This window comes from Homo sapiens, chromosome 2 (genome assembly GCF_000001405.40).
Source record: "Homo sapiens chromosome 2, GRCh38.p14 Primary Assembly".
In the NCBI taxonomy this organism is placed as follows: Eukaryota; Metazoa; Chordata; class Mammalia; order Primates; family Hominidae; genus Homo; species Homo sapiens.
Genome location: NC_000002.12, coordinates 21,287,585 through 21,431,763, shown reverse-complemented (window position 1 = coordinate 21,431,763; position 144,179 = coordinate 21,287,585). Strand labels below are relative to the sequence as shown.

Here is a 144,179-nt window from a genome sequence, read left to right as displayed (position 1 = left end):
GCAGCATCTGCTTTGATCTTGTTGAGAACACACATTTTCTACTGATTCCAGTAAATGTATTTCTATTGGAGGCCATTGTTCTAGTTTTCAAGGGTGTCTTGCTTTTTGTTTTGTTTAAATCTGTAGTATATATTTAACAGGCCTTGCTTTTTTTTTTCTCCCCTTGTTTTCTCTTTCTTAGAAAGATAAAATGGAGTGTTTGTACTATTAGTTTTTAGCCGAGTAGGAGTTAGGCTGGCTGCTGTCAAAGATTTGTGTCACTGTCTGAGTCTTTAAGCTCTGGAACAAATTGAGGATAAAAATAATATATAAAACAAATTTTAATCTCTGTTGCAGCTCAAGCAGCCTCAGCAAAGTGTTAGTGACAGAGCTAGGCCGAAGGGAGCTCCGACCCCCTGCTAAGTGGTAGGCTGCTCACAACAGACACAAACCTCAGCGTGTCCAGCCTTCTGTAGGGTCTGGAATCAATACCAGAGAGAAAACCTGGAGCTGTGCCATCGCCACTGGAGTCAGGTGGCCTGGCAGTGTGCAGATGTGACAAGTGGGCATGCCACCTTGCCTTCGGCACTCTCCCAGCTGAGATTTAGTGTTGGGGCTTGCTGCCTCCATCTCTTCTGTTTCCTTCCAGGCATGCCTTTTGTTCCCAGACAGGGGCCACACACTAGTCCTCTCAACAGCTTCAGTATAGTGGAGTGTAAGCTTTTGTTAGCAGAAGTTACTTGAAATTCCTACCATGTAGTTGACACCCTTGTTTCCATAGCTGGTGAAAATTTTTCATCACTTGTATTTTCCATTGATTCTTTCTCTTTTATTTTTATTGTATTTTATCTATTTATTTATTTATTTATTTGAGATGGAGTCTCGCTCTGTTGCCAGGCTGGAGTACAGTGGCGCCATCTTGGCTCACTGCAACAACTGACTCCCTGATTCAAGCAGTTCTCCTGCCTCAGTCTCCTGAGTAGCTGGGATTATAGGCATGCGCAACCATGCCCAGCTAATTTTTGTATTTTCAGTAGAGACAGGGTTTCACCATGTTGGCCAGGATGGTCTCGATCCCCTGACCTCGTGATCTGCTTGCCTTGGCCTCCCAAAGTGCTGGGATTACAGGCATGAACCACCGTGCCTGACCTTCCATTGATTATTTCAATAGGCCAGGGAGGATAGATCATTCTGTCTTGAACATCAATGGGATTCCTCTCCATTAATTCTTAATTTCCCCTTCTTTTTCATTTCATTGGCATCAAAAATAGAATAGTTTCAGTATCTTCATTCCTTCCCTTTGCCCTTCACTTATTGGCATCCACTTGACAAATCTCCTGTCTTAGTAGAGAGATTGACATTCTTTCCTCACATTGAAAACACCCTGGGAATTTTCCTCAAATAATTTATGAAATTGTATTTAAAATAAAATAAGTTACCATCTGATTTATGTTTCACTGTTTGGATGCCCCTAAAGTTCCTTTTAGTTTAAATTTATATCTTGTATTTTAGCATCTTTAAGTAATTGCATCTACATTTGATGAAATGTGGATGAAGCTTATATTTATTAGATTGCAAATTATTATGCAGTGTGCAATTTTGATTAGCAAAATGCATCATAGTGTTGTTATGGATTAATAAGGGGGAAAATGTTTGGTATTACCCAAGAGAAATGAGATGAAAATTTTAGTCCACAAAAATAATGAAAACAAATGGCTTGATTGTCCTATATGCTAAACCACAAAAAGAATTATTGCTAACATCTTTCTACCACCTGGCTCTTGAGAATACTTGAATGGTACTTTAGTATTTTCCCTCAGAATATGCAATTTATTGCTGACTAAACCATTTGTACCATTTTCCCATTAGCTGCATTGAACGCATATTTATTCAAATATATTTTATGTATATTTGGCTATGGATGTGAACATATACATAAAAGAATATAAAAATCATGTCCCTAAGCATGACTTAATATAATGTGGGCTTGGTGAGTTAGAAGTGGGGTTAGGGATATTGCTAGGAGTTCAGCAGGACAGTAACTGAGTTATAAGATAATTATTCCTCTTCAATGGCTCTCACCATGACAACTCAGTTCTGAAATTCAACTATTATTCAGCTCAAATTATTGTCAAAGTTTAAAGCTTGAATTTTATTGACCTCCTTCTGATGTCTATGACATCTAATCATCTGGGTATAAGAAGCCAGATTGTTAACAGCAAGAGCAGCTTAAACGATTCTTACTGAACACACCTGGACAGGTCCTTTGTGAAGCCCAAACTATGATTCGGTCTCTGGGCTCTGTTATACATCCATAACCACTTGGGGAAGAAATTGAACATGGCATTCCCATCTTCCTTACTATGAAGCTGCAAGTCTTTCACAGCCCAAATATTCCAGTTTGTTTTATAGTCAATATAGGCGGTCTTGTGACTCAAATGGCAAATCTCTGCTCAACTTTTAGATGGAGAAGCGGAGGAGGAAGAGGAACAGAAATAAAAAAGGAAGAATGAAGAGAAAAATATAGAAAAAAAAATCATTAGTATCAGTAACTTCCAATAAGATTGTTCAGAATTTGCCTTAAGATCATGTGGGCAAGTATACTATCCAACTAACCCATTGTCTGACTTTGAGCCATCTCTACACATAAAAGGAAAACATTGCTTTTCAGTGTCAAGTTGAAAGGAAGCATTGCACCTCACCACTGAAACTGGTGAGTAGCATTCAGCTAGTGTATTAATTTGTTACCGTATCAAAAATGCCAAGTCTGGGTGACTTAAACAACAGAGATGTACAGTTCTGGAGGCTGGAAGTCCAAGATTGCAGTGTCAGCAGGATGAATTTCTTCTGAGGCCTCTCTCCTTGGCTTGCAAATGCTGCCTTGTCACTGTGTTCTAGCATGTAGGTGTCCCTCAGGCTGTGTGTTTCTGTGTCCTAATCTCCTCTTCTTACAAGGATGCCACTCATATTTGATTAAGGTCTATCCATATGACTTCATTTTACCTTAATTTAAATTTACCTTTTTAAAGATCCTGTTTCCAGATATAGTCACTTTCTGAGATACGGGGGTTGGGACTTCAACATCTGAATTTAGGTATGAAGACACAATTCAGCCCATAACAGCTATTAAAGGAGCTAAAAATAATTTTATTCAACAGGGCATTTTTTGTGTCTACTATTACAAAAAAATACTATTGACTATACAGAAATACACAGACTGCATCTTTGCTTCAATAAATTTATAGACTCTTGGGTGAAATCAGCTACATAGGGGAAAGGTGAATAATTGGAGTATCCAAATGGGTGCTGAGGGCTATGAAGTTACTCAGATCCTTCCTGGGTAAATAATGCCCTCCCTCTGCCCACAGGGAGCTTACTATCTAGAAAGAGGGAATCAGTTCCTAGATAACAAATTAAAACTTAGCCTGCCAATTACTCTAGATGTGTGAGCAAAATATGGTACAAACTCACTGGAGGGAGCGATTTCTTCTGAGTTGTTGATGGAAGAAGGAGGAGGACTTTTCTCAGGAAAGCCTTGCTGAGAAGGAGATGGGACAAATGGCCTATTTACCAAGGAAAAGTCAAATCAAGCACCTCTTTCGGGGGCAGCATGGAGATAATGATCAGAGTGTGGGCATGTTCACAGCGCCGTCATGTATAGCGCTTCAGTGTTTAGGAACTGGGAATACAGATCTTGAGATCAGAGGAGATGTACTTGGCATAAAACATTTTGATTGTGGAATGACAGGCATAGAGCAGGACATGGGTGAAGTGGAAGCTATGGGCAAGAATGAAGAGAGTATAACAAAGAATAGTACAGAGAGCAGAACTTCGATGAACATCTGTATGTTTAAGGGTCAAGAGGAGCCAGTGAAAGGGACTCATCAGAAGTAGAGATGCAGGAAGAAAGGCAGGAGGACAGAGCACAGCCCACACCACAGGAAGCCGTTTAAAGGTCAGGAGAGTAATCACACAGGAAGTGGGTGGATTGTAGACTGCAAGCAACTGTAGTTGTTTGTTGTTTAGGGGCCAGATGTTTCCAAAAGGGTAAACAGGTTCCAGACCAAAGAGAGACAATAGCTTTGGTAACTAGGAAGCTGCTGGTGGAATGCAGACCAGGTTTCAGAGGAACAGCCAGCAAGAAGCCAGATTGGAGAGGGGTGAGAAGTGAATGGCCCCAGTGATTTGGAGGGAGCAAGGTCAAGGCTTGTAAATAGCAGCACTGAAAGGAAGAAGGTGAGTGCCCAGCAGAGTAGGGATCAATGAGGCAAGAAGAGAGGGGTCAAAAGCAGGAGTTGGTGATCTCCAACATAGCTGGGCTCTACGTAAGAACTGCTAAATATGTCATTCCAATCAGTCCTGCCAACAGCTTGTTACCCTATTTGACCATGAGGAAACTGAAGCTCAGTCATGTCCAAGCTTAGATCATTGATAAATAGACAAATTGAGACTCTAAGCAAGTAGATGTCAATGTTTTGTTTCTTTTTCTGGTGGCATTTCAATTAACTAGAAGAAAAAATAATTCAAATATTAGAAGCCAAAACCTTCTGAAACTTGGGATACGCCACTTCACAGGACAGTTACGGAAGGAGCATAGGAGAGGGGGATGACCTGACATCTGGGAAAAACTACTTTATCAGCTTTCATGTGCATTTATTGTGAATGTGAAAGTGCCCAGCAATCTGAGGTTACAGCCACCTAACTTATGTGACATGCAGTGTCCAGGGCAGGCTCATGGTCCTGGAGGGTGCCTTTTGGGTTCCTGGCATGTGCTGCTGGAGATCCTGATGCTATAGATCTTCCCAAGTAATTCCCTGATGCTGGGTTAGGAGTTGATAGAACAAAAGCACATTCTCTTTGTACTGCATCCTCTTTATCTGCCACCTGGTCAGGCAGCATGGAGCAGCTAAGGGACTGGACTCTGCAGTCAGACTGGCTGCATTTGGGTCTTGGTTCTGCCACTTACCAACTATGTGATATGTGACACTGGGCAAGTGACTTAACCCCTCTGTGCCTCCATTTTCTTATCTAGTGGGGATAGTTCCGTGTAAGAAGGATGTTATAATAATTAAATCTATGAGTGTTTGTCAAAGGCTAGCGCATTTATTAAATAAATCTGAAACTAATAAAGGTCCAACCAACTTCTGTACTTACTACTTGGCAGAATAAGAATATGAAATAAGAATACATTTTAATCATTTACAAATTAATATATACGTGTGTGTGTGTGTGTATATATATATACCTACAGAATTTTATATATATTTAAATATATATATATATATATATATATATATATATATATATATATATATATATATATACACCATTAACTACATACAGAATTTTGTTCAGTGCTAAGCAGGGGATATTTATTCCCATTTTTATATGAGGACACTCAGGCCAAAGTGGTCAGACAATGTGCCCTTGAAGCCTCATATGTCCTTGGAGGAGCAGGGCTAAAAAGCCTCCTGATTCCTCTTCCAGGGTTTGTCAGCTTAGAGGATAGCTTCAAAACCTCTCTGCCGCTTCCTGCTCAACTGGCGGCTTCTGACTGTGATATCTAACCCACCAGATGGTAGGTCCTCTAACAAAGTATAAATGCTTGAAACAGTGTGATAGGCAGAATAAATGCTCCCAAAGATGTCCACATTCTGGTCCCCAGAACCTGTGACTGTTTTACCTTACATGGCAAAAGGGGTTTTGTAGATGTGAAAAGTTAAGGATGTTGACATGGGGAGTATAGATGGGGAGTATTATGACATCAACTGGTCCACTACAGTTCAATTCGGGCACTAACAACCTGGAGTTATGGCAGTATTATGACATCAACTGGTCCACTACAATTCAGTTCTGCCACTAACAACCTGGAGTTAGGGCAGTATTATGACATCAACTGGTAGACTACAATTGAATTCTGCCACTAACAACCTGGAGTTAGGACAGTAATTCTGTCACTTACAACGCGGGGAATATTATGACATCAACTGGTCCACTACAATTCAGTTCTGCCACTAACAACCTGGAGTTAGGGCAGTATTATGACATCAACTGGTAGACTACAATTGAATTCTGCCACTAACAACCTGGAGTTAGGACAGTAATTCTGTCACTAACAACGCGGGGAATATTATGACATCAACTGGTAGACTACAATTCAATTCTGCCACTAACAACCCGGAGTTAGGGCAGACCCCACAACTTAAAGGGCGTGGTCCACAAGAAGACAAAAGAAGACTGCCCTCAGTTCAGACTAACTGGCTACAAATCCAGGGGCATCCATGACCCCCCTCAAATTTGATAATTTACTAGAGTAACTCAAAGAACTCAGCAAAGCACTATATTTGCAATTACAGTTTTATTAAACTATAAAGTTTTATGGGTTTTATTAAACCCAATTCAGACTTCTGACCTCCAGAACAATAAGAAAGCAAATTTATGCTCTTTGAAGCCACTTAAGTTTGTGGTAATCTGTTACAGCAGCCTTGAGAGACTAATACCAGCAGAATCACACAGGGATGAGGAGAACCAGCAGAATCACACAGGGATGAGGAGAACCAGCAGAATCACGCAGGGGTCAGGAGAACCAGCAGAATCATGCAGGGGTCAGGAAAATAGGCACTGGCACCACACTTGCTATGGTGTGCTATGAAGGCTTTCAATTCTGATTTCTCCACTCACCGGTTGTGTGGCCTCAGGCAAATGTAATGTTCTTTCTGTTCCTTTATATCCCCAAGTATTACCTAAGATTTTGCACACTGTTTTTACCCATAAAATGCTTAAAACAGTAACTAAAACTTAATAGTCACTATTATTTGGTGTACAATGTTTGAAATGTATGAAACTCCTCAGGTGAAAACAGTAATGACATTAGCCAACTCTTCTTGGGAATTGGCTTGATTAATGTCTCCCCGGCCCTTTGGTCGCCTAAACATCTATTCTGCTGCTGGAATCTTGATTCTTGGTCATTATTTAAAATCTCTCTCTCAATATCTCTCTCTTTACTATTTTCTCCCTTTCTCTCTCTCTTTGTCTGAAGGCAGTTTAAACAAATCACTGAATGCACCAAATCCCTCCGTGCTCTTAAGCCCTGACCTCCTGCCATGCTGGCTTCATTTCTCAGAGGTGACCCATACATGTCCTTTCCCTGTCCCTGCAGTGTGCTCCGCACTGCACTAATCCAGGCTGCAGCCCTGTGATGTCAGGGGTGGCTGAATGCCCTGGCCCATAGCCCTCAGCCTCTGGGTGTCCTAAGCCTTTCAGCAGTTGCCAGCATGGCCAGAATTTTCCATAAGTGGGTTTTGATGTTGTCAGCCACCTCTTGGTGTTGCACATCCACGGGAGTAATGAGGATCTACTACGGTGACTTCAGGTGAAACTGAGCTTCAGCAAGCCCTAGAAATCTGGAGAGGAAGGTGCCTTAAAGGTCACCTCGTCCAGCCACCTCAATTTATAAGTAAAGAACAAGAAAAGTCTGGAAGGAAACGGGCTTAAGATACCAAAAAGTGTATGGACTAATTCACACATGGGCACTGGTTTCATCTTTATTTTGTCAACTGCCCCTGCTTCGAGCTTGACAAGATAGCATCACTAAGCCTGCCAAAGGGTTGTTTTGATGAACGACTTTAGGCTCATGGACTGTGGAGGCAGCAGGGCTGGGACAGATTCTTGATAGCCATGCCTAATGTGTTATTCTGGCCCTCAGACCATGAATGACTCAGAGAAATAGGCAGCAGCCTGATCAAAGGCCACAGCCAGGATGTGGTAAAGTGAGGAACACACTTTTGGCTGTAGAGTCTCAACTAGGGAAGAACAAATGCTAACTACCGAGAAATAAAATCTTCGGTTCCTACACTTGATTTCGATGATGGGACACATTTGAGGGCAGCTGCTGCATGAGTTACTGAGCATGGCTTAGTGATATAAAATGGTAAGGCAGCACACTGCTCTCAGCCTGGTGCCCTGAAAGGAGCAAGTTTGTCTCTCTCCAGACACCTGGTGAACAGGTAGGTGTATTTTCAGCAGGATCGATCTGTTAAGACTGCAGGGACAATGACTAACAACTTCCCAGAGTGTCTCTGTCAGTCACACTGATGAAGACACTGAGGTATACTGAGACCAGCTGTGTCACACTGTCCTTACAGACCCTCCCCCCAGCTTCCCATTGACCACAGGATATATTGAAACAAGGTGTGGTCACACCCTCCTTATGGACCCCCCCACTTGACTTCCCATGGACTGCAGGATAAAGTCAAAACAACTTGTTAGGGCTCCAAGGCTCTTCTGAATTGCTTTTCAACTTTCTCTCCCAGCATTACCTCTGTGCACCTTCCCATCAACAATCGCAAATGTCTGGCTGGCCACAAAACCAGAACTTCTGACTTTCAAGGGCATTCTCCCATGCTAACATGCTATCCTGGAGTGCCCTCCAAAGACCAGATTGCCCTTTTCTTCACTGACTTTATATAGACCCATTTATCCTTTGTGAACAAGCTCAAATGTAACCTCCTCCTAGAAGCCTTTCCTGACCTCTTGAGGCAGTCAGTCTTCCCTCTGCCATGTTTCCACAACATAAACTCTCTGTTTATTACCCGTTTGACCACTTACCTCATTGCACTGGGATAGTGTTTATATAACCTTTTGAGCTCCCAAAGGGCAGAGAACACACTTTGTTTTTTCCCTTCGTAACCCCAGTTCCGAGCACAGGGTGGGCCCCGATCCATGTTTACCAAATGGATAAATGAGCAGCAGAAACTAATGTTTATTGACTAGTGGTCACATGCTGTGCTAAGTGTTGTGCACATAGTGTCTCTGTTACCATGTGAACGCTTTATCTGGGTCATTCTGCATGCACAAGGTGAGCCTGGACTGCAAAGCCACGCTGCATTTCTCCTGCTCCTTTCCCAGGAGCACTGAGAAGGAGAGACATGAATATGGTAGAACATCATTACCCAATTCTGAAAACTCATGAAATCTCCCTGTGGATCTAAGCATGTCTTAGTCTATTTGGGCTGCTGTAACAAAACACCATACAGTGGTTCACTTAAAAAAAAGATAAACTTATTCCCCACAGTTTTGGAGACTGGTAAGTCCAAAGTCAAGGTGCCAGCAGATTTGGCGTCTATTTGGTGTCTGGTAAGGCCCCGCTTCCTGTTTCATAGATGTACCCGCTGTCTGTGTCTTCACAGGGTGGAAGTGGCAAGGGAGCTCTCTGGGGCCCCTTTTATAAGGGCACTAATTCCATTCATGAGGGTGCCACCCTCTTAACCTAATCACTTCCCCAAAGCCCCACCTCCTAATATCATCACATTGAAGGTTAGATTTCAACATAGGAATTTTGAGGGCGACAGCAACCTTCAGACTCCAGCAATATGAATGGACTAGATGGCTATGACCTCTTCCAGACCCCTTATTTCCCTGAGGCAGGTCTTTGTCAGTCAAAATTCATCCTTACACCACCAGAGCCAGCTAAGGGCAGCTCCCTCCTTCTTCTCCTCTCCCTGCAGATGCCCTTGCTCCCAGCTCTGGCGCCCCCTCCTGGCTGCAGCCTGACTCCTAGCTTGGTGGGCACTTATATGGGCATTTCACTTCCCTGATAGCTATCCAAGCTTCATCCTGTTGTTTTCATTTCCAGTTGCCAGCTGCTCCCTTCCTGCTTAAGGCTATGCATTTGTTTATTTTCATATTTGTTTCCTGATTCACTCACCTACCTAGAAGTCAAAGTTTACTATTTTATTTATTGTTAGAATAAATAACCCAAACTGAGGCACAGGTAAACATTCTATAAAATCTAAAAGATCCAAGTAGGATGCCCAGCACACACATCACCGGAAAGACATTGCTAGACATTTTCATTCTTCTGAGGGCTGAAGTAAAAGCAAAACCTACCCAGGGGCTACGCTCAGGCCAGAAAGTTATATTCTCATCCAACTAGCAGCTCCAGGTACCTGACGGGCTCTCCAGTTACACTGTGTGCTCACGCACGTCTGGAAATTCAACTGGCCTCAAAATTGCTGCTCTGAAATCTCCATCGTCATTTTAAATAGGAGATTAAGAGATTTAATGTTGTTGAAACTCTTTTATACAAAGAATCTTGAATGACATATTTAAATAAGTAGAAAACTGCCTTGGTTTCCATTCCCACAGCCAGGAGCTTGGGGAAGGATGAGGAGATGGGCAGCCAAGGTCTGCTCAGAGCTGATTGACAGCTGTGACTGTATCTGAGGACAGCCAGGTACTGCAGGCAGACAGCGGAGCTGCCAAGCTCATTGATTTTTGTAATAGGTCACTCCCACCCAAGCTCCTTCTTCTTCTTCCTATGAACATAGAGGTCCAGGGCAAAAGGGAGGCCTGCATTATATTTCAGCGAGCGCTACCTGAATCCATATAAGCCTATGATTCTGGCTAAAACTCAATAATTCACTGAACTGGCATCCTTTTAGCATCTCTGCAGTCAATGCCTCTCAAAGAATAGTGCTACAATTGAACTAGAAAATTAGAGCTTTTAGGTGGACTCCCCAGAGGTGCCTATGTAAAACAGAATTAAAAAATGATTGTCATTTCAGTTCGGGGCATAGAATTAATTATGGCCATAGAGAGAGCGCTGAGTCCAATGGGAAGGGCCACCAAGGGTCACTAGTCACCATCACTTCCCAGCAATGAGGTCAGCAATGGAAGAAGCATGTCTCTTTTTTTACTCGGAGTATCTATGTGATATATCTGTTGTTGTACATAACCTTTATAGAACCCACCGACAAGAAAATTATTTCCCAATGCACGTTTCTTGTTTTTTTGTGGGTTTTTTTCTTTTTCTTTTTTTCTCTCTGCTGAAAAATTCAAAAGCCAAGCCTCAGGCAGTGGAAACGCGCAATTATTAGGCCATGAGCATGACAAACACCTTTTTCCAGGCAGAGAGTGGGGCAAGAGAGGAGTTCCAGAACCCTGGAGGAGGCATAGTAAGCAAGGCAGAGACTGTGAGAGTTTTTCTAGGAGGTTCTCTTTGACCAGCGCAATTAGGTCACTGAAAGATCATCAGTCCAGACTCCTTTCATGCAGAGAAAACCTCAGGGCCTCAGCATCAGCAATGGTGATGCATCCTGAGAGCTTGTGGGAGTGTGTGTCCATGGGTGTGTCAGCTTAAGGGCTTGGAGCTACTGGTGCAAACACAGAGCTACTCAAAATGTGGCCTTTAGCATAGACGTCAGCTAGAAGAAATCCTCGGGCTCCAGCTTAGACCCATTGGATCAGAACCTTTATTTTAGCAAGATCACTGGGCAATTCCTATGCACAGTAAAGCATGGTTTAACCCAGGTTTAGAGCTCTGTGTCCTGGTCTTTGAGAGACATTTTACAGCTCCCTAGTATTAGCCCTTTTCAAGGAAGGAGAGAGAGAGAGAGAGATCCCCTGCACCACTCCACGCATCAATTACTGTGTATGCATTATGAAGGCAGGCCTCCATTCTCCTGGGCTTTGTGTTTGGCATAAATGACCTGAACACAGGATCCATATGAACACAGAACTGTAGTTTATAGGCCAGTGTCTTAGGGAGAAGGTGATCGCTATCGCCCAGCCCAACAAGAATGGCTTCCTAGGAAAGAGGCTTGACCTGTAACTGAGAGTGAAAGAAGAGGGTGGGTAGCAGTTTATAGAGGGAAGCTCCTAAATGGGAAGATCTGGAGTATCATTTGCAGGAGAGGCTGTGTGTGTAGGGAGGGCCCTGCAGTGGGTGGTGGGTGAAAGTCTCTCCAGGGAAGCACTGGGAAGGAGAGGCATACATACTTCTCACCTCCAGTCTTTGTATTTTCCTTCCTCTCAGACCCTTGTTCTGACCCCACCCCAGCCCCACCCCTGTCCTTGTCCCTTCCCCTGCCGCAGGCAACATCCCAGACTCTACCCCTGCCCTGAGCCACACCCCTATCCCAGGCCCTACCCCTGCTCCCCCACTTCCCAGGAACCAAAGCTCCCACCACCACAGCCCAATGTTATCCTCTGTTTAGTGATCTACTACCCCACTTAGACTCTAACAATCCCTACACCTCTCAGAGCCCAACATAGCCCCATCCCTCTCCTGAGGGACAGCAGTCCTGAGTTAGGGAAAAGTTATGGGTAGGCCTGTTTAAAAACAAGAATGTCTTCCAGAGGCATCCCAAGTCTCCTCTCTTTTTGCCAGCACTCTGCCACCCGCTTCCCCTTCTTAAGCTCATAAATGCTACTGAGGTTAAATTGAAGGAAAGGCTAGGCACAGCAAAGAAGGTGGAGGAGTTCAAGTTGACTCTGCTTGCCCAAACTTTGGAGAAATAGGGTCCCTGAGAAGAGGAGAATGCTCCTGCCCAGAAGAAGACTGTCTACAAAGGAGAATGGCCTCTGGATTCATCAGCTGTTTGAAATACTATATACTCGGGGCTGGACAGTTATCATTACAAACTTGTATATAACGAAATGAAATGAATATGCTCATTACTTTCTAAAGTCTGGATGCTCTGGACAGCCTGGAGTTGCAGAAAACAAAGAACACTTGGGGTCAGGCAGACCTGGGTTTAAGTCCCAGCTTCACCCTCTTGTTTTGGGAACTCAGGGAGATTACTGAACCTCTCTTTGCCCTAAACTTCTCTTTTGTAAAATGGAGAGTAATACTGGTAATCTTATAAGGTTACTTTGACGAACAAAATAATCATATAAATTATCTGCCACATCAGAAAGTTGGGTGGATTTTTAATTTAATTTATTATAGCAAAAGGATAATACCTTCAAACATATTTACTATACATCAGAAGTTGTTTTCTAGCTTAAATAGTTTTAAAATATCTAAAGGCTAAAATTTGAACTTGAGCCTTTATTGGTTGGATAGTAGAAATAATGGCTAACAACAATTTCATATTTTGGAGAAGGATTAACTAAGATAATATTTTATCAATATAAAATTGACAAAAAGTAGGGAAGTCAGGATAATCTGATTGAGAGGGGAGAAGAGATGTGACCAGACTGTTGTGACACTGTGTTTGTGAAATACCTCTAGCACAATAAGAACCAAAGGAAATCCAATATTAACATCATGAAACAGCAATAACATTGTTAATCTTCCTTTCTTTGCACGTCTATTATCAAAGTTAGTCATCTGGCTTACGGTCAATAACACATTAAAGTATTTGCTGATTTCAACTGCTTGGTACTAAGTATAGTTCTTGTGTAATGCAAACGTAATTTTTGAAATGCAAACATATGTTCATTTACCCGTAATCCTGAATTCATTAAACTAGAATCTACCTGCTTATACTGGCATCTTTGGGAATCAAATCTTACACTTTTTAAACTTAGATAAATAATTTCCCAGCTACAGTATTTAGACTTGTGCCACAATCAATTCATAGGCTAAATATTTACAATGAACTGTATGTTTTGCAATAAATGATTAAGAACTACTAAAAATCAACCATTGTGTTTGTGCGTTCACAAAAAGAAAAAAGAGTGACAGTTGAAAAGTGTATTTTGAAAAATGTATATTTCTCAAAAACAATCCATAGTTCAAACCTCATTCTTTACTGACTTAAGTTTCATGTCAAGAAATGTCATATCAAGAAAGTCTAATTTTGGAAAGTTTTCACCTGAGGGGAAAACAGGGTCGGTCTGAAAGGAAGTGCAGATGCATTTTCTGCTATAGTGTTCACCGTTGCCACCATGACAGCAACATGTTGGAATTTCAGAAGAGGATAAACACAGAAAGAGGACATGCAAACAAATGCATCTAAGGGTTTCTTCAAATCAACTCTATGTCACCAGCATTCCTTCGCTGGAGGGGCACAAGGAGGCAGACAGACGCTCTCAGCCTGAATACTGAAAAGGAAGTCCTTCTAATGGAGCTTGCTGACTTATACTCCCGTGTTCACATATGGCTATCTCAAGGGGGTGATATCTCCTAAGGGAGGAACCCATTCTCTTCTTAATAAATCCTGTGCTTTATGCATAAAAATCAACACCTTCCAAAGGGGCTCTGTTCTACACTCTGTGATGCCTTGGGGTGAAATGACTCTCTAGTGGATAGGAAAAAAGGATATTGAAGAATATCTCTGGGAGATTTTTGGCAACCCATTTAGAACATGCCAACCACAAATATTCATTGAACACCTAGTGTCTAAAATGGAGCTTTGAGCTGTAAGGAGACAAAGAATCAGAATGCCCACTGCCCAGAGGGCTCTTGCAAACTAGTCGCTGATAGATTCTTTCTCTTTAAAATTGTATAATCAAAGAGAATTTTTAGGTATTTTGTCAAGTGAGCTGAGTAATTGCATCTTTGTTCAAATATAATAGGCTATTCCATTAGCCACCTTTGCAAGGAAAAATAACTTAATAATAATTGTCTCCACTTATTAAGCATCTGCCATCATAGTTCCTGGAAAAGAGTATCGTGATATCATTTAAATTAAATTCTGGTATTTTCATCAGAGGTTTGTGGGGTATTTTTAGGGGGGTGAAGTGTATATGTTGGTTGGTTTTCAGACAAGATCAGTAAGAAAACCTAAAAGAAGCCCCTTACCACCACCAACAACAAGGCAATTAGTCCCGGCTGGGTTTTAAGACATTTTGGCCAGCCCTGAGCAAAGTAGAAGATGTATCCTCAAAGATATTCCACCAAGAAGGCTTGGACACCCATGCTGAGCTCCACATCATGTACTTGTTCTGAAGGTTTCTGACCTTCCACCCATCTCTTGTGGTTTTGTTCTAAAATCCACATGCTATTACTGGGCCAGGACAGGCTTCAAAGATTATCTTGGGAATGGGTTTTTCCAGGGACATAGAGTAGCAGTTGATAAAGACTCCAGTGGTTGCTATGCACAGAAAACTCTGATTTTACTCACCACCCCCACTGCCTGGGACACCCTCATTTACAAGTCTGAAGGATAGGGTATCATTGAGCAAGAATCACTGCTTTTTTCTATTTGTGTTTTCAGCAAATAGACCACCTACAGGACACTGCACTGGGCACTGAAAGGACACTCCTAATGTTCACCCAGATGAATGCTATGTCCTGGAGGCCCTGTCCATCTGATCCTCCAGTTTTCAGTATTAACCCCTGCCAGTCTACCACTATGATGCATTTGACTCCAGAGTCTTGAGAAGCAAGTTTTGCCTCTGTACTGAATGGCTCTCACAATATCTCCAGTAGAGTTTAGTAGACCTGCAATACATCTAAGATGTCATGTTTTATATCATTTAGAAGGATTTGTGTTTTATTTTTTAATTTAAAAGTAACTAGTTCAACTTATCCTTTACTGATGAGAAACTGAGGAAGTGAGTTGCCATGATTGTCATATCCCTGGAATCCCTGAATCTTAGTCCAGGGCCTTTTCTATCATCCAGCTTCTAAGAAACCAAATGATTCATCAAGATCTACCATAAACAATAAGATGACAGGGTATCCTGAGGAAACAGTTTATAGTATAAAGGCATTAATTTGGGAATTAGAGACTTGCAGAGAAACTCATGCAACAGTCCACTACTGTGTCTGTGGGGTATTGGTCTCTCCTCTCCTGCCTTCCAAATGTCATGTGAATGTCACTCCTTGGCTGACTCTTACCCCCAAACCTTAGGAGCAAGAGAAGGCTGTGCAATGTGGCTCACAGCTTCTCCTCTGGAAGAAGAAAGTGGTGATGTTGAGTTAACAACAGAAGACTCAACATCTGTGGATTCATCAGTGTTAAAAACTGTGATGGGGCAAGGTTCTGAGTAGATAAGCAAGGGGACTTGCTGAGTTGTGAATTAGTCTGTTCTTAAGCTGCTATAAAGAACTGCCCAAGACTGGGTAGTTTATAAAGGAAAGAGATTTAATTGACTCACAGTTCTGCATGGCTGGGAAGGCCTCAGAAAACTTACAATCATGGACAAAGGGGAAGCAAACATGTCCTTCATTGCATGGCAGCAGGAGAGAGAAGTGCTGAGCATAGGAGGAAAAGTCTCTTATACAACTGTCAGATCTCATGAGAACTCACTCATTATCACGAAAACAGCATGGTGGAAACCACTCCCACAGTTCAATTTTCTCCATCTGGTCCCACCCTTGACACATGGGGATTATTACAATTAAAGATGAGATTTGGGTGGGGACACAGAGCCAAACCATATCAAGGTGTTAGCCAATTAACCAGAAAAATGCCCAATCAGAACAGGTCTTTTCCAAATCATATCTCTCTCTCTGTCTCTCTTTCTGTTTCTATAATTGCTTGGGCCTGAAGTACTTGGAAAATTTCTTCCCTCTAGCAGAGATCATGTTCAAGGAAAAGAAAAGTGCCTTTTTAGACATTAGAGGCTACAATAGGTGCATGTGCTTTGACAGTCGCCCTCCAGTGGGGTGAGTGAGAGGGAGCACTTTGGAAGATTTGAGAGACCTCCTCCCTGCAGAACTGGGAGCGAACCAGAGGGAGCAGCCTAGGGCCTGAATACAAACTAACGCCAAATTTATGCAGACTGAGTGGCTAATATCTTCTAGATAGTTCAGAGATGCATTGGGTTATACATTGTTCATGATGAAAGTCAAAGCCAAATCAATGAACAGATTGTTTACATTACAACTTAGCCAAATGGGAGGTTTTATTTGTGGATTGTAATGATAAATCCTTTGTTCATCCCATATTTATTGACCACCTACTGTAGTAGGTGTAGTGGGTATAGTACATGTAGTAGGTCCAGGTCCTGGGCTGAGAGTAGAAAATGCATAGATGAATAAGATAAAATGCCTGCCTTCAGGGAGCTAGTAATCTAGCTTAGAGACCAACTTAATAAGTTAGCTACTGCTATAAAATACACTAAGTGCTATGATGAAAGAACAAAGGACATATGGGAACAGGGAGGAGTGAGTGTCAGGCTCTTCTTTTGTGAGGAGCAAGCTTTGCTAAGGAAGAGATGATTGAATTGAGTCTTGCAAAATGAATAAGCATTCAACAGGCAGAAGAGTGTGCATTCTGTGAGGTGGTAGTGCAGTTCTAGACAATGAGAATAGTATGAAGGAGGAGATAGACACCATGTGATGACTAAATTGTATGTGTCAAATTGGTTAGGCTGTGGTGCCTAGATGTTTGGTCAAACACTGGTCTAGATGTTGCTGTAAAGATATTTTGCAGATGTTATTAATATCTATAAAGAGTTGGCTTTAAATAAAGAAGATTACTTTCTTTACTATGGGTGAGCCTCATCCAATCAGTTCAAGGCCGTTAAGGGCAAAAATTGACCTTTCCTGGAGAAAAAGGAATTTAGCTTCAAGACTATAACATAGAAATCCTGTTTGAATTCCCAGCCCAATGTCCTTCTCTACAGATTTCAGACTTGCCAGCCCCTGCAACCATGTGAGTCAATTCCTTAAAATAAATCTATTAATATATAGTCGACCCTTGAACAGCCTTGGGGTGAGGGCGACCAATCCCTTGTACAGTCAATAATTCATGTATAACTTTTGACTCTATCAAAACTTAATAACTAATAGCCTATTGTTGACCAGAACCCTTACTGATACACAATTGACACACATTTTGTGTGTTGTATGTATTATATACTGCTTCTTACAATAAATTAAGTTACAGAAAAGAAAATGTTACTAAGAAAATAAGAGAAAGTATACTCGCTACTCATTAAGTGGAAGTAGGTCATCATAAGAGTCTTCATCCTGATCACCTTCACATTGAGTAGGCTAGGAGGAAGAGGAGGAGTTGGTCTTGCTGTCTCAAGGGTGGCAGAGGTAGGAGAAAATCTGAATAGAACTAGACCTGTGCAGTTCAACCCTGTGTTGTTTAAGGGTCTATTGTATATCCCTTTGGTTCTATTTGTCTGGAGAACCTTGACTAATACACAGCAGGTGCAAGATGTACCCAGATAAGAAGAGATTCATCATGGCAGAAGTGCAGAGAATGGTGGGAGATGGGGCCATGAGGGAGACAACATGATTGTGAAGAACTTTTTGGCCGTGCTCCTAAATTGGGATCTTATCCTGTAAGTATACAGGGGGCACTGAAAAATTGTAGGCAAGGATTGCCACACCATGTCCACTAGAAAAACTCTCTGAGAATCCTCCAAATAGAAGAGGGATGGGATGGGACAGAATTGCTGGCAAGAAAAGATGGCCTCATAGACACTATCTCATTGTTGCCTAAGTCTTAAGATGGAGTCTTCACTCTCATTCTTTCTCCTTGTGTCTAGTGCACGAGGTCTTTTTAGCCTCTTCACCTTGTTTTACACTGTGTGCTAGGTGAGATACATGAGCAAGCCAGGCTGTCCTGGTGACCAGAATTTTAGGTCACCATCCCACAAGGGACACTAGCACTAGACCCATGAACATAGATACTTTAGCTGTAGTCTGCCTTCCCAGGCCCATCAGCATTGCAATTGTCACTTTCCTGAGTGACACCCTTGGAAATTCATCACCATGTCACATTTGGCAGCTGAACCAACGAGCGTCTTTTATTTATGTATGAGCTGAGCACTGGGGAGCAGCAAGCCTCTGTCTCCAGATCTACAGGGCTGCTGATCTTGAGAGAGCAGCATATTTATTCAAAACCATCCTGAGCTGCGTGAGACCTTTACACATTTGTAAGTAAATAGACTGGGATTATTCATGCTTCCTGTGCAGGCCCCATTCATTGCCTTCCCTAAAGGCTGTAGGCAGCTTTGCAGGAAAGAAGGTTCCAGCCAGTCAGAAGGGCAGCATTCATCACCAGGTGATTTGTTTACTGCCTTTCACCCAAAGGGCCCCCAGCTGCATTGTAGAAGAATCACTAAGCTGCCAGAAAAATATGGCCACCTTCCCACTTGTGCTCTGGAGACAACCCCCTAGCAAGAAGCACAAGGGGTCGGGCAGAGAGAGAATTCAATAGTTGCCCCTGAGAAGAGCCTCACAAAAGGGCCACCCAGGCTTGATTTTACTATCAACCCAGCAGGCTCAGCGCTGCATGCTCCTAATCCACGGACTGAGCAAAACCCAAAGTGTTTTCTCTTGGTTCCCAACAGCTTAACAAGGCCTCCATGATACTTTTCTTTACTCTGGGGCTCTGCAAAGGGATGAGACCAAGTACATTGGATTTGGGTCCATGAAATGCTAAGAATCCAGCTTAAAATCAGATTCTGCTGTGAGGGAACCCTTGAAAACTCCTTTGGCCTGTATTTTTCATCACTTTTTCTCTTTGAGAAGGGGTTTATAGTTCTGTAAGTATCAATCCAGCAAAACTTGAATCATGGTTTCAGGCCAAGTCTAAGCTTCTAGGACTGACTTAGATGGGGAATTTAAAGAAGTCGATCTGACTAACAGAACATATGAGAAACATCACAGAGTGACAAGCATGTCCCCAAAGACTCAGATGCCTTTGGTTTTCACCAATAGAAGATTAGGGTCCATCTCCTTAAGCTCCTCCAAACACTGGGAAAAGAGGTGTGTGTGTGGAGGGGGGGTGGTTAGGGCACAGGGTGAGCTTCAAGTGGAAGGAGTATTTGCAGAGCTGTAGTCTGTCATTAAAACCTTGAACCTTTGCTCTTGTCCAGCAAATGGGCAAATCCTGACTCAGATCCTTTGATGGAGGACATGGTGGAGACAGAGTACCCAGAACACCTGTGTGACCCTAAGTGCATTGTTACACAGCAGTGAGGCTCAATATTTTTAAGCATTTCAAAGAGAAGAGAAATGTGGGGCAGCACGGAGATCCTGATCTCCAAAGCCCAAGATTTATAGCCTGTATTTCAGTCTCAGATTTCCTTGTGGGAGAATTTTTGGCTGTTGTGATGATGTTTTGTTTTAATGACCTTTTCTACACGTTTCTTAGTGTAAACTACAAGAAGCCCATGAGCGATGCTGGGGGAAGCTGACAAGCATTCTGCTGGCCTAGGGCACTTTGTCTTGGTGATGTCATTCTGTCCTCTGTTCTAACCTTTGCTGCTCCACTGTTGATTTTTTTCTCAGGCACAGAGAATACGAAAGCATAATTGATATATACACCTGCCCTACCTGGGACAATGAGGGACCCCTGTTCTTCCACAGCCACTTGCTCTCCACATCACACGCTATTTCTATGGTACTTTGTTATAAGGTCCTGTGGTCAGAGATTGTCATATAAACCTATGTCACAGATGACATAATTTGCATATTCACAGAACCATCTAAAAACGACACAAAAATCTGCCAAAGACATAATATATTTTGAAGATGGGTGACTAATAATGCAAACGTTAGGGCACTCCTTGTAAGCATCATTAACTCAAGGATGCTTTATAAAGTACGTATAACATAGACATTAGAGGGTTTTTAAAAACTGTAACAGGAAAAAACGGAAACTAATTATTACAGTTTCATATTGTGAAATTGTCAAAGAGTTGATACGACTTAAAGTTGTTCATGACCCCTGCAAAGCTGAGGCCCAATGAGTTAATTCAATAAGAAAATAGTTTTAGAAAGAATAAGCTGTCCTTGCATCTTAGAATTGTTCCTGTGTCTAAGAACAAGTAGGAGATGGTGAGATTTATGGACAAAAGACTTTGAGTCGAGGTACCTTCCTCCTCACCACATCTGGACACACCTGACCTTAGCCTTTGGCTATGGTTTATTCATCTGATATTGAGAAAACCGCACCAGGTAATTATTTGAAAAGCAGAGTATTAGAAAAGGAAAATTTCAAGAGAGCTGACTCAAAAGAACAGTGGGATAGAGGATATGGTTGCCTGAAAGCCATTTCTTGGCAGTTGTTGCTAAAAACTAGAAGGTTCTGACTTGATTTTAATTGGTAGTTCTGGTCACACTGGGAGCAGCTTTGCCCCAGAGCAATCAGAGGGAGAAGCTTTAAAATGGCCGGAGGTGGCCAAGATGCACAGAGGCTCTGGCAAGTGTAGCAGCTGGGTCTTGTTGCCTACTTGGTAGTTGCCGTTGCTATAAGCTGCTCTGGGAAGACAGCAAAAATGCAAACCACAGGGAGAATTTAGTGGCTGTTTTAATATTTGCTGAGTGTCCATGAAGTACTCTTACTGAATATAAAGAAGATACTGAGATGAGTGACACCACCCCCACTCTGGAGGGGACACACGTGTGAGTAATTATACAGACAGTAAAGCATGACAGCATTGCCTTGATGGAACTAGGGGTAGTGGTACAAAATAAATATGGAAAGATAGTTTAAAGATAAATGATATGTATGGGTTGATGAGTTAGACTTTGACATTTATAAAGCAAGGAACCACTGGATATTTCAAATACAGAATTAGAACTTTGTGTTTCTATACAACTGCCCTGACAGCATCCGTAAAGGTTTGATATAAGAAATGGGGATTTGAGAGAGGCAGGCCTGGTCAGAAGCTATGGCTTATACAGTAGACCAGGAAAAGATAATGAGCGGCACAGTGAGAGTGAGAAAGGAGAGAAGATGTGGGCATCAGAATCTTTTTTATTTTAATTTTATGAATGCATAATGGTTGTATATATTCATGGGGTACAGGCAATATTTTGTTATAAGTATGCAATGTGTAATGTTTGAATCAGGGTAACTGGGATATCCATCATCTCAAACATTTATCATTTGTTTGTGTTGGGACCATTTCAAATGTACTCCTCTAGTTATTTTGAAACATACAATAAATTATTATTAACTATAGTTGCCTTATTGCACTACCAAACACTAGATATTATTCCTACAACTATATTCTTATATTCACTAATTGATCCTTCTTTATCCCCCACTTCCTGCTACCCTTAAAAAGAATGGTAATTCTTAAAAAAAAAAAAAACTTGGTAAGAGACTGTAGGTAATCCATGAAAAAAAAAAATTTGATGTTTTCAGCCCACAGGGAGTAGTGACAAGGAAGAGAGAGAGAGATGGAGAGAGAAAGAGAGATACGGAGAGACAAAGAAGCAGATTCAATAAATATGGTGCCTTGGGATGGTCAAGAAAATGTATCCAGTGGAGAGTTCCATCAAGTCGATGAAACTCAGAAGGATCATCCACTTTGAGGATCAGGATTTGGAAGACCTCAACCTATAAGCATTATTTGAATCTGGGAGATCAAACAGTGCTGAGCACACAGCTGTGTCAATGGCTAGTCCAACTGGCCAATGCTGGGAAAGTGGATGCAAGGGCCCAAGTCTCTATTCTTCCTTTTCATTGTATTATGAAGACAGAAATAACATAGATCTCTTGGAGTCAGCAGAACAATGCTCCCTGCAAAGATGTCCATGTTCTAACCTCCAGAACCTGTGAATAGATTAGATTATATGGCAAAGTGGAATTAAGGTTGCAGATGGAATTGAGGTTGCTAATCAATGACCTTAAAATAAAATTATCTTGGATTATTCAGGTGGACATAATGTAATCACCGAGGTCCTTGTAAGTGGAAGAGAGAAATGGAAGAGAAGATCTGAACCAGAGAGATGGAAGCATCCCAGCTGGATCTTGAGGGAGGAAGGTCTCTTTGAAGACAGACAAGGGGGTCACAAGCCAAGGAATGCAAGTGGCCTCTAGAAGCTGGAAAAGACAAGGAAGTGGATTTTTCCCTAGAGCCTCTAGAAGAAACTCAACTCTGCCAACATCTTGATTTTAGCCCAGTGAGATCCGTTTAGTATTTCTGACCTTCAGAACTGCCAGTCTCTCTCACCTTTTCTCCTGAGGCCTTAACTCCTTTCCACATTTCTCTCTTTCTCCACTCAAAGTGTTTCTCTCTGCCTGGCCAGGTCCCAAGCAGCTGCTAAGATGCCATTATTTGGGGGCTCTTCTGAGTGCAGTAGGCCCTTACCTGGAAGGAACTATCTCCTACCTCCAGGAGCCAGCAGTGGCAGACCCTTTGCTGAAAGAATGTACAGCCTGGCCTCATACCCGGACATGATGCTGTCAGGATCAACACTGGGAAGAGAGTGATCAAAGAATCCACCAGAAGACTGTGATGCAATTACAAAGGCCTCAGACAGTCCCACTGGGTGCTCAGGAGCTGGGATGGTCCCGCCAAACTCTCCCAAATTGGGACAGGGGTATCAGGCCTTTTAACTTCTGTATCAACCAGCCATTGGATGTGGGATACCCCCTGGAAAGGGGATGTGATGTTAAAACAGGCAGCTCTCCTCAGCTGAGGATAATTGTGGAGTTGGGTGTAAGACTCAGCTATAAGCTGCTAGCCATAAAGATCCCCAGTCCTATAGCGCGTATATGGATGGTGCACTACAGCATCCTCTATAGAGGCCAACATTTCCCCTACCATCAGGGTTCCTTCATTCCCCTCCTTCCTCCACCCTCATCTTCAAGGTCCAGCCTAGACATTACCACACCACCACAGCCCCTCCCAAGACACAGGGACCTCTCTCTTCCTACAGAGCCTCAACGTGCATTGCACTTGCCTTATTTGGAATTTTATGTGAGTTACTTCCTCTGCGATTTACTGGCCAGGGTTCTTTCCCCAGTTCAGCATGCACTAAGGACCACCCTTGCTACTTCAACCCTATTCCTCTCCCCGTCCCCTTTGACCCAACCCCCCCGCACCCATCACCACTCCCACACGCACATATGCACACATGCAAGGCAACGCATCGGCCAAACCATATGGCATAAGGCTGGCCACACCAATATAGGTTTGTTAGATATTTGATTGACACAAAAGAAAGAGAAATGGTGTTAGACGTAACTTTAGAACTAGGAGAATGTGCTGGGGTAGCAGGAACACATTTCTTGGATGGCTGATAAAATTCTTCTGCTTCCAATATGACAAATCCAGGAAAGTTGCTGCTGCTTCTAACCCAGCACAGAAATCTCTGCCAGGTTTTGCTGCAGAATGAGCACAGCACTGCTGGAGGAGCAGCAAACCCTTAACATGCATCCAGCACCAGAACTGGGGCAGTTACAATATGGGACACTCAGGCTCTGGCCTCCTCTGCTCCCCAGCCAGGTTCTTCCAGCTAAACCACCTCTTAATTGTATATGACATAAACTTCCAGGTTCTGGGTTCCCTGTTTAATAGTCAAACAAATAATGGTCTTAATTGCTTGTGAAAGACCTGTAAGATTTTAAGAGGAAAAGCTAATGAAATGAGAAAAGAGTAAAGCTGCCCTGGCTTGCCCTATCAGAATAAAGAACCCCACTGGGTTATAGCAGGTGACCCCTGATTTTTGCTTTATCTTTCTTACCTTTTCATTTCATTGGTTATAGCTGCGGGGGTGACAGAGCTGAGAATACCACTTAGTGAGCTCTTATTGGTGTGAAACAGTCTTATTGCTTTGTGGAAAGAAATTGCAGGAAGCATTTTTAGATATTGATATCTGTTTGTCAGAGAAAGTACAGTCATTCATGGAGGGTTTCGACAGGTCAATTTTGCAGAGAGAACCAACAACCTAGAATCTGTGGTTTCATATTTTCAAATGTCTGGCTTCATCTAGGATTCACAAAATGGGCACAGGAATCTTTGACCATCTTTCCCCACTCCTCAGCCTCCAGCCCCAGTCCTGCCCCCAATTTGCAGAAAATATTTTCATGCACTTTAGATCAGTGTAATCACTCATTCTTCAATTTATTTCATTTGTAAATGGGAACTTAGCTGATTTTATTATTCTGCATTATTAAGCATCATCTGTTTCCAGATGGTCTGCAGAGTCTGTCCGAGCTAAGGATGTGTGTCCCTGGGCTTTTGCTAATCAATCACCAGGGGCACATGGTCTGCAGGCTTCACTTTCAATAACTGGTCTGTGTTTTTCCAAATGGATTTACATTTTTATGTTCAAATGATGACTTCTCTGGAGACGCATACCATGAACGTCTGGCTTGCTATTATTACATGTACAAGTCATAAAGCTATGTAATAAGACTCATAAAAACATGCAAATGTTTTTTCCAGTTCTTTTCCAGGGAGGAAAGAAACATGATCAGCCATAAAATCTGAAGCTTTGCAAAGCTGATTGTTCTGCTGGGAAATGATAGGAAGGAGAAGAAAACTTCCTCAGAGATGTCCATTTTCAAATAAATAAATAAATGCATAAATTAATACATAATCAAGCAAGCCTGACGATTCCAGAATTTTGTGTGGACAGGGGAGTCACCTCCAGTGGTTGGGAAAAGAGACCTGCAATGTCCTGTTCCAAGAAAGAATGTGCTCTTCCTGCTCTTCACCATGGACCCCTCTGGAAGCCCCATCACTCATGCTCTCCACCTTGGGAATTCATGCAAGAGGCCAACCTCTCTATTTGCCACTTAGAATTCTTTCTTTCACTCCTCCAGGCCACACTGGTCCCTCCTGACTGGAACCCTCTGACTCATCACACTCAGCTCTCAATTTTATTTTCAGCCTGTGCTTTTTCCTCGCTAGGTGGTTCATGACTTTAGCTCCAAAAAAGATTTCAGGCTCTTAAATAACATATACCTCTCCCACATTTACTGTCCAACCCATATGTCCTGCATACTCTTCAACTCATCCAACAGTTGCTATAATCAGTAGATACTCAATAAAAGCTGCACAACTTAGGTGTTCAAAGCCACTCACACATGGATTCCCTGTATCCATGCGAGCTCACCTCAGTCCATTTTTCATCCTGCAGCCACAGTGAATTTTCTCATGCAACTCTGATCACAGCACTCCCCAGCTTAAATCCTCCCCAAATTATTAACCTGCCCAATAAACCCGGCCACGTCCTGCCAAGTCTAGCTCCTGCCGTCCTCCTCAGCTCCCCTTACATCTTTCTGTCTCAGCATTCTCTGCTCCAAACACATGAAGCTGCTTTCATTTCCTGTATGCCAGGCTTCCTCCTGTGTAAGATATTTCAGTCAGGCTGTTCCTTCCGTCTAAACCCTGTTCCCCCTTCTTTGACAAGTTAGCATGCACTCCATGACCTACTCATCTTTCAATTTGCACTTATTCAATTTTCCTTCTTCATGGAGATCTTCCCTGATCTTCTAAATCACTTTCAACCCTCTGTTCCATGGTTACATGGTACCTGATACTTCTCCTCTGTATTCTTTCCAACAGATAGAATTAATATAATTATTTAAATAATTGCTATCAACCTCTGTAAACTTGGAACACAAACCTGTTTCTTCCCCCATAATAACAAGGACTATACTTCATTTATCACTGCAGCCTACAGCCTAGCGGATCCTGAAATACAATAGGTGCTCTATCAACATGTTTTAATCAGTCAAGGAATAAATACAATAGATGACACATTTCCAGTTGTCCCTTCACCCCTGGTCTTTCCCTGGCCCAGGCATCTTGAGTTTGCGGTAAAATGTTGATCATAGGTACTTCAAAAAATGTCACGCCTGTATCACCAGGTATGACAGTTGTCCCAGGGAGGTTGAGATCATTCTCAGTGCCTGCTCCCTGTAACCTCCCTCAGCCACAGAATTGAGCAACGCCAATGAAGTGAAAAAGCCCCAAGACAGGGAAGAAGTGCATGGGTTGGTGAAACACTTGACACTGCCTGCAGACCCGTCCTTCCTGAATTGCCCTCTCCTCTTGGCCCTACGGCTGCCATGGCCCCCTGGACTCCCTCCTCTCCTTCTGACCTCTCTTTCTCAGCTTCCTTCAAGGGCTCATTGAGCTAAGTCTGTCCTAGAAATGTTTATGGTCTGTTCTTGGACCTATTTTTGGAGCTCTCTCTTCTCCCTTTGATCCTGAGACCTGTATATCCAGCTACCTTCTGCATGTTGGCTCTCCCACAGACACCTCAGTTCCTATAAAAATGAACTTTCCCTCTTCATTCTCCATTCCCAAGCAGTATAAGATAAAACGAAAACTCTCCTCTTCCCCCTACCTTCCCCCTCTCAGGGAATGACGTCACCTTGGGTTCTTTGTGATTCAAGCCAGCCAGCATTGAGTCATCTTTGACCATGTCTCTATCCCTACAACCAATTATTCACCAAATTCTACTGCTAACACCTTCCAAATAGCTATCAAATCTGCCCATTCTCTGCCATCTCCACTGCCTCTGCTCAGTTTAGCACAATAATCTTTCACCTGGACAACTGCAGCAGCTTCCTCTCTAGTCACCCTGCCCCCTCGTAATTGCTCTAACTACAAACCAATTTCCACATCACAGCCAGAGTAATATTTCTAAAATAAAAGTCTGATCAGGCCACTTCCCTGTCTAACCCAACATTGACTCTCCATTGCTCACTCTATTAAATCCATCAGCTCAGCATGGTGTTTTCCTGCCACTTCCTCCCATCAGACTCTCAGGTCCAATCGTCCTGAACCACTTGCCTCCTCACCATGATGTCTGTTCTCTCTGGATTTTTGCATACATTCCTACTTCTGCCTATCCATTCCTACTTGATCTTTAGGTCTTAATGTAGATAATGTCTTTTCTGTGAAGATGTCCTGGTTCTGCCTGGATTAAGGCAGTTATCCCTCCTCCACACTGCCAGAGCGATCAGCCACCTGTGTTGATCCCGTGCTTACTCTGGCAGTACTCACCCCTTTAATCTCGGAGTCTAATCTGTTTCCACCCACTCTCTTAGCTGCTCATTATTAAAAGCACATTGCTCTGGGCTTTCACCAAAGGCACGATCCCTTTGCCCCAAAATCTACAGCCTTAAGCTCATCAAGATAAAGAGGTCAAATAAAACTGACCACAGATAAATGAAGAAACTCAAGTGGTACCTGTGCTTTAAGGCTTATTTTGATTTAGAGGATACAAGTATAGACTTTATTTCACATGGACAGAGAGGCAGATGATAAATTGTGGGTGAGACTTTGAAATGGAAACAGATGTTAAGCTCAATGCCCAAGGCTTGTTATGTGATCCTCGATGCTATTAGATTGTGGGCAGAGACCATGTCTATCAGTGAAACCCTGGTGAAATAGTTGTTGAAAGAATGACCTGTAATTGTAAAAGCTACATATAATTGGTAAAAATCCAAATTGTAAAATTCATTGTGAAGATTCTGAGTTTGCAATATCTTTTTCCTCAATATCCCTCTAGTCATTAGGTATAAATTCTGAAACAATTTCTGGATGAAGGATGAACAGATATAATATTGCTCACTGGGTCATGTCTTACAAGCCTACTGTGTGTCTGCATGAAGCTCTGTGGGGAATACAGAGCTGAACAAGGGAAAGCTATCGTATTGCAGACAAGCACTGAACTGGGAGCTAGAGCTCCTTCCTATAGGACTTTCACAAGCCTCTTATTTTTTCTGAAACTTGGTTTCCTTTCCTGTAAATTTGGGAACATCATACTTACCTTGACAAGCTGCTGTGAGAAGTGAAGGAGATAACATTTTTGAAATCTCAGATTGTTTTAGTCCATTCAGGCTGCTATAACAGAATGTTTTAGTCCATTCAGGCTGCTATAACAGAATACCATGAACTAGGTGGCTAATAAACAACAAACATTTATTGCTCAACGTTCTGGAGGCTGGGAAGTTCAAGATCAGACACTTCTGGTGAGGGTCCATTTCCTAGTTCATAGTTAGCCTTCTTCTCAATATGTCCTCACATGGCCAAAGGGAGGAGGCAACTCCCTGGGGTCTGTTTTATAAGGGCACTAATCTCATTAATGAGGGCTCTGCCTTCATCACCTAATCTCCTCCCAAAGGCCTTATCTCCTAATACCATCTCATGAGGGATTAGGTTTCAACATACAAATTTTGGAGAGACACAAATGTTCAGACCATAGCACAGGAGCTCATAAATATCATTTATTTCATAAAACAAGGTTCCTTTCCTTAGCAAGCTCAGCAGTTAGCAGGAGAGATAGACACGCACATACACAGAACAAAACATAATGCAAGGTGGGACTGAAGTCTTCAGGAAGAAGGACCAGGTGCTTTAACAGAGCAGGCTGTCCTGAGACTAGAGCAGTGGACACTCGCCACCTCCCAGGTTCTCGTTTCCTTCTGACCATCTCGGACTTTGCTCACAACCCCCATCTGGGCTGATGGTGCTGTCGCTGAATTGTTGGGCCTAAAGTATAGCATGTTCCATGTGAAACCAATGAAAGCCTTTCTACTGCCTCTAGTTTTATTATACTGGTGAGTCTCCCTTGGAAAGGCAATTTTGTCTGTAGCAATAAGGCCAAACTAAGATGTCAAATCATTAAATATATTTCAGTCCCCTGACTCTTCAGGTGATTTCTTTCGAAAAGTTTATTTTCTTAGGAATCAATTTTTCCTCCTATAGCCTTCCCTACAACCCCATCCCCTTAGCGTTCCTCTCATGCAGGTGCCTGGCCCTCTGCGAATGCGAAGCTCCCCGCTGTGCTCCAGACAGCACCTGCCTCTGCTTCCACAGGAGTCAGGCACTAGGTAGAAGAAAGAGCTTGTACATGAGACCCAGCTCTGCCCCATCTGGCCTGTCCCCTGCATACTTTGCCTTCTCTGATACTTGAAATGAAAATACATTCCCTGTACCACATACACCACCCCTTCCTGGCCTTCTCCTTCCCAGGTTCATATCCACCTTTGATTAATGGAGTTCTACTCATCTTCCAAGATAACTTGTCACCTCTTATAAACTGTTGGCAATTCTTTTTGAGAGAATGTATTCATTTTGGCCTGCCTTCACCACGCTATGGGCAGAAACTAGGTAATATTCACAGTAATGTGTAATATTTTGTTTGCTCATACCACCATCTACATGATGCAGAAGCTCAGCTCCGTGTCAAGCATTCCCACCAAGACTTTCTGGAAGCTTCCCATGCCGTGTCTCACTATGGCTCACATATGCCCTTGGATAGGTCTGTTCCCAAGGGGAACTCCATCTCTATGTCTGTCTTGGCAGTGTTTTCTACCAAGCTACCAAGCTCCATTGCTTTCTCTCTGAAAACTGGGGTCTCCCCAGGGCCAATTATTACTCCTGTGGCCCCCAGAGCTTCCACCCTGCTCTGAGGACACTGTAATCTCCATCAGGCCCTGTCTATACCTCCCACAACCCCATATACCACCATGTGCTTATTTTATAAATGTTTCCAAAGTGTACTCCAAGGATAAGAGTTCTGCAGAATGCCAACATGTGTTTCATAGATTAACAAGAACATGCTAGATTCCATGATTAAATAAGGAACACTACATTGTTGCTTCTCAAAGTATGGTCCTTGAACCAGCAGTATCAGCATCACTTGGTAGCTTCTTAAAAACGCAGAAACTCAAGTCTCACCCCAGACTTGAATGTTAACAAAATCCCCAAGTGAATCATATACACACTGAAGTCTGAGAAGCACTGATCTAAATTAAACAAAATTAAGCAGATTTCTTTATGCAACTTCCACAGAGCTTTTAATATGCTAGTATGTAGTATAAACTCCAAGAAGCACATAAACTATGCAAGACGAGTGTTCTGCAATGCACATTTTCAGAACACTTGCATTGGAACTTCACCATGCCCAATTGTACTGTGGTCTAGAATGGCTTGGGAGATAAGATCTTTTCTCTTTCAGCCTGTTGATTATATTCCAACAGTAGTATGCTGGCAAATGTTAAATCAGCAGCTCTCCATAGGACAAAACAGTCCTGATTTATAGGACTTGCCAAATTCCATGGTGTAAATATTCGCACCATGGCTGATTTCAAGCTACCATGGTGGTGTCACTGGAGAGCGATGCATACAGTCAGCTCTGGAGAGCAGATAGGAGCCAGCTCCAGCACTACACTAGTGGAGAGTGCCTCAGCCATGTGCCTGCCCCCAGCAATTCATACATGTTTAAGTGGAGTATCTAGTCCAGTTTGTACTTCCCCCTTCCATCTCTTCCATTCACCCTTTAGTGGCAGATACCAGACCGTACTCAGAATTATCCTTCCATGGCTAAGGTTTTCTTAGTAGGACCAACTAAGGTTTTCTTAGTAGGACCAACTTCACCATATTCTTCCTTCATCATCCTTCCCTCAGAATGAGCTCTCCCACCAGATGCCTTATTCTTCCAAAGGAGTGATTTCTGATGCACTAAACCCACCAACTTGCCAGACCTAGTCTAAAAATTCAATGCAGGTTGAGAAACATACAGAGTTGGTGCTCCCATAGCATCATGTCAAGGCTTCCACAACAGCATACATTTGTCATATTGTGTTGTAATTGGCTGCGCTTCCCTTTCCCCTGGATACCATGAGTTCCTTCGGGCAGAGTCCTTGTCTAAATCACCTTTATATCTACAGTGCCCAACATGATAAGTGTTTGAGGAGTGGTAATAAACACAAGAAATCATGCTTATGGGATAGCCTGAAGGTGAAAGGAGATGGTTTACTCCTATTGGGTTTACCTTCCATCCTCTGAGCCTTGCCTTTTCAACTTTATGAGCCATGAGGAGTCCACTCCTAACTCCTACTGTAGCTGGCACTTAACACAAGTGTGCTGAGCATCTACTATGGGCTAGACCCTCTGAGCTAGGCTGAGATAAGTAAGAAGCAGTCTCATTCCATAGGGAGCTAGAGTAAGAAGATGCATGGCCACGTTCACATAGTAAATAAGTGGCAGGGTTGAAATAAAAACCAGATTTCCATATTCCTAGCCTAGAGTTCTTTCTTTACGGATTGCTCTTGGGAGCTGCCCTTTGTGAAACTGGTAATGTTTCTCAGTTTGAATCTTTGCTTGTGCTAATCTATGTCATTTTGGATCTTCCATAGCCTTTCTTGTAGTCCAAATATTTGTGAATTGATTTTCTGAAGATATTTTCTGCTTCCAGCCTTTTGATAAAACTGAAACTGGAATTACATTACCATCTTTCTTACCACAAGAAGAGAAACTGCTGGGCACAGAAGCATACTCCTGTAGTCTCAACTACTTGAGAGGCTAAAGTGGAGAATTGCTTGAGCCCAGGAGTTCGAGGCCAGCCTGGGCAACATAGTGAGACCCTGTCTCTAAAAATATATATTAGAGGAAAAAAAAAAAGAAACCTTTAATTTACTAATTATATTCACTCAACAAGTACATATTAAGTGCCTACTATTGCCCAGTACTGTTACAGGCCCTTGAAAAACAGCAGTGGGGAACTCAAAATGAGTCTATGCCTTCCTGGTGTTTGCCCTCCAGCAAGGACAAATAGAAATAAACAATAAACTTAATTTAAAAGTCGGTTGCCTGTAACATCAGAAAATGATAAGTGCTATGGTTTTACTATGGTCACTTTGCCGATCCCGTCCAATCATCCAGCAATCTGCTTTCAGAGGAACCTTTATAAAACACAAATCTCACCATGCTAGTTCTCTGATTAAAACCCTTCAATTGTTCCCATTGCATCGAGGATAAAGCCCATGGCTCTGATCTTTTGTTACCCCTCCAGCTGGGTCTCTTATCACAGACCCCCCACCTTGTCACCAAACCTGCAAGTGTGCAGGGCCCATGGACACACCATGCTATTTCATGACTTTCAAAGAATCTGCAAGAAGAATCTGTCACCCCTTCTTCTGGGTCTTCATTGAACTCTGTTCTTCATGGATCCTTTGGAATATTTAAGGAACTGTACCACCATGACTCACCTCTGCTTCTGTATTAGCCCCTAACAGCCATGGATCATGTTTGTTTACCTTTATATACCTAGGAACTGTAGGTTGAATACATATTTGTTGATTGAGAAGACTAGCCAATTTGTGATACCAGGGACATGACACAGAGGGTAGCTAATTCCAGGCCAAGGAGGACAAGTAGCCATCTCATTTCTTATGTTCTGTATATTATATAGGTTAGTGAATGGCAAAATATCACCTGCAGGCCAAATGTAACCTAACACCTATTATTGTAAGTTACATTTTATTAGAATACAGTAACTCTCTTTTATTTACATATTATGTACGGTAACTTTCACCCTATCATGGCAGAGTTGAATAATTACAACAGAGACCATGTGGCCCCTGAAGCACAAAATATTTACTGTCTGCATCTTTAAATAAAAAGTTTGCTGACCTCTAATCTAGTCAGAGTTGGTTTGATCAAACTTTTAAAACGTACACAATTTACATAACTTTTCCCCTGGTTACTCCAGAAAAAGGTGCAGGATAGGCCCATAGTCAAGGATTGCTGGGCAAGTGAATATAGAACAGTCCAAAGGAGATCCATTAAAAGATACAATACCTCATGCTGAGCTTTTCAAAGGAAGGCTTTTTTTCTTTCTGACAGGATTTATACGATTCTGTTTAATATCAGAGCTTGACATGTTAAATGAATACTCCATTAAGGAGATTATAGCAATGAGCATATTAAAATGTCCTGCAATGACATTCATCACTGCTTCAACATATATTTATTGAGCACCTAATATATAAATAATCCTTCTTATGATGATAATAATTCTTGTATCAAGCTCAATATTTTAAAAGTACTCCTGTAAGTCAGGGTCGACAGAGAGTGGGCTCTGAGATACAGAGTAGCCTACAGGAAGTGTCTTGGGCAGTGCTCTCAGGATTAATATCTAGAGGGAAAGAAAGGCAAACAGCTCTGGGGAGAGGAACATCTTGCACTGTTGATCTTCAGTGCAATCACAACAGTCTCAGCTGACCCCACAGGGAAATCTGGAGCTGGAATGCTCTTCCAGAATTGTCTGCAGTTGGGCTTTATGTCTCTGCAATGACTGGCCTTTGAGGAAGACTGATTGTGGGAAGGGGGCTCTTCACAGCCAAGGGCAATTCCTGGAAAGGGCAGATAGCTGTGAGCTGTAAGGTGTAAGCCATAAGCTTGCCTTAAGGGGAAGATCAGGGCAGCACAATCTTAGGTCTACTATAATCTACTCTTGTGCCACCTAGAGTCCTTTTATAAAAGTTCCAATATCAGCTCCTCCAGGATTCATGGGGGCCTTCTTTTCCTGGGTAAACTTATAATAGAAACAATAGTCGGTCAAATTACAGCTTCTGCTGCTACAGCTGGTCTCAAGGCCTCAACTGATACTAATCATCTCCATCCCTATTACCCATTCTCAATTGCCTTACCCTCCATCAGCACTTCTGCTACCTAAGTGGCATGATCCAGGCCCTCCTCTCTGAGGAGTCTGAGCCTCTGGACATCATGCCTTTCTCAGGCCATGGCTGCCATCTTTGTCCATTTACCATTAAAGTTAGGCAAAGGGGTGGAAAAAGTATTTTCCCTATCCTCATTATAAAACAGTAGCCTTACCTTCTCCTGATTATCAAGGTCACTTGCCCCTGACTTGATGGCAACTCCTTTCCTTGCCTACTCCCTTTGTACAAAGAGCCCACAATGCCTGGTAGCAGCTGAAACTCAATGTTCAATGGAACTCTTGTCAAGTCCACTGGTACAAGCACATCTCCTTTGGAAATCAAGACCTAATTTTCTAAATCCACAGAGCCCAGAGTTGTGGGAGCAGAAAGCCCTAATTCCAATTCCAACAAGTAGTTTTCTGGGAATGATGATGAAATGGGCCATTTCTTCTTTTACCTCTTGTTTCCCAGACTCATGTATTCTACCTATTTGGGACACAGCATTCATTTACCACTCTGACCTTACCTCATTACCATAGTTTCACCTCTTTTCCTTCTGATTGTTAAGCACTACCACCCTACTTTTATTATTCGGGGGATCTTATGATACTATTACTGTTAGTGAAACTAGTTCTTTATTAGGGACAGCCACCAATAGGTTCTGGGAGATGCTGGTGCCCTTTTTATTTTTTTTTTGATGTATCTCATATTGCTTTGAGAAACAGAGCATCTTCTGTGTCCTCTCACTAAATATAACCACATGGTGGACTTTCCACATTAAATAGTACATAGTATTCTTACATGCTCATTTTTCTGAGACTTTTGATCCACCCTCTGCCATAGCAATTCTGGTATTTCTGCCTTACATGATTTGAGCCATCAGTTTCTTCATGCTTTTCAGAGCCATCCTAACAACATGTTAGAACCCTCTCCTGGGGGTCTTGCCAGGTTGTTAAATTCTGTATCACAGACGAGTGCATTCATATTAACAAATCCTCCCTCATCCAACTTAATGTTGCATCCCCCTCACTTCAGCACTTTCAGAATCCACTCACATATGTATGCAGCTCTTCTGGTTCCTGGAGATCCATACTCCTCCTACATTTGAATTAAGAAAAAAAATAGTCCCTTTACATGTCTAGCACCTTCTTAGCCAATTTGTTCAAACTTTGGATGAAGACATGAGATGAAGTCTGCCTCCAGGGATGCAGGTAGTAACTTCAGGAGAGGGAGCCTTTTGCAGCCAAAGGTGATGCCTGAAAGAGCTCACAGCTGGGGGCCATCAGCCAGCAGAAGTCCTGACATGTAGGGAAATAAGTTCTTCAATAGCAAAGGGAGCTGGCTCTGAATGGCACAATCCAGCATCCACTACAAGTGTTTTCCCAACACCCTCCTATATGCCTGGATGACGATAAGACCTGTCTCCCAGGAGGTTAGTTCCTGGCAGCAGGAGATCTAACAGGTATGAAACTTCTCTAATGGAAAATTGTGCAATCAGACTATTACAACAGAAAGGGAATTCAGAATTCCATTCTGTCATAATGAGGAAACCGGCCTGGTGGTCAAGTGACTTACCCAAAGCTCAGATGGTTTATGGCTGAGACTAAAAGCTAGATTGATCTTGAACCCTGCTCCAGGCATCTTCTTGAGGTAGCTTTTAGCATCAGTTTACCCTTTTATAACACCTGTTCAATTCAGAGGTGGTACATAAATAGTAAGATGAAGACTTCTAGGAGCCCAAATTCCCATCCAGTAAACTACTTACACCAGGGTGAGGTGGGGGATGAACTCCCCCATTAGGCGCATCTCACTAGTGGCACAAGCACTGCAGATGAGTCTAACAGTCAAAGCGGGTGTGGTCTAATGCCTGCCCCTGGTATGCAAGGCTCTGGCTCGTTGTCCTGCAGGGTGAAACGTTCCTATAAAAACAGGAAGGAATTTAGTGGTTGCCTTATCCAACCTCCTCACTTTACAGGGGCAAACAATTTGTCCCAAATCACACTGTGAATTGTGATAGAGCTGAGAACAAAATAAAAGCTGGAGACGGTAAAATACTTGTCCTGCAGGAGTTAATCCTAACTGCTAGTGGGGAACAAACTTGTAACTTCTGTAACTGAGAAAGTAGAAACCCAAGAGCAGAGAGGACACACTAGAGCTTCACACAGAACTCAAATGCTGCCTCTCTCCAGCCAAAAGGCCCTAGATGGGGCAGATGGGCAGTTGCTGGTGATGCTTCACCAGAGAGAGGATGAAAAAGGAGAACAAATTCAGTTCAGTGTTTCCCACTGACTCTACCCCAACTGGTGTGTAAGTGTTTGTGTTTGCATGTGCTTACGTGTGCATGTGTGTGTTAGAGACAGACAGTGACCACTAGAGGTCCCAGAGCTGCCTCTTCCTGGGGCATTAGACCTCATGCTCTAGTCCAGCTCCAGCCAACCATCCGCAGCAGAGTCCAGACTTTCTCCTCTCTTCATGACTCCCCAGGATGGAAGAGCCCCTTTAGGATTCTCCGGGGCACATAGTCACGTCTTGATTATTGTATATTAGGGACAGAAGTATGACATGTTTGTGGGAAAGCTCAGTACACAACTGGAGCTTGCTCAGGGGAGGGTTCCCAGGATTGGGGAAGATTTGAAGCCCTGATCTAGATAATCAACTTTGAAAAGGGAAGCCCTAGGGTTGGGGTAGGTCAAGCGTGTTTCAGTTTGTCTGAGGGGTAGCCACGGAGACCTGTAGATGTCTCCAAAGAGCATGCAAAGGAATTATAGCAAGGCAGCACTCGGCTTTTCCTAACCTGTGGCCTCCTAGTACCTGTAGAGCTACTTAGCAGTGCTGAATGGCATAGTCTGCTCTTGGAAGAAAGTAGTTTCTCAACCCTTGAAATGTTCATAAACCATATGTCAGTAACATTGCCAGTGGGGGTTCTAAATTGGGCTGGAGTCTTCAAGAGATGGATGCTTAGGTGCCAGCCAACAAGAGATTCCCGAACACTGGCTTGCCTCGGTGGAGAAGCAAAGGGCAGAGAAGCAGCTCCATAAATAATACAAGCTCCTTTAGTCTCCAACTATTAAAAGTATAAGATTCTCCTCTATTTCTCACCCAGGCAGCATTGTGCTGACACTCAGTCCCACATATTTCTGCTTACAAACCCTAGGGGTTAGGATTCCACTCCCATCTCAATGCTGAAACAGTGCTCACAACTACAACTTCTCTACATAGAACCCTGAACGTACCCCTGTGAAGTCACCAGTGATTTCTTAGACTTTCAATGTGTTTATTTATCAATTTAACAGGTATTTAAAATGACTATTATGTTGTCTCCCCTCTCTAACATGTACTGCAACTTAAGCTAATAAGACAGAGAAAATTCAGAGATCACGTTTCAAGAGAATATGATGTCCTGGCTTCTGCTGACTGTGCTCATGTTAAGTGCTAGATGTTTATGAAAAGGAAGAGATGATCCCCTGGGGTCATTTCAGAGTCCTATACCTCCTTATTAAGAACGCTCAGAAAGAGAAACTGGGTTCAACCAGGAACCCAAGATACCCTTACTCCCACCTTCCCACTTTCAGGGAAATTAGGTTAGGAAAAAGAATTAGCCAATCACTTTTGAACATTAAAGTAATTCAAATAAATAACTTATTAATTAAATTACTGATAAAAGCTCAATTGCTGGCAGTTTGAAAACTAGATTTCTAAGAAGGAATAAGAAAATAGAGGAGACCTCAATCAGAGTTTTGCAAATAACCAAATCCCTGGTACTTACAGAGTACAGAGGTGTCACTCCCTACAATGGACTGAATATTTGTGCCCCTTCAAAATTCATGTTAAATCTTTACCCCCCAGGTGACGGTATGAGGAGGTGAGGCCTTTGGGCCGTGGTGATTAGGCCATGGGGGTAGAACCCTCATGAATTGCATTAATGACCTTCAAAAAATGAATTTGCCCTCTTTCTGCCACATGAGAATACAACCGGAAGGAAGCCCTCCATAGAATGCAACCATGCTGGCACTCTGACCTTAGACTTCCAGCCTCCAGATCTGCAAGAAATAAATTTCTGTTGTTTATAAGCCACCATGTCTATGGTACTCTTTTGTAGCACCCCACACTGACAAAGACACCCCCACAGCCAGTGCCACAGGTAACGAGTTGGAGTGAATGCAGTCAGGACCCAGAATCAACTGCAGCTTGGGGTCCGGGCCCAGAAGACAGACAGTGTCTGCGGCGGGCAGCCCGGCGCCCAGTCTGGCAGTTTTATAGAAATATGGCTCCTTCTTAGAGTCATAAAACACTGGGATGCACAGGACCCTAAGACTCTGAGAGCAATTTCCTCATTTGACGAATAAGGAAACAGCTTAGAGTGGTTTGACAAGTTGCTGACGTTCCTAAGGAAGTAATTGTCAGAACGTGACTGGGTCCCATTTTATCTGACCCCAGGGTCAGTGTGTTTAATCCATCGTATCCCACCATCTCTCTAAATACCTCTTTGGGTAAAGCTGGCACTCAGACAGCATTCTAAGGGGAAGCCAGCACTATCGCCATCCATCACCAGCCTGTCTCCCCTCCTGTGACCCCCTGGCACCTCTAGGAGCAGCAGGACCAGCTCTGTCTTCTGACTCCCCTGCAGCTCTGCCCCGGCTGCCTCTTCCCCAGAGGACTTGCTTTCCTCACTCTTTAGTGTTCATCTAAATGGTTTTCTTGAAGGAAACTCACCTAAGCAAGATGATTCTCATAATTCTAAGGTGGGTGCTTTTCTGAGCTTAAGCCTCCCCAGAATTTAATGCAAAGCATCTCTCTGGGTAAAATGCAGAGCTGTTTTGAGCAGGAATGATTCCCCTGTGGCCCTTACATTCCCACACTATTCCCAAGTCACAGCCTTCAGGGTGTGACCCTTTAAAGAGATTTCCCTTCCTCGGTGCAGAGCCTCTCTGAGAAGATAAGAGCCACAAAACAGGCAGCTCCACAGACTAAGGCAGTGCCTCTCAGAAGCCGGCTTCTGCAAGACAGGAGCCACGGTGGAGGAGTAATCAACTCTCCCTCCCATGAGGCAGCTGTGCAGAGGTCGTGTCTAGAAAAGAAAAAATGTCATTACTGCCCATGGGAGAGTGTAATGACCCAAATTATGGCCTGTCAGATGAGGCAGTGCTTGCCCCAGGGAGGCTGCTGCAGCAGGCACAGCTTACAGAGGAGGTAGGAAAGAAATGTGCCCCTGGGCAGCCTGGGGGACATGGGACTTTGGTTTCAGCTGCAGACTTCTGCTTGCCCATTCTGAGGCTATGAAGCCCCCTCCTGGGAGACAGGGCTTCCTGGGCTAAGGGGAGAGGGAAGCAGGGTAATACACACAAGCTACCCTTTAAACAAGGCCACTTGACGTGGCTAGTAACCATCCTCTTCACCAACATCTTTAAATAATTCTTCTTTTGTTGTTTATTACAGATTTTAATCTTCCAGAATTTTTATAGAGGATAGAATGGTATAAAAAAAATCACTCTTACTTGAAGTGATGTGGGGAGTGGAATAAAATGGAAATTGAATTCACACTAGAGACAAATAGGGCTGAGTCCCAGGCCCAGTTCCATCACTGGCAACCTTGGGCAAGTGAGTTTCCTCTCAGAGCCTCATTTTCCTCATAATGTTACTTTATACAATGGCTCTAGGGATTGCGCATCCATTCATTCAAAAGATATTTACTGAGCACTCATTCTAGGCTGGGGCATACTCTAATAAGTAAATAGTAGTGATTTTATAATAATAGTAATAGGAGCTGTTACTGCAGTTGCTGTAGAAGAGTCATAGGGATATGCATTGATTAAGTGTCAGACACAGTTCCAAGAACATTACATCATTAACCCTATGAGATTAACGAGCCTTTGCAAAGATATGGGGATCCAGGGACCCTCTTATACTTCCAGAGGGAATATAAATAGGTAGAACCACTATGAAGGGGCATTTGACATCATCTAGCAAATTTGGCAATGCACACACCCTATGATCCTACAATTTGGTTTCTATTTACATGCCCCGAGAAGCTCTTGCACAAATGAAGTAAGAAGCATATAAAAAGATGCTTATCATAGCACTGCTTCAACAGAAAACACTGAAGACAAACTAATGGCCCATAAACCAAATGTATTGTGTTTACAGAAGAAAATACTTCTTCAATCTATCTGTCTGTCTACGTAGATCTTAAAACCTAACTACAAGTGTTGCAAAAGGAAAGGTACATTATGACAGCATTGAAGTAACTCTGTAAAATGCACATAAACATTACCATATATGATTTTATGAGTATATCTATATGACGAAAAAAAGCAGTTATGAACATAGAATGATACTCAGGAAGCTAATGACAAAAATGAACTAATTTTAATGGAAAAAAAATAGACATAAAGGATTAAACCAACTTAATGGACCTAATCCATTGCCAGGCACAGGTTTGGCACTCAGTAATAACGATTATTTCTCCATACAAAGATGATAAAGGAATCACTCTGTTGGGATTTGACAGAGGTGTAAGGAAGAGCTAGATATTGACCAAGTAGCTGAGATGATTACCTTTGACATTGACTTCTTAGGCTTTTTCCACCTGTGCTTTGAGGGGAAAAAAATCTTTTTGATTTTAGTTCTGTTTCAACTCTAAGAAAATGATGATCTAAGAGAGTGTGATATATCACCCCAAAGAACTTTTCATTTTTTTTAATGCCTCTGTAGACTTTTAATAATGTGTCATTGCTTAGATTTTGGTCATATTGGCAAAAAAAAAAATTATTATTGTGTCCAAAGCCTGACAGAATGTTTCCAGGCGCAAACTTCTCCTTTTGTTATAAGGTGCAAGATTATCCACAAATATGAAGTCCACTGCCAGTTTATTTTACAGGCTGGTCATGAAGGAACATTTAAATTTATGAATTCTAGTGCCACGAATTCTACAAACACTGGAAGCAGAATACTGTTCTCATCATTTGTCAAGTGGAGTATGTTCTCAAAGATCATCTAGTTTTTTACTCAAAGTTTAGTCTGCAGATCAACAGCCTTGGCACTGCCTTGGAGCTTGTTAGAAATGCGGAAAATTAAATCCGGCTACAAAACAACTGAATTAGAATCTGAATTCTAACAAGATTTCCATGTAACGTATGCACACTAAAGTCTGCAAAGCAGTGATTTTGCCCAGAGGTTTCCAAACCTAGCAAGGAATGACATGGACTCTTTAGCATACAGATCCTTGTGCCTCACTTTCATTAATTAATGTTCTTCCATAGGTCTATAACGAGGTCTAGGAATATCTTTTTTAAATTTTGAAATGATTTCAAATATACAAAATAGTTCCAAGACTATTAAAAGCATCGTTCCCCACTCCCCCATCCTCATGTTTTCTACTCGAGATAATTTGAGATTAAATTGACAACATAAAGCCCCATCACTCCTGTAATACTTCAGTGTACATTTTCTACAGATAAAGACCTTCTTTACAACAAAAGTGCAACTATAATAATAAGGCAGCTAACATTGATTTGTTTACTAATTATTTCATCATATGACACCATTTGAGCTTCGCCAGTTGTCAGTACAATGTCCTTTATAACAAAAGCATCTAATCCAGGAATATGAGTTACATTTATTTGTCATGCGTCTTTAGTCTCTCTCCTTCAATCTGGAACTGTTCTTCAGCTTTTCTTTAATTTTTATGACTTTGACCACTTTTGAGGATCACAGGCCAGTTATTTTGCAGAAAGTCCTTCAGTGCAGGTTTGTCTAAAGCTTCTTCAATATTAAATTCAGGTCATGCTCTTTTCCCCAGAAATATCACATAAGAAATAAAGTGTTCTTCTTCTTATGTGCGTATGTCTTATTGCATCTTATCAAAGAACACATGATTTCCATGTGTCTTTTGACTGGTGTTATTAAACATGATCTCTGACCATGGGGATGATTGCCAGGTTTTTCCACTATAAAGTTACTCATCTTTACTTTATAATCAATGAATATTTTGAGGAAATGTATCCTGAGGCTACCATATGCCTCAACACATTTTTACTCACTAGTTTTAGCATCCATTGATGTTTCCTAGCTGAATTAATTAATGCAATGATTGTTGCTATATGGTGACTTTCAAACTCCATAATTCCTTCAACATTTATCAGTTGCCACTTCACTGTAAGGAAACATTTTCTCTTCTCTCCATTCGTATATCTATATCAGGACAGATTCAAGAATATATTTTATTCATTGGGTTATAATCTTTTGCTATCCTTACATATTTTGTTGCTCAAATTGTCCTAGATTTGACCAAAAGGAGCTCTTTCAAGCTGGGTCCTGTGTCCTTTTGACATGTTTCATCATTCACTGAGCACCTCTTTATTTTCTGGCACAAAAATATGTTTTAGCTCATCTAGTACTTTCCCTATCTCAGCCCTAGAATCAGCTATTTCTCCAAGGAGCCATGGTTCCTTTTGGTGAAGAATGATGTTTAGATACCAAGATATCAGTTTAGGTGTGTTCATTGTTATTGAGGTATCACTGCTACCACTTCTTCTCAGTGGTAAGAAATGTATGTGTGTATGTGTCTGTATCATATATACAGGTATGTATATTAATTTCTATACCTAGAAATTACATGTATCAATATATCTATAGATTGACAACTATGGGTTCACATGTCAAGCTCCAATTACAATTCAAGAATCCTGAGTCAATTCTAGTTTGTTTGTTTATTTGTTCATTTCCTTTTTGTGTTTCTAATTTTCTTTCCTAACAGTGAGAAGCATGACTCCCATAATCCCACATGTACTTACTTATTAGGAAAATCCCCTCAGTATGTAATCAATACACTGTTGCTGGTCACTGGCCTTTTTTATTTTGTAATACTTGGGCTTTTTGTTGAATACTCTGTCACCTGTGCTTGGATAAGAATTTGGGTCACTATTTTTTTCTCACTGCACCTTGACATACTGTATTATAGCACCTTGTTTACCCTGACATCCCTTTCATGTGCCATCTCCTTCTCAAGACTATCAACTTTTCTAAGCCTGAGCCCTAACCTTCTTTTTCTTCATATTCCCAGATCCCATCACAGACTCCTGCATGTTATGCTCCCATCCCCAGCCCCCACTGCGGAAGCTCCTCCCACCTCACTTAGGCTTCCACACCTCACACTGGGCTGCCACAGTTGCTGCTCCCCTGCAAAGACACCCCTCTCATCATCCTTCTGCACTGCCTCTGCTCTGCCCTTTAGGAACACACTTCTCACCATGCCAGGCTCTAATACCCACTGCCAGGCTGCACGATGCTTTCCTCACCCTGTTCGGGCTCTAACACACATGCCAGACTGCCATCACTGCCCCCAGCATTGCTCTTCACCCTGCTTGGGCTCTGACACCCCACACTGGGCTGCTGTAACACATTTGCCTGCTCAGGTTTCCTTCTCATCCCACTCGGACTCCAACATCGGGCTGCCTCCACCTCCACCCTCATCTCCTCTTGTACCAAAACCTCCTCACTCCACCTGGTCCCTGCTATTCCATGTCAGATCATGGCACCCTCTCCACCAGCATAAAGGCACACATCGCTTTGGCCTTGATTGCTTGGGCCCACCCTGAATTCCTATTTTTTAAACAACCTCATTTGGATGATTCTTATGAACAAGCCCAGCAGTGAACTTGCACTGGCATGTTGAGGTCCAGTTGGTAGTTCAACCTCTTACCCATTGCCATGATTCTCTACACCATGCTTAAGATTTCCTGTGGCTGCCTTTTGCCCAAAAACGAAGCTCACACAGTTCCATTCATGGGAAGGTCCTTTACACCTGAAGTTTTATTCCTTCTCATTTTCATCCCTATTCCTTAGTCTACTCACTTCAGACAGAGTCTAAATAATCACATTTTTCTCTAAATCTTCTCTTTTTTTATTTCTTCTTCTTTTTTTTGTTTTTGTTTGTTTGTTTGTTTGTTTAGATGGAGTTTCACTCTTGTCGCCCAGGCTGGAGTGCAATGGCATGCTCTCGGCTCATTGCAAACTCCACCTCCTGGGTTCAAGTGATTCTTCTGTCTCGGCCTCCCAAATAGCTGGGATTACAGGCATGTGCCACCGTATCCGGCTAATTTTCTATTTTTAGTAAAGACAGGGTTTCTCCATGTTGGTCAGGCTGGTCTTGAACACCCAACCTCAGGTGATCCACCTGCCTTGGTCTCCCAAAGTGCTGGGATTACAGGCGTGAGCCACCACGCCCAGCCTCTAAATCTCTTTTACATTCCTAAAATCTCTAGGCTCATAAACATTTTCTTATATGTCACAGTTTTTATATTCCTTGATATTTTAAAGCTTTTTATTGGGAATATTCTAGGTTGTGAATGTTCTTCTCAAAATGTGATTACTGTTATAGTGACCTCACCTCCTTTAACTTGAAATACATACTTCTACTGATTCATCCTAGGATTTATCCAATTTTCCATTCTATATATTAAACAAAGAGCTCACATTGAGCTGGCTGTCCTCTAAAACTCTTAGGCCTTTCTCTCACAAATCTCTTTATTTTATGAAAGAGAAAATGAATCTTCATATAATTCAAAGTGATTTGGCCTCAATGCATAAATAAGATGACAGGGGAAATACATAAAGTCACTGGCTTATTTTTATCTTATTCTAACATTTTGTATTTACTTACCAAAATATCATGTTCGTATTTCTCAGGTATTTATTGAGGACATTCTTAAAACAATCAAGCTTCTCAAAGTTCCCTTAATTATGGAGGTTATTGTCACTTTCGACAGAGCTACATTAAAAAGGAGAATCTCCAAATTAACTTACTTTGGGCCCATGATTTAGCAATAAGCCATTTCATTTAAATGAATTCTTAGGCATAGTCCCAACACATAAAACATATAAAAGGGATCTGCCCTTTTTGTAACTTGTAACACTATCTTAGCTTTATCCTTGTTTCCTGGAGTATTTCCCAGGTCCTCCACAGAATATAGAAGATTCACTGGATGGATTATCAAGGAGCTGCAAAATATATTGAACAGTCATTTTGCCACAAATAGCTGGCCGGAAAGTGCAGCTTCCATTACTAGCCTAATGGGTCCCCTGTCTGAGTGCTGGAAAATGTATTATAAACTCTAAACCTAGCGTCTGTCAGAATGAATTGGCTGGTCCTCAATAGTAAGGTGATGATTGGAATCACTTAGAGATGTCATAGAGACAGGCCATCCATCCAACCATCCATCCATCTATTCATCCATCCCTCAAAATTATCGTAAGGAGTCAAGATCCTTAAACTGGTTGTAGAACAAATATCTACATTTTTCTAAGGAATGTCATTAGCCAAGTCCTTTGGTTTATTCATCTTGAGTCTTATGGATGGTGGACACCATCATATCCCAGATGCTTTCCTGTCATAGTGCCAGATCAGGCTTTTGTTGGGAGGGGCTGGGTGGTGGTCTTTCCCATTTGGGTAACAGCCAAGGTATTCCCTAGTTTCCTGAAACTGCAATCACATTTGGTCTTTTCTAATAAGGCATGTTCTCTAGTTCAAGGTAAGGCCTCCTCTGATTTTCATCACTTATTTTTTCAGTCTTAGAGATACAGTTTCCTTCACCATGATTTTAAAACTTTTGGCTGATATACATGTCAAGTTTCTATAAGAAGGGGTTGACAAGGGAAGGGATACGAGCATTTATTAAATAACTGCTATGCATTAGTGTGTTATGTTCTTGCATTGCTATAAAGAAATAATTGGGACAGGGTAATTTATAAAGAAAAGAGGTTTAATTGGCTCACAGTTTTGCATGTTTTACAAAAAGCATCCTTCTGGCATCTGCTCAGCTTCTAGGGAGGCCTCAGGAAGCTTACAATCATGTGGGAGGCTAAGGGGGAGCAGGCACAATGCATGGCAAAAGCAGAAGCAAGACAGAGAATAAAGGGAGGTGCCACACACTTTTTTAAATGACCAAATCTTGTGAGAACTCACTATCATGAAGACAGTACCAAGCCATGAGAGATCCACCCTCATGATCCAAACACCTCCCACCAGGCCCCACCTCCAGCACTGGGGATTACATACAAAATGAGATTTGGGTGAGGATAAATATCTAAACTATATCAACTAGATAGTTTGCTAGTTGTTTTCCTACTTTGATTTATGCTTTTCTCATGGTTGGTGCCTGCTCACCTCTCAGACCTAGCTTCAAAGTCACCCATGACTACATGATCTAATTAGGTCTCTTTCATTCTATTTTCTAAATTTTAATCTAGTGTATTCCAATATAATTTTATAATTAACAGCTTATCTCCTATTTCCACTGAGATATAAGTTTGCTGAAGGCAGCAGTTATGACTGTTGGATAAGTTACTTATCTTGTGAATTTATTCATCTATAAAAGATGATGTACCATTAGGAACTCCCTCATAGAGTTATATGAGGCAGAAAATCCAGCTAAAAACATCTTTTTAGTATGTCTAGCCTCTCAAAATATGGGTAGACTCTAAGTCTAGACTTGGAAAAAAACAGAGGAAGGTGTAATTTGTAGCTGCCTATTTAATCCACATTTTCAAATTCAGGTTAGTGATTAATAAAATTGACATTAATCTAATCATTATTTCTGATTTTTTGGTCTATTTTCTTAATTGATCCTAAATTCAGACAAATAAAAAGATTTACTAAAATATCAAGCCTGATCTCTGGCCTCTGATGTAGGCAAAGTAGTAACGTAGATAGAAAATATCTGTCTTTTCACTGGGATCTCTGAGAAACAGGACATGTTTCCTAAACAAGGTGCTAAAACTTCAGGACCCACTTTTGGTGAGATTGGAATTAAACATGGGAGTTAAAAGGAACAGAATAGAAACAAGGATGACATCAAAAGTCTGGCTTTTAACTGAGTAATTGAAGGTTAGTTCAAATTAAGTTGTTTTTGTTTGGGTGTGGTAGGGGGCAATTGATGACTTCTGTAAGGAGACCCTCCTGATTCCCAGAGAGAGTACAACAGCAATAGCTCTTGCTCTACTGGCTGGGGTGTAAAACCAAGTTTGGAGTGTGGGTTCCAGCAGCAGGGACATCTAAGGAGCTCTGCTGGGTTGTCAATAATGCTGTGGTCTTTTTATCTAGGATAGTGGAAGGAAAAGCAAGATGACCAGGCATTCTTGGGACAGGACAGTGCCAACCAGCTTCTGGCCTCCAGACAGCTTGACTTTGGCCCCAGCTCTCCAGCAATTCTTCATAATCCTCCTACCCCCAACACACATTGAGAAAGGAGATGGTGTGGGCAAGTTTCATAAAGAACTAACATTTGAGAAGGGCACAAGGAAGCAAGAAAACTTGTCTGGTCCAGGAAGACAAGAGGCATAAAGGATGTTCAGTGGCCATTGAGCAGGCATTTATGTTTGCAGCAGGCATTTTGAATAAGGAAGAACTGGGTGATCAGTCTGACAATGTATTTAGAAGCTCTCTATTTTTGTGTGTTCAGAACAGCACATTATTATTTATTACATTCCAAATAGTCAAGTTGCATAATCTTCCTATTTCTTGCCACTCTGTTTTGTCTAGGTTTGAACAAATTATGTCTGTTACCGAAAGTCTTGCATAAAGAAAAAGTCATGTTTTCAAGGAGTGTATTCAAATAAATATTTTAAAAATGCAGAAAACACCTTTGAGTTACCATTCAAGAAGGTAGTGCAGGTTCACTGTTAGCTAATATTTGTGAAGAACTTATGCATGATACATGTTGTAGAATTGACAGTATTAATAGAGCGGGGTTTTATTTGATTTAACTTGCTCATTGCAAAGAGTCATGTATAGTCTTGTTGAGGTGCTATATAGCATTTTAAGTAAAATGGTGCTGCAGGGGAGACAGGACAGACTTTCCAATGTCTCCCAAAGGCAGCCTCAGCCTGCACCAGAAGAGTTCTGGGCATGAGAGGAAGACTGAACAAAGCCATGTGCAAGATGAGCCCATTTTAAGTGAAATGGCTGTGTGGAGAGTCCCATCAGCTCCTTTGCAAATGGACAAATCATAAACCTGCCTAATGACTTGGAAACTCAAAATTGCCCTCTTCATTTTAGAGAATTTTTAATGTTGTCCTCTCCAATGGGCACCATTAACAAAGACACCCTTCACTCCTCCACATGGGTTGCCTGGTAGGCAAGCATGTTTTCAGTAAGACCAGAGGGGAAAAGAACTCTCAGTGGGGGAAAGATTTGTATAGAGAGAGGAGCATTTGCTAATTTCTCCAACCCACCCAATCCATTGAGCCGGAGAGACTGCAGGGTGTGCAAACCACAGAGAAAGTAGAATTTATCTCAGCTGTGATTGCATCTTCCAACCATTTTAATCTCTCTTTCTTTTGACACTGTATAATAATACTTTCTTCAAGGAATGTTCTTTAATCTTATAATTTGAAAACAAATTGTATTTCAGCTGTCCTTCTGGTAAGCGACCTTTAATGGTTTTGCTATAGGTAAAACTGTCATTATGTTCTGCCTCCCTACTCAGCTTTCTGGATATCAAATTGCTCAGATGCTGCAGTTTTTGTCAGTGATAATATTGCCCTTTCAAAATTTCTCTGTAAGCAGGCTGAAAGGATTCATTCAGAGCAGTGGTTTCATTAATTTATTTAAATGCATTTCTCAAACAAAGCAGGTTAGTTGTTTCAAAATGTCAAGGTCTGGAAGCAGATTTGAAAATATTCTACAAAATACAATTGTCCAGGCTTTCTGGGGTAAAGACAGTAGAGACTTGTCAAAGAAGCAAACTGACATGTGGCCACATGCTGTTCCCAAAGGCCCCAGCAGTCTTGTCCAAGGAGATCAGCAGCATTCACGCTCGGCTCTGTGGCAGGATCGGGCTCCTGCTTACAAAAAGGGCTGTGTTGTAGCAAAATGGTTTTGCTGTGGATGAAAGTCAGCACTAATCTTTCTAATACAAATTGCCTCTCCCTTAAGGGAGTTGCTTGCAGCAGATTGTTTTAGCTTTGCAAAGTGACTAGGCCCATTGGATGGGAACCCAGGTGGAGTGAATTCTACTTGCTCAACTGGATGAATTGGGGTCTAGGGAGCTTCAAGTTGGAGGAAACAGAGGCACTGGACCAGGCAGAGGAAGATGAAATAGCATGTGTTGAAAACCTGCGTGAAATGCCAACAGGCAATTCTAAAGTATTGGCTGGAATATGTCATTTAAGAAAGGAGTAAAATATATCTTCTTCAAACATAGCTCTTATCACTCTGGATTTTCAATCACCCAGATGTTTTAGCTTTTCTCATTCCCCTACTAAAAAAGCAATGACTCCCTATTGTCTACTGAATAATATATAATCTTCTTAGCATGACATTCAAGACCCTCCACACTCTGGCATCAGCTTGTCTTTGAAATTGTAATTCCCATTATAACCCCCTCACACACATCGTACATACTCAAGTGAAATTAGATACCCCTCTGTTTCCTAATGATGCCAGGCTTTTTTTACCCACCGTCGTGCTTTTGTGACAGCTGGAGACCCTCTCCCCTCTTCACCCTCCTGTCAACCCCCATTGCTTCTTCATAGCCTGGCACAAATGCCTGGAAACTCACCCCATACTGCAAGGAAGGTCTTTACCTTCTGATTTTTCATGACACTTGGTAAGTCTAAGGCCCATACCATATCACAATGGACTGATTATATGATGATCTAGATATACACTGCACATTCCCTCTAGAGAACGAATGAACTCCCCACAGGCAAGACCAGTCCTTACCCACCCACCATCTCTTTACTGCGGAGCTTCTCAGCCCTGCAGCACATCTTAGTCATCTGGGGGCTTCATGGAAATACCAACACTGGGTGGCAAATGGTCTGAGGTTGGGGTCGAGGCATTTTTGTTTATTTTTATTTTGGGGTGTTTCTTTTTTTTTTTTTTTACCATCTGAACAATTTTTAAGTTTACAGTTCAGTAATGTTATGCATATTCACATGGTTGTACCTCCAGAACATTTTCATCTTGCAAAACTGAAACTCTGTACCCATTAAACAATGACCCCATTCCCCCCAACCCCCGCCCCAGCCGCCACCATTCTACTGTCTGTCTCCATGAATTTGACTACTTTAGATACCTCATGTAAGTGGATTCATACAGTATTTGTCTATTTATGGCTGTCTTATTTCACTCAACATAATATTCTCAAGGTTCATCCATGTTGTATACCATGCAACAGGATTTCTTTCCTTTAGTAAGCTAAATAATATTCCATTATAGTTATATGTTATACTGTCTTTGTTCATTCATCTGTGAGTGGACATTTGGGATGGTTCCACCCCTTGTCTACTGTGAATAATGCTGCTATAAACATGGACGTGCAGATGTCTTTTCAAGATCCCGCTTTCTATTATTTTGGCTGTATTCCCAGAACTGGGATTACTACATCATACGGTAATTCTATGTTCAATTTTTGGAGCAGTCATCATACTGTTTTCCACAGAAGCTGCACCATTTTATATTTCTACCGACAGTGTATAAGAGTTCTAATTTCTCCATATCCTTGCCAACACTTCTTATTTTGTTTTAGTGCTAGTAGCCATCCTAATGGGTGTGAGAGGTGTCTCATTGTGGTTTTCATTTGTATCTCTCTAATGATTGGTGACGTTGAGCATCTCTTCATGCTTATTGGCCATTTGTATATTATCTTTGGATAAATGTCTATTCAAGATCTTTGCCCATATTTTAGTTGTGTTATTTTTTATTGTTGAATTGCAAGATTTCTTTATGTATTCTACATATTAACCCTTTATCAGATTTGAAAATATGTTCTCCCAATCTGTAGTTTGCCTTTTCACTCCATTGATGGCGTTCTTTGATGCACAGAAATTTTTAAGTTTGATGCAGTCCCATTTGTCTATTTTTACTTTTGTTGCCTGTGTTTTTGATGACATATCCAAAAATTCATTGTCATACTCATTGTCATGAAGCTTTTCCCCTATGCCCCTATGTTTTCTTCTAGGAGATTTATAGTTTTTGGTCTCATGTTTAAGTCTTTAATCCAGTTTGAGTTAATTTTTGTATAAGCGATAAGAATGTCATTCTTTTGCATGTGGATATCTAGTTTTCCCAACACCAGTTGTTGAAAAAGCTCTTTTCCCTTTGCATGATCTTAGCACTTTTCGCAAAGATTATTTGATCATATAAACCAGGATTTATTTATGGACTCTCTATTCTATTTCACTGGTCTATGTCTATCTTTATTCCAGTACCATACTAATTTTTTTGATTACCATAGCTTGTAGTAAGTTTTAAAATTAAAGATTGTGACACCTCTAGCTTTGTTCTTTTTAAATATTTTGTTGTCTATTCAGGGTCCTTTGAATCCATATTTATTTTAAAATGAATTTTTCTAATTCTGAAAAAAATGCCACTGGGATTTTGATGGAGATTATGTTGAATCTACAGACTGCTTTGAGTGTGTAAGGTATTTATTAGAAGCTCCCCAGGAGATTCCAATGCATAATCTCCACCGAAAGCCAGTGATATGGTTTGGCTATGTCCCCACCAAAATCTCAACTTAAATTGCATCTCCCAGAATTCCCATGTGTTGTGGGAGGGACCCAGGTGGCAGTAATTGAATCATGGGGGCCAGTCTTTCCCATGCTATTCTCATGAGAGTGAATAAGTCTCACAAGATCTAATGGGTTTATCAGAGGTTTCCGCTTTTGCTTCTTCCTCATTTTTCTCTTGCCACCACCATATAGGAAGTGCTTTTCACCTCCCACCATGATTCTGAGGCCTCCCCAGCCATGTGGAACTGTAAGTCCAGTTAAACCTCTGTTCGTTCCCAGTTTCGGGTATGTCTTTATCAGCAGCATGAACATGAACTAATACAGTAAATTGGTACCAGTAGGGTGGGACATTGTTGAAAAGATTCCTGAAAATGTGGAATTGACTTTGGAACTGGGTAACAGGAAAAGTTTGGAACAGTTTGGCAGGCTCGGAAGAAGACAAGAAAATGTGGGAAAGCGTGGAACCTCCTAGAGACTTGGAGGGCTCAGGAGACAAGAAAATGTGGAAAAGTTTGGAACTCCCTAGAGACTTGTTGAATGGCTTTGACAAAATTGCTGACAGTGATATTAACAATAAGGTCCATGCTGAGGTGGTCTCAGATGGAGATGAAGAACTTGTTGGGAACTGGAGCAAAGGTGACTCTTGTTATGTTTTAGCAAAGAGATTGGTGATATTTTGCCCCTACCCTAAAGATTTGTGGAACTTTGAATTTCAGAGAGTTGATTTAGAGTACCTGGAGGAAGAAATTTCTAAGCAGCAAAGCATTCAAAAGGTGACTTGAGTGCTGCTAAAAACTTTCCATTTTAAAAGGGAAACAGAGCATAAATTTTGTTCAGAAAATTTTCAGCCTGATGATGCAGTAGAAAAGGAAAACTCATTTTTTTTTTTTAGGAGAAATTCAAGCCAGCTGCAGAAATTTTCAGAAGTAGCAAGGAACCTAATGTCAATCCCCAAGACCACAGGGAAAATGTCTCCAGGCCACATCAGAGACCTTCACAGCAGCCCCTCTCATCACAGGCCTGGAGGTCTGTGGTTTTGTGGGCTGGGCCCAGGGTCCCCGTGCTGTATGCCGCTTAGGGACTTGGTGACCTGTGTCCCAGCTGCTCCAGTTGTGGCTGAAAGGGGCCAACATAGAGCTCAGGCTGTGGCTTTAGAGGGTGGAAGCCCCAAGCCTTGGCAGTTTCCACATGGTGTTGAGTCTGCCCATACACAGAATTGAAGAATTGAGGTTTGGAAACCTCCATCTAGATTTCAGAAGAGGTAGGGAAATGCCTGGATGCACAGGCAAAAGTTTGCTGCAGAGGCAGGGCCCTCATGCAGAACTGCTGCTAGGGCAGTGCAGAAGGGAATTGTGGGGTCAGAGCCCCCACACAGAGTCCCTACGGGGGCATTGCCTAGTGGAGCTGTGAGAAGAGGGTCACCATCCTCCAGATCCAGATTGGTAAATCCACCAACAGCTTGCACCATTTGCCTGGAAAAGCCACAGACACTCAACACCAGCCCATGAAAGCAGCTGGGAGGGAGGCTATACCCTGCAAAGCCACATTGGTGGAGTTGACCAAGACCATGGGAGCCCACCTCTTGCATCAGTGTGACCTGGATGTGAGACCTGGAGTCAAAGGAGATACTCTTGGAGCTTTAAAATTTGACTTCCCTGCTGGATTTTGGACTTGGGTGGGCCCTGTAACCCCTTCGTTATGGCCAATTTCTCCCATTTGGAACAGCTGTATTTACCCAATACTGTACCCCCATTGTATCTAGTAAGTAACTAGCTTGCTTTTGATTTTACAGGCTCATAGATGGAAGGGACTTGCCTTGTCTCAGATGAGACTTTGGACTGTGGACTTTTGGGTTAATGCAGAAATGAGTTAAGACTTCGGTGGACTGTTGGGAAGGCATGACTGGTTTTGAAATGTAAGGACATAAGATTTGGAGGGGCCAGGGATGGAATGATATGGTTTGGCTGTGTCCCCACCCAAATCTCAACTTGAATTATATCTCCCAGAATTCCCACATGTTGTAGGAGGGACCCAGGGAGAAGTAATTGAATCATGGGGGCCAGTCTTTCCCATGCTATTCTCATGATAATGAATAAATCTCACGAGATCTGATGGGTTTATCAGGGGTTTCCGCTTTTGCTTCTTCCTCATTTTTCTCTTGCTGCCACCATATAAGAAGTGCCTTTTGCCTACCACCATGATTCTGAGGCCTCCCCAGCTATGTGGAACTGTAAGTCCAATTAAACCTCTTTTTGTTCCCAGTTTTGGGTATGTCTTAGCAGCATGAAAATGAACTAATACAGCCACCACTGTCTCTCTACAGTGGCTGACACAGTGCCTTGAGAATAGTCATTAAATGAGAACTTGTTTCAACTAATTAATCAGTTACTATCATGCCTTTTATAACTACTTTGGTTCATGAAGCAATGTGACATTGTAAAATTTGATTTAAAAGGTAAACAACAAACAACCAAACATAAAAGGCCAGCAAATGAGCCCATGATCAAAAACAGCCAGGCACTGTAAAATGATGAACGCTGAAAGCAGACCACATCTGTAACTAAGCCTCCTTCCCAAAAGAACATCCCTCACTGCAAGAATAAAGCATGTGGCTCCAGTGAAATGAGCAAAGGGGAAGATAGACATGAAATCAGAACCCAGCCTGATCATGGCCAGCTGATTCTGAACTCTCCCAGAGATTTTGTGAACCAGACAGCAGTGGAAATGGAAATGTCTTGTTAACCAGATATGAGTGGGATATTCCACCCAATATCCCATGAGTGGAATTTTCCAGAAGATCTCTAGCCTCCTATTCTACTCCCCAGGAAAGAATATGCAGACATCCACAGTTCTGGCTTAAAAATCAATATTTTTTCTTTCTCTCTTAACAGACTGCCCTTCCTTCTAGCTCGCTAAACTTTCCTGCAGCTTTCAGTGATGCACATGCTCTCTGCAGGCCTCCTTCCTTCTGGGAAGCCAGTACCCATAGAACCAAAGGCAGGGAAGTGAGTGGTAGAGACAGTGTTGCCTATTACTTCCTAGAGGAAGAAAAGAATGTGCAAATATTACTATGAAAGACACTCAAAACCTCTTATAAATTGTGAAACATTCTTTTACTTTAAATGTTTACTTCTTTTACTTTTACTTTTATTTTTTACTTACAAAATATGCATTTTTCACAAAGATAAAAACTAAAAGCCTACTGCTAATGTACTTAAATGCCCTGCGTTTCCATCCGTATTAACTGGGCAGGGTCCTGGAGGCTCCGGGAATTCACATCCCTCTGTCAATACAGCTCCCTCCAAGCTGCCTTGATGGAGCAGAGCTTACAGTGCACAGCTGCAAGTTAGTGAGCTCTCCAAGCAGAACCAGAACAATGATGCTTAGCAATTTGATTGTCTTAAAAGAAATCCTCTTGAAATACAGATCAGGCTCTCTTCTAAAAAGGGTATTAAGCCTTGGCTTGGAGATAAGAAAGAGACAAAGAAGGTGACTTTCTTTGGAAGTGCCCCAGCTGGGTCTTCAGCCATTGGGAGTTTTTCTTCTGAAGATAGTGTTGAGGGAATTTCAGGAGGCTAGAAGAGATCAGGCTCCCTGGACAGGACCCGATCAGTCACCCCAACCCACAGAGTTGCAGCTTCTTTATTTTACAATGATAGCTCTAACAGTCTAGTGTGTCCTGGTTGCTGTTGTTGTTGCCCTGGTCCTCATGACTTGGGCAGAAACAGGATGGAGTATAAATGGGTGTGTGTGGCATAAATGCTCATAGAAGGAAAGTAGAAAGAGGATAGGAAGGAGAGGAAGAGGAAAGGAGAGTGAAGGGGGAAAGGGAAAGAAAGAAGAAGAGGCAAGGATGAGAAAGAGAGGTATCACTGGGGCACTGACTCTGGCACATACAGGCTCATCTTTGGAGGGTATGAGTTTGCTGTGGGGCTAGAGAATTCAACTGCAAACATGGCTGGAAAGAGAGAGTGTTTTCTTCTGTGTGAAATATTGATAATTTTCACAAATTTCACTTCAGGCTAAATAATCAAGATCAGTGGATTTCAGCATTTTATGCTGAAAAACATCTCTGTCCTCTCATGCACATGAGGGAATCTGCTCTCCTAACCTACCTCTCTATCTGCTCATCCTCTCAAATGCAGCTCAGAATATATCTTCTTATTACAGCCCTCATTAACCACCCAGCATTAGGCAGTGATACCACCGGCCTCCTTCTCTGAACTTCTAGAGTATTATCAACTGTAAAATTCAGTTAGCAACGAATGAGTCACGTACTACATGGAGCTATCTATTTCATTGTTCTTGCAAAGTGCTATTAAATAAAGGATGGACATATGTTCAGGTTTAGCCCAGACAGTACATGTTTACACAGGTTAGTCCAGATTAATAATTATCACCTCCTTTTACTCTCACAAGTGTCTCAGTTAGGGAAGATAAAAAACATGGTCAGCCTATTTACATGTTAAATTCTATATCATTCCAGACTCCCTAATGAGAGTCTAAAAGCTCTTTGGGGCTCTCTGTCATTCTCCACACCAGTCTGGTTCCATATATTCTGTGCCCAATAGTGTCTTTATTGTGAGCATGAATCACCCTTTTTGTTTTAGAAAATGGAAAATGAACGAGTCCTAAAAACTTGTGAACACGTTGAATAAAAAGAGGGGAGTTTTCATTTTAACTTAGGCCCTTGTTGTTTTCATTGTTTAAGATTTAAAACACATCACATTCCAGAACTGAAGATGAGGGCAATTCCCAGACTTACATCTGACGTTTAAAGATAACAGTGAAGGAGAAAGTGCCAGTTCAAAGGCAGACAGAGTGTTCTGCCTGTCCTGATGCTTGCAGACTGCTCACCTCTAGCAAGTTCGGGCAGCCTAGGCTTCCCGGTCACCTTGGGTTACTCAAAAATGTATTTATTCAATTTCATTCTTGGAGTAATATAAGTGTACTGGCAAATAAAATGAGAATTTAAATGACAAACATTCTGAAAACAAAAATCTAGAAAATGAAATCTCTTCTCTCTTATTGAAACGTTATGTTCTCCAGATGAAAGTGAAAATCACCTCTTTTGTTCTCTGTCTTCATTTTCTTCTAGTGGGAGAAATAGGGAGATGGTCCTATTATCCCCCATCTATTCATCTACCCATGGATCCATATTTATTAAGCACCTATCATGTACAAAACATGGAGCTCTGTGTCTGACAAGTGATAAATAGACACAGTCCCTTCCTTGAAGTAGCTCATAGTCTAATATGCAAAAGAGATACCAAATGCTAGTGCAAACAGTTATGTAATTAATGTCTAGGTATTAAGGATTATTTCAGCAAGAGCTTAACAGAAATTCTTACCTACACTGAAGAGTCAGAAAGGACCTCACTAAACAAGAGACATTTAGGCTGAGACCCAAAGGCAAATAGGAATTTGGGTAGAAGAAGAACAGAGGAAGAAATTTCCAGGCATAAGTAGCAACTGGCACAAATGCCCTCAGGTGAGAGTGACTTGGTGACTTTGAAAAAAAAAATGTGCCAGGCTTGCTGAACAAGGTCGGTGAGGTACAGAAAAGGGGAAGACTCCACTAGGCTTGGCCCCTTACTCCAAGGTTTGGTTTCTTTCTTTTTCCTTTGATCGATTATCCCAAACCAGTTACCAAGGTCAACAACTAAACAGGTAGCTGAGGGAACATCAAAATCACTGCCAGGTCTTAGGGACTTTCAGTTTGGCTTACATCATTTTGGGAAACAATGACAAGAATTATGCTTAGTAGAACCCTGTGCCCTGGCAGTAACATTTTCGAAAGACAGGCATACCTAATCACCATCACTTCTGAACAAATTGCTCCACTTTTAAGCACTCCTCATCTCTCCAGGTCATGTTCTACTATTCTCTAGGAATAACCAACACATCAGTTATTAATTTTTGTGAATGCCAGCCTGGATGTGGCTGTGGTTTACTATGCTAAAGGCTACCAAAATAAAAATGGAAAGGCACAGTTTCTGTCTTTAAGGAGCTTCAAATGAGCAAGGGAAATATTGAAAATAGAGTTCTGGCATGGTAGATAGAAAATAGACTTTGGAGTCAGAGGCTTGGGTTGAAATGATGCCTCTATCACTTGTGAATTTTGTGACCTTACACAATTTTATTAAACTCCCTGAGCCTCATTGATTAATTTGAAAAATGAAGATAATATCCACCTGCCTCCTAGAACTGTTGGGAAGATTGAATGAAGTAATATTTTCGGATACTGTGTGTGAATGTGTGTACAGAGAGTAATATTTTCAGATACTTTGGGAGGCCGAGGCGGGCAGATCACCTGAAGTCAGGAGTTTGAGACCAGCCTCGCCAACATGATGGAACCCCATCTCTACTAAAAATACAAAAAATTAGCTGGGCATGGTTGTGGGAGCCTGTAATCCCAGCTATTCAGGAAGCTGAGGTGGAAGAATCACTTGAACCTGGGAGGCGGAGTTTGCAGTGAGCGAAAATCGCGCCACTATACTCCAGCCTGGGCAACAAGAGTGAAACTCCATCTCAAAAAATAATAATAATAAATAAAAATAAAATTAAAAATATTTTCAGATTTTGTGTGTGTGTGTGTGTGTGTGTGTGTGTGTGTGTGTGTGTGTGAATGTATGTACTCACTTCCAAGCAAGAAGAGAGATGGAGAAAAAATATCAACAGAAATTCTTCCCTACTCTTCAATATATAGACTGATGGGAACACAGACACATAGACAGACATCGTAATCACCATGTAAAATGTAGGTTTAACAATGCACAAAAAGATGATGAGTAAAGTAAAGGAGAGGCAGTGATGTAGAGGAAGGGACAGATTCAGGAGCCATCTCAGGTACATTCAATTATATAGATGTAAAAAAATTGAGATAAAATATTAACAAGGTTTTGTTTCATACAGACAATTTGAAATCATGTGAATCCCTGAATGCAAAATGCATGATATGGTTCTTTTCTAAACTATTAGGTCAAATGAATTGAAGCTTTGTTCATACTCTAACCAGATGCCAGTGACATGTTAGCTGGCAAACAAACATGGCTACCTGCAGAGGTTTAGTCTTAACTTCTACAAGTTTTCAGCTATGTATGGTCTTTATGAACCATGTCCTTTCAGGAAGTACAAGTTATCTTGCATTTGGGGTGTACGTGGGGAGAACTAATAAGACTTAGTCAATGAATGAGGGGCAAAGAAATGCTATAAGACAGAAGGAAGAGTAAAGTTTGACTTCTAGTTCCGTAGCTTCTGTGACTTGTTACCTGGCAAAACCATTTAATAAGATATCTTTAACCTGAAAAAAACAAGTTCCTCACTGAAAAGTGTGCAAAGATGTGTTGGACAATTGTGTGACAGGAATATTATAAATGAAATTCATATGTCTCATCAGCTATTGGACAAGAGGAAAACTAAGGCTTCCTCCAAGCAAGAGATTTCAAGATGAGGAGGTCTTCCCTGAACTTCTACTCAATTTCCATAATCCTCATTGTGAATACCTTTACTTTGGAACTGCCTGCATTGGTTAGCTTTTAGGACTCTCAGTGCTGCCTCCTTGTGGATTGTGAGCTCGCAGGGCTGCTGTTGTTAGTAATACTAACAGCAGCAGAAACAATAACGCTAATATTCATGTGGTCTTACTAGGTACCAAACACTCATATACTAACCCATTTAATCCTCTTCTAGACCTTTGTAGGAAAATAGTCTTATCCATATCTTACAGATAAAGACATTGAAAGGCAAAGGGATCAACTAACTTGCCCAAAATCACACATAAGAGCCAGGATTGAAACTCAGGGAGTTTCCAGCTGTCTCTGGAGTCTATGCTTCTACCCGCTTACTTATCCCACCACCCCAGAGGAGAGATGGATCTTGGCTTCCTAGCTCTGCAGGTATAGCATATGGTAAGAGTAGGGGTTCTTTGGAACCCAGGACCCTGGAACGTCTTTTTCCAGGATCATCTTCTTCCCTGTGACAAACGACCCTGATAGCATCTCAGGACTGTGGTTCCAGCAGTACTTGGAAGGGGCAGGCAAGCCCCTTAGAACCTCTGCTCTACTGAACTTTTCTTTTTGTGCTCCTGGTCTTTTAATCTCCTGGGACCCAGGGTTAGAAACTGCCAATTTCTGCAGCTACAACACCATTCCAGATTTTCTCTTATTCATATGACTAGGCTAGTTCTGACTACCTCTGGACTAAGAACATGTTACCTTTGTTTTTGTTTTTGTTTGTTTGTTTGTTTGTTTGTTTTTTCATTCAGCGGGAACTAACTCAGAGAAAGAACAATAAAATACAAAGTAATTTTTAAACTCATGTATCTACTCTCTAATGTCATCATAATGATGATGACCAACTATTTAGAAAGACCAGGTGGGTGTAATGTTTATTAGCAGTTAATATCAGCTAGACGTCTGTGCTAGGCACTCTCCCTGGTGTAATATGTGTGGAAGAAGGTATTACTTAGAAAATCCAACTCTCCATAGCTTAAGTAAAAGTAGAGACGAATTATTAAAATGCTGCTGGATAATCTTAAAAAGCATAGAAACTGGAATACGACTAGATCTCAGGAATAAATGGAACAAGATATAACTTGGGATTCATTGCCCGGCTCATATTCCCACTCCTCTCGGCACATCCACTACTCATCTCTTCCTCACTTCCATCCTTACTTTCTTTCTTCTCTTTCTTCTTTCCTCCCTCCCTTTCTCTCCCCTTTCTCCCTCCTTCCCTCCTTTTCCCCCTTTTTCGTTTTCTTCCCTCCCTCCCTCCTCCCTCCCTCCTTCTTCCCTTCCCTTCCCCTTCCCCTTCTCCTTCCTTCCTTCTTTCCTTCCTTCCTTCCTTCTTTCCTTCTTTCCTTCCTTCCTTCCTCTTTCTCTCTCTCCAGGCCAAATTCTTGTGCTTCTCAGGTCCACATGGCAGGAAGAACGGCTACTCTAACATCTCCTGGACTATGGTTTTGACTGATATAGGTCAAAGAAAAAACCTCACCCAACTCCCTGGCTCCCAAGTCTGAACCTTGAGCCAATAAGCTATGGCTAAGGAAAAGAATCACTCTATCAGCACAGTGACTCTCATATGGCCACATTAAGGATGAGGAGAGACAATTATTAGAGAAGAGGGGCTGAAGAGACAGCCCTTTGAGTGTCATTTACAAGTAGCCACCACACCAATAATGTACCTCGAAGTTGTCCTCTGTGAGGTGAAGTGTGCCAAGAAGCTTTGTCTAATGTACATGAAAACCACAGGCATATGCTTTGATTCACATGTCCACAGCATGCATACATTTGGTATTCTGTAATAATAAATAATTATTGCATATTTAAGGCCTGACAAGAGCACTTAGAAATCACAATATTCCTCTAAGGTAGTAGTGCAATTGTCTCTACTTGAGAGAGAGGAAACGGAGACTGAGCTTTAGAGAAATGAAGTGACTTGCTCAAGTTTATATAGCTGGTACATTCAGGACTTGAATCAGGCTCTATCTGACCTTAGACTCAGCACTCTTTGCCATCAAGACATTCTCTTTTTAATTGAGAAAACATAGATTAAGCACTAAGCCAAATGCCAAAATTATATATATATATATATATATATATATATATATATATATATATATATATATATATATATATAATACAACCACCAGCTGTGTAGATACAAAATTTTGACTTTGATTCTTCTCACCCGATCAAAATGAAAAGCTGACACTGCCCACCTTATTAACCTCAAATGACTTCAGAAGGCATCCAGAAAAGAAATCCTGCTACTCAGCAGTCTTAAGAAGAATCCAACACCATGAACCTTTTTTTGCCTTGGCTTTCCAAGGAGGTCTTCTAAGTCCTTAAGAATCAGAGGTAATTCTATGACATGAACTGTCACTTACAGAGAAAGGTCAAATAGCAGCCTAACCCCTATTTGATACCATTCATGGCTCAGGAGGCATTTGCTGTGGTTGGAATTCTAAGTGCATGGCATGACTGAACTCAGGTTTTGCTATTTCTGTTTTATAGGTGAGAAAATTGAACTCATGAATATTTAATTTGGCCTGTCTAAGACCAGAATCACAGACACCTTTCAGATAAATAATAGGGCAAGAAGTACTGGAAAATCCAGTGTCAGGTATCGACAGTCAACAGTGGGTGCTGAGAGATTTCAGAGGTAAGACCCATCCCGCTGGCCTGGCTCCTCTTTGCGCCACAGAACCCTGTCCTCTCCTCTGTGGAGATGGTTATCAGACTGCCTTAAGAATGCCTGTTTCTGTCTCCCTCACCAGCCTGCGTCTTTGTCATCATAGTATTTCCAACATCTAGCAGCATCTAGCACATAGACACTAGACATGAAAGGCAAGGAGGGAAAGAGAGGAATGGAAAGGGAGGGAGGAAAGAAGATAGGGAGGAAGAGAGGGAGGGAAGGAGGGGGAGGAAGGGAAGAAGGAATGGAGGGAAGGAAGAAAGAAGATAGGGAGCGGGGAGGTAAGGAGGCAGAAGAAGGGAACAAGGAAATGAAGTGAGGGAGGAAGAGAGGGAGGGAAGCAGAGAAGAAAGGAGATAGGAAGGGAGGGGAAGAAGGGGAGGAGGTAATGGAGGGAAGGAGGGAATAGTGGGAGGGAGGAAGAGAGGGAGGAAGAGAAGAGGTATTGAGACATCCATACAGGCTTCTTGCAGGAGAAAGTACTCAGTCCATCTGTTTTAACATCAAGGCAAGTTTTTGAGCAAGGCATCTATAAACCTTGGTGAAGATCTAGTTGACACATGCAGACCACTAGCGCTGGCAAAGAGACAATACCCCCTGAGTGGCCACTGGACTCCTTGATCTTGGCAGAGAAGAGTAGGGCCTGTCCCTAAAGGCATACAGGCAGTGGCTGGCGCTTCCCCTCTGTGGAGGGAAGAGACATGAAAGTGGAATCACTCCCTGGCCAACATTGTTTGTCTGGAAACAACCGGCCGAGGAAAATCTTCTCAGCCTTCAAGGAGATCCTCCTAGTTATGCCAATTAAATTTCCATTTCTCATGTACCTTCAGCGACTGTCTTCAGAGAAACCTGAGCCCACAAAGCAGGCCCTCTGACCCTACCCAGAGAAAGAGTGTTAATTGTATATCTTCTAGCTGTGGGGCTTCAGTCATGTAAACTGAAAAAGTAAACCTAATTTGAGGGATATGTAAATGACAAACTGAAAGAATTAATATTTAGCTCTGTGAAAAACACAGCTTTCCTCCTCATTATGAAGGCTGATTTTTCTGTAACCAGAGGAAAAATGAATTGTTGGAAGCTCCTCAAAATGTGCAGCTGAGGATGCCTTTATATTAATGAGGAAAGTGATGTTGATTAATAGGCAGCCCAAAATCCAGAAAGAAGGTTTCCTCCCTTCCTGCCAGCCTGGAAACAAGTAGCCTAGCGAGGTCTCCAGGCAGAACGAGAGCACAGTCCCCTGGGTCTGCTACTGGCTGGGGCACTTGGAATCTGATGATTCTCCTTTCAATTATACTGACAAACATGGCTAGGCTTGAACAAATTAGCCCCCATGAATTAGACTGCATTATTATAGAACTCCAGATCTTCTGAGCCTCCCTGACCATAATTAATCAGGACCCCCCTATTGTAGCCCACGGCTAGTCCAGGAAAATATTTTCTGAAAGTTTAGCTAAATAACAGTATTGATTTTTATCCTTAATACTTTCTTCTGCTCATCAAATCTCTTACACGGACTTAGTGAATTTCACGTTTCCGTGGCTCTGTAGCTAGCATTGTGTAATACGTCCTTTAACACAATCAAGCAAGGGACTAAAATTCCCATTTTACAGAACAGGAATGTAAATCACAGGGAGGCAGAAGTAGCTTGATGAATAAGAACTTGAGTCTTCTGCCTCCTAGACTAGCAGTACTTCTCTCTAACAATGGCTTTGAAGATCACCTCTGTCTAGGGAAAGAACTTCTATCTGATTTTGCCACCCTCTGGGTCACACAAGCCAGGGGCAACTGGGAATGAAAGCAAAGTATTCATTTGTCTTTTTTCTCCCAAATAAGAAGGAAAGCAGCCTCCTCTTTCTGGTTCATGGTCTGCACACTGGCCATTCTTTGTTCTTCCCTATAAAAAGAGAGAGTTTACTGTCAAAGATCAGAGGCCAGACTTCATATGCTACCCAGCTCTGGGCACTGCAACCTGTCCTCAATTTCAGGTAGCCTTTAAAAGATTGGTGACCTCTGAAGCTCATGAGACATATGTCCCTGCAGTGGATGAATGTCCTAAGCAAGCAAGAAAAGCCTTGGTAGGGTATGGAAACATTCTTTGGCCAAGAGTCCAGCCTGCAGAGATGCAGCTATAGTGAGACCTGAAGTTTATGTACAATTTTGACAGCCCATTTTAGAAATGAATGCAGTTACAAAAACAAAATTTTGCATAAAAGTGAATATGTACTTATAAAGAAAAGACAAAGTATATCATAGCACGCAAATTTTAGAAAACTGACAAATACCACAAACATCATAAAATGAAGATAAAGCACACAATATTTGTATTAATTAACTGCCTAACATACTTTTTTTGGTACATTTCCTACATTTTCAGCTGTACATGCCAATAATTTTATGACATCATTTTCAAGGCAGGGAAGGAACCATAACTTAGTCTTTTTCTCTTCAGGTTTCTCCTCCACTGCCCGTCGGCATCCAGTGCCGGGCTGTGTAAGACATATTCACATGGCAGCATAGCTTCTGGCCTCACATCCTCCTGCCAGCACCAGGCAGGTCATCTCAGCAGGTGGCAAGAGCATCCTGGAAGCCATTCATGCAGCAGGACAGTCAGCTACAACTTACCTCTGCCAGGAAGTGACTTATGTGTGAATCACAAAACCCCAACTCACTGTAATTCCAATGCAACTCTCCCCTTAGCTGGATCCCAGAAATGTCTACAACTACTCCACCAAAAACAAACTAATAGGATTTGTCTGGAGAAGTTGGGGAGAAAGAAAGAGTGGCCTTAGCTGACTGCATTTAAAATATCTTAATGTCACAAATTTTGAAAAAATGATCATTTGATCATATTGCTAAGACTCCTCCCCATATATTGAAAGGGACTCATGCAATTGCAGAACCCTATACTGTAGCTTTATTATCTTCATGGTAAAATTACCTCTGGGTCTCTTCTTAGTCTTCCTGCCCCAGAAGCAGTGGAGAACAAGGGGGAACTCTGGAAGAAAATATCTCTAACAGATCTGGCATTACCTAAAGCACCTAGACTCTAATCCCAGGCCCAGCTGAAAATCTCACTCACGCATGTCTGGGCTGAACAGACCTTTGTTACAGTAGGTTGCCATCCTCACAGCAGATCTGGTATACAACCACAGGCTGAAGTTCTCACTCTCTCCCAGGACCTAATAGGCCCACTCACCTCTCTCACAACCACACTTTTTCTAGGAAGGAGGCATTCTGGCTGTGCGGGTTCAGTATGTAAACAATTTAGCCCAAAACTTGATTCTCTATTTGGTACCCAATGATCCCTTTTGTTTATATAAGAGAAATGCATAGCTGGGCATGGTGGCTCTTGCCTGTAATCCCAGCACTTTGGGAGACCGAGGCAGGTGGATCACTTGAGGTCAGGAGTTTGAGACCAGCCTGGCCAACAGGGCAAAACCCCATCTCTACAAAAAATACAAAAATTAGCTGGACGTGGTGGCGTTCACTTGTAGTCCCAGCTACTCGGGAGGCTGAAGCAAAAGAATCTCTTGAACCCGGGACGCGGAGTTTGCGGTGAGCCGAGATCATGCCACTGCACTCCAGCGTGGACGACAGAGGGAGACTCCATCTCAGGAAAAAAAAAAAAAGAAGAAAGAAAGAGGGAAGGAAGGAAGGAAGGAAGGAAGGAAGGAAGGAAGGAAGGAAGGAAGGAAGGAAGGAAGGAAAAAGAAAGAAAGAAAGAAAGAAAAGAAAGAAAGAAAGAAAGAAAGAAAGAAAGAAAGAAAGAAAGAAAGAAAGAAAGAAAGAAAGAAAAAGAAAGGCAGGCAGATGCATGATCCTCAGCCCTAGGGTTAGGCCCTGACTCCTACATAAAATGCAATATGTCATCCTCAATATGAATGAATACATGCACATGTAATACAGGTAGAGGCATACCATTAAAACAAAAAGTACTTTAGGAGTCTCCACCTACCCGATGGTCCTCCCCATGAATTTCATAGTCTTGTTTAAGACAGAGGATTTGAATAGCTGTACATCTACTGATCTGCTTCTCTCTTATTTATGTCTTTAGTTAATTCAGTGGTTCTCATCCAGTACACAGGAATACTAAAGATTGTACATTTAAAACTTTGCATATTTTAATTTATGGGTAGCAGAAAGGTTTTAATGTGAAGTTTTAATGATATATGATTTTCACCTTACTTGTTGACTTTTGAACTTGACCACCACACAAAATGTGACTTCACAGTATTTTTGTTCATTAAATCAAGAAAGTAAATAATTTCCAATGAATAACTGTAAGATAGACACTTTGGTCCTATAACCTGGGGATGAGGAGAAGCAGAGTGGAAGCAATAGTGTGCAGCATTCTGATAAACCTCCCTAGACACAAAAAGGAAATTGCATCTCTAATCTCAGTATCTGATTAAATATGAAAGAGAGACGGGGTGGTGAGGAAACGTCACATAATCTTGGATAACTCTTGAAAGGAGGGCTTCAAAGCTCCACATCATAGGACTTTTAATTGAGATTCCATATTTCTCTTATGAATATGAACTTGTACATTACTCAAGGAAATTACATTTGGTTATAAACATTGAAAAGACGAGTTTTTTATTTTTTAATATCTGTGTTATTCAGATGGTAATGAAAATCAGAAATTTCAAGCTGGCAAATAACAGCTAAGAAGAGTACAGTGGGGAGCCTAGAAGTCAATGTGTTTACCCAGTTATCTGGTCAAATCTCACTAAAGGCAACTCCAAGAGACCACCACCTGCTTCCTATTTTTTCCTTCTGTTTCTAGCAGATATTAAACTTAGATTTCCTTTCATTTTTATTATCAATTCTTCTTTTGTTATGGGTTGTTTAAATGTGATTTAACTCACATACGCAGTTATTCTACTTGTTTTTGATGATTGGTTTCCAATTTGATTTTATTCATTCATCACATCAACAAATGTTTATTCAGTACCTACTATGTACCTGATGCTCTTCTAGGCATTGGAGATACAGCCAGGAGCAAAAATCTCAATGACATTCTATTACATTAAATCACATGAAACTGCCACACTTATAGGTCAATAATAGTCAAGAATCAATATTCTGACATGGGCCAACCTAATGTTGGGGAAACAAAAAACATAAATAGAATTGGTAAGGATTTCTGTAGTGTTTTAGAACCTCTTCTTAGGTTATAGGCTTTTACACAATGGGCTCTTATTAGACCCACCACACAAGGTGAACTCTTTGTATTGACTTCTTATCCCAACCTTAAAATCTGAAGCTCATCCCAGGAAGCAGTAGGTGGCCTCAGTGAAAAAGTTACATTCTGTAATTTTCTCACCCTCTTACTTCTGCTTTCATGCTTTTTGGGCCATATGAATGTAACTTTCTTATTGGCTCAATGATGGACTTTTAAAGCATTTATCATTCTTCTTTCAAGAGTTTTGTGGGTTTTTTTAATAGGAGGTTTGAGAGAAGACTAGTTTAATAATATCTGAAATAAAGTAAGCTGGCGGTGCATATCGAGAACATTTTTATTATCCTATTACTCTCAGTATAAGATATGCTGAGAGAAGACCACATGCCTGATAAACTAGACGCTTGTTCAGTTTTGATGGTTCTGGCTTTTGGTGGGGTGTTCCTTCTAACAGAATTTTGGAATTAAGTTCTCCTGAGAAATTTCAGGACCTTCTGTAGCCCACTGATGAAAGAACTTCTATGAGAGTTACAATACGCCCATATATTTCTAAAGGAAGCTATGTCTGGTATAAAAGGCAAAAGAGAAAACTGGCTTCCCAGAGATAACAGATATTTAGAGGCTCTTGCAGCACTGACAGAGAGTGCAAAAAAATCCCTGAAGCTAGAGGGAGGAGGCTTCTCCATTTACCAGTTTCGTAATCTTTGATACATTCTTAACCTACCCAAGCCACAGTTTCTTGCGTATAAAATAAAGACAAGTTCCTCCATTCCACAGATTGTTAAATGAGAGAACATACGTTCAAGTGCTTTGAACACTAAATATAGTTTCTGCTAAATATATAGAAAGGCAATTTTCAAAATGGGAAAATAAAATTTCAAGCAAAAACAAGAGTGCAGTGGAGCGGGCAAGGGAAGGCAAGGGAAAAGGGACAGTGGTCGCAGAGCGCACTGTGTTGCTGCTGCCCCTGTGCCAGCCCCTTGAGTCTCAGTGAGGCCAGTGATGCTCCAGAATATGAGGCAAGCCAATTTGGGAGCAGATTGGACCCAGCTTCATTCAACATTACTACCAGTTATTTGATTACAATACAACCCAAGTAGGTGCAATTTACATTGACATGTCACGCCTTACATGGGAAGGACAGCTGTTCCAGGAGAAAACTAGCCTTCCCTTCTGTTCCAGAAAATCCAGCACAGCATCATGGTGCAAGGTCATCAGCCTGGTAGAGTAGGCAGATAGCTAGAAATGAGCAGGAAGGAAGAGCCCCTGAGAAAAGGGAGGTCTGGAAAATCTCACACCCCAGGGACCATCCAAAACATGCATGCTAGATATGAGCAGAGAGGAGGAGAAATACCTCTGCAGAAAGGAACACCCCTTAAGATGCCCAGTAATCACTCACTCTGCAGTTAACTGGTCAGAATGTAGCTAGCTACATGCTGATAAGGCAAAAAGAAGGCAACAGAAAAATTCCTAAGAGATATGCAGGCAGAATACATAAGATTTGAATGCTATACAACCTTCCTGGGGTGGCAGTAATGAGCAACGCAGCCATTCAGTAGAATTCCTATCCAAAACTGGGCCCATGCATGTGCACCAACTAATAGTAACGATAAAGGAGATAGAAAGAAATTATTTAGGCAGATAGTGAGGGGGAAAGAGTCCTCGGCAGAACTTCCCTTCTAACAGAAAAGCAGCCCTAGACATTACTTCTTTTCTAGCAAAGAGCAGCCTGAAAGATGGAGCTGCAAACATAGATAAGGAAGCTAGAAGCTTGCACAAGGGGAGGCCTGCAGCTACATCAACAGGGCTACCTGGGGGCCAGGCATGTCCACCATAGGGGTCCGCCTTCCCTTTTTTGTTAGCATGTGTACAATAAGAAAGAACTAGGCAACATGGAGATGCTCAGACAGAGAACCCACCTGCATAATAAAAGATTGGGGTGGGGGGTGTCGAGATTCACACCCTATGCAGATGGCCCTCTTGTTTTTTGCACCCTATGTAGATCAGACACTGCCTCCCCACTAGCTCACGTATAAAAACCCCTGCATTTCACTGTGGATGAACAACTCATTTTCCCAGGACCCCTCTCTATAGCAGAGCTCTCCTCTTTCTTATGCCTATTAAATTTCTGCTCTTAACCTCATTCTTTTTGTGTCTGCATCCTTGATCTCCATGGCCATGAGACAAAGAACCTCAGGTGTTACCCTAGACGATGAGGCTGCTTCAGTAAGGAAAGGTCCCACAAGCCTGGGGTGGGAACTAGATGGGAAAACGGGGGACTTAAGGCAGAAGCAGGAAAATTAAACAAAGAAAAAAGGCGGAGACTTACAACAGAGGTGGGAACTTCAAGAAAAAATCTGGTACCATAAAAATTGAGTGCAGAACTCTCAGAGACTACTGGCTCATTCTCTTTCAGCAGCCCACTCTGCCTCGTCTTTCAGAGTATCCTGTCTCTCTGAATAAACTCTCTGCTCTCTATTTTCCTTCAATAAATTATCTTTCTTTTGGAGGTGGGAGTGCTAAATTTTCTCTTGGCAGAATTTTTTCTTCCAAGTAAGACTAAGAAACAAGGATTCCTGCACTTCCCAGTAACAGGCCTATACCAGATAGCTGCATCCTCAGCATGGTTGTAGGCCAACTTAAGGCAGATGAAGACTCCATCATAGGGTTCCACCAGATGTTCCTATTAAAGAACATCAAGAAGGTGTGGGTTCGCACCAATGACATGTTCAGGCTTGCCCTGCGCAACAAGGGCTGGCCTCCTCCCAGCCAGGCACTCGTGCTGTTTCCTCCTGCTGCCTCTTCCCAGTACTATTCACACTCCTCTAGTTGCTCCAAATATCATACACAAATGAGCAGGGCAGTTGTGGGAGTGGGTACGGTGCACTGCTGCCACCGACATGTTCATGATGTTTGGTTGCTAGACAACTTGCATAGGACTGGAGAAATTTGTGTTGTACTAGCACATGCCTTAGAAAGGCTTAAGTAATGCAAAGGTTTGTCCTTTTTTTAAAAAAAAAAAAATCTACTGACAAGTTGCTCTAATTACTCAAGGAAGTGAAGGAGAAAGCAGCTGCCTCACCACCCAGACATTGATTTTTTTCAGATATTTCAATGTCTCATGATACAATAAAACCATAAGGTTTTTTAATAAGAATTAAAAAAAAAAAGAAAAACACACTCTGATCTTTTTAAAGATAGAGTCCCCAGATGGCTAGACAGAGAATTTCTAGGCAATTGGAGAAGGAAGGATCAGTGAACTTGAGCATGAATTCACAAAGAACAGCACAGAACCTGTATTTATACACTGCTGGTATTTTAGGGTTTGCGTTTTTCCATGGCAAAGTGGGAAAAGGCCAAATGAAGAGAATACGCTGGTTTGCAAACAAAACAGCTTGAGTTCACATCCTTCTTCCACCACCTCCTCAGAGTGCGAGTCTGGGCAAGTGAAACCACTTGGCAGAACCTCTGTCCCTCATCTGCTAACAGGTAATAAAAATGCACATAGATTCAACACACACAATCCATAAAGTGTCTGAATATAAAAGGGCTCTATAGATGTAAATTCATTCTCCATCCTACATAGTATCACATATAGTCTTCATATCAACTCTGTGAGTTGGATTTTTGTTGAAGAAACTGACCTGCCCAAGGAAACATTTAGGCATAAGTGGCAAAACCATGGTACAAACCTAGCTCATTCTTATGTTGACTACATGTATTTATTTCTACTATACTACTATGGCCCTCACTGTAATAGATCAAGGCTGTGTAACTGGTATAAGGGTGGTGGTTTTAAATAGAGTGACCAGATGTCACCTTCCTGGAGAAAATGGAGATAGGCTGCATGAAAGTGTTATCCAGGTATTTAGATGATTCATCACCTGGCCCTGGAGTAGATTAATGACCTGAAGTCATCTTGCAAGTGATGTATTTTTCTCATCCTTTGGGTAAAAAAGTTTCTTACCAATGCATCATAGATTATTGCAATATCCACTCATGAGGTTCAAACACTATGATATCAGCAATGTAATGAACTAGGATGATCTGCCTGAGAACTAGATTATAACAAATGGCTAGAGAGTTGATGTTGCCTGAGGTAGTACAGTAAAGGTATATTGTTGGTCTTACCAGATGAAAGCCAAACAACTACTAAAGGTCTGTACTAAGATGCATAAAGAAAAGGGCAGGTCAACAGCTGCACACCAGGTGCCAGGGAATGTGCTGATTTGCTTCAGCAACGAAATCACATCTGGAATAGCAGCTGCAATTGGAGTCACTATCAGATTGTGTTTGTGATAATTCACTGTCATTCTCCAAGATCCATCTGTCTTCTACACCAGCCAAATAGACAAGTTGAATAAAGATGTGGTAGGTAGGCCAGGTACAGTGGCTCACGCCTGTAATCCCAGCAGTTTGGGAGGCCAAGGCAGGTGGATCACGAGGTCAGGAGATCGAGACCATCCTGGCTAACACAGTGAAACCCCGTCTCTACTAAAAGTACAAAAAATTAGCTGGGCGTGGTGGCGGGCACCTGTAGTCCCAGCTACTTGGGAGGCTGAGGCAGGAGAATGGCGTGAACCCGGGAGGCGGAGCTTGCAGTGAGCCAAGTTTGCGCCACTGCACTCCAGAGCCTGGGTGACAGAGGGAGACTCCGTCTCAAAAAAAAAAAAAAAAAAAAAAAAAAAAGATGTGGTAGAACTCACATCTTACTTCCTTCAGGTCTTTGGTAGTGGCACCAATCTCTGAAATTTCTCCAGGCATGCATTGTGCTTTAAATCAGCAAGCAGTATATGGTGCCGTTTCTTCCTTAGCCGTTTCATTCCTTATCCTGAGATAAGGGTTTTGAAAGTGGGAGTGATTTCTCCTATTGTCATTCCTAGTATTCCACAAGAGAAAGTTTTGATTTACCCCCAACTTTGGCCCTCTCCATTCCAAAGAGAGGACTGCTTCCACCAATAGGTACAACAATGTTTACTTAAACTATAAGCTGACAGATACTGGCACTTTGGGTTCCTCCTGGCACTAATTCAACAGTGAAGATGGAGGCCACTGTACTAATTAGGATAACTGATGCTTTTAAGAGGATATAGAGTTTCTACTACTACATACTAGAGACAAGGAGGCATTTACATGCAATTCAGGAGAATCCCTGGAGCATCTCCTAGTACTCCAGGACCTACAATCAAAGTCAATAGAAACTTTCAACAATCCACTATAGGCAGTACTATTAATATCCCAAACCCCTTTTGGAATGAAGTTTTGAATCAGCCTATCTGATAAGGAACCACAAGCAGCTGAGGTACTTTGTAGAGGCAAAGGAAATATGGAATGAGTAGGGGAAGAAGGTAGTAATAAATAGCAGCTAAAACCATGTAGTCAGTTGCAGAAACAAGGATGATAATAGTTATTCATACTTTTTTCTTATTTTAAGATGAATATGATTTGGTACATAACAACCAAATGTTTTCTCTTTTCCTCTTCTATTCATTCCCCTACCAAGTAACATAAGCTATGGTTAACTTTATATCTCAGAATCTAAGTTATAAAATATCAAAAAGGAATGTGACTCAACAAGAAGAAGAATAGACATCACCCAAAGATGAATAAAAGGAATTTGTATCCACTTTTTGGGAAAAGGATTATGTGTTTTTAGTTGTATAAGAGATAGTTGCATTATATTAGGCTGAAGCACAGTTTTTCCATTATCTTCATTTGGAGGGTAAGTATGTTTAAAAGAGGTATATATCAACTTAGCTAAACTGAAACTATGTTTCCCAGATTCCCTTCCCTGCATAGTTTCCGTTACTATAGCAAAAGGAGACAGATTGCACAAGATTTGAAAGGCAGAATGAAACAGCAGACATATTCATGTGCTTAGAAGGTCAGTGCAGGGCAGCTGTTGCAGGTCATGCACATCATTGCTGACCTGCTGGCTCACCTGGCTGGTATGGGGCAGGGGCCAGGCCCATAGCACCTCCAACTCCCACTGCATCTCTCCCTTCAGGACCAAGGGCATATTTCTCTATGTGATAAAGGAGCCAGCTTTTACTACAGATCGCCTGCATCATCAAAACTGGAGCCATGGAAGTAATGAGAGACTGATGTGTATTCTAATCTGTTCTGTGGGTTCTGGGACATCCTCACCAGTCCTAGCTTGCCCTTGTATTCCTCCAGTTCATATCCATCTTTTCTTCCTGACTGATCACCCTACTGCTTTAGGCTCTAACAATATACACTGAACTAACAGTGTTTCATATGTAACCAGCTCCCACAATCGCATACATCCAAATTCCTACAATAAATCACCTATTACGTAGAACTCTTAGTGTTTCCTCTCTGATCTGCCCTAACTACAGAGTACACAATTTAGATCGCAAAGCTGGAGCTCACACCCACCTTATCTCTAATACTGATTCCAGGTGCCTTCCACTAAACAAATGCTGCCTCCACCATAATCATTCGGGGCCACATTACCGGAGGGTATTGGTGGTTTAAAATGAGGTGTTGGCCATCATTCTCTCTCTTTAGGAAATGGAGACATAGAAGCTGTATGAAGAGCTACAAAATGGTAAGATGATTAAATGTCTGGTTCAAGAGAACAGATTAACAATCTGAAGTCAGCCTTCAGGGGAGGTCTCTGGGAGCAGGTCCTATCCTAGGGACTTCCTTCAACTGGACCATTCAGCACTTTCAGTTGCAAATTGCTTAATAAAGACAGAAGGTGTGTTGATCGAATTTTCAGATGACAGAAGGGTGGGCCAGCTAGCAAAAATGCTGAGTGATAGAATCAAGAATTCAAAAGATTTGACAGTATGAATAATGAGTCACAGCTAACAAGATGAAATTTAAGAAGAACAGATAGCAGTTTTTACCCTACTCAGCCCTAGCCTGGATAGTGGTGGTGCTAACAGCCCTCACTACACTGGAAGATGGTGCTGGGATATCACTTGAGCTCAGCGTAGGCAGAAGCACAAGATGCTAATGAGAGGTTTGCTTTAAGCAAACCCTCCGGAGTTCAAAAACCATCTCCACAAATACAGACTTAGAAAGACTAGGCTTAATAGCAGTCTTTGTGAAAAAGACATTGAGCTCAATATCAATCAATGCTGTGACGATGAAAGTATTCATTAGTACTTGGGCCTCATTATTCAAAGTATGCTGTTTCAATACAGGTTGAAGATAATTTTACTACTTGGCCCTGCTCAAAATCACATAGCTGAGGTTTCAGATACAATGCTGAAGGCCACATTTTAGTGACAAAGTAGGATTTGACTAATGTGGTGAGGATATATAATTAAGTCATATGAAGAACATATTAAAGAGAGTGATCATAAGAGTTGGTTTTAAATAATTTGAAGTTTTCATATAGAAAAAATAGAATTTTATTCATATTTCTAGATGACAGGTGAACAGAAACAATAGAAAGGAGCACTTCTGCTCACTATAAAGAGGCATATAACATACTGGTTATGTCTGGGCTCTGGAGCCAAACCACTTACGTGAGAGTTCACAATCCACTCCCCAGCCCTGTTGCAAGTCACTCAGTTTCTCTGGCCTCAGCTTTCTCATTCATAAAATGAGAAAGAAGAGAATAGCCCCTCATATATTTGTTGTGGGGATTGAGTGAAAACAAATAGTATTTACCTCAAATAGCTGTTGTGAGGATTAAATGAGGCAACATATACTTGTTGAGCTTTGAGAAGAGGTCACATGGTCCAAGGTCAATAAATATTCACTAGATTTATTATTATAAAAATGTGCATTGTGATGTTTATAGGTATCCCCAAATAGAACACCCTGCAATTGAGCAAACTACGTCCTTGCCTGCATGTGTTTAAACTAAGACACGCTGTTCATTGATCAGGGATATTGTAGAATGGTGTTTCTCACACTTTTATGTGTGTGTGAATCACCTTTGCATCTTATTAAAATGTGAGATCTGAATCAGCAGGTCTAGGGTGGGGGCTGGTATTCTGCATTCCTAGAATGCTCCCAGATAACGCTGAGGCTGTCCAGGTACCACACTCTGAGTAACCAGGTTGCAGAGGAATTTTTGCACTAGGTGTGAAAAACAGCCTTAAGGTCCCTTCCATTCTAGAACATTCAGATTTTGTGATGTTATACATCTGTGAATGGTAATTGTGTTGAAGCCACATTGTAACTGAGTTATCTAGAGCAAATGACCTAACCTCTTACCTTGCTTTGATAGATTCTGCAAAGCATTTTTGAAGAAATGAGTCCTTTTAACAGCTCAATCCAAAGTCCTCAGATGGAAGCAGAACTACTTCAACAGAGGGTTTCATTTCCTAATTGGCTAAACATCTGTTCCAGTTCTGAGCACAGATTTATCTTTATCAAATACTGATTGGTCTCTGGCTCCTGCCGGCTGCTGTGTCCTGGTGTGTCGGGGAACAAAGCAGGGCAGCTGTGGGAAGTCAGGAAGCCTCAGGAGGAAGGCCACGAAGGGCTGAGAGGCAGAAAAGAGAAAGGCATATGTTTCTGGCAAGCACAGGCAATAGAAAACCTTACTGGCTTAATAGCTGGATAGAACCAGATCCGGGACTAAGAAGAATCTTAAAGATCACCTGATCCATTGTCCTTCATTTTCAGATAGTGAAACAAAGGTTTTGTGGGAGGTGATGATCTTCCGGAGGTAACACGTGCAGATGATGTCAGAACTGGAAACCAGGCCAGCTAGGTCCTGGTCCAGTGCCCAACCCCAGCCATGCCTGCCTCACACCTCCTCCTGAGGACCCCCACCCCGGGAATGCCTCTCAGCCTTTCCGTGGCAGGTTTTCTTCATGCTTCAGTTGCCCCCAGGGTAAGGAGGGTTGAGGAAGATTCTGAGGTGACAGAGAGCAATAAACTATTGTTCACTCAGGTTAATTTCTCAGGTCGAAGCTGCTCCAAAAGATCTAAAAAGTATTTCCACATCATTCACCTTGCTCTCTGTCTTTGCTTTACAAATACGTCAAACAGCAAATGGGACCCAAACACCTATGGTCTTGACACCCTCTCACGAGCCAAGGGCCAGAGTTAAGCCCTGGTTCTCAATACTTCTCCCCTGTAGTCTCCTGGGTTCTCTCCTACATCCTTGCCCTTTTCTATTTGTGCACGGTCCTCATCTCAATAAGAATCAGAATTAAAAGGTGTTCTGACATTAAAAGGCATCCCCACTTTACTTTCTGTGAGGATTGGGTCACAAAAGAGCAATGGGGTAACTTAGAAGCTTTGGAGGAGAGAGGGGAAGATTTCCAGAATTATTTCAGATCCAGAAATTCCCATTTCCCCCAAATTCTATGTCTTCCTGCTGGTTGAGAGCTTGGACACTTTTGGAAGAGAATCAAAAGTCATGAATCCACACTAACATGAAATGAATAGCATCAAGACCTGTCCTGAGAGGCTGGCCTCTAGGTGACCTCCACTTAACTGCTAAGCCTTTTCTACCTGGGAAGGTTGTCTGTTTGAGTTTTTTACAATGTGCTGAGAACTTATGAATGAAGTTTTCCACTCCTGGCTTCCTATATTCCATATAGCAGTTCAGGAATGAAATCTTATCTCTGCATATGACCTAATGTTCTCCGGCACCATGTGGCTCTACTTCTCACTTTACAAATTTGCTGAAGAAAGAATCAACAGTAGTAGCCATCCATCATTTAAACAAAAGAAGATGCATTACTTTTTGCCATAAAGTTGTAGCAACAGATATTCAACAAAAGAAGAGTCCCTAACTAGTGGTATTATTGAGAGTCTTCTAGGATCATGCATTTATTAGCCACTATGACTCAGCTCTGATGGTCCAGCCTCCAGAGTACAGCCAAAATTAAGAATTCAGAGGCTGCTACTCAAAGATGAGGTGGCGTATGATTCTCTGTATTGAGTTGTTTGGGTAATTTTTCAGTTTCCATAGAGCTGAAGGGCTGCCACCCATTTATTAATGTAGCCATGGCTGTGATACACAAGGGTGGGCAGGGAAGCCAACTGCAGGCAGCAGGAACAGTTTGAGCAAGCTATTGGCATTGTCACATTGATTATCACCTATAAGGCACTGGAAAAGCAGAAGGGGCTGAGGGGAACAACACATTGCTCTTCTCTATCTTTTGCTGAGACATCTCTCCAACATCAGTTTATATTGAAAACTGGTTCCATGTTTAGACCAATGCACTAGAATACATGGCAGAGTAAACATTTTGCCATACAAGTTGACATGGCAAATGAGTTAAGCATTGGAAACAGATCACATGGACCCTTCAAACATAACCTAGCAAATCCTGCTGCCAGCCTGCAGTCCTGTGCTTGTTATCCCTTCTTCAGCTTCAGCATCACAATGGCAGGCAATAACAGAGCCAATGTCAGAACACAGCACCCCACAGAGAGGAGAGCTTCCCAGAGGTTGAGTAAAAGAAGGATGTACGTCAATGTCTTGGGTATGACCAGCTGGGGCTGGTGTCATGGGTGGTAAAGGAATTTACCAAGACGAGTGTAGGTAAAGAAAGGCAGCTTTATTAGAGAAAGTATGAAAATATGTTACAAGATTGCAATGGGCAGCACAGCAGAGAAGAGTCTCCAAAGAGGCAGGGGCTGGAGGGAAGTTTTATAGGGTCATGCTTGCTGGGGGGATGACCAGAACATACAGAACAAGGCCATGCAGCTGGGGCTACTTGTGGACTTAGGTCTTGTGCCTGTGGGTTGTTTGTGATTAGCTGTTTCTTACAATAACTTCATTGTTCTCCCCCACCTGGGGCCCTCCCCCACCTGGGCCCCTTCCTCATTGTTGCTTACTTATCAGGACTCCACAGTCAAGACTACAGCTGTCCTCAGCAGTTAGAAATTCTCTTCAGAGTATTTTTCATGGAGGCCTTGGTACTTTTCCACTGCCTCAGAACAGGCCAAGTCTTAGGGGATGACCACAGAGAGGGAAGATTGTGTAGAAAGATCAATGAGAAATGACCACTCTGGTTTTGCTCGTGGCTGCAAAGTTAGAACTAAGAGCCCTCTTATCCATATTTGCATGCAATTTTCTGAGCTTGCTTTAATGGATATGACATTTCATTAATTCTGATTCATTGTGTACTCAAGCCAAAATACATGCAGTTTAGCTCCATTTACTGACAGAAAATAGATGCTGAAAAATCCTAAGTCAGAGTAATAACTGAAGGTGTGTAATTACTCATTACCCAATCAGCTACAAGGTTCAGGGGGCAAGAATGGTTTGGAGATAAATTGCAACTTTTGTGAGTGAATCTGACAGTCTGGGTTACTAGGTGTGTTTCTTGTGATTAATGACACAAGGAAGAAAGGTTTAGAAAAAGTGTTTCCACTGATTCTGCTACTTCTAGGCTGACCCTTAAAATGTTTTTACCAGTTACCAAGGAAAATATAAATTACAGTAGCAAAGTGTGAATTTTATAAAAAAACATTAAAAAATATTACATCCATAACTTCCTACTCCAATTAAAAAGAAACTCAAAATGATAAGTTTTAGGATGATGCCAGAATGGGTCATTCAGCTACAGATCTCAACTTTCTCAGAAAATGTACTTACTAAAGAAAAAACCAACACAGTTGGAGCTATTTATCATGGTCAATTAATGTAAAAGTTTAAATATAGCACAGTTGCTGCATGGGTTCTGACACTGTTCAACATTTCTACAACTTTTATTATATATTAGTATATTAATAAAATAATAAATTATTCTAATTTAATTTTCTAATTATTCTAACTTTCAGATTTCTAGGGGTCAAGTGGGCACTTGGCAGATAACTCATGAAATGGGTCCCAGAGAACCTTTCCCAGGTTCCTCTCCTCCATTCACATTGTGATTGGGAATGCTGTGTTAAGATAACCACACACACACACACACACACACACACAAACCCCAAAACACTAAGAAGCAGAACCTGACAGTATTCTGTGCACTGACAAATGGAAGAGCCTGATGGGGCTGAGATGTAGGGAGAAGTCTAATTCACTAGGGATTGTTGAGGAAGGTTTCACACAGAAGGCAAGGCTTGCATGGGTCCTTGAGGATGAGCTGGGATAGGTTCCAGAGAGACAACAACTTGAACAGTACGGTGGCAGAAATAACCCTGATTTAGGGGAGAGGAAGTATTTCAGTAAGTTGATGGTAAGATAATTCTTATTCATAAAGATCAGATGAAGCCCCATTGGGGTCAGAGGAGGATGGAGTGAGGTTCTGAATGTGAAGACTGTGAATTGAATGCAGAACCACATGAATTTGACTGGAGATATTGACACTCTACATGATTCTTCAGAAACATTGGTCTCAAGCCCCCTCCTTGAAGGATTGGAGTGGCGGGATGATAGAGTCAGGAATATCTGTTCTATGTTCATGGTAGTGGGGCAATGATTAGAAACTCAACAAGAGGAGTGGTAAAGGCAAAAGAGAGGTGTGAACCAGAAGACACGAAAAGGGATCCAGGGACTGGATAAACAGGTACATGAGGTGAAGACGGGAGATGTTACAGCTGGCTCTGAGACCTTTAACCTGACCAGGAAGTCAAGAAGAAGAACCAGCTTTAAAGTAAGAAATACTTTTTTTTTTTTTTTTTTTGCAGTGAGATGTGCTATAGAGATTGGCAAGTGTGGGACAGCTGTGCAAGTAGGCATCTGGATCAGGAAGCTGTGAATGTGGGACTGAAGCAGAAGTGAGCACCCAGAGGTAGGTCTGGGCACAGACAGCGACTAGCTCGGTGTGGTTACATTGAGCCCAGCACCACATACACTTCCCTCAATACCACTGCTGAAGCCTCCTATGTGCATTCTTCATGGGCGGGAACTCCTTTCCCAACCCGTTCTTACTATGCAGCCCTCATTCTGAACAAACACAGGACGGGCAGCCAGAAAAGATGTCAGCATCTATTTGTGGAGGACAAGTAGAGCCATGTGTGGAGAGAAATGGTCCTGTTAATATTCTGTTGAGAAGGTCCAGCAGATGGTCCGATGGGGCAGATGTGGTTTTAGGAGTCACTATAGTTGATTTGTGATTAATGTAAGCATCGAATTTGAGAGTCATAGGACCCTTTGAGAGCATTCAATCGGGTGTTTTAAAACAGTTTTAGTCATGGAAATCATTTTAAAAATGAAAATTAATATGGAAATGTAAACAGCTAAGCTGTTCCTGTTGGGGGCTGGGGATGGGAGTTTGCAGAACCCAGGAGACACCTCCATGAAGTACTGTTTGTTCTGGTGCAGCTGTCCTATCTTAGAAAAGGGGCTACTGAAGCCAGATTGGGGAGCCCAGAAAACACAGCCCTACTGGGACTGTGACACAGAGCTACAGGCCCCCGGGCTAGGACTACCACACTGCTCCAGAAAAAGAGGGAGGGGCCCCAACCCTACTCTGTATTACATCACCCCAGGATATATACAATAGAATATTGTTGAAAGTCCCCTTAAAAAGTCAATAAAAACACACTGCATATCTTTACCAACCACAAAAAAAATTTTAAAGGGCAGAGTTTATCCTCAGAGATGGGACAGAGGCCAGGAGGAGGGAGTGTCAGGTCAGGGCAGGTACTCTAGGGTTCAACCTCTCCTCCAGTGCCAAATCATAGGGTGAAGCCAACATCCACAGAATCTGCAAGGTGCCCCAGGGCAGAAGCGACACGTCTCCGGTTCCCTTAGCTCCACCAGGTTGTTTTCAGCATTCAGCTTCCAAGTAATCTTTGTGCATTTTGTAGCAGATCCCTCCCTGCAGTATCCCTGCTTGAAATTTCACCCCCAACAAAGTGTCCTGCAGAGCCTAGCACTGCACAGCTCTGGCTTCAGGGAGAGGTTGCCTGGGGCCTTCTCCCATTTTGAGAAGAAAGCAAGAGTCTAATTTGCTGTGAACTGTCATGAGCAATAAAACGTTCATTAACTTTAATTGTAAACACTTTAAGTCCCAATCATTGCAATGAAAGGATAAATTGAAAAATCAAGAGTTAAGTACCCTTTTAAAATTTCATATCTTCTATCTTCACCTGGCCTTTTAAACCAGACAAAGTCAAATTAAACAATGCATAGAGTGCCTCCCCACAACTCCATCTGAAAAAAACCTCACCCACCCGACTTTCAAGGTCCAACTCAGATAGATGCTCTCTCATTTGGAAGGAATCTGCCCATTCGTGGTACCCAAAAGCACTTTCTGGTACTCCTAATAATGGAACTTATTTTTGTCTTGTATTGTGTTTTATTTGTCCCAATTAGACTGAGTTACCTGTCAACAGATACCACACATCTTTCTCATCACCATCATTTCAGCTCCAGCAGTAGTGTCTCCTGTGCATATAGTGCTCCAAAATAATTGCAGATGGATCAAATGAATGGTTTATTTTTTGTTAGAAAATGTATTATGAAATACTCAAAAATGCATGAATTTGTTTAGCCTATATCTGAAACTGGATTACACATCATTCTGAAGAATTCTAGTAGCACATACATCATTTTGCTTTGCAGTCTCATACCTAACACTATCCAGTTATATATTTGCTACCTTGATATTTACATACTGCAGTGGAGTACCTAAGTTAAGATACCCAATTTTACACATTAATTTAAATTCTTCCTTGTTTATGCCTATGAAAATTCTTTAGTTCTGTATAACTAGGCTTCAAGAAAAGGCATGGTCAATGACTTCTGAGGAAAGAATATTTGAGACAAATACTTAAAATCTATGTGTTTTGATTCAAAAGCAGGTATCCAAGTCATCAAAAATGTCCATTCACTTTTCTATGGAAAAAATTAAGTGGTTATGTGCCCTGATTTGGGGAACTTAACCTGTTAGCCAAATCAAATGGCACAAGTCACATAATTTCTGCTTTATTCTTTTTTTTTTTTTTTTTTTTTTTTTTTTTTTGAGACGGAGTCTCGCTCTGTCGCCCAGGCTGGAGTGCCGTGGCGCGATCTCGGCTCACTGCAAGCTCCGCCTCCCGGGTTCACGCCATTCTCCTGCCTCAGCCTCCCGAGTAGCTGGGACTACAGGCGCCCGCTACCACGCCCGGCTAATTTTTTGTATTTTTAGTAGAGACGGGGTTTCACCGTGTTAGCCAGGATGGTCTCGATCTCCTGACCTCGTGATCCGCCCGCCTCGGCCTCCCAAAGTGCTGGGATTACAGGCTTCTGCTTTATTCTTACTGTGATTAGAATAGCAATTGAAATGGCCCCTCCATAGATTACAAGGTCTTCATTTGTGCAAATGATGACTGACTCTTTCTGCCCTCAAACTACTAAGATTAATTATGTACAATGCCTTGACTGAATGATCTCTCACAAACCAGCCTACTTTTGTGCTGGTATATCTAGTCCTACAGCAGAGTCAGTGAATGTTATCAGAATAAGAACTCTGCTGCTTAGAAAAAAAAGAAGGCAAAATGGCTTTGTGATGTATCTACTTGGGTAGGCTGAACTACACTTCCCAGAGTTCCCTTTATTGTACATGTCTGGATAGAATAGGCACAAGGGAGATTCTCAGGAAATTTTGGACAGAGGGTAGAGGGAAAACAGCAGCCGTTTTGTAGCATACACACATGGTTACTGACATGCTGATGTGCCTCAGTGATGTGAAGCAGCATCAGGCCCAGATATATCTGTTTTAAGTCTATTACAAAGGTCCCCAGCTTGTACAAGTTACCTCCTCACAAAAGGCAGAGGCAACAAGAACAGACACAGATTTCAGTGCATCATTGTGGGGATCTAGCTTATGTTTGTAGAGTTTCACCTGTGCTCGTGGTATTCCGGCCTGCTTGTGATCTTCCTTTCCTGACTGTCTGCCTTGGACTTCAAGATCCAGCATGAGAGGTGGAGACAGTCTAACAAGGACTATTTAACCAGCCCCCACAATTAAAAAAGCCAATTCTTTATAATAAATCCGTACATTGATAATTGATGAATGATAGATAAATAGATAGAAAGATAGATGATAAATCGATTGGTCTCCTGGTTCTGCTGGCTCTGCTTTTCTGGTTGAACCTCGAATGATACAAAAGCTTTCTTCAGAATTCCATGTCATGATGACCGCATGGAGCTATATTTGCATATACATCATACTGGCTGGCTATCTTTTTATATAACTTATAAATAAAAATGTGTAATTGGATAAAGAAAAAAACTATTTAAATTCTATCTTTCTGATGGATATTTAAATTCTATTTTCTTAATGTATTTGGGAAACAGATCTAGATTCAAACCCTGGCTCTGCAGTTGTTTTAATCTGTGTAAACTTGGAATCAATGCCGCTTAATTTCCAACACGCAGTGTTCTTATCAGTACAATGGGGGATAACAATTTTCCTGCCTTATAGAGCTAATATGAAGATTAAGTGCCACAGTGTATGTTAAATTCTGAGTGCACTGCCAAGCATAGAAGGCACTCCCACGACCTTCCTTCCTCATCTTTTAAATCCTACCTATTGTTCCATTTCTTACCTAAAACCTTTCCCAACAAACTCAACCTGCAACGGCCTCCACCTCCTATTCTATGGTGCCACCAATGTTAACATCTTTATGTTCTATATTCTGTGTACCTCATCAGTCTGATGTTATGTTTTCAGATTAGGGAGCAAGTGTTATACTTCCATATCAATAAAAAGAATTGCAGTTGGTTAGTACTTTACCGCTCATCGTGTACTGTGACATATATTGCCAACTTGGACCCCCACAGTGAGAACAGTTAACACTTGTGGATATGATAAAGTGGCTGCAGTCTGTAATCAAGGTATATTTTCAAAAGCATTAATCTTATTTTATTGCTTGTAGTCAGGAGCAATTTGAATGGCTATGAACAAGGGAAAGGTACTAACAGATGGGCTGGTTATTAAATAAATGCCGATAACTCAGCCAATAACTAACTTGACCCACAGAAGTTACTCATCCAGATTTTGGAAAGAAGTAAATAATAAAAGGGTGGAGTAAATTAATATCCTTGGTTTAAGGGTATTGCTGAATTGACCAGCAGTATCCTTGTGACCTGCACCTATTGTAGGAAAATTCTGAGAAGCTGCAGAGTGGAATGTTGTCTTCCTCCTAGCATCAATATAGGGTCCTCCAGCTGACCCAGTATCTGTTACCTTCTTCCAAGGCAGAGATACCCACTTTTGTGGGGAGTAAGTCTCCTTTAAAATGTCAAGAAATTATTTTTCTCTAAATTTTAATATGTATTGATTTATACATTCTACTTAAAAGATTCTATGAATTGTGCAATTCTTTTAAGATAATCTGTATTTTATAAATCACGAATTTATCGACAAATGTATGCATTTCAAAGATTAGTACATAAATGTGCAAGATTTTTTTTCTGCCTGATGCTGCTTCCCATCACTGAGGCACATCAGCAGATCAGTAACAATGTGTGTATGCTACAAAACCAGAAAAAAATAATATGTGCCAGAAGAGTATATGGATTTGCGCCCCTTGCGAAAGGCTCCATGTCCTTCTGGGGTCCCCAGCACCCTCATTGGAAACCAGTACTCCAAGGCAAATTACCCTGACCTGAGGTGCCTAAGACTAAATGAGTGGAAATACACTTTTTAAGCCACTTAGCAGTGTTCACATCTAAGGCCACTGAAAATGGATTAACCTTGGATTTGAAAGAATTGTTTGCCAAGGATCAAGGACTGGTTTTTAAGACTGAAACATGGAGTAGGGATAGATGGGCAATTCTCTCTGTACACAGGTGTAAAGAGTAACATAGCCAAAAGATTGTACTAAGCACAAATCCCATTTAACATCCCATGAATGGTAATGAAAAGAAATTCAGTGAGAGCCTCGTGTCTCAATTGACTATAAGTCTTTTGCTTTTAAAACCAAATTGATAGAAAGTAGAAAACATTTGGAGGCTTCAGGATTAGACAAAGAGTGGAAAGATAAATTCAGTGTGAAAAGTATTGCATCATGCAACTGGAGAAATTCTTCAATTTTTAAAGAGTGATGAACTCTGAAACATCAGCTGTGTCTTAAAACAAGAATTACGGAACTTCCATAGAACATTTCCTAAATCCTTTACCTTTACAGACAGCTCTAGGGAAAATAGTTAATAAAATATTGGGCTTTGTCATTAAAAGGACCTGGAATCAAAACAGGAAATAGACTCCTGCCCAATCTGAACAGTCTGAGGCACTCACACCTAGATCCTGTTGATGTCTGCATTACCACATTCAAAAACTAAAAATTCTAGAATTAATCATATCAGAGAAAGGAGCCTAAAAGTTTCAGTCAGTCTGAGAAATCCACGTATGAATACATCAGCTCTTCTAACCCTTTCCCTCACTAGCATAACACATTGCCATGGCTTCAATATCATATCAGCATTAATACGTGTAAAATAAAGATCCATTTATTACATAGTGGCTACAGTCTTTGATGAAATGATTTGCATTTGTATATTCCTACAAGATTAGTTTTTATCCCCCTGAGAAGACTAGACCTCTCACCAGATCTCAAATAAGGAAGGTAGGTCTCAATTCTCTCTCAGAGAAAAAACTGCACTGGAAAGATTATTTTTAATTTTCCTGAGTCTTAACTTTCTTTTTGACAAACACTTTTCATCACAGGCCATTATTTGCACAGGAAGTACATTGTCTGTCATGGCAGACAGAGAACTAGGCCTATTCAGATATGGAAAACAATATGCATTCAAATTCCTATTGAATATAATCAAGAGGGCTTGTTTCATATTATAGAGTGATGATTCTGAACCAACTCTAAGATCTCTGGAGCATCTTCTCAGGCCTTCTCAAGACATGTGTGGTCTTGAGAGGGCTCATTAGATTACCTTACTTGACCTCTCAACTTTTTCAGTGAGTGCTCCACCATGTCTTAGTATCACATCTTTTTAATGGCCTCTGTTCTCCGACTGGCCCAAGAAACTCCCTGGGAATATGATATTGTGAGCTAGAGCTAGTGACCATTTTGACTGCTCAACTCTCACTATATGGCAAAAAAAAAAAAAAAAAAAAAAAATGCATTAGCTAACAAAGAAGGTGAAAGCTGATGGATTCCAGGCCCATTCTGTGTATCTAGAACTATGTCAGGTATTAGAAAGTCTAGAGAAGAAGTGGGGTGAAGGGAGGTAAACACACGACAATTACATACAAACTTCTTCTCTCTATGCTGTGGATATAAACGGAGTTCTTCTAACTAAAAAAGTCCTCTTCTCAAATTTCTGGAGATCCTCAGAGTTGTCTAGGACTCTAAAACTTTTCTCATCTAGTTCTCTAAATGTTTTCCAGCATCAACTTGAACTCCAACTTCAGGGCCAGATCCTATCAGCATAAGACTTGCTATGTATGGCATGCTCAGAGAAAGGTGACTGTCAGGCAGAAGCAGAGCTCAGGGAGGCCTGGTAGTGACAGCTCAAGAGGGTGACTGCAAACTGCTTGATGAATCTTGCTGAGATCTGTCTTTGCTTTTGGACCGGACTTTCATTTAAAAAATGGCTGGGTAACACATTCAACACAGAGATGAGCACACAAATTGCCCTATCAAATGGTTTTGGGATAATGAAGTCTTGCAGGATAAAAGAGGCCAATGAAGTATAGCCAGAAACAGCAGAAGAGGCAAGGGGTGCAGGCTTCCCTGTTTTGCCTTGGTAGTGGTGAAAAGCAATAGGAATGTGGATTATTCAGTCTTACCCAGCAACAGATGGAACACTCAAATCGAGTAATTGAAGGAAGGATTAACGAAAGATTCTCTGTAAGAGAGCAGGCAGAATGTAGAGAAGATGCAAAGGACATTGCAGTAGCCTGGGACTGAGAGTGAGTCTTCCCACATCCAGGCCTGAAGTGTCCAGGGGAGAGGACAGGTATAGGAACCTGGAGAAAGAGAAGCAGTGTGGAAGAGCTAACAGGAGCTGTGACCTTCCTGCCTAAGACCAACGAACCTCAGGTGACCCTACAAGGCAGAAAGGAAATAATGCCCATAGCATGCACTCTCCTTCCTCCTCCTGCAGAATTCCTTCCAGGGTCCTCACTGGCTGAACCCAACCCAAAGCCAGAGAAAGAAGGAATGGGAATGAGGGGGTGAAGGGGGGCAGGATGGAGTCAGTCCATACAAGCTGGCCTCCAGGAGCACACAGCATGGATATGGAGGAGGGCTGCCAAAAAATGCAACTTGAGGATCAAATGGAAGCTATCCAGCCTGGAGATCAGGGAAGGACCATTTGTAAAAAATCCTCAGATAATCCTAATAGTGATAACCTGAGACTTATGCTAAAGTATTATACATGTATTCACTCATTTAATCCATTTTTTTTAGGCTCAGCTGGTGGAGTTGCCACCTTCTCTGTAGCTGACTGATTCCTTCCCTGAGGTTGCTCAGAGCCCTCAAAGCATGGGACCACATATTTACCAGGAAGAAGAACTGCAGCTACAAATCAGAAGTGAGCATCACACAGTGAGGAACGCATACAGGAAACTAGACTGCAGCAACCATAGTTCAAAGCATCAATTCCAACGCAGAATGGCAGCTCAGTAAAGGAGCAGTGGTTTAAAACCTCCACACATCTGCTGCCACTGTGGAGCATGTATTTGGTTTATTTAACACAAAATAGACTGTTCTAGACCATTCCTTTCACACACATTACTTTAAACAGTATGTTCTGGGCCACAAAGCCCCAGAGAGCAGTCACATATTGTGAACAATGTCATGTGAGCTTGGTCCTGTGTGGGACACAGCCAATAGGGAGTAGACATCAAGGGCACTGGCACTGTTGAGAAGTTGACCCCAGAAATGAAATCTTGATTGTGCGTAGCAAGGGCTGAATGGAAGCCCGAGCCCCCTTCAGAGCCATGCACAGGAGAAGACCGCAAAACAAGATCGACAGCTAAGGCTGGCCTCTGAAGCATGATGAGAAGCTCTTCTAGGAAAGGCAGAAGATCCATTTCTTATGTATCTGAAAAGGAAAATCTTGGCACTCCAAGACTAAAGCAATGTTGAGCAGGAAGTCAAAGAAGAACGATGAACTCAAGATGGCTGGTCTTTTCATTTTCCTGTTTCATAAATAGTCTTTGGGTTTCTGCAATAGGCCAGGAATGGTTCCTATTGTCATGACTAGAGATATGGATAATGCAGCTGGCAAGAGTATAAGCTGTGAAAACAACTCCAAGAGATGCAATTTACATTATCCCCCAAATCCCTGGACTGTATTTGGTCCCACGTTTGTGACTTTAATAGCCTGCATACTCACTGAGCAATGGAACATCATAAACTTCTTTTCAAATGATAAAAATCATAATTGTTCTCAAAAGCAAATATTCAATACTGAAATTAGACTTGCTTGACAATTTAGATGGATTTTTTTCACTGCCTTATGCTTTCAGTTTCCATGAAAAACTTTCTTATTCAACCTCCAGAGATTCCAAGCTTTTGCCATATTGCCCCCAAAATTATTAACATTTTAATCTTGCTTTAATTAACTCTTGCTCCAATGGGATAAAACTGACAGAATTGGAGTTTGCAAACCAGAAGCTGAAAATCTGGCACACTTGATTAGCAGCTCAAAACAACTGTGGAGACAAGCGCAAACCTCTAAGCAAACACAACCACAAGGAGAGGAGCTGTATGAAAGCTCTGTCAGTTCTGCCCCTCCACCCACTCCCCACCTGCCAGAGCCTGTCCATCATTATTCCATAGCTGTGGAAAGCCAAGTCCCAGAACCCGAGGTCAGGAGACTCTCATTTGACAGGTAAGGGCACCAAGATGTTATCTATCGCACCAAGATGTTATCTATCTCTCAGAAGCTGAAGAAGCCAACACAGTTCTTCAAAAGATGTAAAGTATTAACAGAACTGACACTCTCTCCTCCACTTCTCTTTCAGCACACCATGTACTCTCCTCTCCTACTAACCTGGTTTTTCACTATTAGTCTCCCTTGCTGGTTCCTTTATCTTTCCCTTGGCTTCTTAACCCCCTGTGTCCCAGGGCTCATTCTTTGGCTTTTCTCTTTCTCTTCACATTCATTCCCTTGGTGAACTCATTGGTCTTCTGGCTTTAAACAGAATTTTTATATCAGTAACTCCTAAATCTACATATTTCTTTTGGAAGATTTCCCCCCCACCCAGATAGCTACATATGTACTTCTCAATTTCCTCCAATTGTTTTCAAATGCTACTTTTTATTGAAGACCACATTGACTACTTAATTTAAAATTTCATTCCCTTGCTATCCTTCAGAGAGTAGAAGTAAGAATGTTCAATATCACCATCACTATTCAATGTCATATAGGAGGTTCTAGCTAAGGAAATAAGGCAAGAAAAATAAATAAAAGGCACCCAGGTTGGAAAAGAAAAAGGGAAATTATTTCTATTTGCAGATGACATGATTTTACATATAGAAAATTCTAAGTAATCCACAAAAAAATCTTTCAGTGCTAAAAAAGAGTTGAGTTTTATTTTTATACACTAGCAATGCATGACCCAAAAATGAAATAAAAAAAATTTTAATTACAATAGCACATGAAAAATGTTTAATATTATTAGTTCTTAGAGAAATGCAAATCATAACCACAATGAGATACGTCCCATATCATTAGGTGACTATAATAAAAAAGATAAACAATAATAGGTATCGATGACAATATGGAGAACTTGAACCTTCATACATTGCAGCTGAGAATGCAAAACCATGCAATTGTTTTGGAAAACAGTTTGACAGTTCCACAAAAATGTTAAAACAGAGTCATCATTTGACCCAGGAATTTCACTCCTTGGTATATACTCAAGAAAATTAAAAATATGTGGCCATATAAAAACTTGCACATGAAATCTTTAGAAACTTTATTCCTCATAGCCTAAAGGTAGTAACAATCCAAATGTCCATCAATTAATGAAAAGATAAACAATATGTGACACATCAATAGAGTAGATTATTATACAGCCATTAAAAGTTACAACAGGGATTAGCCATGAAAATATTATGATAAGTCAAGCTTGCCCAACCTGCAGGCTGCAGGCTACATGCACCACAGGACAGCTTATTTTATTTTATTTTATTATCATTATACTTTAAGTTTTAGGGTACATGTGCACAACATGCAGGTTTGTTACATATGTATACATGTGCCATTTTGGTGTGCTGCACCCATTAACTCATCATTTGGCATTACGTATATCTCCTAATGCTATCCCTCCCCCCTCCCCCACCCCAAAACAGTCCCCAGTGTGTGAGGTTCCCCTTCCTGTGTCCATGTGTTCTCATTGTTCAATTCCCACCTGTGAGTGAGAACATGTGGTGTTTGGTTTTTTGTCCTTGCAATAGTTTGCTGAGAATGATGGTTTCCAGCTTCATCCATGTCCCTACAAAGGACATGAACTCATCCTTTTTTATGGCTGCATAGTATTCCATGGTGTATATGTGCCACATTTTCTTAATCCAGTCTATCATTGTTGGACATTTGGGTTGGTTCCAAGTCTTTGCTATTGTGAATAGTGCCGCAATAAACATACATGTGCATGTGTCTTTATAGCAGCATGATTTATAATCCTTTGGGTATATACCCAGTAATGGGATGGCTGGGTCAAATGGTATTTCTAGTTCTAGATCCCTGAGGAATCGTCACACTGACTTCCACAATGGTTGAACTAGTTTACAGTCCTACCAACAGTGTAAAAGCATTCCTATTTCTCCACATCCTCTCCAGCACCTGTTGTTTCTTGACTTTTTAATGATCGCCATTCTAACTGGTGTGAGATGGTATCTCATTGTGGTTTTGATTTGCATTTCTCTGATGGCCAGTGATGATGAGCATTTTTTCATGTGTCTGTTGGCTGCATAAATGTCTTCTTTTGAGAAGTGTCTGTTCATATCCTTCACCCACTTTTTGATGGGGTTGCTTTTTTCTTGTAAATTTGCTTGAGTTCATTGTAGATTCTGGATATTAGCCCTTTGTCAGATGAGTAGGTTGCACAGATTTTCTTCCATTCTGTAGGTTGCCTGTTCACTCTGATGGTAGTTTCTTTTGCTGTGCAGAGGCTCTTTAGTTTAATTAGATCCCATTTGTCAATTTTGGCTTTTGTTGCCATTGCTTTTGGTGTTTTAGACATGAAGTCCTTGCCCATGCCTATGTCCTGAATGGCAATGCCTAGGTTTTCTTCTAGGGTTTTTATGGTTTTAGGTCTAACGTTTAAGTCTTTAATCCATCTTGAATTACTTCTTCTATAAGGTGTAAGGAAGGGATCCAGTTTCAGCTTTGTACATATGGCTAGCCAGTTTTCCCAGCACCATTTGTTAAATAGGGAATCCTTTCCCCATTGCTTGTTTTTCTCAGGTTTGTCAAAGATCAGATAGTTGTAGATATGTGGCATTATTTCTGAGGGCTCCGTTCTGTTCCATTGGTCTATATCTCTGTTTTGGTACAAGTACCATGCTGCTTTGGTTACTGTAGCCTTGTAGTATAGTTTGAAGTCAGGTAGCATGATGCCTCCAGCTTTGTTCTTTTGGCTTAGGATTGACTTGGCAATGCGGGCTTTTTTTTGGTTCCATATGAACTTTAAAGTAGTTTTTTCCAATTCTGTGAAGAAAGTCATTGGTGCTTGATGGGGATGGCATTGAATCTATAAATTACCTTGGGCAGTATGGCCATTTTCACGATATTGATTCTTCCTACCCATGAGCATGGAATGTTCTTCCATTTCTTTGTATCCTCTTTTATTTCATTGAGCAGTGGTTTGTAGTTCTCCTTGAAGAGGTCCTTCACATCCCTCTGTGAAGTTGGATTCCTAGGTATTTTATTCTCTCTGAAGCAATTGTGAATGGGAGTTCACTCATGATTTGGCTCTCTGTTTGTCTGTTACTAGTGTATAAGAAAGCTTGTGATTTTTGCACATTGATTTTGTATCCTGAGACTTTGCTGAAGTTGCTTATCAGCTTAAGGAGATTTGGGGCTGAGACGATGGGGTTTTCTAGATATACAATCATATCATCTGCAAACAGGCACATTGACTTCCTCTTTTCCTAATTGAATGCCCTTTATTTCTTTCTCCTGCCTGATTGCCCTGGCCAGAACTTCCAACACTATGTTGAATAGGAGTGGTAAGAGAGGGCATCCCTGTCTTGTGCCAGTTTTCAAAGGGAATGCTTCCAGTTTTTGCCCATTGAGTATGATATTGGCTGTGGGTTTGTCATAGATAGCTCTTATTATTTTGAGATCAATACCTAATTTATTGAGAGTTTTTAGTATGAAGCATTGTTGAATTTTGTCAAGGGCCTTTTCTGCATCTATTGAGATAATCATGTGGTTTTTGTCTTTGGTTCTGTTTATATGCTGGATTACGTTTATTGATTTGCATATGTTGAACCAGCCTTGCATCCCAGGGATGAAGCCCACTTGATCATGGTGGATAAGCTTTCTGATGTGTTGCTGGATTCAGTTTGCCGGTATTTTATTGAGGATTTTTGCATCAATGTTCATCAAGGATATTGGTCTAAAATTCTCTTTTTTTGTTGTGTCTCTGCCTGGCTTTGGTATCAGGATGATGCTGGCCTCATAAAATGAGTTAGGGAGGATTCTCTCTTTTTCTATTGATTGGAATAGTTTCAGAAGGAATGGTACCAGCTCCTCCTTGTACCTCTGGTAGAATTAGGCTGTGAATCCATCTGGTCCTGGAATTTTTTGGTTGGTAAGCTATTAATTATTGCCTCAATTTCAGAGCCTGTTATTGGTCTATTCAGAGATTCAGCTTCTTCCTGGTTTAGTCTTGGGAGGATGTATGTGTTGAGGAATTTATCAATTTCTTCCAGATTTTCTAGTTTATTTGCATAGAGGTGTTTGTAGTATTCTCTGATGGTAGTTTGTATTTCTGTGGGATCGGTGGCGATATCCCCTTTGTCATTTTTTATTGTGTCTATTAGTTTCTTCTCTCTTTTCTTCTTTATTAATCTTGCTAGCAGTCTATCAATTGTGTTGATCTTTTCAAAAAACCAGCTCCTGGATTCATTAATTTTTCAAAGGGTTCTTTGTGTTTCTGTTTCCTTCAGTTCTGCTCTGATCTTAGTTATTTCTTGCCTTCTGCTAGCTTTTGAATGTGTTTGCTCTTGCTTCTCTAGTTCTTTTAATTGTGATGTTAGGGTGTCAATTTTAGATCTTTCCTGCTTTCTCTTGTGGGCATTTAGTGCTATAAATTTCCCTCTACACACTGCTTTGAATATGTCCCAGAGATTCTGGTATGTTGTGTCTTTGTTCTCGTTGGTTTCAAAGAACATCTTTATTTCTGCCTTCATTTCGTTATGTACCCAGTAGTCATTCAGGAGCAGGTTGTTCCATTTCCATGTAGTTGAGCGGTCTTGAGTGAGTTTCTTAATCTTGAGTTCTAGTTTGATTGCACTGTGGTCTGAGAGACAGTTTGTTATAATTTCTGTTCTTTTACATTGGTTGAGGAGTGCTTTACTTCCAACTATGTGGTCAATTTTGGAATAGGTGTGGTGTGGTGCTGAAAAGAATGTATATTCTGTTGATTTGGGGTGGAGAGTTCTGTAGATGTCTATTAGGCCCGCTTGGTGCAGAGCTGAGTTCAATTTCTGGATATCCTTGTTAACTTTCTGTCTCGTTGATCTGTCTAATGTTGACAGTGCGGTGTTAAAGTCTCCCATTATTATTGTGTGGTAATCTAAGTCTCTTTGTAAGTCACTAAGGACTTGCTTTATGAATCTGGGTGCTCCTGTATTGGGTGTATATATATTTAGGATAGTTAGCTCTTCTTGTTGAATTGACCCTTTACCATTATGTAATGGCTTTCTTTGTCTCTTTTTATCTTTGTTGGTTTAAAGTCTGTTTTATCTGAGACTAGGATTGCAACCCCTGCCTTTTTTTGTTTTCCATTTGCTTGGTAGATCTTCCTCCATCCCTTTATTTTGAGCCTATGTGTGTCTCTGCATGTGAGATGGGTTTCCTGAATACAGCACACGGATGGGTCTTAAATCTTTATCCAACTTGCCAGTCTGTGTCTTTTAATTGGAGCATTTAGCCCATTTAGATTTAAGGTTAATATTGTTATGTGTGAATTCGATCCTGTCATTATGATGTTAGCTGGTTATTTTGCTCGTTAGTTGATGTAGTTTCTTCCTAGCCTTGATGGTTTTACAATTTGGCATGTTTTTGCAGTGGCTGGTACCAATTGTTCCTTTCCATGTTTAGTGCTTCCTTCAGGAGCTCTTTTAGGGCAGGCTTGGAGGTGACGAAATCTCTCAGCATTTGCTTTTCTGTAAAGTATTTTATTTCTCCTTCACTTATGAAGCTTAGTTTGGCTGGATATGAAATTCTGGGTTGAAAATTCTTTTCTTTAAGAATGTTGAATATTGGCCCCCACTCTCTTCTGGCTCATAGAGTTTCTGCCAAGAGATCAGCTGTTAGTCTGATGGGCTTCCCTTTGTGGGTAACCCGACCTTTCTCTCTGGCTGCCCTTAACATTTTTTCCTTCAGTTCAACTTTGGTGAATCTGACAATTATGTGTCTTGGAGTTGCTCTTCTAGAGGAGTATCTTTGTGGCATTCTCTGTATTTCTTGAATTTGAATGTTGGCCTGCCTTGCTAGATTGGGGAAGTTCTCCTGGATAATATCCTGAAGAGTGTTTTCCAACTTGGTTCCATTCTCCCCATCACTTTCAGGTCCACCAATCAGACATAGATTTGGTCTTTTCACATAGTCCCATATCTGTTGGAGGCTTTGTTCATTTCTTTTTATTCTTTTTTCTCTAAACTTCTCTTCTGACTTCATTTCATTCATTTCGTCTTCCATCACTGATACCCTTTCTTCCAGTTGAACGAATCGGCTACTGAGGCTTGTGCATTCGTCACGTAGTTCTCATGCCATGGTTTTCAGCTCCATCAGGTCCTTTAAGGACTTCTCTGCATTGGTTAATCTAGTTAGCCATTTGTCTAATTTTTTTCATGGTTTTTAACTTCTTTGCCATTGGTTCAAACTTCCTCCTTTAGCTCGGAGTAGTTTGATCTTCTGAAGCCTTCTTCTCTCAACTCATCATCCAGCTTTGTTCCATTGCTGGTGAAGAGCTGCATTCCTTTGGAGGAGGAGAGGCGCTCTGATTTTTAGAGTTTCCAGTTTTTCTGCTCTGTTTTTTCCCCATCTTTGTGGTTTTATCTACCTTTGGTCTTTGATGAAGGTGACATACAGATGGGTTTTTGGTGTGGATGTCCTTTCTCTTTGTTAGTTTTCCTTCTAACATAACAGTTAGGACCCTCAGCTGCAGGTCTGTTGGAGTTTACTGGAGGTCCACTCCAGACTCTGTTTGCCTGGGTATCAGCAGTGGTGGCTGCTGAACAGCAGATATTGGAGAATCGCAAATGCTGCTGCCTGGTCGTTCCTCTGGAAGTTTTGTCTCAGAGGAGTACCCAGCCGTGTGAGGTGTCAGTCCGCCCCTACTGGGGGGTGCCTCCCAGTTAGGCTACTCGGGGGTCAGGGACCCACTTGAGGAGGCAGTCTGCCCGTTCTCAGATCTCAAACTCCATGCTGGGAGAACCACTACTCTCTTCAAAGCTGTCAGACAGGGACATTTAAGTCTGCAGAGGTTACTGCTGCCTTTTGTTTGTCTGTGCCCTGCCCCCAGAGGTGAAGCCCACAGAGGCAGGCAGGCCTCCTTGAGCTGTGGTGGGCTCCACCCAGTTCGAGCTTCCAGGCGGCTTTGTTTACCTACTCAAGCCTCGGCAATGGCAGGCGCCCCTCCCCCAGCCTGGCTGCCGCCTTGCAGTTTGATCTCAGTCTGCTGTGCTAGCAATGAGCGAGGCTCCGTGGGCATAAGACCCTCTGAGCCAGGTGCGGCATATAATCTCCGGGTGTGCCGTTTGTTAAGCCCGTTGGAAAAGCACAGTATTAGGGTGGGAGTGACCCGATTTTCCAGGTGCTGTCTGTCACCCCTTTCTTTGACTAGGAAAGGAAATTCCCTGACCCCTTGCACTTCCTGGGTGAGGCAATGCCTCGCCCTGCTTCGGGTTGTGCACGGTGCGCTGCACCCACTGTCCTTCACCCACTGTCTGGCACTCCCCAGTGAGATGAACCCAGTACCTCAGTTGGAAATGCAGAAATCACCTGTCTTCTGCATTGCTCACGCTGGGAGCTGTAGACTGGAGCTGTTCCTATTCGGCCATCTTGGCTCCACCCCGCAGGACAGCTTTGAGCCTGACCAACACACATTTGTAACATTATAAGATTATTTGCAATTTTTTTAGCTCATCAGCTATCATTAGTGTCAGTGTATTTTGTGTGTGGCCCAAGACAATTCTTCTTCCAATGTTGCCCAGGAAAGACAAAAGATTAAACACCCCTGAGATACGTGAAAGAAGCCAGATACAATAGGCTACATATTATATGATTCAATTACTTTGAAATGCCCAGAACAGGCAAATCCATAGAAACACAGAATGTGTACTGTTGGTTTCCAAGAACTGAGGGAAGCAGGAAATGAATAGTGACTGCTCACAGGTACAGGGTTTCTTTGGCAGACAATGAAATGTTCTAGATAATAGTGATGAATTAGCCGGGCGCAGTGGCTCACGCCTGTAATCCCAGCACTTTGGGAGGCCGAGGCGGGCGGATCACAAGGTCAGGAGATCGAGATCATCCTGGCTAACATGGTGAAACCCCGTCTCTACTGAAAATATAAAAAATTAGCTAGGCATGGTGGTGGGTGCCTGTAGTCCCAGCTACTCGGGAGGCTGAGGCAGGAGAATAGTGTGAACCCGGGAGGCAGAGGTTGCAGTGAGCCAAGACTGCGCCACTGCACTCTAGCCTGGGTGACAGAATGAGGCTCCGTCTCAAAAAAAAAAAAAAATAGTGATGAATTATATACTTTAAAGAACGAATTTTATGGCACATGAATATCTCAATAAAAACCATATGATGAAAACATGAAATGCATCAGGAAAAATAGTTGCATTTCTACACCTTAGTACACCTGTTTCCTTAACCCATGTATGGTTTACCTTTTCTGTATCACTTAATCACCTCCTAAACTATTACATAAATTACTTATTAATTTTATTAAAAGACCATCTCTCCCCACTACAGACACTACAAAATAAACTATATAAGGACAGGGATTTTTGTTTCTTTCACTGGTATACTCATTTCCTAGAATGGTGCTTGGCATAGAAGAGGCTCTCCGAAATTGTGTTGACTGAGTGAGCAGGATGAAAGACCTTTGTTAATGTCTTTAGAACAATCCCATGTTCACTCGGAACAGAAGTATAATTGCAACTAAGCCTATATGGTAAAAATCATCAGGTGTTTGATTTACTTATTTTCCTTTCTCTGTCCTTTTCTTCCTCCAAGCATGACTGCTTGCACATAGTCATTTTGGTAGAGGGCAGTCACTCATAATTGATTAACTTCATATCCTTACCCATGGGGGCTGCCTGCAAGATGAATGAACTTGTTTTTCTTTTAAAGAACAATGATCCTTAGGTCATGCAGACCTCCGTGGTGGCATCCAGAAGTTTGATCACAGAAGGACACAAGCAGCTTTCATCATTGGGGGATCTCACCTCCTGCATACCTTCCTTACTCATAAAAGCCCCCAGTTATATTCAAAGGCAGGTTAGATTTGAGAGTTTGCCTCTCTCTCCTGCCCTCACACTTTGGCAAAATCAAATAAACCTTTCTCTACTCCTAAGCCATGATGTGTCAGCATTTGGCATACTGCACATTAGGTACTCGAGCCTACCTTTCGGGGTTCTACCACACAATGATCACGTCCTTTCACGAAAGGAAACTGGGAAAACACAGCTACAGAAACACGTTGGTGGGGCTCTTACAGAGGTTGTTTGGGGGTTTGGGGGCTCATTTTATTTTGGAGGATTTCTGAAAAATCCAGAGCATGCTGTCTACTATCCCCTGAATATACAAGGCTCAACAAATAGGTAAGCTAATATTTAATCAGCATTGTGGTCTGTCATACGTTAATTACTAGTGATGTAAACATGACCTCCAAGCAGAACTCCAGTGGTTTAAAGCCCCAATCCAGACTGTTTTCTCAGCTTTAAAGGCCCTTTCCACTTCTTCTCTGCCTATCCCACTTATCCTTCCATGCCCAGGCCCCTTACTCCTCTTCCAAGAAGCCTTCCCAGCTGCTCAAGTCTACAATGATTTCCCTCTTATCTGACTACCAGGCAGGATTAACGTGACTTACAGCACCTGGCACCAATGTGCATCCATGTGTATGTGGGCGTGGGTGTGTGTAACCATGACACTCTCTCATAAAAAAAAAAACAAAACAAAACAAAAAAAAACAGCAACTAGCAGTGAGCTGGCATGCAGTAGGTCCCTAACTGAAATATATGAGTAGAAGGCAGTTGAAGATGGTGATTTGTATGTGTTGTGTTCAGACAATGTAGGAAATCAGTCCTTTGACAGCAAAAGAAGAAAAGAAAAAAAATAAGACGAATCTTCATGGTTTGCATAAAAGTGTAACTATTACAGGTGGCCCAATTCCCAGTTACTTTGTTCCTGACACCAGAGACCTGTTTTTCAATCAAAATTGCAGCAGCTGTGGAGCTGTAAGGCTGGGCTGGCACCTGGGTCAGAGGTTCCCCATTAGTGCTGGCAGATTTTTCATAATCAAGACACTTCTGAAATGCTGAACCCTACGCAGTGCCAAAGGTTAACGATTCAGTGTGCAGGGACTGAAGCGCAAAGCAGGGCATCAGACAGCTCGGAGAGTGACGCCACCAGTGGACCTGTTTTTGCTGCTCCAGTTACATTCTTGAATCTATTGGACATTTGCCTCCTTGCTGAAGAGTCATTCTGCAGAGAACACTCATTAAGCAGGCTGCATTAATCCTGTTTTTCTAACCCTGGTTCATGTTTATGCATTTGACAGTCAACATTTTTGAGCAGTCCCTCTGTACACCATTGAGTCTGGTTATGCACATGCAAAGAGAATTGGAGAGTGAAGGGGTCACCTGCTGAGTTCAGTGTAAACTGGCAATCTAGACAGTTTTGCATAACAATTACAACTTGCCTGTTGTTGCAAAATATTAGTGGTATATGAGAGACTACTTCATTCCACTTCATCCCCACTGATGTGTGCTGTTTCAGATCATGATTAGTGAGCAAAATAAACTAAAATTAATTTTGATTAAAATTTGGTGACATTCCTTAAGAAAACTGGTGATAACCTGTGGTGTCAGAGCTGGGGATAATTGTTTCAAGAAATCAGTCTCTCTATAATCCATTAAACTTTTATATCTCACTGCTTTTTTTTCCTTTCAAATAACATTACAGAGGATGTTTTATAAAACATATACAGCTCCTCGGCTGTTCTTGGATATCCTACTGTCATTTAAAACTCAATATATTCCAAAGAGAACTAGCCAATCCCCTACTTCCCCTGCCCCATATCATTTCTGGCCTTCTTTGTTTTTCCATTTCTACTAATGATTTCATTCTGTAGCTTAAAAGCTTCAATTTCCTTCATTCAAAATACCAGCTTAGCCTTTTAAGTCTAATCAAACTTGAAAAATGGTTCCTATAGAACAGGAAACATTTCCTATGCTATAGTATACTATAGGGTTCTCCAGAGAAACACAATCTATATATATTCTATCTGTAGCCTATGTATATATATCCTCTATAGACACACACGTGTGCACGCATATATATATTTATATCCTGTATATAAATTTTCTATATTTTATATGTATATCCTATATATAAAGAAATTTATTATAAGGAATTCGTTCATGTCATTAGGAAGGCCAAGTCTAAGATCTACAGGGCCAATGTCATAGTTTAAGTCCAACAGCCAGTAGCTGTGATAGAGCTGATGAAGAGCTGATGTTTCACTCAAAAGGCATTCAAACGGGCTAATCCTTTCATATTTGAGAAAGGGTCAGCCTTTTGCTTTATTCAAGCCTTCAACTGATTGGATGAGGCCCACCATATTGTGGAGGAAAATCTGCTTTAGATTAAGGTTAAGATTTTAACCTTAATCTAATCCATTAACACCCTCACAGAAACTCAGAATGTTTGACCAAACATCTGGACATCCAGTGGCCCAGTCACATTGACCCATAAAATTAGCCATCACAATATGGCTCGAAGAAGTAGTATTTTATCCCTTCTTCTTGGGTGATCTCAGAATTTCTTCTACACTGTTGAAGAGACTTGGCTAGCATTCCTGCCTTCAGTCTCTCTCCCTCTCTGCTCACAAGAGTACTTCCAGACTAGTCTTTGACATAATTGTATTGCACTACAGATAAATCACACTGACCTCTGACTTCCTGTCTCCACCTGGCTTCTGCTCCAGTTTCTCACTCCCAGAGACTTCCTTGATTCCAGCCTATAGTTTTTCTTCTTTTTTGGAGTTTTAGAACTTCTTGAAAGTGTGCTGGAAGCCAGGCCTTCCTTGAGTTCCAATGTGACCACCCTGTGCATTTAGTTTTCCAATATGAAACTAATATAGCAATATATATTTATTGTGGTTATTGTGTATATTTCTACAGATACTAGATATTTCTCCCTTTATGGTATATATTTCTCTGTATATATAGTCATATACCTATAGGAAAATACACAGATAAAGTCTGGAAACAAAGACCACTCAAATGAGAACAAGCAAAGATCATTCAGAGCTTGCTAGAGCAAGGACATTACTTCCAGTTCAGAGACACTAAAGGTAGGCAGTGGAGTATAAAAGCTTTATAATGAACAAAAAGGGAAGATTCAGATATGCCACTATTGGAGGTTTTTGGCATAAGGGAAGCTGGAGGTAGGCTCACTAGAATCAGGGCATCCTGTGTAATTGGAAAGGAGAGCGTATTTAGCTTCCCCTGGTTAGTTCTAAACTGGAAACAGGGCAAAAGATAGTGCAGCTGGCAGTTATTGATTCAACTCCTGACTGTTTGGGGCTGATTGCTACAGAGGTTGTGGTTTGTCCTTCTGGACTGATTGCTACAGATTGCGAGTCAGAGTTCTATTTTTATATACGGTCTGGCCATTCTCTATTTGTAAAATCAGTTTCTCAAGAGAGAGACGAGACAGAGAGAAATTCTGATGAGATTAAGATAGTATTAGATCAAGGCTTAAACCACCCAATCCTGTCCTAGAACACTACAATGTGAAAGGTCTCCGAGTGAAATAAATACATCCAGAGGGTAAGGTGCAGCTAGATCATACTGATACCTGATGTTTGGTCCCAAGCCCTAACATGTGGCTCTAATGAGCAAGAGGAAGGACTGTTTTTCCTTGTGCTGGGGAAACCAAAGGCCCTACCTTCTCTGCTTCTCCTAAGCCTGGATTGGGATCTTGCCTCCTACTACTTTAACATAAGGAAGGAGAGTCCATGCCAGGCTCCAGGCACCAGAGAGAAGGACAAAGAGAAAAAGATCGCAGGAGAGAATACTTCCCCAATGGCAACAGCTTCTGCCCTCTTGTCCATGCCTGCTTTCTCATATACCCACTTCTAGGAGGAGAAGAAGAAGAAATAGTCAAAGATACAAAGTGTCATTTTAATTCCGGCAAGACAAAAGCAAGAGAAGAGTCACCCATATCTGAGCAAAACCTTATAATTACACAAAGTTATTTTACTTCCTAATATATTACTCAATAAAATATGCCCAGATTTGATTCCGCCAGAGAGTCTGGGGTGTTTTAAACTCCCTCTTCACAAAAGCTAATATATAAATTAATTTTTGCAGTTTTTCTCTGTTTTTTTTTTTTTTTTTTACTAACAGCCCACACTTTTCCCTTGTCATTTTTTCTCTGAAAAGACAGTTTGTTAAGGTTTTACAGAACTACATTACAGAACTAAACCAAAATTTAAGCAATTCCCTACTATGAACATTTATGGTTTTTTTCCTAATTTTCACTATAAAAATAATGTAGTACTAGGAATCCTTATGCAATAGTCATTACACAAATCTCTGATTATATCCTAAAGAAAAATTCCTGGAAATGGAATTACTTGCTGAAAGTTCTGGACATTTTAAGAATACATATTCTTAAGACTTAATACATGCTTCCAAATTACCCTGCGAAAATGATTATGCGAAATTACACCCTCAACAGTAGAGTAGAAGAGAGGCCAATTTACCACAACCTCTTCGCAGCTTTTCTCTTTGCAAAGTAAATAAATGAAAAAAATATGTTATTTTAAATTCACATTCTTGTTGGTCACTTACATTTCTTCGTTTAAAAATGGTTTATAAACTTTATATATTTTCTACTAAGGTACTCATTTTTATGTTGATTTATAAAAGGGCATTTAACTGAATTGGAATTAATTTTGTTACACGAGGTAGAAATCTAACCTGAGTATGCTCTTCAAAGGTAAATCAACTGTTCTGGTTCTAATTGTTGAATAATTAATTTTTCCAAGGATCTGAAATACTATCAAATCACATGAATGTATATGTAATTTAGGGATGTTTTAACACTTTTTATTTCATTCATTTTTCTATTCTGTCTTTTACAATACTTTTTCCTCTTGAAAGATATCACTGGATTTTTCAGTTTTGTACATTGTCATAAACAGTAGGGCAGGTAACATGTATGTCTTTTACACAATTTTCTTGAATAATCTTCACTCATTCTCCTAGGTGAACTTTAGAATAATCATATCAATTTTTAAATAAGCAAACACTGTGACTTTATTTGAAATTGTGTTAAAACTATAATTTGCAGAAAGTTGACATGGTTACAGATCAGTCTTTCCTATCTATGCGTAAGGTGGATCTCTCCATTTATATAAGACATCTTTTATACTGCTCATTAATGCTAAGTGGTTTCCTTATACATCTTACCTTTTTAATTAAGATTTCTTTTTGGGCTGGGCATGGTGCTCATGCCTCTACTCCCAGCACTTTGGGAGACTGAGGCTGGTGGATAGCTTGAGCCCAGGAGTTCAAGACCAGCCTGGACAACATGGCAAAACCCCATCTCTACTTTAAAAAATACAAAAATTAGCCGAGTGTGGTGGCACACACCTGTAGTCCCAAGTACTTGGGAGGCTGGGGTGAGAGGATCACCTGAGACCAGGTAGGTGGAGGCTGCTGTGAGCCATGATCTCACCACTGCACTACAGTGTGGGTGACAGAGTGAAACCCTGTCTCAAAAAAAACAAAAAAAAAAAGGAAAAAAAAAAGACATTAGATTTATTTTCCTTGCTCATGTGAATAACATCATCATCTATTATTTTTCTAATTGGTTAATGTTAAATTATGGGAAAGAGAGTGCTTTTTAAATGTTTGCTTTCTATCTTATCAACTTGCTAAGCATCCTTATTAGTTATACGTCAGGTGTCCTAGGCAAGAGACCCTAACATCAACAATAAATATAATTTTGCTAACCTGTTTAACACATATTCAGTATTCTGCATATACTACAAATAATTGAATTGTTCACTTTACATGAGCAAATTGCATGCAAATTATATCTCAAAGCTATGAAAAATAGGAGAGGGATGAGAGGGATAAAAATGCAAGTTCCTCTTGCATTTTTCTGTCCTGTCTTATTTCATTAGTGAAAACTTCCAGAACAAATTTTAATGATTGTGAACATGCTTATCACGTTCCTGTTTTAAAAGGAGTGCATCTAGTGTTTAATCCTTGACTCTGCTAGTAAAGCCTGGTTGGCCACACATTGCAGCACTTCCCATTGCTCCCTCATTAGCTTAATAATCTCGGAATTGGAAATGTGTGTAACCAATAAGCAAAAGGAATGGATTCTCGGTCTGTATTGTTGCCATAGGAATTCTTCTCCCACATTTTAAGCTTACTGGTTTATTAATATACACAGCCTCTAGTTCAGTGGTTCTTAATCCTTGCAGTACACTGAACTCGCTGGGGAGCTTTTAAACTGGTTGAACCCTGGGGCCTCTGCATCAGGTTTTTTTTTTTAAAGCTCCCCAAACAATTCTAATATGTAGCTAAGTTTGCAATCCACTGTCATCAGTTTTCAGACTTAAGTAAGCATAAAACTCAGCTGAAGGGCTTGTTAAAAAAGGCAGAATCCCAAGACCCAGCCCTTCCTTCCCAAATTCTGATTTAGTATGTCTTAGGGAGGGTCTTTTATCTGTATTTTAACACATATTTTGAGAAACACCTCTTTTGATTATTATCTCTCTAGAGGACTGCAACCCTAGCTACATATGAGCATCATCTGGAGAGTGTTGACTGACTCCGGATCCCTGAGTGCCCACTTCCAGGCATCTTCATTTAATTGCAGATGAAAACTCCAGTTCCTGGAGTGCTTTCTTTTCGTCACAACCCCTTCCTCTACTTGCACTACTGAAAAAAGCCCCCTCACTTGATCTGCTTCTGCCCAGAACCCACATATTTAAATTGGGGTTTATATTCTCTGAGCAGATAAAGAAAAATAAGTAGTAATTGGGTGGACTAAAACATTCTCAATTTCTTTTGAAAGCAGATTTTTCTGTGAGTTCTCCATTTAGTGTAGCCTTCTCCTAACTTTGCTTCAGGGCTATGGGTGTGCCGCTTGTCCTTCCAAAAATAAAGGTATCAGCCCCAGCCCATGCTCAGGATTTCCAATCAACTACAGATCTTATCATAATTAATCCAAAGGCATCTCAGACATCATCACAAGTCACAGGTTAATTCACACTTTTAGGCTATTAGGCTTTTCCATGTTTTTCTCAGAATGCATGGATATTTTAGTAGGAAGTACTGAGACTGAGTCACCACTTTTTTTTTTTTTTTTTTTTTTTTTTTTTGAGACAGAGACTTGCTGTCGCCCAGGCTGGAGTACAGTGGCTTGATCTCGGCTCATTGCAATCTCCGCCTCCTGGGTTCAAGCGATTCTCCTGCCTCAGCCTCCCGAGTAGCTGGGATTACAGGCACGCACCACCATGCCCAGCTAATTTTTGTATTTTTAGTAGAGACGGGATTTCTCCGTGTTGGCCAGGCTGGTCTTGAACTCCTGACCTCAGGTGATCCACCCGCCTCGGCCTCCCAAAGTGCTGGGATTACAGGCTGGAGTCACCAAGTTTTATAAAACACTACCTTGTGGGGAAATCACAATTTATTTTTGTAACAAAAGTTTATTGAGGGCCAGCCTGTGCCAGACATTGTGTTGTTTCCTATAAATGTTATTTCTCATCAACGAGTCCTGTATTTTTTCTAATGGGTAAATTAGAAAGCCAGGACTCATGCCAGGACTCAGGCCAAGGTCTTTCTGTTTCAGTACAACTGTCACATGCTTCTGTGGCTGAGGGGATGGTGTGTAGATGGGCAATGGTTCCATCATCCTGTGGTTCTACTGCACATGGAAACTCTCACCTGCCTGCTGCACTAAATGGAGCGAGGAGGAAACTGATCTGAGCAATTCAGACAAAGTGGAATTTGTTTTGCTGCAAATGATTCAAATCATTAAATTCAACAAATACCCATTAAGCCTCTATTATGTGTAAGGCTCCACAACCCTTCGCAAGCACCAACTATAAATTAGATTTGTTTTATGTGAAATCTTCCCCCGTTATTGCTAGGCTGAAACACCATATTTTCATTTCTGTTCCACTTATTCGCTCTTTTAAAAAAGAGATATACATTCTCTCAACTGTGTTAAGATCAGACATCCCTGATGAACCAACTTCTATTTCAGAAAGAAAGAATAAGGGCAGGGTGTTGGTTTCATGAAGCAGCAGAAAGCTCTGCAGTGATGATTCTTCACTGCCTCTCTAATCCCTCTCTAAACTGTCCTAAGTTGCTGGATCGTGTCTCTCCTGAGCCCTCTGCTGTCTGGGAATGCTGATTTCTCATTACCCCGAAGTGAAGACACCACAGCCCCATCTGTTCAACCTCAGTGCTCTCCATTCCCAGCTTGGCTTAAAAATGCAAATTCAAAGACAACTTCCCCACCTATGAGGTCAGTATAAGGCCTCCTGGGTCACTGTGTCCTGCCTACCAGAACAAGCCATATAAGCAACTCTAAAATATGCCCCACCACTGGTGCTAGGCAGTGCTTTCTTTCCAAGGTGGTAATAATAAGGGGATTATGGTTTAATCAGATCTGATCCAAATGCCTCTCTGGATCTCCCTTTTGAATATGCTCCATTGAGACCTTGCTTTTGCCACACGATATGCAGAAAGACAATAAGGAGCTTAAGATAGACATATATCTAAGCCCCCTCTGAACTAGAGAAATCAAAATTGCAACAAATTCCTCCCAGTCCTCGGAAGTCTGAGGCATCAATGGCGACAGGCTGGGGAAGATGATTTGTTCTGTATCCACCTGCAACCCCTGTAGATGCTGTAAATAATAAGAGCTTGCTCTTTGACCCCCTTCCACGCCACTGAGATCAAAAAGCCAGGCCCAGAGAAGGTGCCCAGAGTGGTGCATTATTAGCTCCTTATCTCAGCTCACTTTATCCAGGCATCAGGAATCAGATACATGAAATTTAGCTCAGAGAATTCAATCATCATGGAAGAAAATAGAAGTCAAAGACTCTGATCATTTATTTGTTCAATAGTTATTTCTTGAGTACCTACCCTCTCCCTACCATATGTTCGAGTGCCTTTCAAAAGATACCTAAGTCGACTGCCTTTCTAAAGATGGAGAAAAACAGTAGGGATCATCCATGTCTACCCAGGGCTTCTCATCATGGTCAGCGGTAACTGAATACAAGGCCATCTCTGTCAAGATGGACGTACTTAGGGCTTAAAAATAGTGCCAAAGGAATATGAGGAGAGGGAGGCCTCAATATGCTGGCTCCCTAGTGAAGACGGTTTGATCTGTGGAGAAGGATGGGCAGGAGAGTCAAATGACAGAAAAGAAGGCCTTTGGATGGTTACTTTGTCCCCCAGTGTAGCTCCCTGACTCAACTGCCTCCTACAAAGAACTGAAAAAGCTAAATTTAATGACTTGACTTAGCAGGAAGAGTCAACAAAGTAAATAATTTCAAATCAGGGAATAAATAAAGAAGGGGCCTTCAAGTTTAAAATAATCACTGAAGCCAACTTTAGTTTTAAAAATATTTAGAACACCTATCAATACAATGGAATATTATTTGACCACAAAAATGGAGTAATGATATATGCAACAACATAGATGAATCTTGAAAACATTATGATAAGTGAAAAAAACCAGTCATAAAAGACCACATATTGTATAATAGATTTACATGAATTTTCCAGAATAGGGAAATCCATAGTCACAGGAACTAAATTAGTGGTTGACAGGAGCTAGAGGTGGGGGAAAATGGGGAGTAACTGCAACTGGGTATGGGTGTCTTTTGCGGGTAATGAAAATGTGCACAGGTATGTTTATTGCAGCACTATTCACAATAGCAAAGACTTGGAACCAACCCAAATGTCCATCAATGATAGACTGGATAAAGAAAATGTGGCACATATATACCATGGAATACTATGCAGCCATAAAAAAGGATGAGTTCATGTCCTTTGTAGGGACATGGATGAAGCTGGAAGCCATCATGCTCGGCAAACTATTGCAAGGACAAAAAACCAAACACCGCATGTTCTCACTCATAGGTGGGAATTGAACAATGAGAACACTTGGTCACAGGAAGAAGAACATCACACACTGGGGCCTGTCGTGGGGTGGCGGGGAGTGGGGAGGGATAGCATTAGGAGATATACCTAATGTAAATGACGAGTTAATGGGTGCAGCACACCAACATGGGACATGTATACATATGTAACAAACCTGCACGTTGTGCACATGTACCCTAGAACTTAAAGTATAATAAAAAAAAAGAAAATATTATAAAATTAGATAGTGGCAATGGTTGCACAACTCTGAATATACTACAAATCATTGAATTGTTCATTCTACATGAGCAAATTGCATGCAAATTATATCTCAAAGCTGTGAAAAAATAGGAGAGGGATAAGAGGGATAAAGAGAGTGGCTTATAGAGTCATTGTTGAGGCTAAAGGTCAAAATATTGATTAACTCTAGAATTCAAGTTACATATGCTTGTTAAAATTTCTAGGGTACTCACTAAAAGAAGAAAAATAGAGTGTAAAGCTTCTAAGATGAGAAATGTAATAATAAAACATAAAATAACTCAAGAGTAAGGCAAGAAAGAGGAAAATATAGAACAGACAAAATAAATAGAAAAATTAGATGCTATACGGCCAAGTGCAGTGGCTCATGTCTGTAATCCCAGCATTCTGGGTGGCCAAGGCAGGAGGATCCCTTGAGCCCAGGGGTTCCAGACCAGCCTGGGCAATATAGTGACACCTCTTCTCTACAAAAATATATTTTTAAAAAATTAGCCAGGTGTGATGACATGCACCTGTAGCCTCAGCTACCTAGGAGGCTGAAGGGAGAGGATTGCTTGAGCCTGGGAGTTCGAGGCTGCAGTGAGCTGTGATCACACCACTGCACTCCAGCCGAGGTGAATATTTGCTTAGGACACCCTTAAGCCTCCCCTTACCTTGGGTCTAATATGTAATCAGTAATGACGCCTTTTGATGCTTCTCCATGTTACCATTCCTCTCTGTGCCTATCTCTACCACCCTAATTTAGGACTGTGTCACAGCTTATCTTGGGAGCAAGACCCTGTCTCAAAAAAAAATATGCTATAAATAAAAAACACAAATAAATATGTTGAGTATGAATATATACATAGAAATCAATATATTGTGTAGGAATATCAGTAATTATGAAAAATATTGACACATAAAATATTACAGTTAAAAGATAAAGATCGAAGACGATAAAAATAAATTCAGTTTTGTGTTATTTATTTAAATTCAGTTTTGTGTTAGATATGTCCTACATATCTAAGACATAGGATACCACAAGATTGAAAGTAAAATAATGAAAAGATATATATACCAGATAAATATTAAAAAAATAATACTGTATCAATATCAGACAAAATTGACTCAGGGAAAAATATAACTAGAGAGAGAAAAAAGGTCACTATATAATGTTAACAGTTTCAGTTTATCAGAAAGTCATAATCACTCTTAATACATATGTACCTAATATATATCCTGAAAATATTTAAAGCAAATATTTCTATACCTATACAGAAAAATACACAAACTACCACGTTAAAGATTTTGTTTAACAACTATCTTGGTAGCTATTAGCCTAGGCAGAGGATAAAACCATTAAGAATATCAACTGAAATGATACTATTAGCTGCCTCACACAATGGACATTTCTAGAACATTCCACCCAACAATTAAGACAATGAAATCTTTTCAACCAAAATCAACAATATATTGGACCATAAAGAAAATCTCAACACATTTCAAAGGATTTGGTTTCATGCTAAATTCACAAAGCAATTAGGTAAGAAATAGTAGCTAAAAGATAACTAGGAAAACTTCACTTTTGGAAATACAAGCACCCCCTCCTAAATCATTCACACATCAAAGACAAAATCATATTACGAATTCAAGAATATCTAAAACTAAATGGTAATGCTATGTAGCAATTTCCTGCATTATGAAATGCAATTAAAACGATCGTGATAGCAAGACCAGAATCTCAAATGCTTATGTTGGAAAAAGAAAAAAAGCTGAGAAGTATTGAACTAAGCAGCTGTCTTAGAAAGTTAAAAAAAGAACAGCAAATTAAACCCAAAGCAAGTAGAAACATACAATAAAGATAAAAGCAGATTAATAAAATAGAAAAGCAATATACAAAAGAGAGGGTAAAACAAAAGCTAGAAGTTGGCTCCTTGTGAAAAGTAATAAAATTAACAAACGTCTAGCAAGATTGATCAAGATAAAAGGTACAGAACACATGAATAAACAATATTAGGAATAAAAAGGGGAATTTAATTACCAATGCCACCAAAACTAATATGATAAGAACAGATTATCAGGAGCTTTATGCCAAGAAAAGGGAAACTTTAGATGAAAATTAACTTTAACTCACCAAAATATCAAAAAATGTAAGGTGAGCAGAAGGAAGCACTCCAAGAGGGCATTGTCCGAGAAAGACTTGAAGGTAGAAATGGCTTTGGCTTTGTGGGGGACAATCACTGATTTGTTCTATAAGAACTAAAATGAAGTCTGTGTCACACTCCTGGCTAGCTATTATAGGAGACAGAGGAAGTCAGCTTGAATATTACCCCTAAAGTGCTTACAGCATGGTGGAGGGTTTAAGGAATGTACATGATATGTAATGGAAGGAAATGGAAGTTATTCGAAGACTCGCTAAAAATTTAGTGATGACAGGACCTAGGTTTTGTGTTGGACTATGTCAGGATGAGGATAAACAGAGGATGGAGAGGCAGGGTGGAGGGCGCTAAATATGAACCTGAGAAATTTGGACTTCTTTCTGGATCAATAGAAAACACTGATGTTTCTGTCTAAGAGAAAACCATGGCCAAGGTTTAAGATGTATCAAGCTAATGTAGATACACACATATGACAAATGGGATTTGGAAATGTTGAAAGATGAGGCATGGTGGCCACTCTGGAAAATATTGTAGTAGTCAAGATAGACTGTGAGATGGTCCTAAATTAGGGTTGTAGAGATAGACCCAGAGAGGAACAGCAGCATGGAGAAGCATCAAAAGGCTTCATTACTGATTACATATTAGTCCCAAGGTAAGAAGAGGCTTAAGGGTGTCCTAAGATGTCTAGCCTGAGCAAATAGAAATTAAATAAACTTATGACTATTTGTTCAGTCATTTTTTTTTGTTTTGAAGGAATGACTGGGAATTAATACAATCTTTAATGTGTCCTAATTTCTCAAATCAGGTAGCATGTGACCTATGGGAGAATACAAATGCTAATTCAGATATGAAGACTTGGCCATTCTGGCAACTGGACCTTGGCTAAGAAGTCTTCCAAAATAGGCCAATCAACAAACCAGCAGTGTGAAGGTTACATTCAAGATCAAGGATATGTGAGGGTGGACATGGTTCCTCAATGCCTCTCTTTGATCCTCACCAAAGTCTATTGCACATAATGTGGGGAGCACTGAGTCAGATGCAGAATTCTGGGGCCATTGTGCCTGGGTGCACAGGGCCTTCAGCCAGCCAGGGTCCACCCTATTATCATATAAAGAACTTTGCGCTGTGTATTTACTGCCTCACTGGGCTTAATCCAAATGTCAGTGAAACAGATCCAGCTGTGGACGACAATAGCACATAGCAAGAGGAAATGGTTTAATCAGAAAGTCAACTCAGGAAGAATTTTACAGAGGGTGTGAGGTCAGACCTCTTGGTTTTCAGATGATAAAACTGAGGTTCCAAAAGAAAAATATTTCCCCCAAGGCCTGTAGCTTTAAAAGGATGACTGACAGCTAGGTCATCTCCTACCAGGTAGGCTCTTTCCCCTCCAACCACATGCTGCCTCTGGGCAGATAGATTCTGCTTGGAGCTCCACGAACCACTGTGGGGCCTGGTTATTCATGCTTTGTGATGCAGCCTGCTTCCCTAGGTTGCGGGTTATTCTCGCACCATTTCCAAAACCCTCCCCAAAACTCCTTTCTGGATCCTAGGGTGGAATTCATTCTACAACTCTGAGGATCAGGATCAAGGAGCTCTAATTTGTGAGAGAATGGCCCTGGGTGGCACAGCAGTATATGATATATTCTTTGCGTGAAGAGCAAGGTAAGAGTCACTAAAAGGCTTGGCAGAGCAACCATCAATACTCACCCTATGTGAGATACAAATGATACCCATTGGTGTAGCACCTGCAAACTGTAAGCAACTTGAGGACAGAGACCAGTCTTCATGTAGCTATGGGCCTGACAAAGACAAGCAGAAGGTGTTCAATCAACTAATTCTCAGCTGATAGGCTATGGGAATGCAGCATTCTAGATAAGTTTACTGTCATTAAATAAAATTGGGCTTCCATTTTGTATCCATTTTAAATGGACAATTTTTCACAACGCATGACACCCACACTTCCATCTCTTCTACTTTTTTTTAATAACTTGTGATCACCAAGTTGCGTATCTTTTAAAAATGAACCCTGATGTAATACAGGAGGAAGATTGAAAGGCTTCTGACTTTGTTCATGTGATAAATAGCCCCAGACGGCTGCTCTCTTGAGTTTTTCTGTCTGCCTTGGATGGTCTTCCTTTCTCTCTTGTGCAATCTGGCTTCAGCTGCCACTTCTTGGTGCTCCTTTCTTCCCTCACTCAGGTATCCCAGGCACCTCAATATCCAGAGGCTGGAAGAAACATCTCATCTGCACATTTTGAGAAGAAATGGAGCTGCACAAAAGATACAGTCACTAAAACCATCTGTGTGGGTCAAGAGTGGGATTAATCCTCATCACGGGCAAAGTCGTCCCTCTGGGCAGAGTAGCCCCATATTGGAGGGCGATCATACACAATAGGGAAGTTAAATTTAGTTCAGTATAGAGATGGTCTCCCCTGGAAAACAAAGAACCAGGGTTTTTTTTTATCCTTTTTAAATTTTGTTTTATTTTTCAACTTGTTTGACTAAACTGCTTCCTCACACTTGAGAGATACAGACCAGACAAGCCCCTGTTTTTCTGTTGTAGCCAATATTCTCATTATATATATTGCTAGATTAACATTGCCTTATTGTAGTTTGATACTATGGTAATACATCAGCATTCTGTATACCCTGATTATCCAGAACACAAATTTTAAACAGAAAGCTGTCTGTTGCCTGGATTAAGGAAGACATAGGATTATCTTCATTGCTCTCACCCAGAAAACTATATATAATCAGTAAAGACATTAATTTGTCATAGTATTTATTAAGCTTCTACTGTGCATCAGGCACAGCATTATCTAAGAAGATGCTGCCGTCTAAGAAGAATCAAAGTGGGACTGCTGAGTTGGCCACTGAGGGCTTTACTGCCAGGTGTGGCTGATGGAACTGGATGTGGTTTTGTTTGTTTGTTTGTTTGTTTGTTTTTAAAATCTTCTTGGTCTGTACTATGTCAGCTCTTCCTTCTTCTCTGTTCCACATTCTAGTGACACGAGGTGGGGATTCTTCTCCTGAGGTTAAAGAGAGTACCGGGGCAGCAAGATGCAGCGTCGAGGCATCGGGACCCAGAGCAGTGGGCAGATTGTTAGAAACAGGCGAGTATTTGAAGAAAAGAGAAGTGTGAGCTTGAGTTCTGAGACAGGCAGCAATAAGTTAAGCTTCCTTGCTGTTCAGTTTGAATCACTTCTTTGGAAAATCAGGTTCCATGATGTATTTTCAAGATTGAAAATTCAATCACCTTTGCTGTCTGACTTCATTTGACCTGGCAGAAAAGAGGATAAGGAAATGGTGGGGCTTGCAACTGTCGCTCTTTAGAGACAATAAGCTCCCCACAGGCAGGAACAATGTCGTATTTTTTTCCTGCATCCTCTAAACACTGAAAGCAAGGTCAACTTTGCACTGAGTAGGTGCTTAATAGGTCTCTTCTGTCTTATTTTTTTAGCTACACCTATATATAAAAATATTTTTAATTTCAAAGTATGTACATCACCTTATAATATTCAAAGTACTTTCCCACACATTAGCGCCTTTGAATCTTATATTACAAGGCTACCTAGTTTAGTGAACCAGCTGGACTTGGCAGTGTGCAAGCCAAAGGTAACTTTCTTCTATCTCACTGCTGACCCTTTACACCTACTCCGTAGAATCAGTCTTCCCTGTCAGATAAAATCCTGGACAGTTCCTACAGCATTTTCAGTTACTTCATGATTTGGAAAGCCCCAGTCAAGTTTAATATTAAACTTTCAAACCCTCATTCAATATAAAGTCTCTCCTGTTGCCAAGCTTTGGTTTGTCCCAGGCTCAGAAATCTACATCCTACATCAGCAGAGTTGGAGGGGTGTGGACAATTTCAGATTTGGTTTGCTTCACCTCCTCCCTCACTGACCATTTCTGCCTTCTCCATAGTCAGGTGAAGGGAAGGGAAAAGAGATAAGGAAGGAAAGAAAAGGCCTCTCTTGTCAGGCAGAGTTGTAATCTAGTGTTGGTACCTTGAGTGTAGTAATTGTCCATATGTTGGACTTGATCCTTTCTCTCCCAGGTTGCTTTTGTGGGTATTTAGAAATTCTCCTCCACCCCCCATTCTCTGACTGCAGTTCCCTAGTACAATCTCTAGCTAACCCCGCAGGATGCTCCATGGCTTCTACAGCTAATAGTGCAGTCCTTCTGCAGAGCCCACCTCACCCCTAAGCAGGACGCCTCATGGCCAAGGTTCTTTTGCAAGATGGCCCACGGCCTCCTCTGTCCATCAGACTCTACATCTGGCCCACAGAAAACAAGCACCTTTGCCCCACTGTGGTGGGAGGGCAGCTCACTCTATGGTAGCCCTGTCCCTGCTCTGCCACCGCAAGGAACTCCAGCCAGCTGCTCACCTGGGATTTTCTCTGGTTGAGCCACATCCCAGTACCTCTCCCTCCTAAAGTTCACTAGCCATACGTCAAGCTTTCCTGATCTTTGTGTGAAGCCCCTTCCCACTCAGCTTTGAGAGGAGGAAGGGGCAGAAGACAGGACAGGAGGGAACGTTCTGCACACTAACACTCTATCTCCAAAGAACTCTCCGCCTCTCCATTCTCTCCTAATTCTTTACTTAGCCTCCCACAATATAACTTGGAGGAAGGTGATAGCCAAGATTGACCAGCTCATTGTGGAATCACCCTTCAGCGTGGTTTCCCAATTTTGGGTCAGAGAACACAATACCAAAGTCAAGTTAACAGGAAATGTCCCTATTTTAACGATTCGTTAAAAAAAAGGCAAAATTGAAGAGATGAAAGGGAGTAGCCATTAATTTTTTCACTTCCGTCTAACAGGTAACGGAAATAGGCTCCGGCCTTAGTTTATACTGCCACGAGGGGGCAGTATTGAGACTTAAACGAAAGTTGGCCTCAATCACCACGTCTACTGCCCAGAGCTCTCTGAGCCCCCTTGCTTCACAATATGCCCCCTGCTCATCCTCTCCCAATTAAGCACAAGACAAGAGACCTTGCCTTCAGACACCCTGCTGAGCCCTGAAACTGGGCACAGCTGAAGGTTCATAGGGAAAGCCGTACAGGCTGAGTGTCCAGCTATAAGCAATCCTAGAACTAATGGTGATAATAATTGAAAACAGTTACATAGCACCTCTAAGCACTGGTCTAAGCATTTAACATCTTTTAATTAATAACTACATAATCCTTAAAACTATTCCCATGAGGTAGACACTGTTATTATCTGCCATTTTACAGATGAGGAAACTGAGGTACTGAGGGGTTAAATAGATCATCCAAGATCATTCTATTAACTTACAAAGGCAGGCTTCTAGGCACAATTTCTGATGCTTTAATTCTCAGACTTTAGTTAGCCTGAGAATCACCTGGGGAGCTTGTGGAAACACAGATTTCCAGTCCTTCCATTTAGATACTGACTGTGTATCTGGCTTGCAGCCATTTTAACATACCCCCTGTGATTCAGGTGAAGGTCTGTATGCACTAGGGCCTGGTACATCATTTATCCAGAGACAGACTTAGAACTGTCCTCATAACTGTGCGACACCATGGTAAGTAGGCCAAGGATGGACCCATCAGCAGCAACGTGCCAAGGAGAGTCAGTGTGAAGGGCAACTGGAAACTTCCTCAATTCACTCTTTTCCTCTACTTTCATAGTACTGATTGTTGAATAAGTGACATGTTTGTTGAACAAATGAACCTGTTCCCAGGCCCCTGAAGAGTGTGAAAAGAAGTTTACTTTTAATATAGTTTAAAAACACTCCGTAATCTAAAAAATAGCTCACACTATTAAACAACTTCAGCAAATCTTCTGCACTACCTGCCAAGGTCATAGTTTCAATCTCACCTTCAATTATTGATAGATTGCCTGATAATTTGAGAAGAGAGAAACAGACTTTTTTCAAGATTTGGAAAAGGAAAATCCTTTTAATAAGAGATTCCATCCTGATTACATAGCTCTTATCAGGAAATCCCTTGAAAGCTGAATTCCAGAAGGTAACTATTAAAAATGCCATTGAAAAACTGGAAATTATCTGCTTACACAGCTTAGAACAGACCCAGAAGGGATAGTATATTTGGTGCAAAACAAGAATTAAAGATTGTTCTTGCGGCCAGAACTGGACTGGAAGTTTTGAACTACTTTTGCCCCCACAACTCCACTTCTTTTCATGGTTTGGCAATAAAATGCTCAAGGAAGCAGATAAGAAGGCAGAACGCTGGCCATTTTTGACTGAGGTAATGAATGTATTATTAATGATGCCACCATTCAAGATTTTCAACAACAGTGAATCAAACTGTGTTATAGAAATAAAAAAGGCTCAAGCCTGGAGCAGAGCTTGGCCAAAGGACAAGGAAGAGATGTAACAAGGCAGGAGCCAAAGACTGGACATGGATTCGCCTCTTCTAATGAATACCTAGACATGGGGGTCCTAAGGCTCTGGAAAGACTAAGTCCGGGCCCAGTGCTTCAAAGTCAAACTCAAGAGTTACATCAGGAGAAGCCACATTGCCTAAAATCTACATTTACCTATTCTTCCTACAGGGGTCCAAAAATACCAATGGACTTCTGCCAGCAAAATTTCAACTTGCTCAGCTCTGGCCACATGACCCTTGAAAATGGCCCAACCTATCATCTGATTTAGGACTGCTTATTTCTTAAACTTCTTCAGCTCACTCTGAATGAAAATGTTTTCAGAAGCACTTCCAAGTGTAAGACCAATTATGCACATCACGGGAAATTGATTTGCCTGTGTTCCTCCATCCCCCCACCCTCTTCCTACCCCTTCACTCAGTGTTGGATTTCATATCCCTTCACCACCACTTTTGGCTACAGGATGGGGGAGAAGACTTCCAGGCTTTCAGGCTGACCTTGGAGAAGTTACTGTCTCCCTGGGACACATAACAGACATTGACACAACAAGTGAAGGCCAAGCAGAGAATGACCTTGCTACTTTTTGTGTCCACTTGGCCTGGCTTTCAACCACTGGAATAGGAAAAAGCAGCCCCAGCAGGACCTGTGGGTCACAAAACCATGCTGGTTCTTCCTGGTGGTACCTTAGGACACTTTGTTGACAGAAAATTCATAAATGGTTTGTCTAATGTCTTTACCAAGTATCGAGAATAAGCTACAAATCAGACATTATTGTGATCTCTTGTTTCTCATTATTAAATAAAGAAACTACAATTTTAATATATCTTGTTGAAAAGAACCATTTAAGCTAAATATGAATATGGCTTTTATCTAGGATTAATGAACTGAATATTTTAAACTGTCCAATTAGGAAAATGTTTGCCTTTGAGGCACTAAAATAAAAGATTCAGGTTCCCCTGACCGCTACTCTCAGATCAACACCCCAGTGAAAGAAAACGCTATGTAGGTATATACACATTAATTTTTCTTTCTACTGAAATATGTGTTTATCATACATGTATTCATCAGCTTTCATGAATGCTGTCAGATGTGGAAAATTAGCTTTTGCATTTACTAACTCCTCCATGGGAAAGAGGTCCCTCATGTGTTTAACAAAAAGGAGCTTTATTGTTTATGAGATTGAAAAATAAATGTTGCCATGGCTTTACAATCTGGTGATTGGTAATCAGTTTTCATAAATGACCATGAATCACTTCTGTGCTGGCCGGGCTTTGTTTGGAATATGAGATGGCTGTTCTGTCTTACAAGTAAGGAATTATTAATGTACCCTCCCTGGAGGGTTTCAATTTCACTCGTACAAATAGCTGTATATCTACCAAGTGTATGTTCAGTGTGCCTATCTATGAAATTTAAAATTATATGCTTTGTGTAAAACAGAATATATAATAGACTCTGAAATTGAATAAAACTTATTGGACTCATTTTTTATCCTTTGTGACATTTTTCTAGTAAAAGAGTTCAGACAAAAGGCACTGCCACCAAGGAGCCAGGAATGCAAAGTCCTGTCCAATTTAAATAATCACTCCTTTCTGTCATGTTTTACAAAGAGATGTATTCAAACATGCTCTTTGGGCATTTCTATATTCTGTTCTTGGTTTTCACAAATATGAGCAGGCAAAGATCCCCTTTACTCCTTTTGTATGTTTTTGCCACTTTAAAAAAAGTATAATCTTGGCGATTGTCTCATTATAAAAATGAGAGGGCATTCTTCTGAGATAAATAGGACAGAGGCCTGGCTCACATGGATTTTAATTTAGTTCCAAATTTCACATCCCTCTTCTTCTCAACAAATAAGGTAAGAAATAAAGTCCGAGATAATAAGGAGTTCATGGCGAATCCAATCATGCCACCCACCTTTCTAAAATCCTTCAGTGGGATCTGGCACGGTGGCTCACGCCTGTAATCCCAGCACTTTGGGAGGCCAAAGTAGGAGGATCTCTGGAGGCCAGAAGTTCAAGGACCAGCTAGGCCAACATGGCGAAACCCATCTCTACTAAAAATACAAAAATTAGCCAGGCATGGTGGGGCATGCTGGCAATCCCAGCTACGTGAGTGGCTAAGGCATGAGAATCTCTTGAATCCAGGTGGCAGGGGTTTCAGTGAGCCAAGACTGCACCACCGCACTCCAGCCTGGGCCACAGACTGACACTCTGTCTCAAAAAGAAAAAAAAAAGTCCTTCATTGGTTACCTATATCCATATGGCTCAAACTTGTTAGCATGGCCTACAAGGCCTTTCCATGATCCACCCCTTGAAAAACCTTCCAACTTTCTGTCTCCCACTCCCCTTTACTGATACCTCTCTAGGCATGTGAACTCCTTTCATTCTGGGAATGCAGCTCTCTTGCTCTCTCTCTCCCCTACCCCCAACCCCATCCCACCCTCCCTCTTTCCCTTTCCAGTTGGATCCAATGTTGTTGAATGCAACACTACATAAACTCTTTGCTAGTGGTGCTGGCTGGGCCCTGTAGGCGGGAAAATCTTATACCCACACAAGTTCTATGTGTTTATTCCTGTGAAAGGAAACTGCTCACCTCGCAGGATGAGAGGGGTCCAGTGTTATCATCTTGCCACCAGTGGCCACTTTATATTTTCAAGGAATGGTGCAATTTGAGTGTTCAGCACTGGCCTCTGTTGCTGGCAGGCTGGACATTGGTGGTGGGAGTAAATAGATTAGCCTTGGTAACTCAGAATCCGTGTTGCTGAACCCAGGTGTAGCATTCACCTCTGCCATAATGGCCATTCTGTTCATGTATCCCTCAAGCCAGCACTGAAGTAACTGATGACAGAGGCTGGCTGCCATCATCCAGCTGAGTCATTTTGCCTATTTGGTTTTTTAGTGCCTCTTCTTTTGGTGATCTCTGGTGGGTACAACATGTGCTATAAAAATCTTCACACTTCATGACAATTCGCATTTGTCCATGCACATGTTATCAACCCAGACTTCGTTATTGATCTTCCAGTCTGTTTCTATTTGCTGCTGCCTGTGAGGCCATATGTATTAAACCTTTTCTTTTTTCATACAAAATAGATGGCCAAGTGTATTATCCAAAGCTCTTACAATTAAGAGAATTTTCTCCCACTGCTGTTTTTCAAGGATACCTCCAGGCTGTAATAAGGTGGCTGTCCATTTTTGGTTTTTACCCATGTAACAGGTTGACCCATTGGTCAGCAAGATCAGCCTTTTTCCTCTTTCCTCAACTGCTTGCATGAGATCCCACACACAGTCCTAGGCATGAGCCAAGGGATAATCACTAATGCAATAGTAGTGGATGCCACAGGGATCTGGGCTACCTGCTCAGGTACTTGCTTGTGTCCTCTGGTCCTGTTCATGCCCAACCCGGGATGCACCACTTCCATCTTGCAATGGATTGTTGTGGGTCTACCCAACCTACGACTTGGAAAGTCTGACAGGACTCAGCTGATGACGGAGAGTTTCAGCCACATGGTCACCTGTTGCCCCATTGTCAGGCATTCTGTCACTATCAGGGCTCAGCAGTATACTAGGAGCTGATTTTTGTTCTTTTTTAAACCAAAACCAAAAAACACACAAACAAAAAACCATGATTCTCCATTGCAGGTAGCATGCCTTTACTCTAGAACCTCATGGGCCTGCTTTGGGATTCCATCACTAGAGCTTGTCACAACCCCTAGGTGGCATCTCTTGCCACCACCGATGCCTCCAACACCACAGAGTCTACTGGATCATATGGCTGAAGTGGTAGGACTGCAGAAACTTTGCCTGTTCTGGGCCTTCTTAAAGCTAGCAGGCTTTTGTGTTACTTATGTATGGGCCAAAGCAATATCTCTATGATGTGTAGAATACACTACCAATGGAACTGAAAAGTCCTACCAGCACTGTTGTGCTCCCTTCTTCAAGACAGAAGGTGCAGGATGCAACAATTTCTCTTTTCCTTTCAGAGGGATGTTGTGTCATGCTTCTGACCACTGGGTTCCTAAAAATTTTATGAATATAATAGGTTCCTGAATATTTGCAGAATTCCTCTTCTGCTCCCCATGAGTCTTACCATAGCTTTCAGTATGCCACCTACCTCTTCTTCTTCCAGCCCGGTCAACATGATGTCATTGATGTAATGGATAAATGTGATGTTCTGCAAGATGTCCAGAAGTCTTAGATCTGTGTCATCCATTATGGTAGCCCCTAACCTCACGTGGCTGTTGAGCATATAAAATGTGACTAGTGCAACTGAGAAACTGAATATTTAATTTGAACTAATTTTAGTGAAGTTAAATTTAAAGACTGAAACCGGCTGGGCTCAGTGGCTCAGGCCTGTAATCCCAGCACTTTGGGAGGCCGACGGGGCGGATCACAAGGTCGGAGATCAAGACCATCCTGGCTAACATGGTGAAACCCCATCTCTACTAAAAATACAAAAAAATTAGCCAGGTTTGGCAGCCTGCGCCTGTAGTCCCAGCTGGTGGGGAGGCTGAGGCAGGAGAATGGCGTGAACCTGGGAGGCGGAGCTTGCAGTGAGCCGAGATCACACCACTGCACTCTAGCCTGGGTGACAGAACAAGACTCCGTCTCAAAAAAAAAAAAAAGACTGAAACAGTGTAAAATTTTTTTGTTACACATAACTTCACCTTTTGTGTAAGATTACATGGCATGTTAACCATTTCATGGAATAATATTACTATATATAAAGCACTTATGAGGGGCATGCATTATTTCTAGTATTATACATAAACACATCACCAATTGAGCAGATGTCAACAAATTCACTACAATTTTTTTCCAGGTATAAGCGTAATATTGCGTTTTTAAAAATATTTTTTGTAATCAGTAAATATCCCAATAATACCAATATAAAATGTAATTGATAATTAAATTAAAATGTTTATTATTGTTTTTATTATAATGTAACTAAACCATTTTTCCAGATTAAAGAAATGAATATGGGTAATTTTTTAACATGAAAATGAAGGCATATTATTGATGCAGATTTGAAAGAAAATGCAAAAGCTGCTACTACAACTGGAAAGGTAAAGAAAAAAAAAAAGCCTGGAAGAAAGTATGTCACATGTTTTATGATGCATGGTGACTGCAATTTGTTGCAGCCAAGCAAACCAAAAAAAAAAAAAATGTGGTTTGTTGTGTAACAAGTTTTTCGAGATAACAAAGTAAAAAATGCTGAGACATTTTCAGCCAATATATAATGAATTTGATAAGGTTTCTCCCAAGAGTAAAAAAGGCAATCAATAGATTTAGTTACCTGAATTAGAATTAAATATCCAACAATAATTTTGTAAGAGTCTTAATGAGATCTGAGAGTATAACTTTGGTCAGCTATAAAATATCTTAGATTCCTACACAAAATAGAAAATGATTTCTGAATGTAGAGATGGTAAAAAAAATTACTATTCCAGTTATAAAAAGTTTATTTAAAAATTATGAGAAGCCAGGCATGGTGGTGCTCACCTGCAGTCCCAGCTACTCTGGAGGCTGATGCTGGAGCATCACTTGAGCCCAGGAGTTTGAGACCAGCATGGGAACAGAGTAAGACTCCATCTCTAAAATAAAAATTTTTAATTAAATAAAGAATTTTAAAATTATGAGAAAAATATAGAAAACATGTTTTAGAAATAGTAAAAGATCATCAATTAAGCAATAAAACAAGTATCAATAGAATACTAGACCTTTCTAACACTATCAAAAATAGATTCAAATTTGAAAAATTGCGAGTACTTTTATTTAGCTTTATATGAATCACACAATATTAAGAGACACAGCCCAATTAATACGTTGGTATATTTTGTCCCATTTTGACTTCCAAATGTATAAACAAATGTCAATTTGCAACCTAAAAAATCAGACTCATCACATAGACTTTTAAAATGTTTTGTAACTCTCAAAAAACAGTTTCACCTAAATATGAAAAATTTGTTTCCATCACTAATCCAAGTTTGACTTAACACTACTGTTAAGTTACTGGAATTTTAAAACAAGACACTGATGTTTCCCTTATTGATTTGTCCCACTATCTGATACATACTTGAAATATTCGTGTTCAGTTTTCTGAAGCAAACTCTAGGAAAATCATCATTGATATAGTTGTTAAAACTATGCAGTGTATATGTGCAAAAGCTACGAATTGTCACCAGGTTATAGAATATTTGAAAGAACTAAAAAACAATAAAATTAATAATCTTATATCGGATGAGTAATGGAAGAGTTGTACAGAAATTTCCTGAACTATAATCTCCAAATCCAATAAACTGTAAACTTCTCAAAACAAAAAGAATGCTTGCCAAATATCCAGTAATTAAAGGCAACAAATGGCAATGCAATGTACATTTTCTCACTGATGTTACACTGCATCTGAATAAACTGACTTTGAAGCTCTATGGAAAGCAAAAGTGTATTTGTGACTTAGGTACACATATATGCAAATTTATGCTAAAATTAAAAGTTTTCATAATACAAATCAATAAGAATTTTTATGTATTTTTCCAACACGAACCAATATGGAGAAGATTTTAATTGTAATCAATAGTATTAAATAAGTTGATTACAAAAACTATGAGAAGAACTTGGTGAACACTTTTTGACATTGATAAATGTAGGGCTGCTTTTCAATTTGTGCACTAACCCTTTGCATTCCATTTTAATAATACTGAGTTGACAAAAGAGCTAATGAATTTCACTAATTTTAGCAGTCTTAATTTTGAAACTGATGCACATTTGCTTCAAAGTCAAATCAACTCTTTAAAAAAGATACATTCTTTGTGTCAATGTGGATGCAAATATTAAAGAAAAAAATATTCTTTTGGTAATTGATTCAGTTATCAGGTATTTTTAAAGTACGTTGGAAACAATTGGGCATGTGAATCTACTTTTTCAAAGATAAATATTATGAGCTCACATATAGTCCATGAACATTTAGCATCAGAACTGAGATATGCTATGAGTGTAAAACACATCAGAAATATGGAAGACATTGTACCAAAAAAAAAAAAAAACTCACTCACATTTTTATGTTGGTTTCATGTTGAAATAATGTTATTTTGGAAACATTGGGTTAAATAAAGTATATTATTAAAATTAATATTTTCTATTCCCTTTCTTTTTCAATTTGATTACTAGAAAATTTAAATTATACATGTGGCTCATATTTTATTTATATTGGACAGCACTGATCTAGAACTCCCCAGACTATATTTTGATACAGGGCAAGAGAGTTAGCATAGACCTGGAACAAAAATGTAAATGCATGAATTTATCCATTCCATATGATATGAATGTGAACTGTTTCTAAACCATTTTTGTGATTGCAATAAAAAAGATCCAATCGCCAAATCAATGGCTGCTTACCATATACCTTACCATAGGCTGTATTAATCTGCTCTAGAAAACATAACACGTTTGGCAAGGCAGCTATTATTGGGACTACTACGTGTTGAGCTTGCAGTAATCTACCATCATTCTCCAAGTTCCATCCAGCTTTGTCAGGACCAGATTTATGAAATAAATGGAAATATGATGGGAATCTACCATCGTCCTCCAAGTTCCGTCCAGTTTTTGAAAGGGCCAGATTTATGAAATAAATGGAGTTATGATGGAGACCACTACTTCTGCATCCTTTAGATCCTTTAAGTATGACACTAATCTCAATCATCCCCTCTATGATGTGATATTAGTTTTGATTCACTATCTTGACTACAGGGATATGATAGGGTAAGGGGAAGATCCTAGTCTTCCTTCTTTCCTCTGTAGTAGGTCTGACCACACAGACTAATGCCCCAGTACGGTTCTTGCACCAATTGCGAAGTATGTCAAGCACAAATGTATATTAAAGAAGGGGAAAATAACCACCTGACCTCATACAGGACTTCATATGCCTGCCCTCCAACAGGAGCATCATATAATTTAGGTCTTCGGGTATCAATATCAACTCAAATCCATGCTCAATAGTCCTTGGAATGCCTTTGTGATCCCCTTTCCTCAGTGCAGTTACTTATGTAAATGACCTTAGGTGTCTTTGTAGAAGGGCTTGGGAAACGTTACTGCAAGTCTATGCCATGATGTTGCCGTGGTCCTTCTTCCTAGGGACTTAACCACCCCTCTGGGCAATATTCTTAGTTCTGGTTGAACTCTAACAAAACAAACCTACTGTGGTTGAGCATTTAACCACTATCACTTTAAACGTCAGACCCTATCACTATTAAGTCTTAGCTTGGTTCTTGATTTCGAGATGAGAGCTTCTTTGTATGAAACCAAATGCCCTCTGGCTTTCTATTGCATTTACTCACCTTCAACTCTTCATTATCTCACTGTAAAGGATCAGTGGAATTTAGCGATAGCCTTCCAATCCTACCACGCTTATAGATACTATTTACTCATTTCATACATTTATCTCAAAAACCTGATATATCCTGATTGCTAGTACATTTCCTTCCCCCAGTTCACCATCTCATTTCATCACTAGTTAAAGTTTTGACAACAGGAATGTTATCTTTGGCCAAGCGCTGTGTGCATACCAGTGATTGGTACACAGGCTAATCACTTATTGTCAATCTGATGTCTAGAGATCTAAAGCCCCATTTAATCACCTGCTTTTCTTAGACCATGTCCAGTACCAATTTTCACAGGTTGAGCTCTTTGGAAGCAGATGTCAACAAAGAGAGATGAAGGTTTTGATGAAAAACATTGTTCCTTGGAGAAGGTGCACTGGGGCTGGGTCTTGGAATGTAGGATTGAGATAACAGAGAGGCATGGAGAGAATGATCTATAGATATTTCTTAAACAGAGTAAATAAAAATAAATCAGTGATTTGAGAAGATGGATTCTGTGAACAGGATAGATGTGGGGAGAAAGAAAATGGAATTAGGGACTGATCACATATCAGTGGAATCCAAAGAATAGACAATTGGAGAAGAGCAGCTTGAGAGTTGAGGTTTGAGGAACACCTACTTATGAACCACAGGAGAAAAATGGAAGGAGCTAATGGTGAGTAGGGAGAAGAATCTAGTCAATGCCTTAAGAATGCCACAGAAGAAGAATTTTATATAGGCAGCTCATCAGTGAGGCGAACCTACCACAACTCCCACGAGCCAATTTGCACAAGTACTACACTGATACTTAATTTTTCTCAATTAATTTTTTAATGTTTTCTCATTCATTATTTATGACAAATGTGGTTGCCAGATCTTTGATTCTGCCTTCCCTCAAGGTTAGAGTTTATTTCTTTAAATACACAAAAAGAGAAAGCATGTCTTTCCTGAGGAAGTCTGTGAAAATGAGCTGGAGATAAAAATATTTTAGTGAATTATCTTTTCCTGGCTACTGCAACGGCATATCTAGATATCTCATCATTACCAATTTGAGGGGTCAGTAATGCAGCCAATGGCTTGTGTCCAGGACAGAGACCTCCAGAGATGCCCTATGGGTTTGCATCCTTCTGCTGTGATCAGAAATAGGCCAACTGGCAGCACTGCAAAGCTATGGCTCCAGTTGTAAATACACAAAGTCCACTTAGGGGAAATGGTAGCTTATTATTTTCACGTTTAATAAAAGTGTGCATCGCTAATCCTCTCTAAAAGCTTGAGCAGCCATCTCCCTCCAGCATTTTGGAAACGTACAGCCATCAAAACCCACATGCCTCACACCCAGGTTCACTTTATTATCCAGCCTGCATCTCTCTCTTTTCTTCCTAAATCTGTCCGCCAAAACCCCAAACCAGGTCCCACATGGTCTAGGTCTTTTCAACAAAAGTTTCTCTCACCTTCTTGCCTTACATCAAATGTGGCTTTCTCCTGGGGTATCCCCTCTGCTTCCCTCACATCTTGAGACAGATCATTCTTGCACATTCTCTGATAGCTGCTCAATGCTATTTCTAGACAATTTCCCACTGTTTTCCTGTAGAAGGTCCCCTGCTTCTTCCAAGCTTGTGTCATTCTGCTTATGGGCCATTTTCCCGCCACTCATCATCATCATATTTCCAGTCCTGTATCATGTCTCCATCAAAAAAGCCTGCGGCAGCTGGCCCCCAGGGCTCTCATCTCAACCCAGAGCCCTGGGGCCCAGGCTTCCACAATTGCACTCACTTGGCCCAGTCCTCCTCACCTAGGCAACTTCTTTTCTGTTTCTCTTTCCTCTGTCTACATCACGGAGAATTTATTTTTACCAACAACCACTCTATTTCTGAAACAACAACCACAACAAATTCAGATGTTGCCTTCTGAGCACAACACTCTCTTAGCATGATCCCTCTCACACCTCCCACAGTCAACCTTCTGCACACAGAACCTTCCACGGAACCACCTCTTGGTCTCTGCAAGTGTACTCCTGCCTTCACTTTCTTCTCCAATGAGTTTAAACTCTGTGGTCCTCACTCGGTCCCTTTCTTACTAATGTCCTCAACTGTCTTGCCAATATATATTGGCAAATTTGGGCTACCATCACCTCTTTTCCAGACGAATGAAGCAGCTTATCAATTGATTTCCTGGCTTCCCATGGATTCTCCACTCAAGTCTCTAGGATGATCTTTTTTAACTGCAAAGCTGATCACATCACCTCCCCACTTTAAACACTTCAGAGGTTCCCCCATCCTGATTGCTTACAAGGACCTGCCTGATCTACCATTGCTTTAATCTCAAGCCTCATCTCTTCAACGCTCATTTATTAACTTCTGTTCCCATCCTCCTGTCATACTCAAATACTTTCAGTTCTTAGAATGTGTCTTCTCTGCCATTTGCCTCCCCTCCTTTCCCTTCCCCACTTCCCTTCTCCTTCTTTCCTTTCCATCCACTCCCCTCTCTCACTCATCTCTTTCTACAGGATGGTCCTTATCCCCAGAATGATTTTTTCCCTCTCTACTTTCCCTGATTTCTCCTATTTATCCTTCAGATATCAATCTCTCCAGAAAGCATTTCCTGACCTCTAAGTTGGTATAGCTTTCCCCTGCCCTTAGCATAAACTATCTCGACATTATAAAAGTATTATTATCTGAATTGGAATTGCTATAGTTCCTTAGCCTTACACACATGATCACCTCCATCACTCTGTTCGCCATCACACTTCCCACCTTGCCACTCAGGCTCTTCCCACAGCAGAGCAAGCCACCTTTCTCTCCTCATCCACCATCTCTCGTGTAAACTGCATTGTTCATATTTTCCTGAGCTCACCCGTCCTCTCCAACCACAATACTCTCCTGAACATTTCTCCATACACCAAGCTCTTTGATAACTTCATATCTGCATGATTTTTCTTCCTGCTTAAAAAAGCCTGTCCTCTCTAGCAGGAGACTTCCGAATCAGCTTAAAGATTGAGCTCAGATGTCAACTATTATGTAAGTCCAGTTCTCTTCTCTGTGCTTTCTCAGTGCTCTGCTCAGAACTCTCAGAGCACAGAACACTGTAATTCCAGACATAAATGTGCATGTCCCACTGAGACAATGTCCTGAAAGGCATGGCTATCTATTCAATGTTACATCCATGAGGCCTTGTGTGTAGGGAAGGGAGGAAGGGTTTCAATAATCATTAGACAAGTGTGGAATGGTTCACAAACCTCTCCTCAAGTTCCACAATTTTCATGATTTTCCCAAATTCAGCTATGCTTTTCAAACAATCACAATTGTCAGAGAATCACCCATTAAAATGTATGTGCCATTTATTTTGCTTCTAACTAGTCAGTATTTATACACAAAACTGTCTAAACTGCACTGTTTATGTTTTCGTGAGACCACAAGAATTTGCTAAAGGCAAAGTTGGTTGTTTTGACCAGACATTTCCATTTTTTCACAGGAAGATGATGATACAATTTTATCCTAGAACAAACCACAAGCCTAAATAAGAATTTATTAGAACAAAATTGTTGTTTTGTATGTTTGTTATTTCTTCTCAGCCTACCAAATCTACTATCATCTGAATGAAAGGTGTGAAAATGAAAAAGAAACAGCAAAAGAAATTTGACCTTTACTCTAGAATTTGATTAATGATTCTAACTTTCTTGGAAATGGTGTTATTTCACTAAAATATTAAAGCCTTTGGATTGTTATTTACTGAGCCTATAAACCACACATTTCTAAATTGTATTTGTTTTATGACTCACTGTCATTTGAAGTAAAATTAGTTCACTGAAATTACATCTCATACTGCGTAGTAGCCAAATATACATTGTCAATGGATCTAACTTGATACCCTGCCCTCTGACTTTTACAATGAGTCCATAAAATATTGGGAAATCAAGGAAGATGGGATGAGTGTTGTGGGAGAATTCCGCTTGCCCTTTGCTAGAATTTAGCAGAAGGTCAAAGGCAATAAAGTATTTATTTTTCAACCAACAAACATTTGTTGGGTACTTTCTAGGTACCTTGATATGTCTGTAAACTTTGGCAATACAGCAGCAATGAAGGGAAACACCACCACTGTCCTCTGAGAGTTTCCAGTCAAAAACGGGTAAGAGGCAGCTAAATAAGAAGCTACAGTAATGTATGATAAGTGTTATTGCACATGAAGGACAGAGTATCATAATTGCCCTCCTGAAGCTTATAGTCTACTGGGAAACACTTACTAGTCTTGTGGCTGTACAAAATTCCAGAGTTTACTTAAGGATTCTGGTGCAACCAAACTTGGGATATAGTAGACTACAGTCAGGAGAAGCAAAAGGGTCCAGTCTCAGGCTGCCATTTTGTGTTGCCATAAATAACCAGAACACTGAGATAGCTGGTCTGGCCCAGTTGTTAGACTATAGGGAGATTCACTGTTCAAGACTGTTGAGTGGGAAAACAGAAACAAGAAGTGAACATTCCCTGGCACTCAAACCAATAGATGCCAATAGGTTTGGTTAAATTTTCTTTTAGAAATAAATGGAAATAATTAAGTTATCAAACCCTATTGTGTCTAACATACAGTAAGTATTCAAAAATATTTATTGGGTAAGTAAGTGAATAACTTTACAGGCTTTCCAAAGGCAAAAGCAGTCTCTTTATGTCACTGATGACAATGCTTGTTATTGGACCCAGTACTATATAATGATTTGTCCCAGAATACAGAAAAGCAGTGAATGCTGAGTTTTTCAGGAAGGCTGGGACCTTAAAGTCACCACCTTAGAGTAAAATACTCCAATAGAACAGCTACAGATGGAAAGTCAGTATCCCACCTTTATTTGTCCCTGAAGACAAGAGCCTATAAACTTGATCCCTTTGGGTCCCCTGCATTTCTACCATTCAGGGAGAAACTACCAGCTGCATTTACAACTAGATTATCCCAAACAATGCAAATGTGTCTTCATTACATTTTACTAAATTTTCACTCAAATTTGGTTTTCTCAAAACAAAAGTGCCTTGGGATTCTAAAAAGGACCCATTTTCTGTACAAATGTTGGAAGAATCTGTCAGTGGCATGATACTTTTTAGAATATCCAAATCAGCTATGACCTCAGTATAAAGCTGTTCTATAATGGATTTGAGATGTGTAATTTCCAGACTTTACTTGGCAAAAAGATCTCTGTCTTTGCCAAACCACTTAGCAAGTGTTCCCATCACTTCAATCTGTCATGGGTTGTGTTTAATAAGGCATGTGCTTCCACAGCTACCCCCACTAGGCTGACAGGAGCTTGTCACCTGCTAGATGGCTGCAATCACTCTTCCCAATGATAAGGAGATAGAGGAGCATTCTGCATCAACAATGAAATCCTGCGTTCTTTTAGGGTATTCCAGAGATGGTTCTCAGAGGCTATGACCTAGAGATACAGGGCAATTAGAATACCCAATGGAATAGGATAGAAGATGGACACAACACAGATGTCATAAGAGCTACCTACTTTTCTCAATCCCAGTGAAAATTAAAGAGCCAGCATCTCAGAAGTGTTCAAGAGATCATTTTGTTTTAGCCTGGAGATTTTAAACAAATACAACTTTATTTCAGCTTTATAGATGAGAAGGCACACATAAAGAGAGAACAGGTGTGTTGCCCAGAGACAGACAGCAAATCAACAAAATATTTGAGTACAGAAACCAAACCTCTTACCTGAAAATAATCTTCACTAGAGCTCTCAAACTTTTCCACCTAAATATCTTTAATTACAGAAGAGGGTATGCACTCAACCCCAAGGGAAGGAAATAGGAACTCATAGCAGCTGGCCATAAGCATAAAATTTCTCTGAAATCACATGTTGCAATTTTTAAAATTTTTGCAAATTTTGTATTCTACTCAGTGAAGCATCTGTTTGGTTTAATAGAAAATCATTTTTCCTCAAAATTACTAGACAAAATTGGTGCTTCAAGAAGATGCCATGTTTGTTCTACATCTTTGTATATTCTCAGGGATAAGGGCACCCAAGTTCAAGCAACATGCCTACTGCATGAGAATGTAACCATTGTTTCTCTGGCATTCTTCACTCACTCCATCCTAAAACAGTCTTATCATACAAATGGCATTTTGCTGCCTAGACTTACCTCCTGAGATGTAGTCATGGTGGAACAAGACAAGGAAAGAACCACTGTCATCATGCAGTTCTTGATTTTTAAACTCAACCCTCCAGCCTTGAAAGATTTTCCCCAACCCTATGTCATAACACCACTGGATTGGTAGATGAGGGTGAAGAAAGAAAGTCATGAATCCCGGAAGAAACTATCTAAATAAATTGGCTCCTCACCTTCCAAATTTGTACATAAGTGCAACAACACGGAAAGTTCACAGTATTAATAACTATGAGTTGGTCAGGAATACAGAATCAGAAGGTTCTAAGGATCCTTGTTCCATTTGCTAACTTGAGCCTCTTCTCTTGGGAAAGGCAATATTCTATAGTAGGAGTCAAATTCCTTCTTTCAATATCAACTTATTGTCTTTTCTACTGTATTTTTGTTATAATCATTGCCAAAGTTACTTTAGATGTAAGTACTTTACTTTAGATGCAAAATATTAGACAGAAAGAAATGTACACTAATAAGTTAAGCCACTGATGCATGTTGCATGTTGCATACCTTATGTTCAGTCCAAGACTGGCTACTCGAATTTTTAATATTGTGGCATTGTACAGATATCACACACCTACCACTGTAAAGTCAGGTGGTGGTCCTTCCTCTGTTGGAGTATTCTAGGAGACAGCACATTTGATGGCTAATTTTAAGTGTCAATTTGACTGGGCCATGAGGTCCCCAGATATTTGGTCAAACATTATTCTGGGTATGTGTATGAGGGTGTTTCTGGATGAGATTAGCATTTGAATCAGTAGGCTGAGTAAAGCAGATTGCCTTCTCTAATGTGAGTAGGCTTCATTTAGTTAATTGAAGGTCTAAATATTTTTCAAAAGGTGCAGTAAGAAGGAGCTCTCTCTCTCTCTCTCTTTCTGCCTGTCTTTGAGTGGGGACATGCATTTTTTCCTGCCTTTGGACTCAGACTCATACTAGATCTTACACCATCAGTTCTCATGGTCCTTAGGCCTTTGGACTCAGACAGGATCTATACCATTGACTCTCCTAGGTCTCCACTTTGTCAACTGCAGATGCTAGGACTTCTCAGCCTCCATAACTGAAGGAGCCAATTGTTTACAATAAGTCTCTTATAATAAATATATGTACACATTTAACCCTTAAACAACACAGGTTTGAACTGTATGGGTCCACTTACATGTGGATTGTTTTCAACAAGATGCAGATTAAAAATGCAGTACTCAAGGGAGGCAAAACCCTTCTCTATGAAAGGCCAACTTTTCTTATAAGTGGGTTCCATGGGCTGACTGCCAGACTTGAGTATGCACAGATTTTGGCACACGCAGGGGGTCGTGCAATCAATCCTCCATGTATATCAAGGGATGACTTCGTGTGTATACATACATATGTCATTAGCTCTCTTTTTCTGAAGAACATTGACTAATATAGCACCCCACTCCCACTCTCTCCACTAGATCTGGAGCTACTCAGAGATGACTTGCGGCCACTGACTACATCACTGTCATTGCCACTGACTACATCACTGTCATTGTCTCAGTTGCAATTATATAGTAAATGTATTTTTCTCTCATTTTGAAATGTTTCCTTTAAAATGGAAGCATTTACTTGATCTGTGCTATCTTTTATGACTGTTGAGTAACTGAATTTTATGGTATATCTATTACTAATATACTTGGATCCCACAGAGGAATTTATGTGTGTTTCTTAAGTTTAATAAAATATTATGCATATGTTTTTTTATGTTTTGGCAAGATTTCCATTACATTGGCTTGGTGCAGTTTATGCATTTTTTATTTTCTATTTTAATATAGATTCTGTTCCCTGGGATTTCTATTAGTAATGCTGGAAGACTCGGAGCAGGCTTTTAGAAGTAAAAGTTGTTATTTAAACCCTTCCACAATGCATAATTAAATACATGGCAGTGAAGGATGATACCGTACATTTAATAGATGAAGCCAATTACAGTAGCAGCTTTAAGGAAAAAAGTTAGAATTCTAACCCTAGAGTTTGAACCTTAGAAGGTCAGCTAATTACCCATCTCCCCAAACTTATAGCAATGCCCAGGCAACCACATGATCTAATAAAGGAAGCAATGACTAGAGGGCAATGTCTCCAATATTAAGAATAAACTAATGTCCCCAAAGTACTTGGGGCAGGGGGCAGCAAAGTTCCCATAGATTAGAAAGGGGCCACCAATGTCTCCAAACATATCCTATGGGCAACAGTTCCCTGATTGCTGAGAAGGACTTTGTCTGAGCTCACTTTCACCAATCTGCCTTTCCCTCACCCCATCCAGACCTTTCTGTTGCCATATGACCTTTGCACAACTTTACTAGTACTATAGCTGCCCCCTCCCCCAAGCCTACTGCATGTCCCACAATAGCGGCTCCCTCTTCTCTTTTGCATTCTGTACCAAAGACCCGGAGGGAATTCCCTCCCACTCTGACCCACATAGACTGTGACTATGAATATGTCACTGTGATTTTGCCAAGAAGGCACCCCTGGATATCAAGCCTTAAGCCAGGTCAGATTCTACAATCATGTCATCAGACCCTATGCTGGGTGCCAGTGATGCACAGGGCAATAAGACAGAGTCCCTGACTTGGAAAGGAAATCAGACATAAGTGGCTCATTTCAATGAAAGGTCATGGGGGCTCGGAGGCATATGGTGCTAAAGCTTAGAACAGAGTCACTAACTCAGGCCTGGAGTTCAGGAAGGGCTTTCTGGAGACAAAACCTAAACTGAGTCTGAAGGAAGTTGGGAATATGAATGATACAAGTAAAAGGCTTCCTTAACCCTCTCATACTGTACCATCTCCGACTTCTAATTTGCTTTTCCAAAAATAGCCCAATTATATAAAACCCAGGTCCCAAAGCCACAGGGCAACATGTCCTAGTTCCTGGAGTCCTCAGTGGTCAAGACCCCCACAGGATACCATCCGGGAAATCACCTGTTTGATGAGACTAACACACACACACACACACACACTCCTGCTCTCCATCCATGGGGCATCATCTCAGTCTGCAGCATCTCACAAGGGCGTTGTGTTTCCTCATTGCTGCAAGTAATGAAGCTTAAAAATGGCTTCTTCTTTTGTGGGGGAGGCAGGGATATGGGACAAACATCTCAATGCCTGAGAAGAGAAGTTCTAGAAAGACGAAGTAAATGATGCTCATATGCCCTGATTGTGAAGGGTATATCTTCCAATGTTTAGTGAATGGTTACTGCACCCAATTTAGATTTTCAATCCCACAGCCTACCCTGTGTGGGAAGACGAAGAGCCTCAATTTCCAGGTTTATAAATGTCAAAGATGGGATATTCTCACTAAAATTGTGGTAAGCATTTATGTGTTCATTAAATGTGATTGCTGCCATAATGATATACACCTTAAACTCCTTTAACCATTTAAGAGAAAACTTAAACTTCAACAAAACCCCATAGCACAGCATTAAGACCCAGTTTTGTATTTTTTTCTTTTTCCCTTTTAGCAAACCAATTACAGTGCTGGAGTGGGTGAAATACCCCAAGGAATAGTTTATAAGATCACATAGTAATTGGACCAATTTATAGTAGGTAACTGAGAAATGCCTAAAATTGTCATTTCTCCTGGTTAGGGCTGAATAGGAAAGAATGTGATTAATAAATAGCTTAAGCAGCAAACAGAAGGTAGTTACAACGCACCAATGCTCTGGGGAGATGAGGTATTGAGAAAATCATTACAATAAGTACAGGCGGGCGTTTTGCTTAAAAATTCTGAAACAACTTTTGAAAACATCACATTAAGGAGATATTTGGGCTGCAATTGCTTTTTAAAATTTTATTTAAATAGCCATTCGATTAAAAGATCAAACTCTAGATATCTTAAGGTGAATTGAAATCAAGGAGGATTTTTCGGGGTGCATGAAAATCCAGGGGCTCAGGGCCAGATCTTTGACCTCTTCCCACAGTTCCTGTCTAGAAGACAGGGCAGGGCATCAGCTCAGAAGCACGTTGTCACAGTCCCTGCTCTACAATTCCATAACCCAGGAAGGTGAGGAGACATCATTTGGGGAACGATGGGCAGAGTCAGCATGTCTCATTATCTATCCTGGACAGAACCTCAGGCTCCCAGGGGCCTTTTGTTTTACACAAGTTGTTCAGGAAACACACCCCAGTGCTGTATGAATGTCATTCTTCAAACAGAAGAGTGAAAGCTCCAAAGAGGCAGACCTCTGGCCTTGAAAAATTAAGCCCTTCCAGTGGCTTTGGCTTAATTGTGAAGTTTAGGATAAGCTTATCCTGGGCTTCCTTCAATCATTCTTTCTGCCTCTTTTGCTTCCTCAGTCTCTATAAGGGACATAAGTTTATTTTGACCATTTGACATCCTTTCTCTTTTTCTGGAAACAATGCCTCCCTTCTTTAGAATTGTTTCTCCCCGACTCCAGGCTGCTCTGAGGGGGCTGTCAACCACAATGTTTTCCCACTCTCCATATGCCAGCCACAGGAGAGTCTCACAACACAGGCATCACCCAAAGTGGTAACCCCATCCCTTAAGCCACAGTGAGAGGCTCCGGGATGATGTTATAACCCAAGCCACCCCAGTCAGGAGCTTTCCTTCAGGTTTTATATTTGAGTGTCTCTTATTAAATGAGTTAAGAGCTTGGACGATAGAAGCCTGAAGCTGACTCTAGTCCTGTCTCCTGCCCCTATGGTCACAGGGTAGAAGCCTGTCTACAGTTGAAAAGAGTCCTGACTGGTAACTCCTTTTCTGTCTCCTCTTGCCCTGTTCCTATCTGGTACTTCTTTCCTTCAGAGCTTTCCTCTCAAATCACTGTCAGCTAATCCCCACCAGGTTTACCTAATTATTTGTAAATGTTAGTTGCCCTAGCTACAGTCAGCTACAGGCCCACACCAAGAAGAAGTACATATATCCAAAGAGGGTGAAATGGTAGAGTGATTAGAAAACAAGTAATTAAAGAGCTAATCCCAAGTATACAGTGGATGCTCATCTTCAAGAGCGGAAGACTCTGCAAGACGGGAAAGGTAACTGGGAATCTCTTCAGCTCCATCATGTTCTACTAGGTTCAGAAAATAGAAGAGACCAATGTATGGAAAGTTAAAAAATACAGACTTTTTAACAATATAGGTGGAGATTTTTAGGAGTCTGATAATCCTAAATTAGAAAGTTCTCCCATGAAGGATGAGACCCCTGTTGACAGAAGTATTCAACTTCTAAGCAAGGATATTTCTTAAGAAATTTACACAACGGGGTATAAGAATAAATCACCAGCAATGGATTCTAAAATTCTAGGAAGAATCAAAGCAATGGCTCAAAGAGTGGTATGAAGCTACATGACACATTTTATAAACACCCCTACCCATCCTAGTGAAAGCAGAGAGCAACAATGGGCACCCATTCCTTATAAGGAGGCTGCTTAGACTCTAGATTCTTGAGGCTCCCTGGTGCCTATCTGTGTGCAGGAAGGAAGTCTAGCTGGAGATGCTGAACATGTTGGGCTGAGCATGCTTAGGGGCAAGTAGCTCAAAGTGCAGTAGAGAGAGAACACCACTAGGTCAGTCCCTAAAAGCCACCTTGGCTCAGACCCATGAATAAATAACCAGGGCAATGGTATGTTGTTAGGTAACCTAAAAAAAAAAAAAAAAAGAAATTCCTCCCCTGAAACTGCTGTTCTACTCATTATCGATGCCTGAAGTTCTAGCATAGAGCCTTCACAAGCCTTTGAACACCATTGAGAGTCAAACAAAGAGATAGAGCAAGAGATCCTGAAATGGAATCATAAACACCTTAGTTGAAGAATTATAGAGCAGAAGAGCTTGGCAGGGTAGGAATAGCATTTCTTCTTCTCCACACCACTGATCTAGCTCAGGCCTCAGTGTATCTTAGTAAAATTCTGCGTCAGCCGCCTAACTAATTCCTCAGCATTTCCTCCTCCAAATTGCAGCCACAGTGAGCAATATTTCAAAAATGCAGACCTGACTAGATTTCCCAGCACCACTTAAAACCCTCCAATGCTCCCCTCATTGACTTCAGATCAAAGTCTTTGATAGTTAGCACCATCTAGAAGTTCCTCAATGATTTAGCGCTAACTCTCCACCCTCAATTCCGACCCTTCTTGCCTCACATTGAGTTTCCATGGAAATCCCAATACACCCATGCACTCCTTGTTGTTTCTCATCTCTGTATCTTAGTTTGAGTTGTTGCTTCTACCCAAAACATCTTTCTAAGCTTGTTTATATTAATAATTTATAATTAGTGTTCAAGAGTAAGCTCATACTCTTGGTTTTCATACTCTTTCTCCTCCCACAAAAGCCCCGTAGCTTCACCAAGGGGCAAAGTGTGATGGATCCAGAGGCAGGGTGAAAGAATAGTAGGAAAAGGGCATTGACAATATTAAGTGCTTCTTATGCATCGGGCACACCATAGGCCCTCTATGTTTAACTCTTACCAATCACATAGCCATAATCTAAACCACTTAAGTGTCAGGCCCTCTCAGAGTCCATGTCCCAACTTGGGGGCTATTAGAAATACGTCCTCTTAGGAGAAAGACTCGTTTGAGATTTTAGAAGCTACCTTGTTCTCCAGAGTTCCCAGCATTTGCAGAAGGCCAAAACCACTCCAGCACAGTAGATGGAAGCCATCATCAAGAGGCTGATTGGCAGCCACCAAGGAAGCCAGCTGCTCTGAGAATGGAAGCCAGAGAACACAGCATACTGAAGTGCTGTTCTCACTCCCATTTAATGAACTTTGGCAGAGCTGCATCCAGCAGCACTGACTACACCTAAGTATGGCAATGCCCTGAGCAGGACAGCCCCAAGTGAAGAAACACACCATAAGGTTCATGCTTATGTGAGTCAGTCTTGAACTGATAACATAAACTAGCTGATAACATAAACTAGTGAATTATAAAAGTCAAGAAATAAAAAAAAAGAATAAATAAAAGTATTTCTTTGCTCATGCCATGAGTGTAATTGAGCATCTGTTTTGTGCTTAGAGCTGGGGGCTGGGTAGGAAGCCATGCAAGGTTATTGCAGCTACAGTATCCCAGCTCCTTAGGAGCCAAGCCAACAATGGAGGTAGAAGTAACATTATACTTATTGTGTCCACAAGGCCATGGATCAATGAAACCCAAAACAATGATAAAAGCAAGCCCTTCTCCTTGACCAGGGCTCTTCTTGGATGCATGGGTGCTGGCTTTCCCTGCAAAACAGAAGGATTAGGGAGGGGTCCACTACTGGCCAGTCAAAATGACTTCTTTAGAGTTCTTAGGAGAGAAAAATTAGAATCTGGTGAGAGATGCCAGGGCCATGGGAGCATTGAAAAAAAGCAGGATTACTTTGATGAAATCTGGAGATTAATTGTTTTTTTCTACAGAGAAAAAAGAAATGCATCAATGCTTGGTTTGTATAAACCAGGATCCACTGCATGCCTTCCTTAGATGCTGATGGGGACCCAAATATAAAACATAGATTGATTATTGAGGCATTTTTATTATGCTTTAACTGTATACCTTTTAAACCAAGCCTTCTTTAAAATTCAATACATGTAATTTTTTAAAATGAAAGGCCTTTCATAAGATGAACTCAGGTTAAACCAGGTTCTTAGAGTCATTGCAATCACTGTCATAAGGATGAATTAAGAAGGTTGTTCTGGTCTCCAATGTAATAACACTTTTGACTGCCTCGTAAATTGTGTGATATATGGTAATTTGGCAACCAGTATTTGATTGGCTTGCTCCTCCAACCCTTTCTCATAAATTAATGTCATCATGAACATAGACAAGTTCTTTCCTACTTTCTCTGGTTCCTTTTAAAATAGCTATTAACCCTAGCAAGACAATATTAATTTAACAACAAAAAAATGGCAATGTAAAGACTCAGGAATATATCTAATAATCCATGTGACTAGTTGCAAACAGAAAATACCTGTTTTCTTCTCAAATAATCAAAAGGCAAGTTTTTAGTATGCTTTCCATACACTAGGCTCCGTGGAGGTTTATAATTACATGGAGCCTAGCCCAAGCTCTGCTAAGACTTCACATCTAGTTGGGGAGACAAATACCTTGTGGGAAAGAATTCCACAGATTTCAAGGTTTTAATGGATATTCTCTAGTTAGTCTAGTTAGGGAGACAGACAGTTAAACAGCATCTTTAACACTCTGCTGTGACTAGGGAGTAAGAGTGATACAGGAAGACATCAGAGAGCACCAAGTCCAGACCGTGAGGTCAGAGAAAGCATCTCAGAAGTTATATGTAACCTGAGATAGAGCAGAGGAGTAGCCAGGCAAAAATGTGTGAATCAGGTTGAGGGCAAAAGCTGCGTGTTCTTGGAGGTGAAGAAAAATGAAAGTGGGAATGAACATTGTTTATCTGAAGAAATGAATGAGGTTTAGAAGGGACAAAGCATAAAGGGCAAGGAAAACTGTGAGAGATATGGCTAGAGAGGTGCAAAATAGTCACGGAAAGAAAAATCACACAAACCATTTGTTTAGATTTTATCCTAAGCTCAATTTCTGAGCAGAAGTTCATGATGTGATTTGCAATTTTTAAGGCTTGCTCTCACCATGGTAGTGAGAATTGGTTTGGGTTGGGGAAACCTGGATGTTTGGAGATAAATTTTAAGAAAGTTGCTACGGTAATATGATGAGACATGATGGTCACTTAGACTTGGGAAAATACAGGGGAAATTGCGAGAAATTCTTAGATTTGGGGTGTATTTTGGAGGTAGTGCAGTAGGATTAGATGATTGATGTATGTGACAACCGATGGAGAAAAAAGGGTAAGTGACGATACTCCTATTTCTAGCTTGGACAAATGTGTGTAGGAGGGTCATTGACTGGGATGAGAGCACTGGAGGGGGTTCATATTCATGAGGGAGATTAGATCAGTTCTGGCTGTATCGAAGATGAGAATTTCTCTGTAGAATTCCCCACTGGAGATATTGGTAGGCAGTGAGATTTACGGATCCAAAGCACAAGAAAGATCTGGGATCCCAGGACAACCTGCTTTTCAAAAGCACTGTCTAGAAGGAGCAAGGTGCACTAAGGCCGTGTGTTTTCAGAGGCTTGAGACATGGAAACGGTGTGATGTCAAAAAGAGGAAATGTTCACATGCAGCTGTGGGAATCCGAAACAGCCTCATGGAGGTGATATTTGATTTAAGACCTTGAAAGATGGTAGGATTTCAGTGAGTTGTTAGAGAAAAAAGTAGGCTGTTTCAGGCTGGGATACCTAAGCAAAAGCACAGAGTGAGAAAAATGAATGACACTACAGGGAATTATGAATATTTCATTTGGCTGTGGTTTAAGGTCTGTTTGTGGGTGAAGAGTGGGAAACGTGGCTAAAAAGATGATTGAGGCAATACTACAGAGAGAATTGACTGAAAGGCCGGAAGACTGGACTCTATTCTCTAAGTGATATGGATTATTTGGAGGCATTTGAACTGAGAAATGAAGGTCTTCATGAATTTCACAGACCACATCTCATCTTTCTGAGCCTTTACAAAGAAAGTGGCACTAGAGAGGCACCAGTATAAACTGGAAAGATTTTGAACTCAAAGAGCTCTGTGTTATAATCCTAGCTTTGGCACTCAGAAGCTATTGAAGCTGTGTGACCCAATTAGTTCCTGTCTCCTTGGGTATAAAGTAGGCAGTGTGATACCCAGTTCTCATGGCTGCTGTGGAATGTGAAGATCATAGGCTTAAGGAGCCTGGTGCATAGGAGACAATTAATACAAAAAGAACGATTGTTGTTGGAATGTGGTGGTTGTAGTAGGTGTAGTTCTGTTGTCACCTGCTCCTAGGCCAGGCTGGCCCCTCAGAAGTATGATGTAGTAATAAAAGCAGGCATTTCAGCTGGGAGAGGGCTGGAGAGAATCAGATTTCTTCTCAAAACAAATGCAACACAACCACTTCCTGGTAGACAGGAGAGAAGTCCTGAACTAGGAGTTTCCATTGCTCATCAGCCCAGGCTCACACATTTTCACATGTCCCATAAACAACAGAAAAGGGCCTACAAATGAGTGCCTGGGGCCCCACCATCTAAGTAACTGTCAAAGGCATGGTTTCCAGGGAACCCTGAATCTGAATTTGGGGATGCGCCCAGAAGTGGATATTTAAATAAAGCACCCGGACTTTTTCTCCCAGGCCCATAATGGTGTCATCAAATTGAACACATGGTCAGGTGCGGTGGCTCATGCCTGTAATCCCAGCACTTTGGGAGGCCGAGGCAGGCAGATCACCTGAGGTTGGGAGTTCGAGATCAGCCTGACCAACATGGAGAAACTCCATCTCTACTAAAAATAAAAATAATAATAATAAAAAAATTAGCCAGGCATGGGAGCACATGCTTGTAATCCCAGTTACTTGGGAGGCTGAGGCAGGAGAATTGCTTGAACCTGGAAGGCGGAGGTTGTGGTAAGCCAAGATTGCGCCATTGCACTCCAGTCTAGGCAACAAGAGTGAAACTCCGTCCAAAAAAAAAAAAAAAATTGAACACATAAGACCAAGGGAGCAACTATTTTCCACATATCAAATATTCTATGTAGCCTGCCCACAGGGGTCTATGAGTCAAGTCTCATCGAGTACACCCTGTTAGAGAAAGCCTGGCACAGTAGGAATTTGTGAGTGGCATTTTATTTCTTAGTGGTCAATAATAAACTCTTCTTTTTGAGAGCTTGAGAATAAAGAAAGTTCCTACTCAGACCTAGGGTTTAAGAGCATTTGAGAACTGAGCATAGTAAAATAGGATATTCCAGCAAGAAGAATCTTATCTTCAGAATAGGCAAGGGAAAGAGAAGCCACTGGAAGCATTACACATTAATTGTCAGGGTCTATGTAGCTTCGAGATGTTACACTACCTGCAAGCTAACAAGTTAACTTGCCACCATTTCATGGCTGCTTTCTTGAGTCAGAGAAAAAAGCCGTTTTTTACTCACAACAAAATCAGTAGCCAGAGCATCATCACGGTCACCGAGCCCCAATTACCTCAGGGCCAGCACAGGTGAATCTGGATGAATGCACACAAAGTGAGATGCATCAGAAGAGAAAAATACTAACCCTGGGAATGCGTCACTTTACAGCAGTGTGTAAGAAAGCCTGCTCTCTTTCTTGGAGGAGACATTACCTCATCCTTCAAGGATGCTTGCTGCAAATAAATTTTGAGAAACGGCCTAGATAAAGAGTGGTCAGGGCCTTGTAATCTTGGCATACTCTGCAAGATGTAGAGGAGTGCAAGAAACCAGTAAAAGAGTGTCTCCTAACACTAAGCCCTACCCCACCAGGGCTGGCCTCCAGCTGTGTAACTCAGCATCCCAATTCATTCTCTCTCCTTTCAGTTTTTCTCGGAAAACTAAGGGAGACCCTTAAGACTCATTAGTGTGATGCCATTCTGAAGGTGCCTATATGTAATCAATCCCCTTAATAAATACCTAATGACTATTTTATTATTACCAAGGGTCAACACACACCCCTGCCCCTACCCCCACACAAACACAGAGAGAGAGAATTAAATGATTGAGAAAGAAATGATTGAGCTCCTTTTCAGAGCTGTCCCTGGCTTTATAATGCTGAAATCAAAATATTCCAGCCCTGGGGAATTCTCGAGGAGTTCACAATTTGCCACATAAATCAGAGTAATACGGTAAATTGTGATATGCACAGTGACACATGTGGAGTTCGATTAAGTCTTTTGTTCTCCCTGGGGAAAGGAAGAAAGGTTTCTTTACATGATATAGCCATATGAAATTATCTGGTTTTTTTTTTTTTAATATTGCACATCTTAAAGTCATATCTGGGATTGTTTTGTGAAAAGTGAACTGATGAATAATTTAGAATAGTATCTTAGCACCTCTCCCTGCATATAAAAAATGTAATCTGACTTAATTGTATGTTGCCATGATAACATTAAGAAAGTCCCCAAGGGGTAACTGGGACATGCCCAGCTTAATGAAAAGTCAAAGGACATTACTTGAATTTCTATGAACTCCGTTTTCATGCTTGCACTGCATGTTTTTCAGAATGTGGCAGTGGCCTCCCTCTCCTGAGAGCGTGGAGTACACAGCAGTGTCTGTGGTGACTCGCCTTTGCTTAAAGAGCTAATTAACTGCTTATCATGATTTTCTCATTTGGAAATCAAGAGGCTTATGGAAATGCTTTGGAACCACAAGTTAGGATTCATGCAACTTCATTACTCATTGAAGTTGGAACTCTTTTAGTCGTTTTTTGGGGTTTTATTTCTTTTTTTTTTTTTGGTCTTTTTTTTTTTTCTTTCCTGATGCATCTGTAACACTCCAAGCCATCCCAGGCTTGAAACTGTGTGCCTACAGAACAACAAAGCGAGTGCCTGGAGGGAGAAAACATTCAGCAGAAGCCAGAACTACCAAGGCAAAAGATGTCTGTATTCACATGAAGACAAACTCCACTCAGGGCTGGCCAGAGCATCGAAGGATTAGGTCACCTTATATTTATAGGCAGAGAACTAGAAACTGTACAAGTCAGTCAGAGTCAACAAAAACTAGGCAAGAATTGGGGACTAGGAAGGGTCAGATGGTTCACATCAGGGTTCAACGAACGAAGACAGGAGCAAGAGAGATGGTCAGAGAGAACTTAAGCAATGGAAAACTCATGGCCACTGATGGTCCCAAAACAGCCCCAAGGTTCTCCCCAAGGAGAGCAAAAGACTTAAGATATGTGGGCGTTTTGTAACCCTCCCTCCTTTCTCAGTGGCTAAGCCTGTGTTTTACACAATAATTGTCATTTGTTGAATACATGTAAAACTTAAAGGCTATTCAACACACCTTTGATGCCTCCCCCTCCCCTCCCCTCCCACTCCACACACATTCCAGCCTTGCCTCCTGGGTCCTGCCTACAGCCCTTTGTTCACTCTGTTCCCTCCTCCTGGAATCCTTCCCCTTTCCCTGCTCTCTCCTCCTCTCTGCCCATCTAGATATCTCTTCTTCAAGGCGCAGCTCAATTGCTAGCTCCCCTAAGAAGACTTTCTCAATTTCTGACTGCCTTTTTCTTCATCAGAATTCCTTATTTCCTCATCTCTGCTCTCATGACACTTAGTTTCTATTTGTATTGTAAGATTTATTGCACTTTCTGCACTGTTTGGGGTATGTGTGTATGGTTTCTCTGTAGCTCACTAGGGTGAGATTATTCCTTGAGGACAAGATCCATGTCTTTGTTTTTTTTTTTTTTCCTGTTTCTATATGACTGAGAACAGTGCTTTAAACTTAGCACATGCCTCATAAATTTATGCTAAATATCAGGCTGAATTTAAGGTAAACACTGACCATCTTGGAATGGAGGCATCCCTCTGAATTTCCCAGAAACCTGCAATGTTGGAATCCACAGGGAAAGTTGTGCTCCGCAGCCTGAAAGCTCACTGGGGTTGCCGAAAGAGCTAAGGACAGCAGCAGAACCCCTTTGTGTTGGTCACACTGCGAGGAATGTGTTACAGGCAAGAAAGGAGGAAGGTATGAGAAACTCAGGTACCAGCCTCCAAGGCCCGCCCTGTCTCTGGCTGCAGCTCATCGTCTGGCATTTGGCAGTGGGTACAGACCAGACCATTACTGTGATATGCAGTAACACATCTGGCCCAAAGTAAATGCTCATTTTGCTTCTTAAATGTCATAATGTTTGTTTTCACTTGAGCTGCCTCTTCTTGAATCGTGGCACTTAAATCTCCAAACCTTTCCAGGTGGTGGTCACAATAAGTCCCTGCTTAGAGTCTCCACAAATGACAGATGTGTTCACAAGTGCGTAGTTAAGACGAAAT

The 144,179-nt window shown here is 41.1% G+C and overlaps 2 long non-coding RNA genes and 1 pseudogene across 2 annotated transcripts; 1 reads left to right on the top strand and 2 right to left on the bottom strand.

The window, feature by feature from the left end:
* Positions 1-28,583: 28,583 nt before the first annotated feature.
* On the bottom strand, positions 28,584-35,301 carry LOC100507562 (uncharacterized). Its single transcript, NR_188506.1, has 2 exons — positions 34,880-35,301; positions 28,584-28,869 (listed from the first exon to the last, which is right to left on the bottom strand). It is a non-coding gene; the product is annotated as an uncharacterized LOC100507562 (long non-coding RNA).
* NUTF2P8 (nuclear transport factor 2 pseudogene 8) lies at positions 67,658-69,880 on the top strand (annotated as a pseudogene).
* Positions 74,274-117,643, bottom strand: LOC105374318 (uncharacterized). The gene is made up of 3 exons (XR_939801.3): positions 113,951-117,643; positions 111,270-111,361; positions 74,274-75,187 (listed from the first exon to the last, which is right to left on the bottom strand). It is a non-coding gene; the product is annotated as an uncharacterized LOC105374318 (long non-coding RNA).
* Positions 117,644-144,179: the final 26,536 nt, after the last annotated feature.